We start from the raw sequence: 144,179 nt of genomic DNA on the forward strand, positions 1-144,179 counted from the left end.
ACAAAGTACAAAGTCTTTTGAAAGTATAACTAATGAGGTTGGATACAAGTGAACTTCAACAGTAAATATGAAAATCCCATCTTCCCAAGGGTAAAAATTCACCATCTCATACATCATTTTTATTTTTAATTATTAGAAAGAGCAGGTATAAGTCCTCAACAATTGTTTCTGTGACTTTGAAGAGCTGAGAAAGACTGAATGAATCAGCGAGCACTGCATAGGTTTTCAAATTAAGTGCAAGTACAGAGTATTCAGAGGCTTTTATCTGTAGGATAAAAATCGTGTGAGGAAATTCATAATTATGTCCCTCAATTCAGTAACACAATATAAATTTTGATTTTAAAACATATTTTCTCCACAGACAGAGTTTAAATTTTCACCAAAAATGCATCATTTCACTTGCTGCATGTCAAAGTCCTTCAGACAGGGCCATGTTGAAATAATTTTCTTTCAAATACATATTTACATCGGATATAAAGTACCACATATCTAAGCTGTGATCCTTAATTTTTTTTTGGAAAACAATAAAAATACTAACTCAAAATGATGTCATAAATTCAACAACTTGACAAGGCTCTCATTTAGGTGAATATTAACTTCATATGCAAAAGAAAGAGGGAAAACCAAACAAGGTTTCCTCATTTTGTTTTCAAAGATTGAAGCTGAGAGAAAACCAGTGGGATCATTTTACTGTATTTAATGCTTTTCCACTTGAACAAACACATCTAAATTATAAAAAGGAGGAATGAAACATATTAGCGATACCGAGCTCCCAGCCAGCCTACAGTGTCTAGTGTGCCTATCAGAAGAGGTACATCTGATCTATAGTTAAACCATTTCTGTCTTCAGGATGTTCACCCTGCAATAAGTGCTACAGATTAGCAGTGTAACAGAGGCTTTGATTCAGAAACCTTAAACGTTGCTCTAATAATATCAAATGAAGGCAATTATGAAGTAGGGTGTCTAAGATGGATCATATAAGAACAGAGACTTCCCTCTTCTTTCATTTAGAGTGATGTAGTGAAATTCCAGCTATAATGGCAAAGGTTTGAAGGAAAGAAGTGTCTGTGCTGGCTTCAGGGACTGTCTTTCAGCTCCACTTGTCAGATGTAGGTGCATTTTTGGGCAGAGCTCAGCAGAGTATCTTGACTGCATGCAGCAACATTTTCCCTAACAGCCTGTTTGTTCAGTTAGAGTGGCTCCCAAGACATGCAATGCCATCCATGGTATATTAATTTAGTTTTAAAATGTAACAGAACTTGCAGTAACATTTGCATTAATTTGCATTTCAGTGTTGACATGAAAAATACTGGAACTAATTATAAAATAACAGACATATTTGGCCAGTTGCCATTTTATGACTAAGACCCATGGAGTGACTGCAATGACTGACAGCTTCCAATAAGTGCTTAGAAGTATTAAGGTCCTTGGTTTAGGCCAATTTATGGCCTTCTGCAGGCAACCAAAACTCCTGTGAAATCATCCGGACCACTGAAGAGATTTACTTTGCTCACATTTGCCTCAACACCTGCAACACTCAGTTGTGTGATTGCATTTACCAGACTCTTCTCAGCATGAAGAGCTCCTAGCTTGTCATCATTTCTCTGAGAGGACTGTTAAACGTTGTCATATTTAACAGTAGATGTATCTCTGTCCAGACTGGGACACTACCAGCTGGGTAAGAAACTGGTCCAGTTGTTGAGCCCATGCAGTAGTGGTCAATGCTTTGTGCTCCACCTAAATGCCTGAAGCAGGTGAAGCACCTCAGTACACTGTCCTCTGTATAATATCTTTATTAGCAAAGAGAAGGAGGAGGAGGAGGAGGAGGCAGAATAAACTCTCATGAAGTCTGTGGGCAGTGAGCTGAACCCGAGCCAGCGGTGAGTCCTGGCACCAGCAAAAGCCAAGAGTATCCTGGGCTGTGCTAAGGGGGAAGCAATTGCTCTCCTTCACTCAGCACTTGTTAAACATCTTCTGGTCTGCTCTGTCCAGAAGAGACTCCAGGATAAGCTGGAATGAGTTCATTGAAGGGAGCAAACATGCTTTGGGTGTGGGAGCACTTGCCCTGAGAGAAGAGGCTGAGGGAGATGGGATCGTGCCGCTTGGAGCAGAGATGGCTTTGGGGAAACCTGACAACAGCCTTGCGACACCTGCATGGTAGTTACAGAGAGCATGGGGCCAGACTCTCTGCTGAAGTCCATGGTGAGCAGAAAAACAAGTCGGTATGCAAAACAGGAACAAGTTACCGAGTGAGATTCCATAACCCCATTCCTTGAAGATTTTACTGACCCACCTGGCCAAAGACCTCAGAAACCTAGTCCAACCTTGGTGTAGACTCTGTTTGGAGCAGAAGGTGGAAGTACAGTCAGTGTGAATTCCCTTCCAGCCTGAATGATTTTATGACTTTGTGATACTACAGTGCTGAATAAATTATTACAGTGACAGGTAGGTTTTGCTTTGAAAATTAAACAGAAGTTACATATAGCTTAACATCCCTGACTCAACTTATTTCCAACAATGCTAGCAATTTTTCTTGTGTGAATTGCTTTTCTTTCTTTCCCACTTCATGTGCCTTTCACTTATCTAAAAAAAAATCCACTTCTGCTTTTTATTCCAATATTGAAACAATTTGTGTAATGCAAACTTTTTTTATATCATACTACCCTCTTCTTTCTGCACTCCTCCTTCTTCCCCTCTCTCTTTTTTATCTTTAGTATTTTCAACTGCTGTGACATGATCAAGCTCATTCACAAAAACATCTGGAGTCTAAATCACTATCTCTCATTGGTTAGGGCAGACTTTACATGGCATGTGTCTGAAATCTCTGGAATTAGTTGAAAACCTCCTCATTCCTTCTATTTTTGGTTTATGTCTAAAGCTTTCACAGTTCTCACAGACCCTTTCACAACCACACTCCAAATTACCATCTTTGCTGCTGTCTTAATTATCTGTATTTCCTTCTTCCCTCAGTATTTCTTCTTGATGAAGGAAAAGTTGTCTCTATACCATGGAGAATGGTAGAAAATGATGCTGGTGATTGCTTTTCCTGGCTACTTAAGCAAATATCATGATTTATGAAAATATTTACAAATGTCTTCCATAGAAGCTACCCCCGGATGTTGCCCAAATCAATAGCAATTGCATACAAAAAACTATTAGAAAGGTAATCATACAAAGACATTTCTTACAAGTTACAAAACTTCACACTGCTACTGAAGATCTGCTACCCAGTGAAAACAAGTCACATAACTGAGATAAGCAGTTGTAGTACTAATCTGTAATGCTGTCTGAAAATTTTGGTAGAGCTGGCTGATCACAGATGTATCATCTCTAGAACCCCTCTTTATTCTTGCTCCCCAATACTGTTGCCTGAAACCATGCAGAACAACCACCACTGTAAGAGCTCTGCAATAAGTGGCAAGCACATTTACACAGCTAAATAGAGCACTATACAGGGATTTCCAGGGTATTAGATTAGAAATTCACACAGCATAGTCAGAATCAATATAGACAAATTATTATGGAGCCCCATACATAGCAATTAGTCTGTCAGGAGTCACAAACTAGTGATTTCTCACTCAAGCTGACTTTGGCCAGAAAGTTGGATTCCCAACCCTGGGCCCTAATCCAGTGACATGTGGCTATAATCCAGGCCAGCCTAAATCTGTATGTCTCTGCTGATTAAATATTTGCAGAGAAGGCCAAGGTTGGTTCATGGCAGAAACCTGTTTTATGTGATTCATGGCAATCTAGACTTATTTTCTACCAAGGTAATGCTTTGCAAATATCAATGATAAACTATGATGGATTAATAAACAAGTATTAAAACACCTTTACACTATCAGTGTAAGACTGCCTGTTTGCAGTGCCCATGAGATACAGTGAACTGGAAATTCTGTTACTACTTAAAGTATGTTTAAGAAAACGATGATGGATTAATTATGAAAAGGATTATTAGAATCAACAGGCCAGCATTTATTGCTTATTCAAGAGGACATGTCAGTCTCACTGAGACCAAGAGCAGACTTTCCAGTGGCTGCAAATTTTTTTAAACCTTAAATTTACTGTTTTGCTTATCAATATACCAGGGATATATGCCCTGCAATGTTGATACTGTCAAAGCTAGAAGGGCTGGTGAGGAAGTGGAGACAGGAGGTAGTTGTGAACTTGAGATGGATTTCAGCATCAATACTGTGGGACATTCCTGATTCACATACAAGTGCAGGAGAGAGGGAGGTAGAAAAAATTGTGTGGAACCAACTCAGTCCAGGACAGGAATGCAATGTGGAAGTGATTTCTAACTCTTCCCCTTATTTCTATCTCTAAGAAAACTTCATAGTTCTGGATAGTCTTACTCATGGAAGCTAATTTCCTGCTTCTGGCAGAATTTTATATCCTCTTATCCTAAAGATCTGCAACAGGAAGGTAGAGGAAGTCGGGCCAGAATAAGAAAAATAATAGATTTGCTACATAAAACCAGCAGGAACAACAACAAAACAATTTATTAAGACTGCAAATTCAAGTAGGGATAACATTTTAAAGATTGTCTGTGACTTTCGTCCCTTGTGTTTATGCTTCACTTGCTTAGCTATATGCTTGTATCTTTTTTTCCACACAATCCAGTACAGCTTTGCTTATTGTCTTCAGTGTTATCTTTTCATGCTCAATATGTGGCCCTAGGGGATACTCACTGCACACCTTTTAAATTCAGCTCTAATTCAGAATGATTCATGTGTTTGTGGTTTTCATGATAATATCTTAAGCTTGGAAGTCAGTCTTGGAGCAATCTTGGAGCAAATCACACTGGGTGCTGGAAATGGTGCTCAGAGCCCCGACAATATAGAATTTTTAGTGATATGGATCAAAACCCCACATGGATGACTGTTAGAGAAATATCAATGATAAGTCCTAATGCATTTGCTAGTGCAGGAGCCTGTGTACAAAGTTAAAATGGTTCTTTATACTGACCAGTTTTGTCTGCAGCAGTCTTGAAGCTGCATCTGCTTGTTAGCTTCTTACAGGTTTGACGGTGTTTATCCTGCTACAGATAAAACCACCTGATCTGGTGTCATTCCTAATTTGACATCATCTGCACATTTGCTGAATGTGTAGTTTGTGTGATACATGTTGCTGATAATGAACAATGTCAGCCCTGCTGCTGACTGGTGCCTTCTGGGGTCATGTGAAGTACATGTCAATTTGTCAGTCTTGTGGCAAGCTCGTTAATCTGTAGAAGCCTATGGGTATATCCACAGCATCTTATGCAGCTTTTGGAGGAGAAAACCCCAAAGCTGGCTCCTCAATGACACATCCAGAGGTGTGAGACACTGTCTCTATGTTGTGCTGTGCAGAGCTAACAACACTTTTGGAGTTCAACTGAGTGTTTCTTCATGATTCTACATTTAATCTATAGACCCTATAGAACATGTAATGTGAGTTTTTACTGCAAGAAACAAGAGTTCAAGACCAATTGAGTTTTCTTTTTTTTCAGTATTGTAGCAAGAGTTTAATATTTTTTCTCCCTGTGTAGTGTGGGTGAGTTTTTCATTTCTGAGTGATAAATGGAGCTCATTAGAAGTTCCCTGTTATCTTATAACTCCTTAAAGTAAATCCATTGTACCACAGTACATTGTTGGTATGCCTTACAATGCAGAAACAGGGCACTGTTCAACCATCCCTTTGAAAACGCAGTGTGAATTTGAAGACAGAAAGAAAAGAAGAACTGTGAAGGCACAGTGAAGTTGGAAAAACCTCAGTGTGACTACTTTATACATATTTTCAATATCTATTGGCAGTGAGGCAACTCAAATATTTTGTCAGTCTTTGTGACTAAGTCCTTGCTATACCTCTGGTCTAGGTAACATCAGAGTATGGGGTTCGTTTCCTGATTTATGCATGCTTTCATGTTTGTAACAATTCATAAGCCTTAGGAAAGGTATTTTGCATTTGCTCTGTTTTTGGTTACTTTCTAATTGCTGCATTCAACAAACAAAGCTATAGATGTTTTTTAAATTAATTTACAGATTGTCTGTCTCCTATGGTTATTAAATAAAAAGTCATTTACAATATATTTTTTTTTCTCATGCCTTATTTCAAATGAGTATTTGCTATGAAAAAATACATATTCTACTGGTTCTTGAAAATATTGAGAGAAGCTCAGAAAGGAGAAGTAACAAAAATAGAAAAAGCAAGACTTTCAACACTATCTCTCATGACATCCTCATAGGTAAACTCAGAAAGTGTGAACCAGATAAGTGGACATTGAGGTAAATTGAGAACTGGCTGAACAGCAGATACTGGAGGGTGTAATCAATGGATAAGGGTCTAGTTGGAGGCCTGTTACTAATGGTGTCCCTCAAGGTTCAGTCCTGGACTGAGGCTTTTTTAATTTACCAAAACTTATTTGTCACTCACTCGGATGAAGGTGCAGATGCCTCCTGAGAGGCAAGTTTACTGAGAACACAAATCTGTGAGGAGTGGCTGGTATCCCAGAGGGCTGTGCAGCCCTTCAGAAGGACCTCGATGGGTTGGAGAGATGAGCAGAGAAGAACTGTAAAATTCAACAAAGGCAAGTGCAGAGTCCTTCCCCTGGGGAGGAATAACCCCATGGACCTGTACAGGCTGGGGGCTGATCTCCTGGGAAGCAGCTCCAGGGAGCAGCTCCACGGAAAAGCACCTGGGGCAACATACTTGTTGGTGGCCAACAAGCTGTCCATGAGCCAGCAGTGTGTTCTTGAGGCCAAGAAGACCAAAGGTATCCTGGGGTGCATTGGGAAGAGCTTTGCCAGCAGGTTGCAGGGAGTGATCCTGCCCTTCTACTCAGCCCTGGTGAGGCACATCTGGAGTGGTGTGTCCAGTTCGGGGCTCCTGAGGACAAGAGAGACATGGAGCATCTGGAGCAGGTCTGATGAGGGGGTACAAAGATGATTAAGGGACTGGAACATCTCTTTTAGGAGGAAAGGCTGAGGAATCTGGGCCTTTCAGGCTCCAGAAGAGGTGACTGAGAGGGGATATGATCAATGTCTGTCAGTATCTGAAGCGAGGGTGCCAGGAGGATAGACCAGGCTCTTCTTGCTGGTGCCAAGCAGTAGGACAAGAGGCAACAGGCAGAAACTGATGCACAGGAAATTCCACCTGCACATGAGGAAGAACTTCTTTCCTGTGTGGGTGACTGAGCACTGGAACAGATTTCCCAGAGAGGCTGTGGAGTCTCCCTCACTGGAGATATTCAAGAACCATCTGGACACAATCCTGTGCAGTGTGCTCTGGGATGGCCCTGCTTGAGAGGGGAGGTTGTTACCTGTTGTTACCACTGTGGTCCATTCTAACCTGACCCATTTTGTGATTCTGTGCAAGTTTTATTAGAATGCAATGGGATTGTGTTTAACTCAACCAACAGCAATAAAAATGAGCTTACTTTTCTGAAAACACAGTCAAATTTATAAAAAATGTAAAAAAAATTCACAGACATTTTTGTATGTAGCTGTGCAGATGAGAAAGCTAAAAAGTCACCTTCAAACCTGCATAAAAAGCTGTAATCAAGACGCAGTGTGTTAACCATGAGTCATGTGCAGAGATCATTGAGGATGTAAATACCAGCAAAAAATGACAATGTGATATACTGCCATACATTGGTACAAATGCAATTAATTTAATCTGCATTTCTTAGCATATGAATCTGTATTGCTTATAGGTTTCTAATTTGGTTTTTGGACAAAGATTACCAGACCCCAGAATCTCTAAAGATTCTAAATGGCTAGCATGTAAAAGCGGCAGTGGGGATGAATAGAGAGCAAGGAAGATATATTCCAAGTGAACATGTTAGTGGCTGAGAATAAAGCATTTATGTAAATGAAATTAAAGTGTCTGATTTTGAGACAGTATGTCAGTTTGTGTGGGTGTTTGGTTGGTTGGGTTTTATTTTTATTTTATTTTATTTTTACTAAAGATTAGTCTGGAGCTAGATAACAATAGAGCTATTTATCTTTGTTTACAAAGAAACTAAGAGCACATCTTGGATTTTCCAGTGCAAATACTATACTGCTCTTCATTTACTTCACTGGAAGCACTGGAAGAGCACACATATTAAATTTTAACATACTCTGTCTTATGATATTAATCATGATAAAGGACACTAAAAGTCTAAAATGTTTAAAGTAACCATACTCTGTCTTATGACATTAATCACAATAAAGGACACTAAAAGTCTAAAATGTTTAAAGTAAGAAGAAAGAAACTATGCAAGCTCTTTGTTAGAAGAAGTTCAGAAGTGTCTGGACACTGAATGTTCCCAACTAATGAGTTTTTTTCTGACTTTTTCCGTTGTCTTCTAAGACATTTTAAGGTTTTTAATGGTAGGAAGCTTATGATGGTTCTAAAGACAAGGAAAAGACTACTTAAATTTTGCATCTGAAGCTTTGCCTGAAATCCATGCACATGTAGAAAATGTTTTGCTGATTTGGATCCCAAGTATCTAATTTTAGAGAGCTGAGGCTGATAAATGGCTGCGCTAACAAAATTGTTTTATGACTCACAGCTCAGAAGAGAATTTTCTTACTCTACAGCCTCATCAGAGGCTACAATGGCGAATGCCTGGTGCTAATTTGCTGTGTGCATGCAGTGTGTTCCACAATGCTTTGGATGACATAGCTTCCCTTGTACTGAGAGCCTCCTGTTTGCAGATGTACAGCCTATCTTCCCGCAGCAGTCATGGGGTGCCCATCTCCCTCCCCAGCCATTTGGACAGGATCTCCCAGGGCCTTGAGCCTGGATTTTCCTGTCCCGGATCTATTCTCGTGGCTTTGCACCAAATGAGTTGGTAGTGTGGCTGTGGTGGGTTCTCATAGGAAGCAGATATGTCAGGCAGGGGAAACACTCAATATTGACCTATTTTCACCTCTTTTGGGTCTTTGCGGTACACTGAAGATCGAATAATACACTTTCACTGAGTGTAGCAGTGAGGATGCAGCACCAGCCCCAGTCAGCATGTCAGAGGTAAGCGCATATAGTCAGGAACCATCGACAAGAGTTTGAACATGAAGCTTGTGTCTCAGCTGCAAGAGAGTATTGTGGGGAAACCCTGCTGCAGTCGAGAGGAGCCTTGGGGTGGCTGCTTACCTGGGGACGTCCATCACTTCCCACTGGCCACTGAGAGTTTTCCCTTGCTTTTTCTCTCTGTCTTTTACCTTTTGATTTTATTTTTTCTGAAAAGGAACTTTCACTGTTAGCATCAATATATGCCATGAACTATGAGCTCCACTCACAATTTTTGTGCACCTTGCTCAGCATCCACTGTAACAATAGCTTTTTCTGCAACTTGCACCCACTCACCTTTCCTCACCTTGGGTTTTAAAAAAACATTTTCTACATCCCAAAGTCCATGTTCCTTACGTTATTCAGAGCACAGCTGTCATCTGCCCTTTCATGTGTGTGCTAAAACCCACAATGTCACCAGATGCATCCAATCTCATACAGTTTCACTAGCTCCCTGCTTATTTTAGTACTCAGCTCAGAGAACAGTCTGCAAGCAGTTTTGCACCCCAATTTGCATGCAGTGTTCTGTTGATATCCCTAGTCTCCAAGGCTTATTTGTAATCTTCCTTTCTGTGGTACCTCATGTGGAAGGAAAGAAGAATTCACTTGATGTCAAGTTCCTGGGTGAGATTAAATTTTGTTGTATTAGCATGTGACAGGTTGCCTCTGATAGCAATTCAAATTTTTCACTTATTTTCAAAGGTATATTAAAACCAAAACCCAGTAATTTGCTCATGAATGAATAAATCATTGGTAAAACCATGTAAGAAAGTCCCAGTGCATCTGGAGGACTTTATATAAACACTTCCAAACTTTCAAATGCATCTGTTTTCTACACCCCTATCTAAAATCTACAATCCTTACCCTGGATTTGGAAACTGGGTCATGCTATGTATATATGCCCACACTTCTGTTAAAGTATTGCTGGAATTCAAGTAAATATCTTCCTTATAAGAAAAACTTTGATCAGATGTAGGACTTCAGAAATGTTTTCTATGGTGCTTTGATTTTGGGGACATTAGACCTTACTGGCTGGATCAGCCAATAGAGTGGATTGAGATGTTTTCATCTTCACAGCACTTTTTGAATCTTCTATTTACTAAATAGATTAACTCCATCCATTGAATATGTTCAACAGACCTGATGTGCTAACAGAATATGTCCTGTTTAAAACAAAAGAAGGAAAACTCTGAACTTCTCACACAGCCAATAAAATGAGCAATTCAGCATGAATCAAAACATATCTTCTGGGTCATTTCAAGTAAAGCCTAAAGAAATGATAGAGCAAAATTTGGAAATAAAAGAAATATATTCTTTAAATCAGCTTTCAAACATTAAAAGAAAAAGAAAAAGTTACACAGAGTAACTGGAATACTGTGAAGCTTCTGAGAGCTGAATGTCAGTGCTGGTGGCTGTCTGGATAGTTAAGGTTTCAGCCTTAGCTCTTGAAAAGAGTTTCCGACTCTTTTATATCAGTTAAGTGGGGCAGAGAAGATGCTTTAAAAATACTCTTCTAAAATCCTGCGAATTTCTCTGTTTTTCATCTCCCTCCAACTAATTGACAAGTATTTTGCCAAAGAGCACGTGTACACACAGGCAAACACCCACATGTGCACAGACAAGGAAACAGATCAGTTTTAACCCTTCGCAGTCATTCCTATTTTCAGAGTAATTTATTGTAAAGCAAGCAATAAAACCCCCATAGAAATGGTAAACATTGCTTTACTTATTATGGACATTTAAGATAAGATAAGATTCTTAAATCAAAATGATTCCTCAGTAGCAATTTGGGGAAAGAAAGAAAAACTGAAAAGAAAAAGGCAAGTTTAGAAAGAAAGAAAAACCAAAAAAGAAAAAAAGGTGAGTGTAAATCCTGTTCACATGTGTGCACCCACAGTCATAGAATAATTATTAAGTACAGAAAAGATCTTGGCAGGGGTGTTTCTCTCCATGCTGTGTGAATTTAGGGCAGGGATGCAACACAACATTATCAGAGAATGCAGACAACAAAATGTTAATTCATCATCTATACAATTCTCCTGAAGCAGGTTGGCTATTATACACGGGGACCATAGAAGTGGGTCAAACATGCAAATTACGTCAGTGCAGGTGTTTTTACACAGATCTTTTTCTCTCACCTAATGGAGATGCAATCTGCACTCCATGCAGGGCCACCAAAAGATTTAATTCGATAAAGTGTCACTTATCAGAACTTTTTTTTTTTTGCAAAGGGGGTGTAATGCAACAAAGCCTATCAGGCATAGCAGGCTTATGGGAAAACAATAAAAAGATACTTTTAAATTTTTACATAAGCAATTAATCTCATATATTAATAAAACCAGAAATAAAAACATATACAAAATCAAGACCTCCTTATACTACTAACCCTGGATACCAGTACACCATGGCATAACTCTAACAGCATCAGGCCTGGTCTCCTGACTAGTGCCATCTCCTGGGATGAGTTGCATGTAGCTGTAGAGTCCCTGTGAAATGTTTTCTCCAGACTGTACGCTGTTATGGGATAAGGGTCTATTTGCAAAGGAAAAGGCAGATCCCAGCTATTTGTTCAGGAAAACTCAAGTCAGGGGCAGAATCTAAGGTTTAGATCTTGGGTGCAGAAATGCATTTTCCTTCAGCCAGGAGCTGAGGTTTCAGGATTGTCTAGACTTAGCTGCTTGCTTGCTGTACTTGATCTAGCCCTTAGGCTCCTATGTCTGAAGAAAATAAACCAAGTTTCTCTGTAGAAATGATCAAGAGAAAATGTAGCTTCACTTTTGAATAAGCACAGGAAATTCCAGTACTTTGTGTAAGTTTCTGTCTTGTATGAAAGGTGAATTAGGAGAGCAATTTTTATTAAAAAAAATTAGTTACCTGTAAGTGCCTAGAGATTTGCAATACGTCAGTTTTAAAACAAGGGGTTTTTCTCTGTTGAACTGTACTTGAAGGGATGCAGCAGACAGCATACTCAGGAGAAAGAGGGCAGAGAAGTGAAATAAAGACAATTGATTCAGGACAGGAAAGGAGAAGTAAATCCAGGCTTGTAGTTAGCATTACCTTACTGTCACAGTACTCTTCCTGTTTTTAATAATATTACCAAAGTTTTAGGTGTTATGTAAAAGAATTGAGTTTCTGCAGAAACCGGAAAACTCTTTGAAATATATACAGATATGTCTAATTTTTTTTTGTTCTTTTTCTCACGTATATCAGAATAGCATCATCATGAATAATATGCTAGAATGGGGATGAGTGCAAGAATATAAGAATTTAGTTCAGTCGTGGTGACATGAGGGTAGATCTGATATTGTTGGAGGCAGGAAAGCAGTTTGGGTGTCAAATGCAGCGAAAAGAGTCAGATTTCCCTGTGTTCAATAATCTTACGTACATAGGCAAACTGGAACACCGTGAAAGGATTATATTTCACATATTTAAAAAAAACATCTAGCTTCCTGCACCGGTTTGTACAAATTTGGAGGAAAATATCCTCTGATAGAAGGCAGGTTACAACCATCCCTCCCCACCAGGTTTGGGAAAAAAGAAATTTTCCTTGGAGGAAAGTGAAAGGTAAAAACTGTTTATTTAAAAAACACACAGGAAAAGAATAATAATGCTGAATAATAAAACCTCTTGCTGTGGAGAGAAACCTGGGAAGATTTCAGAGTCCTTTTGTAGGTATGGTCTCTCTCCTCCTCCTTGGAGCTGGGTCGGTGTGGGCCCACCTCCGGGGCCTTAGTGGAAAATTCTCCCAATGTGTTTTGATGTTGAAACAGTCCAGAAGAGAAGAAGGGAAATAAAACCCCGAAGTCCCAGGAAAACAAAGTTCAACTTTCCGTCTCCCTCCAGAGAAAAGGAGCTGAAAGCTGCCTGAAGAGCAAGCAGGGTGCTTCCTCCCCTCTTGCTGCTGCAGAAGCAGAGGAGTACGTGTCTGTGTTCTTGAACAAACTGCTTTGAAAAGTTCACTCAGTTTTTTCCTCTCCCCCCTCTCAGGCTCAGTTTAAAGGCACAGAAAGGCACAAAATTAATTTCTGGGCATAGAGCAGCAAGAGGGGATACAACATCATAAAGTCACCACAAGACACTTCCTCATACATATTCTTACTAAAAACGTAATTATGTCTCAGTAATACTTTTCAAAGTATTAAATTTATTGCTGCTCCTAAATTTCCAGTGTACTGAAAATCTAATTCCTCTTTGCCATTAAAACTGAAGAATTTGTGTTGCTTCCTTTTCTAAAAATAAAAAAACCTCATTCATAGCTTTTCTAGTAAAGAAAGATTGCTGTAATTACTTAGAAATATATTAAGAGTCCTACTCCTAGTTTAGATTGGCCTAGCAGTCTTCAAAGTGTTTCCAGAGCCTGCAGAAGAAATACCTTGTAGACATAAAATTAGGCCTTATTAATTTTGTTAAATAAATTTCAGTCTTGTCTATGAGATTTTTGTAATGACAGGTCAATTAAATAAAGCACTCTCTTAAACAAAAATTTCTACCTATTTAAGATGCATCACAATTTATCATCAGCTGGAAACAGCTTTCACAGGAGGTGTCTCAGTTGTTAAATATCAAGCAGTCTTTATTTTAAGAGGGAGAAACCTCAGACTGAAAAGATAAAGAAGATTGCATAAAGTAAGAAAAACCCCCACATTTTTCCCAGAAAAAAAAAAAAAAAAAAAAAGTAGGGCTATAGCATTTGAATGCATTTTGAAATTGCTTTATCTTGGGATCTGCTTTCAAGCTGAGCCCCCTCCTGCTTGTTCCCTCCTGCTCTCTGCTACAGATGCTGCACAGCAATGCCCATGGCAGACCACGTCCTCTGTTGATGTGAAACATGAACTCCACTTGGAGGCTCATCTCCTGGTTCAGCCTTCTCTATCCCCAATCCCCAGCAAGGTGCCCAATGCCTGGGCTGGGGCTGCCCTGGTGTCCTTGGCTGCCCTGCTCCTGGTCAGGAGGTGGGACATGCCCTGTCTGAGTTCCCCTGCCCTGCCAACCCAGAGAACCTCCAGCATCTCCAGCAGGTTTCTTCCACTGAAGGTATATATATTTATTTGGGTTTATGTTTAGCATGAAGAGAATTGACACCAGAGTTTGCAATAATCCAAGAAAAAGTGTAAAAATACCACAAAACACAAGAAGATCATTCTATAATAAGCTCACGTAAATACTCTCAAGGTACTTAACTAAACAGAGAGGTTCCCTTTATTTTGAAAGTGTAATATACATCAGATAGTAGCCAGATATCACCAGCTCAGAAAGAGGTCAGAGAAAGTGTTAGGTCTTTATTTGGGAACAGCCCAAAGGAAGAATTTCTGTCCCATTGAAGAAAATGGCAGAGTTCTACAGTGTGAGGAATTGTTCCTTGTGAAATAACATCATTCCATGAGTTTATTTGAATAATATGTCAGAGGAATATAATGGGAAAATTAATTCAGAAATAGTCAAAATGAGTCAGTGCTGATTATTGTAGGAACGCAGAGTGCAGAGAATATTTCTCTGCCTGTTTTGAGAGGTTTCACCCTCCTGAACAGCACTGTTTTTGACCTCCACCCTTGGAAAAAATTGCCTACTCTTAGAAAAAAACTAGAAATTACACTAGTGTAAATTACGTCATAGACTATAATGTAAGATTGTCACAGGGTGAAAAATTTAGAGGTTTTGGGTTTGTTAATGTAGTAAATAGATCAAAGCAAAAAACATCAAAATGGAGGATTGTCGTTGTTCGCCAAACCTTCTTCTTCTTCTTCTTCTTCTTCTTCTACTACTCCGTATTCTGCAGTAAAAGTAGTTTGGGATGACTGGGCAAAGAATTCTGCAGTTCCTGGCTGTGTTACTAAATAATCGGTAGAAAAGTAAAAATAATGCACGTTTTTAGTAACCATTGGATGATTTACCTTTAAAAAGGCCGTGTAATCTTGATAATTGGGCTTTCTCCTGCATTCCCTGCTTTGTGCTATGTCTGGATCACACTAGTGACTCTTTTTCTCTGATAAGACTTAATAAACAACTATCAAGAAGCAGCAAAGGCTGAGTCCCTGTTTGTCTCTGGAACTCCTAGCAAGGACTTTAAAAACTCTCTCCCATCAGGAGAGGTTTGATTATGGCACAATCAGTGTCAATTATGAATAGCATAATTCCAAAACAAAACAATAATTTAAATTCCTTCTGGTAAAACCTGTCATTGTCGCATATTCCTTATATTTTAGTTAAAATGAAGAGTCACATTTGACTTTGTAGGCTAGAAGTAAACATCAGCAGTTTTTCAGGGATATAGTCAACATGCTCTTTGTAGCCAGCAACAACCTGACTATCTTGCCGCCAACTCCACCTGCAAAGCTCACAAAGTTTTGGGGTGGTCAACAGTCTACCCACTTGGTATTCAGAGACCATTAGTGGCAGATCAGAGTCCCTAGTACAAGTTTTGACATGGCAGAGTTAAAAAAACTAAGGGTATTGCTCGAGCTGTTCCAGCTGCAGAATGACCTAGAGAAGCTGAGAGCTTTGTATTTTTCCTAGAATTAATAATAGAATAGAGAAAAATCCTGAAAAATTTCTCACAGAATGGAAAATGGTAAAAAAAAAAAAAAGTTACAAATGGTGATGTATTTTTCTTTGTCAAAGAAATCAGTGTTTCTTAAATGCTTTCCAGCTGACATCTTGGTTACTTGCCATCCTAGTGAAAAATGTCAAAAAATCCCTGAAGCACTGTGGAATAAACTTTGATCCATAGTTCTAAGTCTCTTAATTCACACAAAGGATCATGGGATTTTAATGACCCAAATGGATCAGTACCTTTGATTTATAGCTCATCTAGAGGGGCACTAACCTCAGCCTGTGCTTGTTTACTGTTATTTGGCTATACAGAGAGTGGGTACTAACCATTATTCTTTGTTTTAGTAGCTCAAAAAGGAAAGGGAATACAGGACTCTTATTTCAGTCATGTCAAAAATCATCAAAGATGTGAAACTGAGCACTTGTAATGTGTAGTGCTCAGACAAGCTGAATGACAGATTAGTACTGGGAAAAAATAACTGGGAAAACTGCAGTTCATTTTGAGCATTGGCTGAAGTCTCTCTTGGTACCTTCGTGGGACTCATCCAATATTAAAATTTCCTATGTTCCTCAAAAGATAATGCTCATCCTTTCTCTTGTGGTCAAATTTCATTCTGCAATCAAATCAGCAAAATAATAATTAACTACAATTAATATAGAAACCTCAAGAAACCATGAGTGGAAAAAAAGGATAAGCACTCAACATTTTTATGATAAAAAGACAGAGAACATGTAGGTTGTGTATGATAAGCAAGTAGGTGCATGAAACACCCAAAAGGAAAATGGGAAGAGCCTGATAATCCTGATGGAGGGAGGGCTGCCTACCCCTTTCCAAGAGCTGTGAAGGCACGTTGACATCGCTCTACAGTGACACAGAGTCTAAAATCACAGCTCTTAGGCTGCACCATGCAACAGAGAGCAAACACCTACTGGGGGAAATGCTCAGTACACAAACCTTTGCCTTCTCACTGGCTTTTCAGCATGAGTTAAGCCCTGTGGTTTGGATTTAGTTTCTCTTGAAGTGTTTGCCTCTGAGTTAATCCTGGGCTAACAGGGCCTGCCTGGAGGTTGGCTGTCTTTGCTGTATGCCAGGATTGGGGCTCCAGCATGTGGCCCATCACAGCAAATCTATTCTACTGCATCAAGTGCCACAGTATCTTTTGCCTTTTTCACTCTACTGTTCTGTCTTTCTGAGGCAAACATGATGAAGTACAAACTGCCACACAGTCAGAGCAACAAAACTTTCCTGGGGGGATGGGATTTGCCTCTGCAGTGATGGGCATGCCATGCATCTTCAGCTGCCATCTCTAGGCTAGCAAAATTGGTTTTCTGTTTGGGGAGTGGGCAGGTGGCCATCAGCTCAGCAGATGTGTGTGCTTCCAGTGCCATGTAGCACCATCCAAAATAAAAATAACCTTACAGGCTGGGAGGTCTGATTGTCATTTTTTCTTGAAATCCAGTATCCAAAGGGTGTAATCATATGACTGATAGACTTCTGAAGAGAGGTACAGCAACTTCATTTGCAGGCTGTGAGGCAGGATGAAGAATAATAGTAAAATGAGAATGTTAATTCCTTCTTAGTTTTTCACCAGAAGTTGTACAAATTTAAAAATTTATTATGCCAGTAAGTTAGCTTTGTAATTGTGAATGCTTTTAACTAACTATAAATATAAAAAACTTTTCTTATGTATGCTGAAATGCACAAAGTGATTGCCATGAGCACTCACAGAAATCATATTAGAGTTTTAATATTTTTTGTTGAAACAATCTAATTAAAGGAGATATGTCAGAAAAGAATATCATAGCTGCTAAACAATGCTGCTAAAAACCATTTCCTATTCTCTTTTAATTCAATACTTAGTTTTGCTTTTACACATCCCAGTCATTAGTGGAATAAAACTGTGTTTTCAGTTTAGTACATGTTTAATTTGAAGTGCTGAACTCTTTTCTTCAGTCTACTCTCTTTACCTACCCCTGAATATAGATCACTATTTATCTCAGTTTCTCAGTTAAGTCTTTACAATGACATGAATCCATCCACTGGAAAATACAAAATGGAGCATATAAAAAAATCAATTTTTTAAGCACCTGACTAGCACAGAATATAAAGCTCCTTTTGTAATTTTTTCTCAAAATGAGCCATATTTTTCCTATAGTTTTGATAAAAGTCTCAAAAGTCTTGTTTCTTGCCATCTCAAACCATCTGGTTTTCTCAAGCCCGCAGGGTGCAGTGCTGAGAGTACCAATTGACTTTGCAGACTAAAGCACCTGCTGTGATGAGTCACTCCTTCCAGCATTCTGCATTCTGCAGCACAGCAAAGAAAGTTGGTCCAATATTATAATTCCATCAAAGTTTAAGGAAGTGTCATTTTCAGGATTTATGTTGCTTTGACGTGGCAGTAAAAATATGCAAAAAGGTAAGAACATTTATCCAAAGGTTACAATAGACTATGGGGAATCTTTAAAGTAAATTTTTTCATGCAGAGGTAAAATAACTGTGGGTCAACAGTGAAGATATTTAAATTGTGACAATCTTTTTAATGTGGTGAGAGCATGCACAGATGGAAAATAGGGAATTTTATGGGGTTTTGTTGTTTGTTGTTTTTTTGTTTTTGTTTTTCTTTGGGGTTTGTCTGGTTTGTTTTCTTTACTACAAAAAATGTCACAAACTATGGGCCAGAGTGGTAAGGGATGAGCAACCTTTATTTGAGGCAATTCAACAAATTCAATTCCTGAATAAAGTTATCCTATACAAGTTTCCATCTGAGTCAAAGCCCTTATCCAAACTTAGAAAAGAAAGCCTTGAGGCTACTGATGAATTACATCAATAAAAGCAGGATTGAAGGCTACATAGATTTACAGTATTGAATAGTTAGCATTACTAGAACTCTTCAAAATTTTAAAGAGCATTTTAGTTTTGAAGACTGAAATGCTCATAATAATGTGAAGTGCTCTCATAATTTTAAATCACTCTATACTGCAGATTCCCAAATTCTTATTACTGCTCAATTTCAGCTGCTCATCTATTATTATCAATATGTTGGTTTAGAAAAGTGTTGCACTGCCTTTTTTTACAGTCTCAAAACCTCATTCTAACTGTATGATGAAGTTAGCTAGGCCTTATGAATGATGTCCTTAAAAATGCAAAAACAATAGAGCAACAAATGAAGCCACTCAATGACCTTGTTAAAAACTTATTATCTGAAGTAAAAACACAAAAGGCTTGTTTTATGTAAAATTTTCATTTTTTTTTAATTGGAAATTAAACAAACTAGAATACACTTACCTGTAACATTCTCCTTTCCCTTAATACTAAAAATATTTTTGTGAGCAATCCACTATCAAGTATCTAATTGACTCTTTTCTCAATTCAAAAAGTAGGAGAAATGACAGTGAGAGATGTACACTAGTATGTAGGTTTACACACAGTTTACAGAGAAACTATATAAAACACTGCTAAAACCTGTCCCTTTTCTCATTACCTAAACACAGAATCAAAGAGTCATTGAGGTTGGAAGGGACCTTTTGAGGTCACCTAGTCAAATCTCCCTGTTCAAGCAGGATCAGCTTGGGCAGATTGCCCAGGGGCCTGTACAGATGAGATAAATGGGCTGACAGGCACCCCACAGTTCATCAGGGGAAATGCAGACTCCTGCACCTGGGAAGGAAAAATCCCAGGCACCAGTCCACACAAGCGAATGACTTCCTGGAAAGCGGCTTGGCAGAAAAGGACCTGTGGGGCCTGGTGGATACCAGGCTGAACATGAGTCAGCAATGCACTCTTCCTGCAAAGGCAGGTGATGGTGTCCTAGGATTGTCATAGGTTAGCAAGCATAGTCCCGGAAGGGATGTCCTTGCTGAGGGGTGCTTACAGTTTCCTCTGTGACCTAACAGAACCTATCAGCTGGCCAGTTTGAATATGGACAATTCTTTAAGCCACTTAAAGTTGTGACCGCCTCTGTGATCCACATTTAAGAATAGACAAACCCCCTCCAAGCTCTCTCTCGTTTCCGGTGCTGGCACAGGTGGCTGCGGGCCCCGAGTGGGGGCCAGTGGGCCCGGCCAGGCCCTGCTCGGAAGCCATGGACCTGTTCCAGCCGTGGAATCCACCCCACTGCCTTGCCGTGGGCAGCCGGAGCGGCTCGGCTCTCCCCCCTCTCCACTGCGATAAGAAACATTCAACATTCCAGCTGCAAAGCTGCAAGGCCTAGGTGAGATTAACCCTTTTACTGCTGTGAAGAGCTGAAAACCTGAGGGAAGAGAGAGAGGAGATGCTTAAAGCTGAAATTCTGTTGTGAAGCTATGATATATCAGAGTATCCTGTTGTAATTTCATGGAGATATGGGGGGTGGAGTGTTCAACTCGTAAGCAAAAGCACCTGTGCTGAGATAGGCAGATGCTGACGCAGCTGTAATTTCATGAGAAGTTTGGACAGGGAGAGATGAACCAGATGAGGACTTTTGCTCCAAACGGGAAAGGAGAAAACCTCAGTCCCTAGAGATGCTCCCAGAGATAGTCCTAAAGATGAAGATGATGAAGACCCTTTGCTCCCAGGGAAGGAGAAGGGCCTCTGTTTTTGTTTCTGAATGACTCAACCTTAAAATTGTACCCCAAAAAACTTCAAGAGTGGACCCTCGAAAGCAGTTGTGGGAAAAGCTGCAAGTTGGGGGAAGGGACTCACATGCAAGCAGAGAGACTCTTCCTAAATGGACTGAACAAAGTTATTTGGAAGTGGGCGGCTGTCTCGTTGTGATAATGTGTTCATAGCATGGGCAAGAAGAGACTTCTCTTTCTAAATGGACTGAACAAGGTTATTATGGAAGTGGTAAACAGACTGAACATCTTAAGGGTTGTCTTTTTACATTGTCAGTGGGAGAAGGGAGGAAGGTGGGGGAAGGAGGAGAGTTCTGAAGGTGGTAGATTTTTTTTTTCCTCTTTTAGGTCTGTTAATAAACTTCTTTATATTCTTTCAAGATTGGTGCCTGCTTTGCATTTCTCCTAATTCTTATCTCACAGCAGATAAACAGTAATGAGTATTTTGGACCAAACCACTACAAGGATGCATTAAGCAAAGTATTGCCAGTAGGTCAACAGAGGTGATCCTTCCCCTCTTTTCTGGGTGAGGCATCATCTGGAGTTTTGTGGGCCATCTGAGCTCCTTGGTGCAACAGAGATATGGACATAATGGAAAGAGTCCTGAGAAGGGACACAAAGACAATTGGAGTCTAGAGTATCTCTCCTATGAGGAGAGGCAGAGAGCACAGGGGCAGCTTAGCCTTTGAGAAGAGAAGATTCAGAGGGGAGTTTATCAGTTTGTATCAATATCTGAAGGAAAGGTGCTAAGACGATGGAGCTGGGCTCTTTCCTGTGGTACCCAGTGACAGCACAAGAGGCAATGGGCACAAACTGGTATACAATGAGTGTCTTCTGGAAACACTTTATTACTGGGAGGGTAAGTGAGCACTGGTGTTGTTTGCCCAGCGAGGTTGTGGAGCCTACACACTTGGAGATAATTCAAAAGCTGTCTGGACATTGTCCTGAACAACTGGCTTTAGGTGATATGCTTGAACAGAAGAATTGGGCAAGATGAACTCCAGAGTTCCTTCCAACCTCAACCGTTCTGTGATTCCACTTTTAAGCACCAGGTCCCACAGAGCACCTTTCATTGTTGTCTCCTTGATCAACTTTTGTCAGGAAGCTGTCAATGCTCTCCAAAAATCTTCTAGATTGCATGTGCCCTGCTGTATTGTCCTTACAATGTGTAAAGTTCCCCATGAGGGCCAGGGTCTGCGAACAGAAAACATCTTCCCATTGTTTGAAGACCCATCTACTTCTTCCTGATCAGGAAGTCCACAGCACATACCCACTACAACAGCAGCCATGTGCCAGTGCAGTGTCCTCATGTAATCGTTGTTGCACTCAACACCAGTGAATTAACATCTTTAAATTAAACTAAATTAATTTAAATTAAACTAATTTATTTAAATCTTTAAATTTAATTTAAAATTTAAAGCAGGTATTTGTCTCTGGATTTAGAGGAATAAATAAATGTAACCACGTTTGAATGGATAAAAGAATAAACTGTAAATAATAAAGTTAAGAAACACCTAAAAAAAAAGGTGGATTTTTTTCTATTTTCTGATTCAGATGAAAATCTCTGAATGGCTACCACCATAACTTTTTAGTCTAATCCCATAAAAAGTAGGCCCTGAGGATTTGCATTTGCTTTTACTACAGCAAGAGAGAAGTAGGTCCATTCTGGCAACCTCCTGTTGGGGAGGTTTTTCTACTGGTGTACCTGCTGTGTTAGTGCAGTCTCCCACTGTACTTCATTCCTAGGCCTTTGATGAAGTCACAGGGCCTCACTTAAGGTGTCATTTGAGGAATGAGGTCTCACTTGTGGGATATGCTCAATGTGACTTTGAAACAGAGCTGGAAAACTGACTGGATATACCTCATATCATTGAAGATATCTGTTTGTTTGCAATTAGGTATTTTTTTGCTGGGGAATTATCATCTTGTGTTTTCTTAAAGCAATTTATAGTAAGGGACAGTGTAATCCCACATCATAACCAAGGTATTTTCTGAAAAAGGAAACAAGAAATGTGCCATCAGTGAGATTCAGTGTGCTTATGATTGTGTGGCATACAGCACTCTATATGCAAGATCTGAGTGGTTTAAGCATTATGTGCTTCCCTTGAGCACTTAGATTAAGCAAATATCCATTAACTTGAGTTTGAATTGTAGGTTTTCATGGAGCTTTCCCCAAAACAGGTAATGCTCAGCTTCAGTGGGCAACTGCACTCATACTCCCCCTAAAATTCTACCATACAGCTTCCATGCATGCTGAAAAGCTGAAAAAAGCAAGAAAATGCATAATTTCTGCTAGCTCTGAAAGGGTTGTTTGTTTTGGGATGTGTCAGGTGGGACTTAGTTGATATTTAGATGCTGAATTTAGATACTAACTAGGAGAAACGGAGACAGATTTGATTCCCTCTTCATATGCACTGTCAGGAAATACTTAGTGGTTTATATACAAGAGGAATGGAAATGAAAAGCTTATTTCTGTAACAGTATTATTTATTCAACACCTTCATTTACAGAACCTGTCAGTGTCTTTATGCCCACGGTTGTGTAGAGGTTTTTCACATATGTTAACAACTCTTCAATAAAACCCAATTTGATGAACTTTTACAGCATTGTAAAATGGATCAGAGAAAGTTTTAATGGGCAGTATGTTCACAACCATTACCAATACACATTCTTCCATTTTCTGCCATCTTGTAGGGATCAGTGTGGAGGCATTTGTAGCTGCCCTTAGTGTTAATGCATATAGCAGAAGGAGGGCATGGTGGATTAATTTCATTTTCACATTCATCGATGTCTGCAAAATGAATACACACAGATCAGTAATAATTGCAAATTACAAAGGGGCTACTAATTTCTCATAAACATTCTTTTTACAAGTATTCATAAATGAAAGGCATTGTACACTTTCAATGAAACACAGATAATAATAAAAATCTGTGTTGTTACAGTTTAAAGCACAGAGTGCAGGGTTGTTTTGCTTGATTTTTTTGTTTGTTTGTTTTAAAGCTGGAAATGATGAAGAAAAAAATTTGCTTTTGTAATCCATCAAAAGCTACAAATGGCAATTGGCTGGATTTTCAAAAATGCAAACCCTAAACTTGAGAGCTCTTCTTGCACATGTTTATGTCCTAAGACTTTGATTTCCTCTATAAATGTTTTCATCCTGTGCTCTGTTGAGATAGTGAAAATAATAATGCAGATACAGTTCTGTAGACTTCAAAGCATGATTTTGAGGAGCCAGGTTTTCAGATTAGCTTTGGTTACAAAATTTATAACCAGAATTTGTGATATCACTGCAAGGATGGCTGTTTCTAGATGCTATATCAATTCTGTGAAATGACAATATCCTGGCAGAATGTTGAGCAGATGAACAATTATCCATCAGAAAGTGTGCATACACATATTGTTCTTGAGGCCTTTCAAGATCTTTCACTCTCACTTTCTGATTATGTGATGAAATGGGAAACAGCAGTGCAGGAGAGTGTACTCAACAAGGGGGAAAAAGAAGCGGTCTTTTCCTATTTCTGCACCTTTCTTCTTTCTGTGTAATATTTACTTGCATGACTGAAGTCATTTGACTAAGTGTCCAGTGTTATTTTAGTTAATTTCCCATTGGTTCTGTATATCTGACAGCTTGTTTAATGTCTCTGACCAATGCACCTGTGAAGCACGGCAAACCCATATGTGGACCACTAGCCAAGTCTTCAGTGTCTTGGCTTTATCCCTTTCCTTCTCTATCACAATGTTTGATCTGCTACGTCAATATAAGTAGTTATTTTCAATCAGTATTAAAAACTGACCTGTATTTACTGACTTAGTTTAGGATTGTCACTCAAACCACTCAGGGAATTCTATCATTGGAAATAGGACCAAGCCCGATTCTCTAATTTTAGTAGGAAACAGTAGCTGTGCTCAAAGATAGCTATCAACTAAGACAGTGAAAAGACTAACACAGCAAGGAAAAATCTTAAACTTCAGAACCCTTAAGAAAAAATAAGTTTCATAACACTTCTTTGAAGCAGGAAAAGAATCTGTTGTTCAGGATGAAGATTTCTGAGTAAGTATTACTCCCTTCAAAACTACATTTTGAGTTAATGTTCACTGGCTTAATCATTGTCCAGGAAAGAAAACCTGTGCCTTTGCCTGAGCTGTAATTCAAATATGCTGCTTCAGCTTCTGTAGATCCATAGTCATGCTATCTGCTAACTAGCTAACTCTTCTTCATCACTAAATAGTGCATGTCAGAGCTGACCAGCTCTGCTCTGCTACTCAGAGAGCAGTAGTTTACTAAAGCAAAGTAATCAGAGTTATCTATTAGGAGTATGACAGACTTAACATAAAGGAAGATAGCATATTCTAGCACTAAATAACTTCCTGAATCAATAGAAATTATATCAGTCAAAGCGCAAGTTAGCAAGGGGGAATTAACAGCTCTCAGAATCCTATGCTTTTGCCAGCAAGCCACTCTGTCTTTTCCAGAACAGCATATAATTTTGAAACCATCTGCAGAAATGCTAAGCTCTATCCTCCTCATTATATTGCTTGATTTATTCCTAATTTGCTGAACATTTAAAAGAATGGGAACATATTGCACAGACATGCATGGAACAAAGTGCTTTCTACTGTAAAACTCAAGTAGCATCTGCATAAGTGGGCTTTGATGGTTTTCCTTTAATAAAGACATTTCTTATTTAATATATGCAGCAGCTTGTCTTCCTATAGCAAATATACAGTCTTTTGTTTACATTACTGAACATATTAAAAGAAACTAGGACAAGGAATGATTCACTCATTTAACTTACTTATTCCATTCACTGCCAGAACATTAATCTATTGAAAAGGTTTTATTATAATTCTTTTAACAGCTTTATTTCTTTATATGGAATTTATGTGGGGGGAATGCAGTGAATAAATAGGATTTGAATAAAGAAAAGAGCTGCAAATTTCATTTGACTTTTTCCATACCAGGTATACAATTAGAATGAAAAGCTTTCTATTCTGCTATCACAGAAATACCAATAAGCAGACTTTATTGTGGATGAGCTGCAGTACTTGCATTCAAATTCATTTACTGCCACCCATAATTTATTTTGAAATAGGGCCTTTTTGGGTTTAGTTTTCTCTCATGTTCTTATAAAGCAGAGCAGCGTGAATATATATATATACATACATATATATATGAGAGTATATGTGTACACACCCCCATTATAAACACACACATTTGATATGTGAACAGAGAGAATTCATTCTTAACATGAAGAGTGAAAGTCTTGAAATATTTTCCACATTCTCTTTCTAACCTATTCTGTTGAACAGTAAAAGGCAAAAAGGAAACAGAAGATGAAAGAGTGATTAAAATAACAGAAATGGGTTTCTGTGAAAATGTGCATGAAATAAAATATCTTTTTACTGATTTTTCACCTGCTCTACTTTTTTACCTGCAGAAGTAATTAACTTCTGGAAAATCTTGTCACAGCTCTTAGGGAGAAGGAGGTTGGACCTAAAGTGATTATTTATTTCCTTAATTTCACTTATTCACTTCATAGAATCTTTTTTTCACTTTTACTAAATTTATTAGGATGACACATGACCTAGTGGTGCAGAGCTCAATTTTCATCTAGAGCATCCATTGAAACAATGCCAGGAAAATGACAACCGTCTGCGATGCTGTTATGTTGAACGTAGGAGGAAGCAATGTATAATTCTGATTTGCTATCTCTTTTCCTCCTTCCTCCTCCCCCTTTCCCCCCCGTCCCTCCCCTGCCAGCTGTTAATAGACTTGATTTTTGCTTAATTAGGCAATTTTTATTGCCATTTCCCTATCATCAACTTGATTGCTGAATCAGAATGGGTAGAGATTGAGATAGCAATTCTGGAGAAAGGAGAGTTTCACATTATTGTGTTGTTACACCTATATCCCCAGGAGGCTAACTACAAGAGAGCATAAGAGTGAATTCACATCTGATGAGCTATGCTGGACTTCATCTGTAAGAAAATTCAGAAATAATAATAATAATAATAATAATAATAGATACCTATACAAACTGGAGCCTCAAAGTTCCATCCTTTACTTGTGCAGGTTAATTGCTCTTCTCCTTGTAATTGGAATCCATAGTGACATGTATAAGTCACTGTAGATTTTCCAGATTCTGAACAGTATAAAAAATCACCATTTTCCACACTCTTTGGTGTTCCGCATAGTTCATCTACAAATAGAGAGTCTGTATTACAGGCTTTTAAAAAATTACCACCTTACACTTGCAAATGGATGGTATTCTCCATTATTGCCATACATATTAACTTCAGTGAAATTTTTCACATTTTTTAAGGTGATCAAGATTTTAATTGTTAATTTCTGGAAAAGAATTTATATGGAATACCACAGGTTTGACTTATAATCCTCATAAAACTAGCATTACAACATAAGAAGGACATGGACTTGTTGGATCAAGTCCAGAGTAGGATAAAACAGATGATCAGAGCGCTGGAGAACCTTTCCTTTGAAGAGAGAGGCTGAGAGAGTTGGCATTGTTCAGCCTGGAGAAAATGCTCTAGGGAGACCTTATTGCAGCCTGTCAATTCAAACAAGTTTTTTAAGTATGATTTGAGCAAAATTTTTACTAGGCCCTGTTGCAATAGGACAACAGGTAAAGTTTTTAAACTAAAAGGGGGTTGATTTACATTAGATATAAGGAACGAATTTTTTAAAATGACAGCTCTGAAACACTGGCACAAATTGCCCAGAGAGGTGATGGATGTCCCATCCCTGGAAACATTTGCATTCAGGTTGCACAGGACTCTGAGCAATCAGATCTAGTTGAATACGTCCCTGGTCATTGCAGGTGGGTTGGACTAGATGTACTGTAAAGATCCCTTCCAAGCCAAAAGGTTCTATGGTCCTATGATCCCACTTCTACATGACAGAAATACTAAAGGTCTGATTCAGACCCATAATTCAAGATTGCTACAACCAAAGTCAGTATTGCTCCTTACTCTCCCCTTTCCTCAGAAAAGATTAGTAACTACTAGATTACCTTCCTGATAAAATTCTTGCCAAGCTTCTAAATTCATCCCAGGTATATTGTTACAATGCTTAAAATCCTGTGGAAACTTTCCAAGTTGAAAGGCGTCTGCTGGCACTTCAGAAATTCCTGTGTTGTCACAAATCACGCGGGACAATGAATGTTTTTTGAGTTCATGCTTCTGAGCTTCTGTGAAAACATTATCATTTTCCCACCAAAATCTGGAAAGATTGATAGAAACTTGTTTTGAAAAGATCAAATTCAAAGAGCTGTTTATTCTTACTTTCAAAGTACCTCATATAGAAGACCAAAAATAAGAATTACAGCAAAAACAGGTGAATATAACAATAATAAAAGTAAATGCCATGACCATACAGACCCAATCAAAAAAAGGCTAGTGTGAGTCTAATGTACTGATCAACTCAGGTAATGTGTTAAAGCCAGCAGAATTGCTTTTCATTGATTAAACAGGTCCACAAAAAAACTTACAGTCCTGAGAGGAGAACTTGAAACAGATTTGACTGAACTGGATCCTTATGCCTATGCACACTAGTATGTGCTGTTCACTCATAAAATGTTTAAAGCATAAATTACAGAAGAATTAAAGGAGTAGACATAATAGATTTCCCCATACCAAAGCTTTTGAGTTCTGCTTACCCTTACTGAATGGTTGCAAGGAAAACAGGTATTGTTGAATGCTTCTCTGGTTAATAAGGAATACTTAATTTGCTAAGAAACCTGTAGCTGTGCAGATTAATTACAGTAGAAAAACATGAGACAGTAATTATGCTTTTGATCATACAAAAAGTAAGCTAAGGGGACTATCTGGAACAAAAAAGAGCTGCTTATTTTTGTCAGTTCAGGAGTGTGGTGCCAGAGCAGAGGAACCAGTTTGTGCTACAAAGGTGTATCTATCAAATGGTGACATTATATAAAATATATATGTATGCATGCACATATACATATACATTTAAAGGTAAAGGGAAAGAACACACTGGGCAGAAAAAGAAAGAAAAAACATCTTGTATACAAAGACATCATTAATGGCAAAAATACTTCTGGAGAGTTTGATAGAACATTTCTATTACTACACTAAAAGTGATAAGCACTGCTAAACTGCTTAGTTCCCTGTGGTACTCAGGCTCAGGACAGTTAGGATTTTCCCAAATGCTAGGCAGGATTTGTGGTAACATGCTTGAGGACAGTCAGCAGAAGAGCATGGGAGTGATCACACAGTACAGACTGACTTCAGGTTTAACACAGGACTTATGATCCATAATACAGGGGGCACGTGGCTGGGGGTTTCTAGAGAAGTTTGCGAGTTTGTGTTTACATTTGCCTGATAGAAAGGAGCAGCAATATTGACTGTGGAAATCTATGCAAACCTGGCACATGTGCAGCATTTGAAGTTTTTATGAGCTGCCTGTAAAAGTACCATGCAAATGGGAAGTCTGGTAGTTCTGTTTGTGTTCTGGGGATGATGGAGACTGCCAGTGTGCCCTAGCATGGCTTGTCAGGGCAAATTTGACAACAGGAGTATACCTGCTAAATAAGGTAAGTGCATGCAAAATTTTGGAAAACTGGCTTTATTTTTAGGCCAGTAGTTACCTTCAGCAGCCTGATTTGTTAAAAAACCTGTCCCAATTTGCCTATATTGAAGGAGGACGCAATGTACAGAACCAGGGGTGGAGTGAATGTCCCACACCTCAGCAGCACTGTGACAAGAAATGCAGGAGAGATGGAGGAGCTGGAAGGAGAAAAAAAGAAAGGAGCCTTCCTCCTCCACCTCACCTGCACATGGTTCCTAAACTTCTCAGAGCATCCTGAAACCTCCCTGAGCATTCCAGGCCCCTTCCCATAATCAAAGCCATCAAAGACTTTTCTCCACTCAGTTCTCCTACACCTTTCATTTCCCCTTTCACACACATTAAAAGTTATTCTACTTTCATCACAAAATTCAGTTTTATCTACAGGCTTAAATGAAAAATGATTTTTTAATCTATCCAACAGATAAGTGTTTACGCTAACAAACACTTTGGTTTGCTCCATTCAATTTTGTATCAGGTGACCAAATCCCTATGCAAAGAATGAAAATGAAAATAATTTTTTCCCAAATATTTCAAATCCGGACATCACAAAAATATTCAGAGGAAGAAGAGACGGAAGAAGGCTAATGGATCAGAAACAATTTGTTTCAGGTCATGCGGTCAGGGTTAAGACAGTGCCCGAGTTTCGTACACAGGAAGAAGAAAACCTTTACTGTTTTGTCAGATTGTTGACTAAAGATTTTAGGGCTATCAGAAGTAGGAGTTTAGTCAGATGAAAATTCCAGATAGTCCTGATTTTTGAACTTAAAGAATGCATTAGAAGAGTTATTTTTAAATCCCTGCTTACAGACCTGTCAATTAGGGTATCTAGTGCATGTAGGTGTCACTGGTGCAGTTACAGATAACACCCAACACTCCACCTGACCAAACACTGCAATGAGGGTTAGACTTTTCCATTCTTATTTTGTGACAACCATAACATGTTGTTACATACTGCTAACTTCTCTTAGGTGGTTTCTTTGTTATTAATGACAGAACACCATTTCGCTTTTAAGTTAGCTGCCACAAACTTTGTGGCAGAAACCTGGGGAATTCTGTCATTATTAGAACTGTCTTTTTCTCAATTTGGAGATAATGTATTAAATTATGCTTATATTTATTTCATGCTAGTAGTATTATAAGACGCTGAAAATTAAGTAACATTGTAAGGCACTGAATAATAGAAAGGAGGCTGAAAGGACCTCCATAGGTACTCCTTCCCCTGATAGGGACAAGTATGCCTGTACAATTTAGATGACTTTCAACCATGTTTTTAACACAGCTGAATAGAATGTTTGTTCTCTATACAGTTCCTGCAAGTAAGACACCACTGTTATGATTAGCATTGCATTTTCTTGTGAGCTAATTAATTAACATTTTTTAAAGTTCAGATTTAAATTCTTCCTTGGATGATTATTTCCATAATGGTTTCTTTCCATAACAGTGACTTATAAGAGGAGCTTAAAGGTCATTGTAAGGACCAGATGTACTTAAAACACCCCTGCTAGCATGGTCTGAGCAGTTTAAAATTAGTCGTCTCATGAGATCCAAAATTACTGCCACAAGCACATGACAGAAATGAAAAAAGGTTGGTTTTATAATTGCTTCATAGATATAGCAAGATATAGACAGCTTCTTCTACCCCGTTGTGACCTGAAGCTGCATTTCTCCTGCTTTTCTGGTGTGAAGGGTTGTACTGGCACAAGATCCTGGTAGCACCTGTGCAGGGCTGGTTAAAGTGACATACTATGCTGTGTCCAGTGAGTCAACTCTGGGAACACTCTGTGGTTCCAATTCCCATAAGGCCAGGTATGTGGTTTTTATTATCCCCTCTATGAAGCCTGAATCACAGCTTTTTGCCTATCCCTTCTGACTTTGCTGCAGTTACCAAAGAAAAATATTGAGGTTCTTCCAGCTCCTGAGCCCAGTGCAGCACTCAGGGGGAATAAAACCTGCACAGTACTACACCCATCCACCCAGAAGTTACTGGCCCCTGCCAAAATGAACTTCTGGTGGCACCTTGCATTTTCAGCAGGACTGCACAGCTGGACACCTCCATACCACAGAAAAAACCCCCATGTCATCTGGAATTGAGATGATGTACGAACCAAAGAATAATTAAAAGTTCACCCCAAAAAACTGAAGGAGCTAAGACAAAAATGTACAAGGGGTAAAGAATTATCTGTTTGACACATATTTAAGTGGCTGTAAAATCTCCATTGCTACCGGGTTTCTACATGATTTGACTGCAGAATAAACTCACCGGTCACCATCCCTTAGTGCTTTCATTTGCTTTCCAATTATACATGCAAACAGGGGACCAGTTCGAGCACCTGGAAGAAAGTCTTCTACGAGACCGCCAAGCCAAACATCAATATTGTTAGGATTATGGTACAATTCCATGATTTTTTCAGTGACATTGTGATTGGTTATTACTGTATTCAAGTCAGTGTGAGTTTCCAGTTTTGATAAACCACAGAATTCTCTCCATTCATTATAACCTGCAAATATGATTAAAGGAAGATTAGATTTGTCTGTTAGGCATGATATATGAAATTAATAAATTTATAAGCACTGGATTTTGACAACCTCAATCATATTCATAGACAGTTATGTATAAAAAAGTCTACTATTATTGGTTAAATTGATCAGAGAAATTATGGCAGGATCTGAACTAAGCTTCAGGGGTCTTCCTCTAAGCAGGTATATCCATGGCCAGATGGGCTATTGTTCCTTGATTGTTAGTTCAGTCTTACCCTGGGCTGCCTGGAGTAAAAAATGTAGTGCAAAAAACCAGGAACAAACATTTAATATTTCTTAAAATGAGGTAAGTACCTAACTAAGCCATCTACACTGCTCCTGGAGACATCTGTTAACACCATCTGTGGTTGGTGGAGCTGATGAGGCTGTGCCTAAATTGACCCATCCCACAGGCTGGGGACAGCCTGCTGATGGGAAGTAGCTGCTTCAGGCAGAAACCCCCACTCCTCAGAGCTAGTTCCAGCAAGAACAAGCCTCAGGTACCTACACTGAGCACAACCAAATCCACTCACTGGTGCTGTTCTTCTAGATTCTAGATTTACCAGATTATTTTAATCTCAAAAGCTGTAGAATACTTTCTTTCCATCAAAGTTAAAAATATTAACAACTTACATTTTGAAAGAGATTTAAGTTACTTTTCTGATTACCAAAGCTATTATTTAAAGCTTATGATTACATCCCAAATATAAGCAATTATACTTCAGTTACCAGTTGGAAGAAAAAAATCAAGAAAAATCAATAGACCTGGGAGTCCATGGTCACGGCCACGTTGTAAATTCAATGATGATAAATCAAGTGAACCATTATTGGACAACACAAATAGTTTTTCTGTTAACTCCTCATTCAGCAGTTGATCTTGTACCTGCAGTTTTGCTGGATGTGCTAGAAGACCCCTTAGTAAAGGATCCAAGCCTCCTTTAAACATAAAAATAATGGTATTATATCATATATATAAACCATTATAACTTCCGTAACAAATGTGCGTACATATATGTTTCTATGTTTTTAAACATTGTCCACACAGGCTTTTACATTCAAACATCCGTAAAAATTTCCTTTCTTTTAAAGTAGAAGTAATAGTGCTATGAAAAACTCCATCTTCTTCAGGTGTAAAAGAACTTGCAACCTGTTAATAAATTCATCCCCCCCACACAAAAAAAAGAAACATCTTCATCATCACTCATCCTTTTATTGTCAATCTACCAGACTGTTTTAATCTGGAGAGTAACATTTTTCTGATTCAGTCAATTATTTAAGTGAGAATTATCATTTGAGTTCTTTTTAGTACTCTGGAATCCATTCAACAACTTAAATAAATGATTTAATTAGATAAATGTGACAATTCCTAATTCAGGATAAATAACTTTGAAAAAAGTTACAATATTCTGTGGAGAAAAAAACCAAAAATCAACAAAACCAGTTTAAATAAGACCATACCTTCTTTAATGAGCCTCCAAGGACTAAAGAAAACTTCATGCAAATGAAGATTTGGGAGTTCAGGATCATCTAAATACTGAGCATTCAATCGCCTTACTATTGGTTGGATTGTTGCATGACCAAAACGAAAAGCAGCTGTTGAAAATACATTAGAAACCGTAGGATTCATTGTGGGATCATAACCTGTATAAAGGCCAATATACAGATTAAAAGCATCTGGACCAATGATTTTGGGAATGTAATCTCTTAAAGTAATAATCTGAAAGAAAAGAAAAAGAAACATATTTCAGCTTTTCTATAGAAGAATAATAATGAATCCCAGCTGCTAAATGCTTTTTTCTTCACTCATCTATGCCCAAGCATTTGGCATAACTAAGAGCAGTATTACCTGGAAAACAATATTAGTCTTATTTTTGCAGTAAGGGGACAGATGACTGGAGAGAGTCCATGGTACAGCTCAGAACAGAGCAACAGTCAGGCCCTGTTGGGTCTTACCATAGATGCTAGACCAAAGCCTCCTGAGCAGGGATTACCAGTGCTGCTCATTTACAAACCACAGGGGTAATCCAGCTCACAGGAGCTGTGCTGATATTAAAAATGCAAATTATAATGGCCTTAAAATTGGCAATGAAAGCATGAAGCACTATAATGTCTTTCAAGAATGCTTGCTAATGTGAACAGATGCTATTTTCAGACATATATTTGTGACACAAATCCTCTTTTATTATTATTTGAAATGATGAGGCTTTAAAATACCAGTGCCCAAAATCCCCTTGTAGGCATTTTATACTAAACTTAGGCCAATTTATAGACTCCTAAAAAATATACTTCAAAAATTAAAAGACTGATAAACACCTTCTGTCAAATGCTTTTATGATGTAATAGTATTGCAGTGGCATGGAAAAGCATATGACAAAAGGAAAGAGGGGAAAATGTTCTAATGTACCAAATAAAATGAAAATGCATTATAGGTTAAAGATTATGTTGAACTCAATAAAGCAATATGCGATAAATATGAAGCATAATGAACTCAATAAAATACCTTCTAGATTCAATATAATATGCAATAAATATACAGACAAATGTACTTTGAACTTGATATAGTGCATATTGAAAAACTAGCCGGCATAAAATGACCTTATAAAACCTTGTATCTTTATTTTAGGCACAGAGCAGAGACAAGCAAATCTTTCCACAATTCACTCACTTTTCCCAGAAGGTAGAGGTTTAGGCTTTCAGGTTAGGTCATGCAGTGAACAAAATATTTAAAAGACTATATGTTAAAATCCCTTTTACAGCTCCTTTAATGCAGCATATGAAACAAATAAAATTATTGCAAGAAATTAATACTGACACTGTCATTTGAAAAGCTAATCTTTTTCTATATTCACAAAGGTTTTGAAAGATAGGAGTTCTAATTTTAGATGTATAGTTTTTACAGTCAAAGACTTTATTTAGGAGTAGGTTAGTCATGGATACAAAAATCTATGACTAATTCTTTGGCTCTTTTTCATGAAATCCCAAGCTAAGCTGCTCAGGAAGGCCAGACTCCCTGAAGGAAAGGGCAACTCAGATTTTTCATATGCTCCAGGGGAGACATCTTCATTTCTAATTTCCTTGATAGAGAAAGAGGGGTGGCCATTTCAAGACATGAAAATTAAAAGGCTAAGGGTGAAAATTGGTCGTATGCCTGCCTACCCTGCAGTAGGAGAGGCATTTGTTTGATGGAAACTTCCACAGGCTAAATGAGGCTCCATCAAATAGAGGTGAGTTTTAGACAATAGAGGCTAAGTTGTTACTTATACAGCAGAATATGATACTACAACGGGAATCTGCCAAAGAATCACATCAGAAATAGCATCTGGCATTTGTGTAGTCTCTGGATGTGCCCAAGTTTGTCTGTGTGAAGTCAAGAAGAGGCTCACTACAAGTTCTCATAGCTGACACACATATAAGTTTTAAAGAAGACGTTAACAGCTGACAAGCATCAAAATTATTTTTGTTAAAATTCTTTTGCATGCAGTCCCCTCTCTCAGAGAATAATATAAAAGGTTTATTTCCATTCATAAATAAGCACAGTACTTTCTTTCAGTAGTGTTCCTTCAATAAATGAGATTCTCCTGTGGAAAAAAAGGAACATGCTTGTTGCAAAATATGTCAATAAAATCAGACATAAAGTGACTATATGGGAAAGAAATCACAAACTATTATAATGAATTGCTCCATCATTTATGGCTTACTTTGAGTCTATTTGTTAACAATAAGTTAACTTTCAAGTGTTTGCAGTAGCATAAGGAATGTACATGGATATAATGAGTCTGAACCTGCAAGGTACTGGGTGGTCTCAACTCTTTGTGACATTTATGATATTAGTGGTAATCCAAGCTTTTCTTAGGATACATTCATCACCTCATAGCATCAAATCCAGGGTCTACAGAAGCCCCATGAAGAAAACAATTTTAATCAATAATGTCAATATTTCTACTATCTCATGGCAGTCATTGTTCCAACAGCATAATTTAGTGGAAAATTAAATTAGTTTTAAATAGTGGCCCACATGCTCAGTGTTTTTATATGACCTTTTTAATCTATATAACCATATATTAACTGAGAGAATAAGATCATTTAAATGTTATTCATTTAGTCATATCAGACAAAATAAAGCACTAATTTCTTTGCAATTCAGACAATCATTTGGTAAGTATCCAGATAGAAACAGCATCTGAGTGTCAGAAAAGGCTTTGTATAGATTTTCCATCATATCATGAATCCCATGTGCACTGTTTACAGAAAAAGTAACTGAATCCTGACCTGTGAACACTATAATACTGCAAGTCAGGTAGGCTGTTGCTGTTACAGGCAACACTCTTCTCATTCAGAAGGCAGAACTACAGCAGGGGTTCCCAAGCATCCTTATGAACCCACTGAGTATCCTGGCTGCATTTTTCTCCAGGCTGAGCCACCTTCATCAGAAGTCAGCCACACATTAGATGTTTGGAAATAGGTTACATAATTTCACTTTATTTTTGAGAACTTTTTGTTAATGTTAAATGTTATTACCAATTAGATGCAACAGATACAGAAATTCTTATCACTTTTCATAGGGTTCAGGAGACTTGCAAAAACCTCTACACTATATCCCAAAGTCAGTGTGAATAGGGCACAACAGTTGGAAAAGAAAAATAAAAAAAAAAGGCTGGAAGAGAGAGTATAAAATATGTGAACTATCATAAGGATAAGTAAGGCCAAAAGCGCATCTTGTCATTGCCATTGGCCAGCTGTAACTTTGAAGGAATAGTACCTCACTGAGACAGTGAAGTGCCAATTAAATGAAGCTTCTGCACTTGGAAAAGATTGCAGAAATAATAGAGACCTATCAAACATAGCAATGATGTTTAATTCATTGAAGTGCTATGCATGGTTAGTTTGGAGTTCTCACTGTAAATACTAAAGGATTTGCAGATGATGAAGATGACTTTGAAGTCCTGAACTTTTGGGTAAAAGGTGATTGTATGAGAGATCAATTTTTAATAAAAAAAAAAAAATGAACACATTATTATAGTTATGTTAATAGTCTAAACTATACACTTTATAAATATGAGTTCTGAAATTATGCAAGACATATTATTTTATAATATATATTATTTATTTATCCTTTATAATTTCATATTTCTGAGAAGAGCTATCTGATCATCTAATTTTACAAGCAAGTTTCATCCAAGTAGTTAACGTAACTTCAGTTTCAGAAGTCACCCACTTTCAACCCACACCTTGAACCATGCAAGATGCTCAGGGAGCACAAGCAGATGTAGAAGGAAGTGAAATAAACACCTCTATGTACACTGAAAACTAAAGGCAGTTGTCACCTACAGTTGGGATCAAGTGGGAGTAACTGCGTTCATTCAGAGATGGTTCTCTGCTACTGTAATAAATGAAAGAGAATTGGATTCAGGTTGATCTGCAAAACTCCTGCTCCATCTGACTAGTGCCAAATCATCCATCTTTCACAATCCAAATAGCACATCAGGGGAAACTGTCTCCAAAGAACAGCACAGGTGTGTGCAAACTACATATGTATGAAATAGTAATGTTAAGTCTAGCAGTTGAATAATTGGACTTTTTTCCTTCAGGTATTAAATGACAAGGAAAAAATGTCTTTTTGCACAAAACATGAGGTAAATCAGAGTATGTATCTTTACTACTGCATACTGCAGTGTTAATACTTTATAAAGTTAAGCATGTGTTATTCCCATAAAATAGAAAGGAGAGTTACTATTCCTTTTTAGTGAAACTGCACAATGCAGCCAAAAAAAATCTGTTTTGTTCAGGATATCAACAGGCAATTGCTGTGTTTGGTAACCTTGTCAAGTTTCTGTTATCAAATACTTGTCACTAGAGATTTATGGTGCCAAAAAAAATCCAGGAAGAAAAGTACGGTCTAAAGAGAGATTTTTTTTCATCTTCTTTATTCTAGGAAGAAGAAAAGGCTTTTTGTTCAATTCTCTATAATTACACACCTACAGGCAGGAATTATGCTTGAAATCATTCCTTCCAAAGAAAGAGAATTTTGGAAATATCTAGCAACAGAAACAAAACTCGATAGTGGAAATTTCAAGGTAAATTCAACCAGAGCTGTCATTAGTGTGCCAGTTAGCTTTCCATTAATAGAGATACTCCAATTATCTGTCTTGAATGAATGTCTCTAAACCAGCTAGATATAATTCAAACACATTTCTAATGAGCCATAGGAAAATCTCATTAATCTGTGATACCGGCAGAGATAATGAGCAGCGCTGATCCATGCAGTGCATTGCCTTGCACAAAGAGGTTTCTTTCAGGCCATAATGTTTGTGTATGTAAATCAGAAGAGTATGAATGCACAGAGGACTGCTTTTGGACTTGCACTTTTCTTCTAACAGGTATTAACAACTATTCTGACTTGTCAATGCCATTCTTTTAATGCAAATGGCATATTTATGGCAGAGGAGCTGACTTGGTTAAAGTAAACAAAAAGCCAAAAATTTCAAAAGGACTGACTAAATACAATTAAATGAAGTGTGTTACTTCTCTGAAGATATATGGCTTTGAGTGCAAGTAACAATGCATTAGACAATGCAGGTGATTTCTTAAAGGAAACATGCTTTGTATTCCACCGTCTAAAAATTGTGGCAGAAGAAAGGAAAATGTTTTATCAGAAAAGTGAAGTTTTATTGCATCTTTCCCCAATTTATCTTCAAAAAAGGCTCCTTTGGTACTGAAAAAAAAAAAATTTTAAGAGTCAGAAAACATGTCATATAAACATCCTTATGGACTCTTTTCTTCTGTATTTTCCCACACTTATTTCTCCTGCTATTTCCTGTCAATTATTTCCTGTCAACTATTAACAGCCCCTGAAGTTTGTGCATTACTACTTCATTGAGAACCTCACAGGCATTTTTACACAGGGAATTTGTTATTTATATAATACCTGTAAGAAAGTAAACATTTTGAACATTGTATAAATACAGAAACATTACTTTAAAATAATTTCCTTTACCAAAAAAAAAAAAAAAGCATCTGAAAAGGCCTCTTTAACAGACAAAACAGACATTGCAGAAGCCTGCATAAATATGTATCTGAGTAGAAACTGCCATGAAAATCAGAGCACTAAGATACCTAGACAAACTAAGCACCAGGACATTGCATTTAGGAAAGTGGAAAACAAAACAAACTTTGCACATGCCAAATTTGAAGCCCAGACATAGGTGGGAAAAAAAAGGCAACATGATCTCAAAAGCTGCTCACAGAAGCATATTCAAAGCTTTATGAGATATTCAGTGCAATGTGTAGGTAAGCAAACAAGCAGCCAACCTGATGCAGAGCACCAACAATTTTCCGTGTCTCTTGGTAGACGGTCTCGGCGCTCCAGTGGCCATTGATGCGTTTGAGGGCCCGGGCCAGGCGGTTGTGCTCCCTCAGCCACAGTGTGTGCATGGTGGCCAGGGACGTGACCTCGCTGGAGCGGCTGTCCCCAGCCAGAAAGCATTCCACCCTCTCAGCTCCACTTGTGCTTGAGTCTTGTGCACAAGGGGATGGGATCTGGTCTGTAAAAGGCAGGTATTCCCTATGGTTATCATTATACTTTAAGTTTACTCTAAGAAGGCCTTCTTTGCTTGTTAAATTCCTCAGTTTGTTTTCAACAGCAGGAGTACTGCCATAGACTGTAGAAGCATCAAGAAAAGAAGTTAAGCCATTGATCTGTTGTCTTGTATTTAGCACTGATGTATTTCCAAAGAGAATATCATGATCACCAGTGCCACACGCAGGAGATGAGCGGTAGAAGGGTAGGCAATCCATCCCTGAAGATAATGTATCATTGGTGGTCACCTGCATACAAAATAAGGGTATTTTCTGAGGTGAGGAGAACAGCTGTGGATGCTAAATTGAGTCTTGTCTAAATATTTACATTCACTCAGTTTTTCATTGTTCAGACCTCATCTACAGGGGTGACATATTCTAAATCTGTATAGATTGTTTTTCTTTAGGTTTAAGGAAAGAGACTAACCTTTTTTTAAGTAAAGACAAATAAACCCCAAAACTTTTACTCTATCATAAGCTACTGAGGTAATACATCTACATCTAAATCAGTCTGGCTTTACAACCAAAATTCATCATAAAATGTTTTAAAGTGAAGATGTGAACATCTGGTCAAATTCTGTTCTACTGAACAGCAAGTGAAGCAGCAGGTTCACCTGTATGCATAAAAACATAATGAGGAGTTTCAGTGTCTGCAGCAGCATGCTGCAAAAGCTTTGATTCAATATTGAATTCTAATCCAGTTTCCTAACGAAAAAGGACAGATGTAAATATTCATTCTGCTTTCCGCCAGTTTCCCACAAGTCTTCTGCCGCATTATTTTGCAGCAACAGATGTCTTACAAGTACTGAATTCTGACTATCTTTATAAAAAGCAAAGGCTGCACATAGACTTGATTAAATGAAAGACTGCCCATTCCTTTATTGGTTTGATCCCCACACAGTTGAGACACCGAGGTCAAATAATGAGGTTCAAAAATCTGACTAAGAGAAAATAAATATTTTGTACAGACACCTGAGCTAACCCTTATTTGTATTCTATCTGCTTGCTTTTCATTTTTCAAAACTCTTTGGCAGAAGACAGTGAATTCTGCATATGTGATGTAATTTCTTTCATTTTTCTAGTAATACAGAGATCAGTCTGCAAAGATGGAACAGTCTTTAAATTGGGGTTAACAGTATAAAAGATACTTTGGAATAAAATTAATTAACTTTATATAATAACATTGTTACCTCATTTATTACACCAAGTAAAATTTTCTTACTACTGAGAACTCATGTCAGTAGGGATTGATACCAACGAATCATTTACATTAAGAAATAGTTTAATTTGGTTTTCAATTTTGTTTGGTAAAGAAATTCTACCATTATTTCTTCATTGCCTAGGTTTTAGCAAATCAAAGTAGGTTATGTTTGAAGGAAATAAGTCATTTTCTTTCACTGATTTTTGAAATCAATAATTTCTCTGTCTTATGTTTTCTATTTAATATTTGCTATTAAGTCTTTTGCTATTAGTGTGGCTTCTTTTTCCCTTCAGGTGGTAATGTAAGCAGGCAACTCATCTCATACTACAAATATCTGAACTTGACAGCCACAGCCCTGTGTGTGTTTGAGTGCATCCTGCTTCTAGTTATCAGGAGAACCTGGAAGAATTCAGGTATCACTGAGAAAAGAATGTAGGAAGTGCCTTTAAGCTGTTAAACAGCAAGGCTCACAACAAAACATATCAACACTGATATTCATACTGAAGTTCATACTGAATAATCTTTAGTTAACTGCCTCTGCAATTTCAATTCAATCTGTTCTGGTCCCCAGTGGAGAAAAACAGCAGTAATGAACATTAAGGGACTGGCAGAGCTGCATAATGCCGTCCTTTCCCTTTTCACAGGATAAGTAGTTTGCAGCCAGCAGCTGAATGTGTAAATTGGAGGTTCCTTACATTATTATTCAATAGACATTAAAAATAATCTGAGTGAAAAAAAGAGACCCTTTTCTGCTGAAATGGGTACTGAATCACATTTTTTTTTCCAAAACTAATGAACAAAATTTATATGATTCTTTTTTCTTTGTGTCACACAGTTCTAGAGGGGAAAAATTAACAACAAAACCCTGATTGTTGACAACACTTTTCCTGTATAGCTGCCTGTTGATTTAAATTGTTATTATATAAGCATGGTCAAACCTGGTTATGGTGAAATTCTTCTATGTGTAGGAAAATGAAAGGCAATAATTGTTTAAGTCTACCACAATCTCTAAACTGATATTTCAGTTAAAGAAAAATCTTTTTTATTGTGAATTTATTCTGCGGGAAATGACCTTGTAAAGGTTTCTTTACTGTAGATTTAAAAGAACATCTAGCTTATGGTCTGTGAAAGTTTGAAAAAAAGGAAAATATGAACGCTTATTTGTAGACATGCAGCTTGGAGAAGAGTCCATGACCCCATCTGACAGCGAGCTGCTGCTTCTTAAACAAGAGAAAGGCAGGGACTCACTTTGCTGGTTATTGAGTGCACATGACAGATCTATTTGTAGCTGAGACAGTAACCGGTCACGTTACACATTGCCTTTTTCAAATCACCTCACTTTTCTGAGAGTCTGTTTCTTTTCCACCTTTTTGTATCTCAGGTAACTGAAAGCTTTTCTGGATTGCATTATCTTAGGTGTATGAGCTGTGTCTAACTTATTGGCAGCAATGTAATTAATACTGAATAAAGTCAGTAGCTCTCCCATGAAAGTCTTTCTAATGCTTCTTTATGCCTCAACCCTAACCTGAAATAATAATCTGAGGAATGACAAATAATCTCCACAACTCTGTTCTGCATGTCAGGCTGTTATAAAAGAAGTGTAAACTAAAGCTAGTAGGTTTGGTGGGGGTTTTTTCCCATTAGGGGACCCTGTAAAGATACAGAAAAAAAAAAATGTTCAGGCTCTACCAGAAGCTGCAGGCTCTGTGTGAGAATTGCTGAGAGAAATTCTATAGCCTTTAGTATAAAAGTGTCCAGAATAGAAAATCACAATGGTTCGTGGCAACCTATGAATTATTTACCTACACTTGTTATTAATATTAATGCACTACTGCTGCTTACAATCCTTCATTGAATTGCATTGACTCTGAATATTTTCTAGACAGATTCCCTAACCTGTGCAGTCAGGAGCCTCCTCTCCCTGCTGAAACTCCCAGAGAGGATGTTCAGCTGCAGGCACAGTTGTCCTTTTCTGTGGGTGGATTCTCTCTTGGGTGCTGCTTTTGTAGGAACACAGCAAGAGTGCAAACTTCAGCCTCTATGTCTACATTGTTGTATAATATGCTATTGATTCCACTGTCTTTGGAAACCAGCCACAGTTTCTTCATATACAAAATGAATGTATAAAATTAACTGTGGTGGTTTTCCAAATATTTAATATGTGGAGATTAACTTAGTTAATAATTCTGAAAGATTAGTTCTAGAGGGTAATAGCATTTTGTTTTGCTGTTCAAAAATTAGTTCCTCTGACCACACTATTTACTGCAACACTCCTTTCTTTTTAATTCTTTTTTTCTAAATACAGATTCTATTCTGTGTCTTTGATAAAAACAGTCACAAAATGTTGGGATTTGGTTAGAGGATCAGGGACATGGATCATTGATAGAATTATGGGATCAATAAAAGAACTATACAAGCAGTAGGCCTGCAAGCAAAAGGCCTGTGTGTGAGAAAAACTCTGCATGAGAAAAAGCCCTGTGAGAACCAAGCCTGAGAAACAAAGAGGGAGTTTTGAAGATTTACAGCTGTGTAGATAAGACCCAGAGAAGGGGAGGTGAACTCTGAATTCTTTAAATCATAACATAACTGTAGAACCTTGCCAATGTAAGTCCAATTATGTAGAAGCAGAAATATGCTTTGATAAGTTTTAAGCCACTTAAGAGTTAACAAGCTGATATACTATATAAGTGCCTCTGGATTGCTAATAAACGGAGCTTGCTCTTATCAACCACATTGGTTTTGGACTGCAATTTCTCCCCCTGCCGGAGCCACTGGGCCTTTTTTCAATTCCAACAACAAAATACTGAACATATAATAAAAGCAAAAGAACAACCATCTTTCTATCTGTCCATCAAAGCTGTGAATAACAGATTAATAGCAAAATGGAGTTGAAACATTCATGGGACTGTAACCATGTAACAGGTCCACAAGCTGGGAAACTTATCTAATGCTTACAGGGTTGTGACTGAATTTCTTTGTATGTCCCCTGCCATGGCCAGTCATGGCTACATCGAAGGTAGGCTTGACCCATCCACGTGCTGGGCTCCACTGCTGAGCAGGAGCAGCTTCCAGTGCTAGATTTAGCTACACATTAAATACCCAGTGATAGATTAATACATGATCACAAAAATTTCCTTCAAGAGCAGCCTTGAAACATGCTCTCTGAATGACGTCACAGCTCCAAGACAGACATCCAAAATCTGTGCCTTATTTAGAGCACTTGACACTTGCAAGTCTATGCCATGACAATCTGTGCACCTTTTATCCCTCTGCACTGAATGCTTCTACCACACGAATAATATTAGCCTTGGAGGCCTATTCTTAAAGATCCCTTAAGATGTCTCTTTTTTAAGTAGATGGGATTTTGAGGTTTGAATTAGTCAGGGTTCATTGATTAGACCTCTATGGTCCCTGTGATCCACATTTTATTCAAGTTATGGGAAACAGTATGAGTCTCCTCTCAAACTAAATATCCATGTAGTAATAAAAATATATGGGGGTTTTGCACTTCAAAATCAATACTAGTAGTGCTATTTCAAAGAATATATCGTAAACACAAATGACTTTTGAAGACTTGTGCAGTTTTATAGCTACAGCAGACTTTTTAAAAATAGGACTCAATATATTGTGGCATATCTTTCAGATGGATCCGTTTTCCCATCATACAAAGCACTGCTGGTCAGGGACTAGATGTCTGCCCTAGCCTCTCCTGGTAAGACTTTGGTAATGGGAATGTTTCTAAGGCTATTACTTAAAAACATAAACGGAAAAAATAATATCTTGCCCCAGATGGAAATTGGAAACACAGCAAACTAGATATTTTTTTCATAACTATGGCATACTCTTAATAATTAGGACTTTTGTGGCTGATTCAGGTTACTCAGTGCTCTCAGTCACTCAATGTCTGAAAGAATGGTCTTCTTTAAGAAGCCTGTGTTCTTTCTGAATGCTCTCAAGATAAGTTTGCAAGCTCTCAATAGTCCATATCTCCAGGGTGACAGGGACTAGATTTACCTGTCTGTGGTGAAATTGCAGGCTGTTATTAGTTTCATTTAACCTTCCCTGTATTTTAAATTTAAATTCTCTCACCATATGGAAGATGAGCCACCTTTAACACAGCCTGATTTGGTTCTCTTTACAGTTAACCAAACATTTTCCTCTATGTTTAATGAAAGAGGAATGAGGCACTTATGGAGACTGTGGAGTGGTTATCAACTACAGTTTGCTGAGGCAAAAAAGGTTTTCTATTCTGATAGAAGCCCTACATGACAGTACATAGAGAAGCTGGTCAGTAATCAAGCTCCAACACTAAGGAAAGCAATTTAGGTTGCTCTAACTTAAACATCACCAAGGGCTGTGATGGGCATGGGGCTTTCCTGTAGCCTGAGTTGTACAGGCTGTGCTTTGAGAAACAAAAGTATGGTTTTACTTTTCTACTCAATTTTTTGAGTGAAAGCAGGACTATGCTTTTAAATTAAGTGATCAAAAATACAGTATCGTATATTTATACCTATTTATGTTTCTTCTAGCCCTCTAACAAGCTTTGAACACGTCTTCCATCTGCTCAAAGCAAAGATGTGATGTATGTATGTTTCAGCAGCTCCCTGAAGATCATTTTTATGCATACATTGAAAAGACAGCTCTCTTCAAAATTTGCATTAGCTGGAAGAAGTATTTTTGCTTTCAATGAGGAATGTTAAGATCCTTTCACTTTATCTGGCTGAAAATATAAATTTTACTTTGCTATTTTCCCCAATGGAACTCAAAACCTTGAAGCATGAGAGCAATAACATTGGGAGGGACCAGTAAGGTTTCCCAGCAACATAAACAGGTAAAAAATTCATGTATGTATTAAATACATTAACTATGGTTTATTAACTCTACAAAAAAAAAATTAAATGTCTACCTGTTTCATTTAATAGTTGTACTGGTTTCTATTTTTCTATCATTGTCTGCTCCAATGTTTCTTGGCTTTACTCACCTGTTTAGACCCCGGCATTTCTCTCGAAGAATTTAAGTTAGAACCTTACCTTTATTGGAAAACATGGATTTTGTTTTTCACAAGTCATCTGGCACTCCATCCCACTTAGGAAGGTGGTTCTACTTGTGCTCTGGGGTGTGAATGCAATGTCATGGTCTATGTACTGTCCCCATACCATAATGATATCAGAATACAGGTTGTCTTCAGTAACAGCCTCATTAGATGCATGAATAATTTTTCTTGTCACTTCACGAACCTGAGAAGAGAACGAATTTACCTCGAGTGCCAAGCAGTTTTTACTTCTCACAAAATGATAAAACACTAAAAACTATGGGGAACAGTGATAAAAGCTATCTTCCCCCCTCCCCAACTTTATGTTGTATAGTGCTTCTAATGCTTTGCCTAAAACCAAACCAAAACAAAAAATCCAACAACAGTATAAAATCCAACCTCTGTCAGGCTCTTCTTTCTGTTCAGGAGCTGAGACCCAGGTGCCACAAGCATATTCAAAGATGTTTCAGCTGAGTTTTTTATGTTTGCCAGTAAGCAGTGTATCTTTGATCTGGGTTCTTTTTTGAATTTTGAAAACCTCATGTTTCTTTTAGACTGTCTAAAAGTTTTCTTTCTATTTATTATGTTTTTTCCTCCTTATACAAAAAGATTTGCTGGGAAATCTCAAATCACTGTTGATACACAGAGGGTCTGAGCTGCTTCATACATAAATGAAGGAGATTATGCAGCCCAGGACATGAGCTAGGTTGCAAACACATGGTAGCTGAAAGTTCTGCTTCCTTTTCCCAGGCAGGGAAAAGCCAAAATATATTTCTGACATGCTTCTGTGCAAGCTGCATGGAGATACAGATACTCTGAGGATGAGCACGTGGAGACATCGATGCTACATGTCCAGCCTATATTAATAACCAAGCAAAACCATCAGAGCAAAATCAGCACTCAGTTTGTGGAAATGTTAGGGGTATCATTATTCACAGATTCCTCCCTCATGCTGCAAAATATTCCCTGGCATATAACAGCTACCTTGGAAGTCAAGCAACTGAAAGGGCAGCACATAAAATAGATAAAACACTACAGAGCCTGTAATAAATATAAGGGCTATATAATGAATGTATAAGGCAGGTTCCATTAATTGGAATTGGTAAGGGCAACAGGCAACATGGGGCTTGTTAGGAACATCAGGATTTATACTGAAATAGTTGAGAGCAAGCTACATACAGGTCATCAGGAATTCAAGACTTTAGATGAGTATTTTAACAGCTTTGGTGGCCACAAAGCACAAACTTTTTCTTGAAGTTAGTAAAATTGTCTTATCCCTGTTAACTATCACAGTTACACTGTGATCTAGTATTGCTTTATAGCAATCCTCACACTTATCTATCATCTTCACATTATTTTCACGTTACTTTTAAAAGGATATAGTTAGATAGCTAAAGGTACAAAAAAAAGGACAATTATGTAAATGAGAAAAAACTTTATTACATTATTTTTACCCTATCTTACTCTGAAACAAAGCAGAGAACCTTGCTGATGGTCAGATGTTGATAACCAGGTTTGGTATGGTTATATAATCTTTTTTAAGAGTGTTTTACTTTACAAACATGTACCCTAATGAATCTAGAAAAAGGTAGTTTGTACTATGTACTGGAAATTTGCCTGTGTAAATGTCAGGTTTCCATCTCTGAGCGCTAAATTGTGCAGCTTAGAGACAATGTTATTTAATTAATAGCATGAGTTGCAGCTGACATTAACACTAAATTCTCTTGCTTATCCTTATTAAACATACAATGGTTAAAATGAAAAGACTTTGAGTCCATTAAAAGTCAGGTTTCAAAGCAATGATGACAAATCACAAATTATAAATCCAGCCCAAATCATTGCACACTGCACTGGGGAATTTTTCACCCAGCCCTCTGTGCAAATATTCTCTTTTCAAACTTCCCTCTATGGCGGGTCTGCTATTTTTTAAGAATATGAGGTGCTAAAATCCATAAATATTGCAATATTTTCTAAGCTCAGTTAGTTGGACTAGCTAAAAAATGAAGTTATGATTTGACAGCAATACTTGTTCAGTTAAGGCTTGCTACCCTATGAGGAATGGCATACCTGCACGCACCTACACATGTGCTAGCACGTCTATGTGCTTTATATTTATTTAGTTAACATCCAACCTTCTTTTCCCCCTCCTCCTTCCCTGAATAAAGGCACCATTATTAAAGCAAAGAATCATAAAATCACTAGAAAGTCGAGGCTGAAAGGAAATTCTGGAGACCACAATGTGCAACTGTAAATTGAAAGCAGGGGTTAGGTTATTGAGAGCCCCATCAAGACAGATCTTGGGTATTTCCCATTAGGGATAAGCCAGAAGTTCTCTAGGCTGGAATCCATATTCCAACAAAAACCTATTCCACTATTTAATTGTGCTCACAACAAATTAATTTCTTTTTTCAAGACAAAATTTTCTCTGGAGCAACTTGTGACCATTGCAGCATGCATCCTTGTAGACCTCCCTCATCTTTACAATTTCATCATGGGAAGCTCAAAATTGGGTTGACCTTGCACCTTTTCTCTACCTGAGCAATCATCACCCTGTGTCTGCTGGCTGCCTGCTGTCTGGTGCCTTCCAGGCCAGGCATTTGGCCAGCTCCTGCCCCGCCTGCTCTCCCCCACAGCACTTTACCGAGTACTGGGCTGCCCCTCAAGGCAGTCAGTGCCCCCCGGCACTGCTCCGTGGGCTTACCCCAGCCAGGGGCAGGGGAACTCTCACCACGTGGTTGCACTTATGCTTTAGCAAAGCCACTGGCTTCTTAACTAAGCTCCACAGATACATCTGAAGTATTTTACACAAGATACTTCATTCACTGATGCAAATGGAGATCTATGGTAGCAGATATGGTAATAGCCCAGTGAAAGAGTTTCAAGTGATCTTGTGATCTACTTCCTAACCGAGGGCAGATGGAATCCATTGTATTGGATGCTGGGATCCCATCCTCGAGGTTGCCTGAGGCCATCTTCATAGGCTGCTGGAAGCCATCTAGCCAAAGCTGTGTTGGATGCTCCCCATCTAGGATGTTCCCTATGAAAAGAAAAACAAAACAAAAAATCCCCCAAAAGCAACAGCAGCAAAACCAGAAAAAATCCTGAACCTCTGAATATATTCTGAATCTACTATATATATAATATTTATATTTTATTTATATTCTGAATATAAAACCTGAGCATAAAAAATATAATAATAAAATAATATGAAATAATCATCAGCTACAGAGCAATATGCCATTGTAATTAGATGTTCACGTGGCAATCTTTGAGAGGGCATCAAATACTTTTCTTCATGTATGCCAATATTAATTTTACTCAAAAGGAAAATACTGAAAACTTAAACTACTAATGAATTATTACTGTTTTACTCATGTTTATAACCTACGTTGGTTACCTTTTGACATTTTTGAAATACTTGCTGTGAAGGTGACTTCCTGATAGTGTCCTCATTCCCCATAAAGTCAGATGTAGTCCCAAGTGCATTTGCTAACATCTTTAAAAAGATGTTTGTTTAGGGCAACAGCTAGGAAATCAAGACTTAGGAAAATATGAAGAAAACCTGGAGTACAGGTGAATAAAGCTTAAAAGAAAAATGGACACTAGTCATAGAGAAGAAATCATTTAGCAAGACCAAAGAAGCCAGGACTGAGCAGGTGGGAGCAATGGCTGAATGCAGGGGCAAGACTCCCCCTGGTTGAAGCTATACCAATTTCTTGGGTCCATCTTTGGGAGGGCATGTGTACAAGCCCAGGCACTGAACTATCCTGCTAAGTTGCCAGCACTAATTGCACTGTATTTTTTTCTCACAACAACTTGCATTTCTCTGAATGTCGCCTGCCTGGGCACACCTTGGCACCATTACATACCAGTTTGTCATCCCACAGCCAGCCAACTTGGAAGGGAGAAGGGGAGTAAAAAAGTATAGACAAACATGTAAAAGTAAGAGGGTGACAAGAATCAGGTCATACTTAATTTGAGGGTCAGCAAATGATTCTTGCTAATTTCTATTTATTAGTATAGTAAGGATTCTTGGGTTTGACCCAATTAATTTTCTCTCTATCATGAATATTTTAAATGCATTTTTTCTAAGATGAAATTTTAGGGTTTGTTGTTGTTTGGTCATTTTTTAACATGTCCCGTTCAATATATTTCCTAATAAATATATTCATAATAAATATATATCAACATTAAAAAGAAGAAATAATTTTTTGCAATGTACTCAGTTGAGTAAAACTGTAAAGTAAGCCACAAAGAACCAGAAATATTTCTGGAATGTTGATAGAAATACATAGTGTTAAAACATACATTTGTAAGTCTATCAGGATGATAAACAATTACAATGTTAATACTTCATTGATCTCCAGCACACTGAAGAGGCTCAATTTGCCAAGCTATATGGTACAGTAATATACTTAATTATCCACAATAATTCACACTTGAAGGTTGAAGTATGCATTAATAAAGCATTCAAATTAGTTACAGTTGATTTGCCTTTATTAAAATTGCATAAAGTACTGCACATAGTGTAGTGCTATTTCACTCAATTAAAAATAATGAAATGTTAATGTAGCTGCTTAACCAGTGGTTTTTCTCCTGATTGCTTTTGTATTTTAGCAGAATTACTGGAATGCTACTTAAGTAAAACCCTTCCAACATGCCTTTTTATTATTGCATCAAACATGTTAATGTCTTGGAATCTTGCTTGAGTTAAAAAGGCAGCTGAAAGAATGAAATTTTGCTACCATACAGATTTATAGAGTGGTCAAATTTGATTACTATATATTTTGTTTATAGGAAGAGGGAGTTTTAATTTACTTGTGAAATACTGGTATTGTACCATTTGGATTTTGTTTTGGCTGCCTGAGAAGCAACCTGGAGTTGTAAACAGCAGCTCACAATCCAGACTTTCTTATTTTGAATCTTATTTTAATGTACTGCCTAGTTTCAGATACAAGGAATGAATGCCATATGGCAACTTAATAATTGGAGTTTGTGATGTTTGACGTTGTGCTGAGCTACCACGTGTGTAACTTGTGGAAACTTGGGACGCTTCTGGAGAATAAGCCTGCCACTAATTGAACACTTAGCTTTCACTGAGGTGAAGTAGCAATCCTAAAGGAAACATCTCAATTCCTCCTTGTGGAAGTCAGTGGATTGAGTCAGGACTGCTCGTTCTTCCCACTACATCCGGGAGACATACTCTTACTCCTAAGTCTGCTGGTACTGGACCTTCAGACTGAGCATCAGGTCCTTACCTGAGAGAACGGTTAATGACAGGGCAGTGAAATAGAAATGCTGCAGATAAAGTTCCTCCTAGATGCCCCCAACGTTAGGTGTACAAAAAGTAAGCCAGTCATCTAAAAACCTGTCCATCAATCCAGAAAGACAGACCTGAGTGCCATCCTGTCATTCCATTCTATTTCTCACTAGCAGGAACAGACAAAGATGCAGCCTTGCAGTGGACATATAACTACCTCCGAAGGCTAGGATTAGGTGATGCTAATTGCACCGTGAGAGTCCATTTCTTTAGTACCTGTAATTCCTTCACCCTTGAATTTCTCTCATTGTACTAGACATTAAAAAAATACACAGATCAATACTAGCTAGCTGGGATTAAAAAATGGGAAAAAAACAGCTCTTTGGATTTTCCTTCTATTCCTTATTCTTAATTTTAAAATAATATAATTTTATTTTGCTTGTTTAGGCAGAAAGAAAACTAAAATCTGTTAATATCTGTTACTAGTAGAAGTGGATATTAACTCTGCTGGGAATGTTATGTTGCTATTCTCCATAGAAGGTCATGTTTATGCTATTCTGCTACACCTCTGTTCTAGGAAGTGCACACTAAAACAAAACAATCTCAATGCTGTGGAATAAATCCTTTGTAATTGATCAGATTTGTCTCAAACATGCAAACTGATTTAGTAAAACATCTGTAAAGCATTTCCTTGCTCACTTCTAAATAGATTTAAATAGATTTTTCTTGAAGGCCCACAATTAATTCCACTATAAATTTTATTTTTAAATTTCACTTATGAAATGCAGCGTTTACTGATCTACAGGACAGCTACATATTCAAACTGAGTGAGGAAAAGTACAAGTGCAACATAGGTCCCGATATATTTTCTACCTGAAAGTGGAAGCTGTAAAGCAAGGAAAAGCACAGACTGGTACTTCATTTAATGTCTGAAGACTTTAAAGCTGGCTTACATCACAGAATATGTTATTTACATTACTGTATAATGGGATTTTAAGCTGATGTATTTCAGTAGAGCTAGAGGTGTTTCAAGGAGCTCACAAAGTTTTAGAATCAGTTAAGATCTGACTCACTGGTTCAAAAGTCTTTGGTTTTGGAGAGTTTTTTGCTGCCTTGCAACTTTTACAGATATTTAGAGCAAAAAGTCCAAAATACCACCAAATATGAGTGGTGGGTTTAAATTCTGATGTGGTGAAGCATAAAAATATACAAAGTAGAAGAGTGGCTACAAACCAGACTCAATGAATCATATTTACCCTACCCAGCTTTAGACCCCAGACTGAAATGCCTATACACATCCTAGTATTATCAGTCACTGAAGAGAAAGCAGAGTGCTTCTTTCCGTATCTAGGGAGAAAGACTACACAACCATGCCTGTAAATTAAGAGCTTCAGCCATGTGTCTATGTTCAGCTGCATGAATCTTGGACAATGTATTCAAGCCCTGATGGAGTTGTCAGTGCAAATATTGTACTAGCTGCTAGTTCAGATTCCAAGGAACTCTGAACATGCCTGGGGGAAATTATGGATACCCACACAGTTAGATTTATAACACTGATGCATATCAGGTTGTGTCCTTTCAGCAAAGAGTCTATCAGGCACGTTCCTTGCAAATAACTTTGACGTAGCAAAACAAATTCATCTCATAAAACCAGACTTGCTGAATAGTAAAACTGCAGAATTTTACTGCCCTTTATTCACCACATTGCAAAGCACCTTAACCTGTACAATGACAATGGCCTTCCATTTTCATCTCTGTAGCACTTCAACTGTAATCTTACAGTCCACCTTTCAGTTTGTGACCTTAGGTCTATGTATCCAGAGGCTGCTGAGTACAAATATTGTTTACCCTTGTACTTAAAAGGGGCTCTCATTCTCAGTTTTACACTCTCATTGCATTGGAGGATTCTGAAAAGACAGGTACATCTATTATGTTGGGTTTTGCAGGAAGCAATTGTCACATAGATTAGGCAACAAGTAGATGGTAGTAGTAAAAAATAACCACTCAACATATACAACCAGATATCTAAAATTAAATAGAGCACCTAGAATTTTTAGATTCTAGGGAATCTAAGAATGTGGGAAAATACAAAAATAGTTCTCCTTGTGAAGTAATATAGTTTTCCTGCTTTAGATAATTTTATCCAATTCAATCAAAAATAAATGCTGGGTTAGAATTAAGTTTGCTTTTTATATAGAAGAAGGAATCTACTGAATCAGCTCTCCCTAAATGTAAAGTTTCTCACATAATCTTAGAAGCTTTCAGAGGGAAAGCCTGTCTACAAAAATTAGTGTACCAAAGTTTAAATGATGGGCTCTTCCTCTGGGAACTTTCACAGGCACCTCATTTACTGTTGGTTCCAAAGTTAACAGATTAATGTCAGGCCCCCTCCACCAATTTCCTCAGAAAAAGTAAACACAGCTTCTTGAGTTGAAAGAATGAGAAAGAAGGATTTTTCCAGACACAATTCTTATCATACATACCTGTTATTGCAGGCACCAGTGATGAGTCGATATTTATTAGCTAAGCAATTATTTGGACATTTTGGTGGCAACATATAAGGCAGACATCCAGAAATATTAGCAATCATAGTGAGCAGATCAGCTGATAAATGATCTGAAAGGAAGAACCCAGACAAGCAATTTGCTCTATCAGATTCAGCTACTCCAGTAGAAAATGCATTATTGTCAGCTGCATCTACAGCATTCTCCCTCTTCCTAGGAAAGAGCACTTAGTGAGAAGTGCTGCAAGAGGCTGTCTCAGGGACTTAGAGGAAGAGCTGGCTTTATTATCTGATGAATGGAGAATGAAAAGAAAGAGGTCCAGCAATAGCTGAGAACTGGGGCTGACCTGCTCTCTGCTTCCTTCTTTCCGTGCATTGTATTCCTTTGCTTGGCTGGTCCCTGTGCTTACAACAAAGGCATAAAAAATGCCATTCAAGAACAAAAGTATATGCCAAGGAGGAAAAATGTGGGACTGGAAAGATGCAAATTTAAAGACCCTGCAGATGACTATAGAATTCATTGTTCATTGGAAGATGATCAGAATTATTAGCTGGAATTTGGAAGCTAGGTACAATCAAGTCCCTTTCTACCAGTAGAGAGCATGTTATAAATATATTTCTAATACAATCCAAGATGGGGCTCCCAGTGAGCATCTGATGTCAAGGGACAAAGCCATACTATTGTGTAAGGGAGACCTGTTCTCACCTCTGCAGGTATTGAAATATGTATGGCCAGTTGGAGGTGGATGCACGCATGAAAAAGGAGCAACCTGGTCTAAAGGAGGGCGACCCTTCCCATGGCAGGGGGGTTGGAACTACGGGGTCTCTAAGGCTCCTTCCAACCCAAATCATTCTATGATTCCATGAATATCCTTCCTGAACTCAGAGAACCCTTGACATTCAAAGTGACTGCAACCATCACATGATTAAAGATGAGGGTAGAGGTAACATATAACATATATTGCCCTTGTCTCCCCACTGCACATCACATATCTATTTGTTCTGCCCATTCAACTCTGAATTAAACTGCTTTAGTTCATTGTTCAGTCCAAAAAAATAAGCCAGAAAAATGAACAACAAAGATTCAAGAGCCAAATCAGCTCAAAAAATGTTCTGTTGAGCAGTTAGAATCTGTACAAGGTAGTAGCAAGAACAGAGAGAGAATAGGTTGTTAGACTGGCTACATAATCTTGTCATTATATACTAGTTAATCATGCCAAATTTGTGGATAGAGCTTTACTTCTGTGTTAGTTCAGGTGTAAATTATACTCAGAGCCCAGCTCCCCAGTTATCTGGGCTGCCAAGGTAGTAACTCCCATGTTTTCTTTAAAGTCAATTTAGTTCTTTAATTAATGTAAAATTATTTTGTTGTGGCACATAGACTGTAGAGCGTCTATTCATGTTCCATTAATGTTGTTTCATCTCTGAAAATTAACAAGAGCTTTGTGCACTTCTTCTGCAGTTTAGAAATTCAATTTCTTTTGAAATCGCACAGCACAAAAATAATTGTATCTGTGTGTGTATGTGTAGGTACATAAATATATGCACAGAAATACTCATATAGATAGAGATTTTTTTTTAGTTCTACAAACATCCCATTAGTTTAGTAAGCTAGATATTTCTGCAAGGGAATAAAATAGTAGAATAACTGTGGAGCTTTATGTTTGTCTACAGCACTCTAATGTTTCTATATCTTGGAAAAAAATGTTATAATAATAAGACAGAAGACTTCATGGAAGTGACAGAATTAAATTATGGGGGAAAAAAGTCAATGTTTCTGCTATTTTGAACCTTCCAGACACCAGACAGAGAAATTAATCTCTAATTAACAGCAAGTATTTTACTTTACTTAGACAACACTGAACTTTCTGGACTATCCCTCTTTCTTTTCCCATCTAACATAAAAAAACCCCAGTTAAAGTGGAAATAAATGTGTAACAGCACCGCATTATAAAATTAGATTTGAAAATAAGAACATGTTTTTTTAAGAGAAGGATATGCATATGTTGAGAGGAAGTGTGTTTGAAAATGCCAGTGCCATAGTGTGATAAAAGATCAAGCACTAAACCCAAGCTGCTGGGGAAGATAGATATTTCACTGTAAACAAGAAGCTTGCAACACTGAGGATATGCAGGCTGATTTATGGGCAACACACAGTCATGAGTTCACAGGATGCCAACAGTGCAATGTTGCTCTCCTCAACTGCAGGAGCGCCACCCACACTCCAGCAAAGAAAAATGTAAACCTATCCGAGGTGCTTTCAAGAACAAAAGAAAGTGCAAAAGTAAAATAAAAGTGAACTTAACCCAACTTTAATCTAAAAGACGGCATTCAGCAAATCAATAGGGTGGTTTGCCAATGTCAATACACTATATTTACCAGTTAGATGCAATGAGCGCTTGTGCTTCTGGCAAACTTTTTCTCTCAGCACCTGAATTGACATTTCCATTCGTTCAGCTGCTTGGGAAATATCTTGACTGTCCTGTTCAGGAAATTTTGAGAAAGCCAGCAGCAAAGTAGGGGTTGCTATTCCGTTTCCTTTGACCTTTCTATAATTGAGATAAATACAGAAGGTTTTGCAATGTATACATTTTTAGAACTTTTTCATAACAATAAAGCTGTCTGTGCTGGATAAGGTTGAAAGTTTAAGGTATATTTTGATTGAAGAGTACATTGGGAAAGCAAAGATGAGGACTCTTTTGTGACCTTGTTCTGCAAGGAAAATTCTAAAAGAGAAACTCCCCTTCTGTTGGACACACAAAACAAGAGTTCAGTTTGTGGGAAGCCTTTAGGATGAGACAGAAACTGTTGGGGTGAGCAGAGCCTGTGGCACTAAGTGGAAGATCTTGTGCAGGACAGTCGCAAAAGTGAGGTCCCAACTTACTACTGCAAGCAGGCTTTGCTTTCACGTAACATTTAATACCAAAGACCAATAGCATTTCTGAGCACCAATTCTCTTTAAAGTCTATATATCTACATACACAGTATTTCAAAGGAAGCTTAACAGTCTGGTGGTTTGTCCGGGTTGAGTAACTGGTCTGAGATTTATTCCTAATAAAATTTCAATTCCTAATTGAAACAATTATTGTTAAACATTTACCTTTAGCATCTCTTAGCATTTATCATCTTTAAGATATTGACCAAAAAATTGCTACAATATCCTGTGAGACAGATGAACATGAGTATCTCCATCTAGTACATGAGGCAGCTGAGCCACTGAAAGCTTGAGATTTATGCTTCTAAATTTTAAATGCCTTAGGGTTATCACCCAAATACTAACACTATAACCAGAAAGTGACCTCAGTCTCTACGTACAGAGAGGCAACAGTTCTTGACAAGGTCTGTCTATATAAACAGTTAACTCTCACAGAGCTCTGCAAATCATGACTTATTTTCAAATCACAGGGATAAGTCTTTAGGAAAGTCTAAGCAAAAGTGGGGTGATGGTGCCCTGTAAAACTTAGCTGATGTGTTCCAAATTTCGGAGAAATTTAATTTTGTGTAGCACAGAAACCTAGTCAGAAAACGGTTGAAAGAACTCACTCTCATACTAAACCTCAAACACAAAGGAGCTTTCCCTAATTTGTTACCTAACCACAGTCCAAGATAAACGTTTTATTTCCTTTCCCTTATCTTTCTTTTCATCTGTTGTAGACAGAAGAGGAAATATTAAATTCACTTTAACAGTCCACTTTAAGGCAATAGGGTTTGGTTCCTGATGCCATAGGAGCTGTTCCCATCTCACTCTGCACTGGAAAAAACATAATTAACTTTCAAAACTGTGTCCATAAAATTGTAATTTTTGAGCCATATGTTAATGGAATTTTTTGTGCTATTTAGTTCAGAAAAACATTAGTATTTCTTTTTGGGTTTCTTCTTTTGTCTCACATTTTAAGAGAGCAACTTATATGGTGATAATGCACAAGGTCATATTGGATCATATAATCAGTGACATAATCATAGAATGATTTGGGTTGGAAGGAATTTAGAAACCGCCTAGTTCCAACCCCCCTGCCATGGGCAGAGCCACCTTCCTCTAGACCAGATTCCTCAAAGGTAATGGGAGCAGTGAATCTGTGATTATATGGGTTCTCAAGAACAGGAAGACTGACTAACTTTTCTGTTATGAAAGGTTTTTTACTGAATAGATTCTTCTTTTTTTTTTTTTTTACCTTTTAATTTCATAATGTGCAGCATAATCGACCAGACTGGAACCCTTCTGGATAGCCTTAGTAATGCAGTTATCTTCAATTTGTTCTCAACAGGGAAAAAAATAAAAAGAAACAAAGATAAATATGTTAATATAGAATATATTTATTAAAATGTTTACAGTTAGAAAATATATAAATATGTAATATTAAGGTGAAATTTTTTGCCCTTTAAAACCATCTCCATATTTTATTCCTGAAATTAATGTTGTGGCTTCTGACCTCTCTGAAAAGTAAAGTAAGGGCAGTAAATAAATTCTTCCATAATTTATAAGACTTAAAGAGTTAGATTTCCTTGCTGTTTCTTGAAGTATAAATCCAGTTATGGACATGTATAGTACCAAACATAATAGGTCCAGCTGAAACATGTTCTCTGGATGCAACTGTGTTCCTTAGGCTTCATATGTATTTTTCATCAAACTGTCCTTGGATTGACAGGACAAATCTGAGCCTCCCTCACAGGTAATACGAGCTGGTCTGAGCCACATGAAGAATTCAAATCCATATGAAAGAAAGAAGAAAACTAAGACCTGGGATGCGGCCAGTGCATGAAAGCCCTATTCTCATTTCTTCACCTATGTTTGATGGAAGAATATATGTGAACATAATAATACTTCAGCGGTGCTACTTTGTATACTACTATAGTGGTTTAGTTTATTCCTCTTCTGTGTACGTGTTTTCTAATAAAAGAATTTTTAAGGTCCAACTGTTTTATTTCTATCTGAATTTTGTGGGATGGCCCATTTTTTTCTTAGAAAATGAATCGTAACAAATAATAACAGTCATTTATGTACAATCATTTGTCATTTATGCACAGTGTAATTTTAGGGGAGCATATTCTATCTGTAGTCCATACTGTGCTATTTCTATCATCTATTTTTTGAATAGGGCACTCAGCTCAAGGAAGAGAAATGTGTGATGAGGAGTAATCTTTCCTGGGCTAAATTATTCTCTACTAAAGTTTTCAGTATCTAAGTATAGCAGTAGTTATTCCTCGTTTTCACCTGTGCATAATAAAATATTCAGATCATTCATTTGATGTTATCATTCAGATTTCTGGTACTTCTGAAAACCTTTTTGAGTCTATGTTAAAAAACAAGTTGGATTTTCATAGGCCATACAATAAGTATATCTTTTAGAATTTAATATAGCATGTTTTTAAATTACTTTTAAGGGGCTTAGCTCTGAGAAATATAATATGCTTGAAGTATGGCTTGTCATGTAATATTGATTCAGACTCTGATCTTGAAGAGAACATCTACTTGCCATACTTAAATTCCATTGTCTGTCTTCCTTTGCTTCTAAGAAGTATGATTTTTGTACCAATATACTCTCTTCAAAAATGTGGTTCTTGAGTAATAAACATTATCTTGTACTGTCGCATCAGAACAAAGAACACCTACTATAAAAAGAATCATATTTTATCTATTCTATTTATCTATAGTCCATGTATATTTATATATATTGGTGCTTTCCTGTGCCTAGGGGAAGCATATAAAAACAGAAGGAGAGGGACTTCTTATATGGACAGGTATGGGACAGGATGAGAGGCAATGGTTTTAAATGGAGAGAGGGCAGGTTTAGATTAGATATTATGAAGAAATCCTTTACTGTGAAGGTGGTGAGGCACTGCAACAAGGTTGTCCAGAGAAGTTGTGGATGCCTCGTTTCTGGAAGTGTTGAAGGCCAGGTTGGAAGAAGCCCTGAACAACCTGGTCTTGTGAATGGCATCCCTACACATGACAGAGGGTGTGGAACAAGATGATCATTAAGGCCTCTTCCAACCTAAACCATTCTATTATATTTGGATTCATTTTCTATTAACTAACATACAACATAATGTGGTCATTTTAGGCCACATCTTTCCAAACAACTTGTATGGAAGCTCAAAGTAAAGAATTCACTCTGGAAAGAAAACTTGATCTCCTGTTTTGCAGTCATGGTACAAAAAAGATTTCTCGTCAGAAGTAACAGCTTGGGAATTTGTTTTAATTTAATATGTTTGTATATAATTTTATTTTATTTGTGATTCTACAGTAACTTCAGGTGAAAACTTTCCTAGGGAATCATATCATCATGCCTTATGAATGATGTATACAGCTATATAAGAGATTGTAGTTTGAAATCCTGTTTCTTTACTATCTCTGCCCTAATTTCATGTAAAATCAGCTTCTGCAGATTTCTTTTAAAACTCAGTCTAGTATCTGCTACACTTCTAGTTTATTTGATTGAACTGATTTAAATTGAGCAGATGCAAATGATGGTAAAAATTACAAGCTTACATTTTTTGAACATAGGGAATACTGCAATCTGAAATGCTCTAAAATCCACAGAGTACCAGCAGCCAACAGACCCATGGGAGAGAAGCATCCTTGTGAGACAGCAGGAGAGTGCCAGGTGGGACATTCTATGGCAACTGCCTCTAGCCCAGGATGACCAAAGGTAATGATCAGCAGATGGGGAAAGAAACCCAGCAATCGTGCTTGTCAACATGTCATCTGACATGTGAACGTCACTAAGAAAGTAAAACCACTCCTAGTCAAGATACACTAGAGATACACTACACATACAAAGTTTTACTTACTGAGTTTCTGAAACTGCATTTTAAAGGGAAGCATCCATGGAATAATTCTCACAGAAGCCAGAATAGTGTATTTTGCACACAGAAGAGATTGAGCTATACTGATATTGCTATACTGTCTGCAGTGCCAGTGTATTTTCAGCTTAACAGTCAACATAAGAAATTAACATGTATTTTTACTGTTACTTACCAAAGATGGTGTCTTTCCCTATTTCAAGGAAAGAAAAGAAAACAGCTGTGAAGGCTATAGCTGCTGAAAATCCCAAAATAATGAAAATTTTCATCTACAAGTAAGAAGAGATAATTGTTGAAAATATATATATATGCATCTTCTAATTATAAGCCAGACTATAAATAATTTCCCATTAGAGAAAATTTTACTTTAAAATTAGATTTCCAGCCATGTTTGACTACGTTTTTGAAGTTCAAAGTAATTCACATTTTCTTTTTCCCTTCCTTACTCATTACTTTTCTTTTACATTTTGAGAAGCTTCTAGCACAATGAGACACATAACTTTATTTTACAACATAATATGTTCTCATGATACCAGCAGCACTTAGCCTACATATGAGAAATACATCAGTATTTTACCACCATTCATTTTGAACTTCTCTGTGCATTAGACTGATTTGATTGTAAATTAGTGATCACACATAAGATAATGAAATGGCCAAACTAATAACACTAATCAGACCCTAATCTATGCTCCTATCCATAGATTTTTGTGGTATCAAAGCAGCACAGTGAATATGCTCACACAGCTGAGGTGAGCTGCATTCTCCATTTCAGTACTGCTACTCTGGCAGTTCTTACAGCAGTGCAAATATATAAACTCTCCAAGAGGTATCACTTTACACATGCACTATGTTGATTGGAAATTGAAAGATTTGAAATATTTTTAGTTCCATATCCTACCAAAATTAAAAAAAAAAAATTAATCAAGTCTGAAAATTCAGAGAAACTATATTGCCCATAGAAATTCAATGTGCAAACACCCCTTCCTTTTGCATTTCATGAGTTAATATGATGAATTTCTTCTGGAAAATGGCAAGCAAAAGTTTTATTGTCTGACCTTTTGTCTGCTGAGGAGATTATCTTCCACAGTTCTGTACTTTATCGGTGGCAGTAACTGTTCTGAATTATGAAAGCCAAGTACCTTCCAGGGGCCCAGTTTAGGCTATCAGCTTTATGCACTGGTACTCACACAAGCTTTAACAGTGCAAATTATTTCAAAATCTTTTTGGCCACAGTTATGTTCCCACAAAGCAGAAACTGACGTTAATACTTGACTTGTTTATTTTTTCCTGCTAGGAACCAAAAGATAACTGCATAGTCAGTTCTTATATCTGAATTACTTTCCTGAAAATGAGAAGAAAAAGAAAAATTGTCATTATGCAGTAAGATAAACTATTTTTCACTAGTTATTTTTGTTTCTGTATTTGACAAAAAAACCCAACTTTGTGTCCTATTTTATGCATTCTATAATTTGTGCTTTACCAAAATGGCCATTTTGAATTCAGATGATAATCCCCAGGCTGCCCACCAACTTCCAGCACTTTTTACCTATCTTTTTCTCTGAGCCTAGCTATTTTTCTTTAGTTACACCTTTCAGCCCTATTGATTCTTTTAAAGTCAGTAGTTTGACCTAAAGAATCTATTTGGCTGGGGTTTTTTTCCTATTTCCTATAGAGGCAGAGAGATAAAGATCAGATCTGGAATCAGTATTGAAGATTCCCTCATTTAATCTTTGCTGGTCATGACAGGGACATCACAAGGTGGAGCCAAAGATCAGTGTTTTGATCTCTGCCGGATGGGATAAGGGAAGTAGGGGATGGGTAGCAGGAGGCATCCTGGAGTTTGAGGCTGTGGAGTATGGTGGTGAAAGAAAACCTAGGAGCATGTGAACTGACTGGAGGACAAACTCCAGGATGTTATAGAGGTTTGGGAATATCATCCATAACCTGTTCACTGCAAAGATGAGTGGACATGGATGAGAAGCAAGCACAGAGCAAAGGGAAACAAACCTCTGTTGGAAAAGTAGGTTTATGTTCCTTGGCTGGAGGATTTAAGATTGCAGACAAGAAGTCAAATTTGCAAAACCTCTTTAAGCCTGTTCCAAATTGTAAATATTTTAAGATGATGTTTCCTTACATAAGAAAGTATAAAGAAGATTGACTTCTTCTAAGGCACAGCAAAGCATTGAGAAAAGCAGATCCAATCTGAGCACCTAATACAATAAGGAGCTCTCACTATATCCTTTCATATACTTCGCAAGTACTACAGGTTTAATTTCTGAGAGATGAGAGACTTTCCTAAAGTGAAAAACCAGTTTGATTTTCTTTGCAGTTTCACAGTCAAAAATCAAAGCTTCCCCATTTAGTTCAAAAAGACCATACTTACATCAGGGTTTGTTTGAATAAGGATCTCAACCTTTGCTCATTGGTTGCAGTTGAAGTATTTGTCAACAGTGGGCCTTAAGTAGTTACATCCAAAAAACTGGTCTGTGATGAAAACATTAAATGACAACTTTTATTTTGTATTTTTCTGAGCATGAATATTTAACTGCCCACTGAGCCACAAATAACAGTTTTAGTTAAAAAATGTGTGAAGTCTTAATTACACTGGACCCACAAAGACAGGCACAGCTGAATTCCTATTCTTACTGGAGCTCATTCAGAATCCTGTTATTGAAATCTGATGAAAGAGAATTAGGAGGGTAAAAATTAGTTGCTCAAGAACAGCCTTAATTTTTTTAATCCATAATTCACATATTGCCATTTTAAGTGCAGAGAATTTTGATGAATATCCTGCTGAATGTACCCCCTTTGTCCCAGATTTTCTGTTAGCTGTCTGTCTTAAGCCATTCTTCCTGCAGAAAGGATATCAGACCTTCATGCCCAGCACTGAAACTGCACAGTTCAAGGATGGTCTAAACATGGAGAGCAGGACCAGTATAAAACAGTCCTTATGCTAAACAACACTCTTGAGAAAAGAAGCAATGAACCTTAACAGATAACCATATTAACATTATTAAGTTTTAAATTGACTTGTTCAATTTGCTATATTCCCAAGATTTAAATCTGCACATGAAGACCAATGCTCTATGTTCTTAAAAGTTAAATACCTATAAAATAAATATTTGAGTTGATGATAAAAAGATAAATTCTGTTTAAGGAAATATCCCAAAGCAACAGAACTTCAGATTACTACATATATGAATTTCTACAGACCTACTATGGTGTTCAGAAAAAGTTAGACCATACCTAAAATATTATGCAATTCAACTGATGTTTGATACAGGAAATGGACACAATTCTATAACCTCAAAACAATTTACATTTGCACTGTAACAGCCTGCAGCTCTGCCAGGCTCTCTGAGGCAGCATGAGTTCTTACAAGCACTGGATTAGAATGAAAGAACCTCCAACACAAATCGTGCTGCTGCAGGGCTATTTTGATAGCAGATTACACTGTTTTGTAGCATTTAGCGACATCCTGGGGTCTAGCAAAGCGTGAAGGACACTGTTAATATGGATGTCTATAATAGAAAAATTAGTTTCTAATCTCTTCTGGCTTTTAAAGTTCTAAGAACACTTGCAAGAGAAGAGGAAGAAAGTGCATATAACTGCAAAATACTTCAACAGAAGCAATGTTGCTGAAGTTCCAGCTTAACAACATAGAAGCAACAACATTAAGCCTCATTTTAATAAGTTGAGCAAAATGTCACAAGTAAAAAGAGGCAAGAAAAGGGTGAAAGAAAAGTAGCTTAGTGGGAAAGATCAGTTTAGCTGGGTTTCAATGATGCCATTACTTCTAGTTACTTTAAGCACCCAGTTTTATTCTGGAATTAATTTTATTTTATTAGAAAATTTTTTGCTATTACTCTCTTTAGATAGACAAGACCCTGTAGAGGTCTCTGAAGCCAGAAATGGGATGAGGAGGGTTAATATGCAACAATCATTCACTGTCGATTCCAGTAGAGAACTAAAGGTCACAAAGGTTGAAAATAAACAAAAAAGTACTGCTATTTAGAAAACACAAAGTTATACCATGAAACTGCTGGTTTCTGGTAAAAAATTGCATACAAGTTCATATAAATGTTTTCACAATTTTATGAAATAAGAATATATTAAGGCTTATGAGGTAAAAGATTTACAACAGGGACCCCTGAATCACAAATTGACTATGGCTGGAATTTTTCTTATCCTCTTTTTACAGGCTTCTTCCAGCATTAACTACTGTTTGGGGGGGGGGGGTTTGTCAAATAAAAAATACAATGCTAAATGGCTCTTAGGACTGGCTGGATGGCCAGGCCCAGAGAGTGCTGGTGAATGCTGCCACATCCAGTTGGTGGCCAGCTCCCCAGGGTTCAGTATTGGGGCCAGTCCTTTATCAATTATTTGGACAAGGGGATTGAAGACACCCTCAGTCAGTTTGCTGACAAAACCAAGTTGGGTGGGAGTGCTGATCTGCTGGAGAGTAGAAAGGCTCTGCAGAGGGATCTGGACAGGCTGGATCAGAGTTAGATCAATGGGATTTGGTCATTAAATACTAATTTTAGTGTATGATGTCAAAATAATGTTCTCAGATAAATTATTTTTCTCAGAAGCGGACGGAATGTAACATTTCTAGAACACGAGACTGTCTTGTTAAAATGTTGATTTAAACCCAAGTTGAGGTTTTATCTCATGCAAGCAAGCATTTAAGACTCTAGTTACAGGAAGAATCCCTCAGATGTTCAGTTGTTTTGGAGTAACCCAACTTGCAGAACAAAACTATCTAAAGATAAATTTAACTACAGAGAAGAGTCCACTCAATTTCTTGTCTGAATTCATGCTAATCCTGTATATCACGGTTTGAAAACTCTGCCTTAACTAATGAGAAAATTATGATTTATGTGAAAAGTTGTGGAACAGATGAACAATTTTTAAGGTTTATAGAAGGTCTGAAATTCAGTGGCTTGAATCACGAAAACTTTTTCTTTTAAAATGAGACAGAAAATTAATCTTTTATCTTCATAGAGCACTGATTTTTTTATCTTCATAGAGCACTGATTTCAGACCAAAATCAGGCTCTTTCAGACAGATCATTTTAATTGCAAGCTTAATGGTGATCTTTCTTCCCTCTTCCAAAGCATGGCCTTCTTGCAGAGACCACTGCAGTTTCGTATGACCAAGCTTATCTCTTGGATTTATGGTCAGTAGATACACCATATGTCACATAGTCATAAAGCTGATCATATACTAACAGGACATGATCTTTTGTAACTTAGGAGAAAACAGAAATGGATTTAGCAAAATAAAAACAATGACCACATGATAAAATTATGACAGACCAATTTTAGTATTCTGCCTGCTGTGAATGAGGCTCTCAACATGGTTAGTGACAAATCCACAAAAGAATTTAAGATTCCAGAGGGAAAACTGGGAAGTGCAAGAAGTGATAGTGATTCATTGCCATACTGAAAGGATGGCAGATGTTTCTGTCCTGCTTTTGTAGTGAAATATTCTGTGAATATTTCCATGGTAGGAATCATGACACATGGATATCTCACTTTAGGAGCTCTTTTGATAGCACTAGGAACTGGACCAATGTCTTTGACCTCCTGCCTCCCTGGACTGACTTACTGGGAACATCCAGGCAGTGAAGACGTTTGCATTTTGTACCCATCATTTGAAAGGAAAGAAAAAGTTGTGCTCAAGAAAAGGGGGGGGAATTTATAAAGGAAGAAGAGCAGGGAATCATAATGGAGGGAGAACGCGCCCTGCAGATCAGTGTGATGCTATATCATGAAGCACATTTTATGTTAGTTGTGTGTTCTCAGCTGTTCTCATGTGCTACATCCGGTATCTCAGTAGGACAACATTGGTCCGGTCCATTCTGAAGAGCACTGTTCTCTCTCTGCACTGTCCTAAACCAAAAGGTCTGGGGATTTTTAGGCTGTATACCGTCCCCAAAATGAGGCATCACAGATGTCAAGGCTGTGATGTGGAAGCCCCTCCGTAGACACAAATGTTGCAACAACTTGGAAAGCAGTGCTTGAATTCCTCCTCACACTTAAATGTTTTCTGCTGTTCTGCTTTAGTGACCTGCCTGGTAGGTTGCATTTTCCCAGGCGCGGCACTGACTTTCCAAATTTATTATTTAATTTTTAATTATTTGTTTTTATCAATTAAGAGATAAAGGCAGTGGCAGATATTAACACAGTAAGGAATCATTTTGGAGTTATCAGTTTGGAAAAAGAGGTAGTAAAGGGAAACAAACAGCCAGTGATGTTTGATGATCTCAAGATGGTCACCAGCTCATTAAATGGACTGTCCTCTAGACACATCTTACATTATAGACATATTTTGTTAATTGAAAACCACATTTTAAATCTGATGAGTTACTCTTGAACTCTTTCATCCAAGTTCATATTCACTCAGGCAAATGAATATGCTTCCAAATTAATCTCCAAATTTCCATTAGACTGTCACAAATCAGGAAAGTAAATGATCTGGAGAAGGTAAATGAAACATTCTTCATGAGTGGTGATATTAAGAGGTCACAAAGCACTACTCTCTGGAATATTTAGTGTTCAAGTGAGCCTTATGACTGAGTAATAAAAACATCTTGGCTATTTGACGTCATGTCAAGGTTCCAAAAATCTTGAACTGTTGTTTTTAATGCTCTGATGGGTTTGAAGCACTCTGTAGCTAAAGTATGTTTTAGAAAACTCTCAGACTGAACAAACAAGAGATGATACAACTTTCTTATTTCTATGTTGAAACATCCAGATGCAAAACGCACATAAGAATTTAAATAAGCATGCAGTATTAAACAGTAGCTAATAACATGAATGAAACCTATCATATGTAAATGAGCATTAATAAGAATCAATAATTTGTGAAAAATAAGCTGAGGTTACTAAATAAGTGAAGGAACAGGGAAGAAGAGTGTGTGTGTGTATTTGTATGTACATACACATAAAAAAAATATATACGCTCACACACAAACACACACACAGATATATTACATAGGCACAACAAAAGAAGACATTTTTCATTGAAGTCTTCATACCTGAACTGAGGCAAAATTAATAATAGATACATGATAGACTGACAAATCCAACAAAAATATTTTAATACAGCCAAATATAAAGTAGTGTCTTTGGAAATAAATTGTAGAGATAATAAACACATAATAAGAGAATCTGGAGGAGCTGTGACTCAGGAGAAAGAAAAAGATATAAAGGGACCATTTATCACTGATTCTCGACAGACCTTTCAGGTTCATGCTCTGGCAAGAGAAAATAATGTGTGTCCCTGAGATATAAAAAGAGAATTAAAAAAAAGAAAGACCTGGTGTCAATATTTGGAATTGGTAACTCTACTAAAAGTTCATCCCATCCACTTCTGAGATCTGCAGACTGTGAGTAAGCTTTAACAATGTGAGGCTTAAAGGAGTGAAGGTGCTTGGTTTGGTGAGAAAATGCTGAATTTTGGCATTGTAAGTGGTTGAGCATTTACACTTTAAAAAAAAAAAAAACAACAAACCCATAGGGAGCAAATTTTCATTTCTGCAGAAAAACGTATAAGAAGATGAGCTGTACTGGAATTAAACAACCCTGGCATTGAAATAAAACATAGCTTGCAAATAGCAAAAAATACAATTAAAAATTGAAAGGGGTTACAAGGGTGTGCAGTGAAGAAGAAAGAGAAGAAGGAAATCCTTCTCCACAGGGTCCTGACCCCCTGGGCATCCCTTAGTTCAGGGCTTCTGCATGCAATTCCCTTGGGTCACAGTAGCCAGTACTGTCGCACCAGCTCAGTGTGAGGAGCACAAACCCAAGAACTGACAGAAAGAACACCAAATTTGCGCCCCCCTCCCCATCTTCTCATTACTCCTCCTGCAGACTGGTATACAACATTTACCTGCTGCCCTGTCCATGCTCCTGCCCAGCTTCCCAGCCCTGCTCTTCAGCAGGCAGCGATGAGCTCTGCCTGGGCATCCCCCATCGATGACCACCCATCTGGCTGATTTTTTACTCACCAGCTTATTGCACGGTATGTGATGGTATGTAGGCATTTAATTATGGGTAATCTGGGATCAGGTCTTGTCTGGCAGATCAGCTCATTGCTGTAAACCAGCAGGACATTTTTGCAACTGTAGGTACCACAGTTAGAAAATCATCTATGTCATTTTCCCTAGCAATGTACCGCTCATTTCTTCAGGTATGCAGTTGACCCCTGATGCGCAAGGTAGCCCTTTCTTGAATAACAGAAAAACAAAATCTATGCACTATTTAGATCAATAGTATTTGGCAGCAGAATTTTTTGCCTTCTGAGAGGATCACAGTTCCCATGAGAAATAATAAAATTTGTCTCAATGAGGAATAAACACTTGATTGAAATGTGCTTTCATGGGAAGTGGCTTTTGTAGCTGTAGCACCCTGGCAACAGGTGCTCCCAAAAAGAGTTGTAACCTTATTTCACTGCACTTCTGAATGCCCTCAAAACACACATCTATATTACTGTAATATAAGGGCTGTAAGTCCATACCATGATTATACTGTGCAATTCTGCAGGATTTTGATACCCAGCTCTTTTTTCTAGTTATCATCAAAGTCATCACAGATCAAAGAACTTCTTATTCAAAATAAGTGCATGGAAGATATGGTTGCCTTTCTCTGGTATGAGGCACCAATGCCATATGGTGGAGCTTGTATATGAATACCAGGGTCCCTGAAATGGAAAGCTGCTTCTGTAGAGTAAATTAAAGGTGTGTGAAACACTACAAATTTCATCCGTACTAGTGGAGATCTCCAACTCCAGATGAGCTTGTAAAAAACACCATCTGGCCTGTGCTAATTCTTCAGCCATGCCTAGGGGCATTTCAGCGCACTGTTGACTGGCCTGGGGCAAAAACATATCAGAGAAAATTTTCACAAGTTTATTTTACGGGTAACCATAACCCAAATCCCAACCATTTCCTAATATAGTTTAATTTACTAGTATTGGAGCAATAAAAAGGTCTTCACTAGAGAAACAGCTTGGTATATAAAGGGTGGTCTCTAATGAATTTTTCAAGGTGATTGAATGTGGCCACTGCAGAAGACAGAAGTATATCAGACTCTTCACTGTGTGATCGAATAGTCCCAAGGCTCTCCTGATGACCACTCTGAAGGATGAAATGAACTTCCCTGAGCTCTAACAGGGGAACATGATTAATCAATTTGCTGTGGGTATTCATTCATAAATAAGAACACACTGACGACAGGACCAGTAGAAGCTTTGGGATGTTACAAATATAATGCAATACTCTTGAAGGACCATGAATAAGAAATGACTCCTCTCCCTGCAGAAATTATTAAGTAGGGTCTGAAGTTGAGTGTGTAACTCATACAGACTTTTATAATCTTCATATATCATTTAAAACAAAATAACATTATGACACCAGGTAGCTTTTTTTAATATACATAAATCTAAGAATGATGTCCGTATTCCCTTCCCCCTGAGGCACAGAGGGGTTTAGATCCTCACTTTTTTTTTCAGTTGCTGCATGTGATAGCACCCAAGTACCTGAATTTTCATTAATTAAAAGTCATCACATTTGTGTGCCTGTGCAGGATAACTAGCCAGCAGTGCAACACCAACCCAAACATCCTGTGACCTGTGGGAATGAGCATTGCCCCAATGCTCATTCCCACATATTGTTCTGTCTCAAGCCTGTCTGTAACAGATGAACTCAGTGGACTGTCCCCTGTTAGCAACTATTTGGGCAGAGGGGAGAACTATTCTCAGACAGGGAAAAGCAGAGGGGAGGAAAGAAAAGTGCTGATGAGTGCAGATCTGGTATTTCATGGAGATTTGAGTACAAAGGACTGTTGATTGCTCTGAATTAACTGTCACCTCTGAGATCTAATCTGACACAAAGAACAGCTTCATTTGCCCAGGCAGTGAACATATCCGCCTTATTACAAAGATGACTTTAATAAAAGTTGCAGAAAAGTTGCTAAATACATCACTGACATATCAACATTAGCTGAACGTGCACAAAGGTGCTAAATACTCCACTGCTATATCAACACTAGCTTAATATGAACAAAGCTCTTGCCACATAGCAAGTATGTCCTAGGTAATGTTATGTACTTTAACTGTCAGAGAGAGAGAGACTAGCACAGGCTGGGAAAGGCAGATGCAAGCAGGTTAGAACAAGGTACAAGGTGGCAGAAAGAACAGGTGGATCCTTTAAAGGGGGAACACACAAAAATGGCAAGAGCAATGGGCAGAAAAAGACATAACTTTCCTGGAATTCTGCCTGGGCCAGTCGCAGTAATTATATGGCAGAACGAACTTGCCAGCAGCAATGTTTGTTTTCTGTGCAACAGCCAGGCTGTGGTATACATAATTAGCAAGCAGATGGCTAGAGCCCCACAGAGACCATAGTTTGTGACGACTTTTGCACTCCACTGCTTGTGCCATAACATTTTTTTTTAAATAGTACATGTGGCAGGTCTGGGTAATGGTTTAACAGATGCCTCATCTTGGCTGTAGGGCAGCAGATGCAGGAATGTTTCTCTGAGAGACAGGAAGGAGATGCGCATGAAGCTATAGATATTCCAGTATGTACAGCCATGCATAGGTGTACATATGCTCCTTTAGCCCTGAGAATGCCAGGGATATATAGATTCAATGTGGGTACTCAAGAAGGAGAAGTTGTAGAAGACAGAGAACTTATCTGTTCCCATAAGAGCCCAATACTTTGTGGCTAATCCTATACAGTGAATTGACTGGTTTGCTCAGTTTTGGGTACTGAAGACTTTGAATCTGAGATCTGGAGGCCAGATGTTGTTTTACAAAATGCTGGAAGGCTGAAGAGGCACAGGAACAAGGGGCTGTAGTTACATGGGCTCTCTTACAGAAATGTGAAAGGTGCTCAATTAAAAGTTTTATTAGTAACATCCTATGTCTAATATTATTTTTTTATATTTCAGAATATTTTGTATTGATCAAGTACAGTAGTTTTCAAGAACAAAATGCTCAGAGAATTAAACAGGTAAGAATAAACTGGCAAAGAATAGTTTTTCAAGACTCTTTGGATATGCTTAGATACAATACTTTTGCAAAAATAAAGTTGTGGGCTGTCATTTAAACCTGCTTTATGTGTCAGCATTAACCTGACCCATGAGTGTAAGCCAACAGGTTCAGGCAGCTCAGCTGTCTGTGCCCTTAACAGACTGCTCCGACTTTGCTTTTCATCACTAGTTTCTCCTCCTTTCTTTCCAGCTGTATTTTACCTTGATCAAATTTATCTCCTGAAGTTTCACCTTTCTGTGTTCCCCACTTTGGTCAAAGATTTGAGACATAACTGTCTAACCCTTTCGTTAAAGTGAGTACACCTAATGTCTAAGTGAGTTGGATAAGAGCACAAATTACAACAAATAAACTCTGAAAAATTGTAAGATTTAAATAGTGTGAGCAAGACATTAAAATATGAGGCCATAGCCTCTTAAGGTCCTTCCTTCCAGCTTTCATCTTTTTCTATTAATTTTGAGTAATTTTATGCTTGTAACAAACTGTATTAACTTATCTGCATTACCAGGAAATGTTTTACCTGACAAAGCCTTTTGACCGAGCTCTATTCAGAGTTTTTTCCATCCTACTTCCTGCCCCTCACCCCAGTAACATGCCTCCATCAGCTCAGTATCAATGTCTGAGAGCACTCCTCTAATTCTCAACCAAAGGTACAGGCACTGGCCAATTTTCCAGGCAAGGACACCTTTCCTACATCCCTTAGCTCTCCAACCTTTACATCTCTCAATGTTGTCGTGTATGCCCCTCTTTCTGATCCCACATTCTATTTCCAGTTTCCAGCCCTTTCCCATGCCCCATCCTCCATTTGCCTTTCTACGTTCATCTCTCCCTCCCTCCCTCTCCTCCTCCCTCCCTATTTGATTTAATATTCTTTGTCCTTACCTTAGTTCTTCTGTTGTGGGTCTCTTTTAATTGTCACTTAACCATTCTCTTGAATTCCATCACAATTTTGTATAGAATGAGGGATTTATATGCTTTAAAAACCTCTGTGCTGGGCAGGCAGTAAGTATTTCATGCAATGGGAGTTTGACAGATGGTAGAGATGCAGAACAAGTACTCTTAAGCTCTTCTTGCTGTACTTTTGACACCATTAAGTAAAACTCCCCCTTTGGATGCACAAAAGCTGCACCTGAATCATTAAACAGGGCTGCATATGAACAACAAAGTCCAGCTCTCAAAAGAGAGAGAAGGAAAACAACCTCTTCTCTTTGGGTACTTAAAAATGAACCCATTTCTCTGCCAGGTGCAATGCTACTAGCCCCAGTTCATGGGCTGCAATGCAGACTGAGTACAACCTAGTTTAATAAAAATGAACTGTGAAGAACTGTTCCTTTCATTTGCGAAATCACTAAGTTTACAACTAACCCCAACCAGTATTAAAAATCATAAGAAAAGAAGAAATGCTAATACTTTAAAATTTGCCACTAAATATTTTTTCTGCAGTTGAAAACACATCACTTTTTTTTTCCCCATTAACTAGGAATTTTCTTCTCTTCTGTGCTACATACTGCAGAAAGTAATTCAGCTGTGTCATTCCAAGCATGAAGTAGAACAAACCACCTGAAATAGTTAATATAATTTAGTGCAAAGCAATTACATCTATTGCCATGAGAAGCATAATTTACTACCATAGGGAAGTGAAAAAGTCCAATATGTCATAGTAAAATGCACTTTAAGCTGCACATAAATGAGACCTTCCTCACATCTCTGCATATTGCTCTTTGGAACGGGGACCAGAGCTCAGGATTACACCTCCCCAGATGACTGACCTGCCTGCTGGGTTACCAAATCTTGCACCTTCATCAGTGCTTACTTTCCCTCTCCAGCAAATCTGCCTCCTCCCCTCCTTCGTGGCACAACCTCAGCAGGCGGCCAAAAAGTGCTGCCATTCACAGCAGCCTCCTGAGATAATAACGGCAGTTACGGTATTGCACTCAAGGGCTCGGGCACATGCAAAGAGAATTTAATGCTTAAGAATTAACACAGCCCCCCAAATGCCTGTCTGGTCCTTCCTGCCCAGGATCCTGTTGCTCCCCCCAGGATGGACACTGAACTTGACCTCTGCAGGGACTGCTGGACCTAAAATGCCAAACTGCCACCCACAATGCAGCCACACACTGTCCTCTGCTGCCTCTCCTCAGGTGTAGCCCTGAGCAGAGAAGAGGGACAAGCAGGCATCTAAAAATTCTTCTGCTCTAGAAGCTCACTTGCTAAAAAAATATTTTCCCCTTGGGCCCAGTGCTGTAATCAACGGGCAGTTAAGTGATGGTGTGACTCTGCCTTTGCCCACCTATTTTCATAGAAATTGCAGGTGCCATGTCATCTTCTGAGGAGACTAACAGCACTCTAAAAATGCACTGTAGCATCAAGACTTTCTGTGGACCAAGCAGCCTTCTTCCCATCTGACCTCTGCCTACATGGAGTGCACATCAGAATACGTGGGAAATTTGGGGCATTAAGGATGTGCAAAGATTTAGTCACTATGGACAAAGGGCTTTTTCTGTGACTGCTTTTCCATTCTGTGCTTTCACTTTAGTTGTCTAAGTCTCACTTCAGATTCACTTTTGTGATTCTAGGATACCTCTGGATTCAAGGACTAAGAGGAGGGGTGACTGAAATGTGTTAACTACTTATAGATTGTCGTTGATGACACTGCTATTGTCATTATCTAAGATAGCAAGCCCAGCTCCATTACAAGAACACACTGTTTTTCTTTTAGGTTTAAATCCCGGATTTATACTTTTCCTTCAGAACATATATGTTTTCTTCTTACAAGCTAGATTGTGGCGGCCAAGGGGGCTTCTCCCGGGATGCTTGTTCCATTATGTTAATCTGTCCCAGTTTGGATTCCCCGGTTGGCTGTTGGCCTCTACCCCTGGTCACTCTCCCAGAGCTTCCCCATTGGTCCCCGTTCCCTAGTCCCGCCTTTTCCCTGCCCCCGGACAAAACTGTGAGCTTTGCGATCTTGCTTGTATTTGCCTCTGCAACCTTCGGAAGTGTAGAAGCAGTAAATGCTCCTGCCGGAGCGCACGCAAATGCCCTTCTCAACTCTTTGCTACCGACTGTAACACTGAACCCACCTGTGCTTCTGTGGGGCACGCGGGACCCCACGGAGCCAGGCAGGGACAGTATTACTAGATATACTAGAAGACTTTAAAAAAAGAAAAAAAATCTTGTTTATAAAACTTCCCTGAAGTCTCTTTCCCCAAACGTCTGCCTGGTAGAGGTGACTTGGCCCTAATATGCCATATTTATTCTCTGTTAGCAAAGCAAGGAACAAATCTAGAAGAAATCTCAGATTACAAATCTGAATTATGCCCAGCTTTCAAGGCTGCAGACATTTTGCTGTTTAATACTTTTCAGTTCAGGATTTCAGCACTGGTCTCTCACAGAAGCAAATGCATACTGTGGTCATTATGCCTTTCACTAAATATCAACTGGCTGCATTTAAACTATGGAAAATGGAAGTGCTTCCAGGTGCTTGCTATGTGTCCCTCTCTCCATATACCTTGATTTCCATGGCCCAACTGGTATTGATGACTGAAGGAAGATGCTGTGGCAACGTCCTTTTATTGGCTGATCACGGAAAGGACTGTGGGCTGATCATGGATCACACTTTGGCTTCCTCACAGCAACGAAATCAAGCCAACAATGATTTATTGAATGAAAAGGAAAATCTGACTATGTCCTTTACTGTTCTAATTACAAATCTTAATTTTAAAAGTAAGAAACCCACCAAAATCACTGATGAAAAAATATAAAACTCAAATAGCTGCTATCAAATACCTTATATTTATTTCATAAATGACAAAAAGCCCCACTAATGAGCAATAAATTATTTATTCAAAAACATCTATACAAAATAACACTCTTGGAGATACACACTTTTACATTTTTAAAGTGCATCTCTTCATTGCTACAATATTTGATTTACTAATTTACACTGTACATTCATAATTTATAAAAAAAATAATTGGTGAATATTTTTCCAGTTGGATGCTAATAACAGTGACAGGGAGCACATATTCCATTGTAGAAATCACTTTTTAAGTGTGTACATATACAAACTATTCATATCCAGATTTAAAGACAATACTGTGACAATAGCAAGAATATCACTAGAAAGTGGAATTACGGTATACTGTACGATAATAGATTCTTGTTATAAAAGGTTATTTAAAAGTGCAAAATATATACACTCTGCCTTAATATTACTTCCTAGTTTAATTTTTACTACTTATTAAATCCCTTTCTGACTTCCTGAACAGATAAAATTACAGTAATTTTACACTATGCAAATCTATAATCATGCACATGTTGCAAGGCTGCATTTCCAGTAAAAAAAGAACAAAAGCAAAGCTGCACACACAAAAAAATGCTGTGTTTCAGATGTCTTTTTTAATTTGCCAACTGAAATACATAAAATGTGTAGTAAAATATATAATGAATACCATTTAGATGTGAAACAGTATGAGTATGAAAAATTTTTGTTCATTTTATTTTGATTGTTACGGGATTACCTGCAAGTAGTTTCCTATACTAAGATGATAACATGTATGGCCTCATTTTGTTGCATTTTAGCCCTCAGTACAACCTTCCTTCAAAAAGGAAAGAAAACTGCAACATGCAAAACCCCAAAGAACTTCGACAAACATTTAATTACCATGTGGTGAAGATGAACAACATTCAGACAGTCTCTATGTGTCTGTATAGAATTTTGGCACCTCTTTAGGTTTGGCTGTTATGAACTGCTGAACTAATGCATTTTTAGGACAGAGGTAGTGAACTGTCAGGAAACATTTAATAAGGTATAGTTACTGGCTGCAACAGACCATACTAATTCAAATGTTCTTCAAAAAGAATGTCTGAGTCCATGTTGTGTAAAGTTTTAGAACTGAAAATCTTGTGCTAATTACCTGCTGTAGATCACTTTTTTCCCTGTTCCATAGACTGCAATATACTTGATTATTCAAAACTTATGTCAATTACTGAAGAGAAGATGATCTTTCCCTTTGAATAAAGATTTACAGGGTATAAATGAGAACAAATGGCAGAAAGAGGGGAATACCTGAGTATTAATGTCACCAGTGATTATTTAATCTTAGAGCCCTGAGTTCTTAGGGAATTCTGCCAATGCCCACTGACTTTCAAAGGCATGTCTGGAAGTGGTTTGAAACATTTCCAATAGTGTCTACATATCTTTTTCTTCTTTGGGTGAAAAAAACCCCAAAACATTAAAAAGAATTTCTGAAATTTACACCTTTTTTCCCATGGACAACAGTAGGCAGGAGTCAGACTAATGACACATTGAGGGTTACTGATCAGAATATGAACCAGCTTTGGACATCATTCTCAGTGATGCTCATACACTGGAGAAAAGAAAACAGATTTCATTAAAAATCTCCACACTTCTCCTCCATCATATATTCTTGCAAGTTTTCACCAAGAAGTGTCAATTGCCTTTCACTTTGCAAACAAGATTGCATGATGGAGGGGAGGAGAAGCAATGGCTGCATATTTCAAACTGATTATTTTGGGATGGAAATTCCCACAGATGTACTGTGTGGCTCAGCTAGTGATGGTGCTTGCCACCCACACTGGACAAACTGCAGTGTTTAAGACAGTAATTCCTGGAAATATTGATACAAAAGTACATGTGGGAATGCTCTTCATACAAATTTCAAGGACACATAAAAACTAGCTTTCTCAAATAAAAAGTAAAGTAGCTTTCCCTTCTTTTCACTTAGCACTTTCAGAAAGAATAGTCATCTCCATTTTTTACAGCTAAGTATAACCTGAGAACATTCTGAGAACCTTAAATTCCCTATTTTAAATCATAAGTGATATATAGATTGTTAGCTCTATCAACATAAGTCATTGGTCATGTTTCTATCAAAACAGGACTAATACTCAACTAATATACTACAAAATATGCCAAAATACTTAAATTAAAATTAACCCCCTAAATGTTATTGCAAAATGTTTCTCTTTTTTTAAATTTAATTTCCAGTGGACACAAAGATAAATACAGATCTGAGCATCTAACATCATAAATTGCTATTCCCTTTTTAAAACTAATCATGGCTTATATAACAAATATAAAAATTTTTTCATGTAATGGAATAAAGAGAATGCAATAAGCATGGATAATTAATCATTTATGTACCTGATAATGTCATGTCAGTGTAAAAATTTGAAATAACTGACATTTTGCATTGTCAATATAGTAAGCTATCAGAAAATTCCAAACAGGGCTAAACTCCTATCTCCATCTGTCTTTGAGAGATTTAAGAATTCTAAAATATTGGTTGCAAATAAGAAGTTTTGATTAAATTGATTAAGAGAACACAAAATTTGATTTCCAGAGGCACTAGACCAGATATGAAAAAAACCCTACCACTCAAGGATGCTTGGTGAAAAAATACAGTAAATGGCAGAAATATGTCTAGTGAACAGACACCTGCTGTGAGAACAGTGAAGGCAGAGGAATGAGATGAGAACATTTTCAGTGACCAGCAGTGATTTGACCTCTTGGAGAATGGAACTGCATCCTCTGAGAGAATGTTTATAATGTTCTCCAAAATTCATAATTAATATTGTAATCTGATGAACAGGGCAGTGAGTTATACATTCACACTCTTCAAGAAGAGATACATAAAGTACTTGCACTTGCAAAATCACTCACTAGCCCAAAACAAAAGCCAAAAACTGAAGATTTCACTTTCTCTGATAGGACCACTGTTCCATAACAATTGAGCAGTATTTCTGCTCACACTGTGCAAGGAATTGTTGAATAATTCTCTTTTCCTGCTCTCCACGTTTGTAACTGTGTATGCTGCCTACTCTGGTCTGCATAACAGCTTCTCAGGACTCAGCATATTCCCGAGCATCTGGCTCCATGCTGTTCCAGTCGATATCATTAGTTTGCTTTTTTTGTTAGTTTTCTGTTCACATCCCAAGTTTTTCACTTGAGAGAGTGCCTTTACAGTTTAAACATATTTTTCCCCACCACTGAATTAATATTTAAAATTATTTTTAAGTATCAGTGATGTAACTAACTGTTTACAGAGCAGAGCATGTGGTCCTGCTCTTTATTTCAAACACTGCCACAGCTATGGCATAAAGAAAATGATTCAACAGTAGTAAGTTAGCCATGTGTAAAAGGTGGTTAGAAGCACTTATATGTGCTTTTGTAGAGCTTTGTGTTCTACGGACAAGAGCCTTGTAAATGCAGCTATCTCATTTACAAGATGGTTTTTACATGTTTTGCCTTTCTCACTGTAATCACATATTGCATCACAACTACTGTTTTCTCACAAAAAAGTTAAATATATAAATACTAAATGTTTGAAATTAAATGATAAGTCACTCCAGTAGCCTGGTCTCTAATTATATACTCAAAGGTGAACAAGAGACAACTGCACAAATTCTAGGCAGTGAATTAGCCCAGCTCTAAGTCTTCGGCATGAACTGGCACCATTTTCAACAGTGGTGGGTGCTGTGATCATCACAGTAATGAACAAGCTGAGGACGCTCAGCTAAAATCATGGAATCATATGGAACCAAGATGATCAGGAAACACAAATAGAAGAGATTCAGGCACCTCTCATTTTCAGTACTTCCTAACAGTGAATTTGCTTCTGCCCTGTTCTGCAGTATGGGAATTTTTAATGAAAAAAGGGTATTTCTCAGTTTCTGACTGGTCACCCCGAAAGCTCCGCTGTTATATAAAACAGTAAGAACTTGGAAACATCCACATAATCCAGGGCCTGTTTTCTGAAATGAAGTGTGGTGGCAGGAAAACTGACAGGCTGAGAATTCCCCAAGTGCTGGATCCCAAAGCCTCAAGTCTCTGCCGTCTGGACTTGGGCAGATTGCTGGTTGGGAGGTATTGCCAGATGCACAACAGTTGTGCTGGCATGCACGGAAATCTACTTTGTTAATTCATCCCAGTAAGTACTCTTCCAAATTCAGCTTATAATTCATGTTAGGGTATCAGAAAAACTTTTGTTTGTGGAGGCAGAACAATTCAACAAGGGAAAAAAGCCAACAAGTGACGACCCAAAAAAAGTACAAGAAAAAAAATCAAATGAGTATATGTTTCTCTATAAATATTGATCTTCCTTTTCCTCACAACAGTTGAGAATCATACCTTCGTTTCACCCTGTGTGTGTAGAAGATGGGCTGAGGTCATACCTGCTTGCTAGCACCTTTAAACTGCTTGCAATCCCATTTGACTAACTCATGGAGGCTTGGGGGAACATAGAAAATATTTAGGAACACTGTGCTAAATGAAAGGGTTTTTTTCCCTTTAAGATAGCTTTTTGAAGAAACATAGAAACCATTTAGGTTGGAAAAGAATATTTTCCCATTTTTTTTTGTTTCAGTTTTGATTCAAGGACTTCTTCACTCTCAAAAATCTGAGACAAAATGCATATAAGAGATGATGGCTCTTTGCTTTCTGACACAGCAGCATAGGGAATGTGCAGGACGTAGGGCTTGCAGGAGTAAGTGGCAATGGCTCTGGATAAAGACACAAATGAGTCAGGCATGCATTTAAAGAGAGAAACATTAAGCAATGATCCAGCTGAACAGGCAGATGCTTTAAATGACCTCTCACATTTGAAAATGTGACAATACTACAGCTTAAAATATGACTTTCCTACACTGCATAATTATGTTGCCATGAGTACAAAATAAATGGCTCATTTTGATATGATTAGAAATCCTTAGTGTTTAAAAACATAAAGATAGCTTTCAATAGATTTTTCAAGTGCATCAACTATGCTTGTTTTCTTCTACTCTTAATGCAACTACTTGCTTGCTCTAACCACCCTAAGAATATTTTGCAGAAAATTTCCTATATTTTCCATTTAATTTCAAACCAACCACTGAAGCACACTTCTAGTGGGTCTAATCTATTTGACCTGGGAAGTCCTAGGATAGATTCACAGACAAGCAACCATAGGTAATCAAGCTATTACAGCTTAATGATGACTTCCACTCATCGGCTGAGGCACAGCAATCATTTATACGCACACTCCCAGCTGCCTGCAGTTATTAACTGAAATATACTCAGTGGACAACTGTGAAGGTCTAGGAATTAAAAGTGAGTGCCTAGTGTGAGTAGATTGTTGTACACTTAGCAATTTTCATATGGGGTAATCTAAATAATCACACATAATACTAGAACAGCTAGATCTATTTCCCACTGCATGATCTGCTCACCAAGGGGGAAGCAGATTATGAAACCCTGTTTCTTGAGCTGCCTGTGAAGAAACCCCCAAGGACATGTAACAGTTTGAATTCTCACTGTTCTAACTAGAGTTCACAGAGGTACTACAGTTTTATCAACACCTAAGCAAAGTCTTGCTTGACCAACCTGATATCCTCTTATGACAAAGTGACCTGCTTAATTGATGAGGGAAAGGCTGTGAATGTATAGTCTAGTCTATCTAGACTTCGGTGAAGTGTTTGACACCATCTCCCACAGCATCCTCTTAGAAAAACGGGCTGCTGGCAGCTTGGATGGGTAGGCTCTTCAAAGAGTAAAAAGTGGCTGGCTGGCCAGGCCAGAGGGCTGTGGTGAATGAAGCTGAATCCGGTTGGCAGCTGTCCCCAGGGCTCAGCATTGGGGCTGGTCCTGTTTAACATCTTCACTGAAGACCTGGACATGGGGCTTGAGTGCACCCTCAGTAAATTTGCAGATGATGTCAAGTTGGGTGGGAGGGAGCATTGATTTGATTGAGGGCAGGAAGGCTCTACAGAGAGACCTGAACAGACTCCATCAGTGGGCTGAGGACAACTGCAGGAGGTTCAAGAACGTGAAAAGTCCTGCATTGGGGCACAACAACCCCCTGCAGTTGTTGGGGGAGGAGTGGCTTGAGAGCTGTTCAGCAGAAAGGGACTTGGAGGTGCTGGTCAACAACATGAGCCAATGTGTGCCCAGATGGCCAAACGGCCAATGGCATCCTGGCCTGTATCAGCAACAGTGTGGCCAGCAGCATCAGAGCAGCGATTGTCCCTGTGTACTTGGCATTGGTGAGGCCACACCTTGAGTACTGCATTCAGTTTTGGTCCACTCACTTCAAAAAGGATATTGAGGTACTGGAGCATGTCCAGAGAAGGGCAGTAAGGCTCCTGACAGGACTAGAGAACATATCTTGTGAGGAGCAGCTGAGGGAGCTGGGTTTGTTTAGTCTCAAGAAGCAGAGACTCAGGGGGGCCTCGTCGCTCTCTACGACTCCCTGAAAGGAGGTTGTAGTGAGGTGGGGGTCAGTCTCTTCTGCCCTGCCTGCAGTGAGAGGACAAGAGGAAATAACTTTAAGCTGAGATAGGTGAGATTCAGATTAGATATTTTAAAAAAAATTCACTGTTAAGGTCACCAGGTATTGGAATAGGTTGCCCAGGGAGCTGGTGGAGTCACCATCCCTGGAGGTGTTTATAAGAGGAGTCGGGACCTGGTGTTGGGTGATGTGGTTTAGTGGTTACAGTGGTAGTGCTGGGTGGGCGGTTGGACTTGATGATTTTGGAGATCTCTTCCAACCTTGATGACTCTGTGACTCTATGATTTTACCTTACACTGGTTAATAGCCCTGTTATCTTTTTTGTGGGTGTTTAAAATACATAATCTGCTTGTTCTTTGTTAGATGGAAGATCTCTGATGGAAAATGCTACAGTCGTGTAGGATTGCAGATTGCAATTAGCACACAGTGAATGCTGCTGTGTTATAGTGTCAGGTACTAGAGTTCAGCTTTTAAAGTCTGGTATATGATGCTTTAAAATGACAGAGATGAGAGGTCTGTCTACACAAGAAAGTTTGTGAGGAGTTGAATTAGTCTGGGAAATTCCTTCCTATGTTGTTTTTACTGGTGCCTGGCTTTTCCAGGTGATAAAAAGCTTAGCTAGACACAAATTGGTAGTTCTTAGGTCCACATGGTTTGCAAAACATCTTAATATAAAAAACCCCCTACATGCCTGATACCAAAATATTCCCTCTTCCTTATGCTATTGAAATGTTCCTAGTTTTTGCAAAGTTTAATGAAACATCCATTCCCTCAGTTGCAATTTTATTTGCAGTTCAGATAATTAAAGTAGATCTGCACACAGTTCTGGCAATTTCCAAATTCTGGTGTCAAAGAATAGTGTACAGTAACATATCCTATATATGTACTTGTGAGGTTATTTCACACAGTTTGAATTCTTAATTTTTGATTTTGGACTGGACCTTTTCCACAGAGACATAATTCTGGGTGTGTTTTGAATGTCAGAATTAAAAAGGAATGTGGGAAAAAGAAAAATAGCATGGAGCATGCAACTAAAAATTCCAAGTAGCATGGAGCATGCAACTAAAAATTCCAAATGTAACTTCTCATTTTTTTTCAAAAAAAAAAAAAAAAAAAAAAAAAAAAGAAAGAAGAAGAGAAAAAGTAACACCAATGAAGCAAATTGTTGGAGAACTACAGAGATTCTGTATGATGAGAATGTAACTGTAAAAGAACAAAGTTCGATTGATTTTTTTGAAAGAGCTATGACAAATGAAAACAGTGTATAATCTTTCAGAAAAATGACCTTGATAAAATGGTATGATAGATCTAAGGGTAGTGTTATTGCAGATTAAAAACACTACAAAAATGAACCAATTGATTTGCAAACATTAGGCAAAAATGGGACCCACTCTTAGACACAGTCTAACACACAGGCATTTTCAGCCTGTTGGAAAAGTAGTGAAGCTTTGGATGGTAGAGAATATACTGTGCTTATTGAAAATAATTTTGAAAAATAACACCTATACCTTACCTACTTGCCTGTATTGTTACAAAACAAAATATCAGTCACGTCAAACTAAGAGAACATTTTCTTTGAAGGCAGAGGAGCTAAGCAATTCTCAGTGAAAAGAACCACTTGGTGACTGGGCATGCTATTTAAATAAAGAAAAAAAACCCCAGGAAACCTATGTGTCTCTAAGATAGATTAAGTAAAATCACAAGAAAACATGCCATATAAATGGATTTACTACTGATGAAAGGCATATATTGTGGAAGTCTGTATACTAATTAGCATGTCAAAAACCTACTACACTGCTGTGCATACTATGACATACCAGACAAAACTGAAGTATGGTGCAAGTTTTCCCAAGAGGAAAATCAGTAAAAGATCTTCATGATTAAAGCAGAGAAAACTTGTTTACATCCTTTTCATATGAGCATTCAGGAACTGTCTTTTTTAGGATAATTTCCTGATTGCAACTGCAGGTATTTCTCTACAGGTTATAAAACACTGAGTAAAAAATTTATTAAGAAATTAGAAGGAAATTAAAAAATATTGAGGGAATAGAAATAGTTAGTGTAGCAACAAAAGGCATTAGAAACACTTGGCTTTATAGAATTAGGGTGACATATTGTAATGAAACGAAAGAATGTTAAGAGTATTTTGAGATATTAGTATAACTCTAAAGTGCAAAAGAAAACAACAAGCAAATAAACTCAGGGAGATTATTTGCAGGACTGGGAAGAAATTAACTCTGTGTAACTGACCAGGAACCCAGAATCTGATGCTATCAAAAGAGCATTTTTTACCTACTGTATGGAGTAAGTTAACTGAAATTCCTCAGTGCCTTGGTCCAAAGGAAGGTGAAGGGCAAATTAACTATAAGTTTGGTTATGAATCTGATTACTTTTCCTTTCATCCTGCTATGCTTATGTCAGTGATGGGGAGAAATAAATCTATAATAATTCTACAAATGCTGATAAAAACATCATTGACTGGAATGAAGGACTGAAGCCCAGAAACGTCTGTGACATTCAACTCTGCAGTCATTTGGATATCACTGTTTCATATGTCTCTCTGGCTGCACACATTTCCCCTTTTGAGTTTTGTGAAAGCATCAATATATCTCAAGAACCATGATGTGATAGTGCTAGTAAATGCTGGGGCTTTTGTGGAAGCCACTGTGCTTTTAGTTATAGGCAAATGAGGAAAACTCTTGCCTTGACTCTAAAGATTCTTCATTGTATTGAACACAGTTAGAGTACAAGACAGATACAAATCATAGCACTTCTCCAACTCATAGTGTGAAAAATTTAAGAAACAGCTTTTTCCAGTCCTATCCAGCAATAAAACACACTGGTTCAGTAAAGGACTTCTACTTTAAAACACGTAAAGTTTTTTCCCTAAAGCCAATTAAATATTCATATTCACTCAGCCAGGGAATACTTGTCTGTCTTCTGTGCAAAAAGAAAACAGTGAGCTGATTATGTACTCTGCTTATGGATGTTGTAGGGTAGTAATTTAGCTCAGTTCTGAATGTTAATTGAACAAAGTGCTTAAAGACACAGTAGAATGTCTTTAATATTTTTTTTATGAGTAGCTCTGTGTTCCAAGAGTCAGTGCATCCCCTGAGACATAGAACTCACCTATGAATTAATACAATTTCTACTGCCTCATTTTAGAAATTTTTTCTACTAAGCCCCTGGTAGTAACTGCTAGCTGGACAAACAAGCTAAGACTTTTTCTTCACTACCCTCTGTCAGTTAAACGGGATGACAAACTTCTGATTTAAATTTCATTCACTTCAGGATTGTTTTATTTTATTCTCATAATCCTGCAACATTGCTCATGATTGCTATTTTTTATTGCATTGGTATATAAATACGATATTAAACCTATCTATAGAAAACAGAGCTGTCAAAAATCTGTGTGGTAGAATAGCTTGTTGATGGAGAAAGATGCCTTCTCAGAATATGATTTAAGCCACTGGTTTTAGGCATCTATTGCAAGAGGGAATAAAGCACTCCTTGGATTTGCTGGTTTCTATCCACTGGTTATGGGGTTGAGACCAGATGATTAACACAGACCAGACACCTCATTGCTACGTTAATTCATTAATAAGCATCAAGTATGATATTTCCATCATAGATGGGAATTTAGAGACTTGTAAAAACCTGTCAGCTAGTTAGCCTAGAAATATAAAAGAAGTAATGTTTCAAGAATAATTGGTAGTGAGGAAAGAAAAATAAAGTTCTTCTTACATTTAACTTCCTTTACCTGCTTGGTTGTCTTGCAATCCTAGAGATCTATGCAGCTAAGATGCTTCTGCCCCCACAGCTCCTGATGTGTAGACTTGCACAATATATCATGTCTTTGCACTGAAAAAAGTCTGTGATCCATTTAAACTAGAGGTTGGAATACCTGCATAAGTGCAACATTCCAAAAAAAAAGATTACAGCTTTCAGCCCAAATAGTTCTGAGTTTGATTCCCTACTGAAAAGTCAGCAGTTTTTTCAGGGGGAATAAATCCCTTAAGTGACCATGTAGGCAGCTGTGCACCAAGTGAATATTAGAAAAGAAAAGTATTTTTCTTCCTCTGTTTATTAATTAAAATCGTGTATCTTTTTTTCAGACAAAGTCCTGTATAAGTCACTGGGACTTAAAATAGCAGTGGATTTTAGCTCATGTCCATGGAATTTGATAACTTCAAATTTCATGAGAATATTTTACTTAAGAATTTTTTTTGGTTGAACCAGATTAGAATACTTATTTGATTTCATCTTGCATGGTACACAAATCCGTTTTGCACTTAATAAATTTACTACAAGGTCTTTTAGTTCACATAAGAAAATTGCTTCTCTACATGCTTCAACACAAAAGTACCTAACATTTTTGAAGCATAGGTTAAGAAAAAAATACATGATTACTTGATATATTTTACATTTTTTCTTTGCAGTCTTTAACTATTCAGCATCCATAACTCAGTGAATGGCAATTCAAAGTAAGAGAACTACACTGAAAGATGAATTTCCTGATGAAGTTCCAAAAATGAGTCAAATGAGTTCCAAGAGGTATTATTAGTGTGCATACCTAAGTGAAGGAGTTTTTTAAGATTTCAGTGTCTGTCTGTCTGTCCATCCCTCCCCTGCTTCCATTTTTGCAGTGCTTTGTTCCATTCCTCATGCACTGGAAAGAGGGACAGAAATCACCACTTTGCCTCTCATGAGAGCATGGAGAAAAGTGCTTCCTTCCTAACATTCACCCTCTCTGCCCTGAAGAAGCTTACTGGAGGACAGAGGCAAACTATGTTAAAAGAAAATCAACAACAGAAGTAAAAAGCAGAAAAATTGCATTGCCATTATACACACCTCACTTTGAGCACTGTGACAGAGGAGATACTCAGGTGGGGAGGAAAGTGCTATAAAATACTGACAGTGTTTTGATAGAAGCATTTATCAAGATGTACTGAAAAAGAAATTCAGGCAGTTTTAATTTCTGCTTAGGCCACTACAAAGATCAGACTACCCGTTAAAGGTTTTGTGGAAAAGGCATGCCTTGTCTGAAGTTACTTATGAATTAATGTTGTTCAGATAGAATACAGGATTTTAGATGAATGGTTGCAAAATTTGTCAGAGCTTACTCTTCTTCCCCCAGAAAATTACTTTTTAAGCTTCAGACCTACTGGCTCAAGGTTGAGAATCATTTTGAAATACTTTTTCTAAGATCTTAACCTTAGAAGAATTCAGTCAGATTTCCACAACTTGAGCTTTGGATCAGCACAGACTCAATATAATAGTTCTGGGCTTTATGATTACAGGCAAAAATAAAACTAAATATTATAGGTCAGATTAAGTCAGTGAAACGCTCTGGTAACATCTAAATTTATAACTAAAATTGTCAGGGCCTGTTTTTTATCCCTGAGGCCATCTGGTACAGCCTGGCCACATTCCCTCTATTAAATGCTCTGGTGTTTTCAACAGGGTAGCACAACCAAGCTATGCACTGAGAAGAGAGCTGAGCTGACTTTAGCTTGATTGTGAATAGGATTTTTCTGCAGATTTTAATCATGGTAGAGCAGAAATGCCAGAAATTAATCATCAGTATGATTCAAGTCCAGTGCCTAAGTCCAGGCTGTACCACTCCTTAATTTATAAGTCATGATGAGCCTTGTTCTGATTTAAATCAACAGTACTACACATTTGCTCAAAATAACATTTGTAGATGGGATTATTTTTAGTCTTTTAACCAAGTCTTGGGTTTAAATAAAGGCATAAAGATAATTTGGAATTACAGAGACTATCCTGTTTTTACTCATTTCTAATCAGAAGCAGCTATCTTGATTTTGTGATGGTGCCCAATTTTATAACTGTGTTTGTATGCTTCCTTCCCCAGCCTGCTGTTTATGGTGCTGCTGTAGCAAATGGTTCTCTCTTCCTACTACATATTCAATTCTGGTACACCTTTGTCTCCCTAGAAAAAAAATAAAGGAAAACAATACACAAATACATAATGAGGTAGTAAGACTAAAGCTTAATATATCACAAGTATGTAACAAAGAATATTAAAATTTGTTTTACGATCTCTCATTTGACATTCCAGCTGCCTAAAGCAGGTGTCCTTTGCCTCAGCCTGCGATTCCTAAGGGATGACTGTGGAAGGTATCTACCAGCAGATCTATTTGTGAATCCTACTACTTTCCTATTTTGAGATGTTTAGTGAGCTGAAATGTGGTGCAAATACTCAAAACTTTAACAGAGAAAAATATATGCATGATATATGATCCACGTTCTGAAGGCAATGACAAAATAATATGCTGTACTGACGATTAAAAATTTGACAAAGAAACATAAGCAACCGAAAAAAATTGGGATTGCAACATTTTCAAATATGAGGTATATGACTAAGAAATGCAAGGTGCTATGGAAGTCCTACACAGCCTATATAACAGCTGAGTAATTAGCAATCCATTAGCTTTTCCCAGACTCTGGCAACTTCCTCAAAAAACTGGCCTTTATTCCCTGCCTTGAGACTGCTACAGAATGTGAAAGAAAGGAAAAAGCAAGTGAGCTAATAAGGATCTGCAAGTTCCTCATTAAAAATATGTTTGGAGAATTATTTCTAAAATACAATGCTAAATTTCAGAGGATGAAGTTATAAGAATTTTTTCTCTAATATTCCTTGAGATTGATTTGGACATACAGAAGAAAACTACTGTTTTCTTACAACAAACAGTTTTAATAACAAAAACAGTAGCTCATCAGAAGACTAAAAGAGTTCAGAAATTCCATTAAATAAACAACAAAATAACTTAAAATCACTATAAGCAACTTAATTTAAGAGATTTGAAGGTGCTAATGAAAATGTGCACTATCCAGCTGCTTTGGAAAAAAAAAACCAATAATGCTCTTTTTGAATAGCAGATTTTTTTTGGTAGAAATGAAAGATTATTTAATAAACTAGGCTTCATTTATTTTAAGGTTTTATTACAGTATTTGGGGAGATATGTTAGTTTATAATCACATGATTCTTAAAACTTTAAGTCTATATGTCTGACTGTAGTACCAGTTCAGTACTAGCTGGTACAGTTTTCTACTGTAACTACCATGTTAGTATCGAACTTTGTCCACGGAAAAATATTAGAAAAACAAAACTGAATTAGTTCTGCAATTTTTCATCCTGCAGAAACTGTGACATTTCTAATTGTTCATGCTAATAAACTGAATTGAGAACTGATTGTAAGAAAGATATTCTAATGGAATGTTAAAACCTCAGAAAATACCATGAGCTGAAAATAAAAAAGAAAGCTGAGAATTAAAAGAAACATTTTAAATTAATGCATGTTCAAGAAAGAAAAGTTTTGAATTTTTTTAGAAATAAAATAAATATAAAATTGAGATTATGTATGTTAAAAATACTCTATTGGCTATAAAGATTTATTTAAAAATAATAAAAATATTTATCACATTTTCTAAATATTGTTTTACCAGGAGTTAGCACTCCTACTATGCCTCATCGCAAAACACTGGAACCCTAAACAACACTGGAATTACAAGCATAGTCTGCACTGTTCAAATTAATTTCTCTATGGATGACACTTAGAAACGAGTAATCCTCCGGGCAGGACAAATTCAGCTGCATTAGGCACTTTATTTGTGCCTATGCTTTAGATGGACAGATAAGCATCCATTTGAAGTAAGTGCCTATGGCCTCACTGCAGTCTGCCAAGACAGCTTGAGACCTGAAGGAGAGAACTTAGCTGACTAAACTTAAGCACTGAGTTTATGTAAAAACACTCCTTACTTGAGACCTTTCAAAGGCACCAACCTCTTTTCATTAGGATACAGTAACTTTAGGCTTTTACTTTAGCAGGACACTTGACAAGACTCCTAAAATTTAGAGAGGACTTTGATGAATTCACTCCTTATACATGGCATCTACTTAAGATAGTCTACTTGTTTGATTTTGATTGTTTTATTTTCTTGATGCTGCCTCAAAAGTGCAAGTGAGAAAAACTGAGACTTCTATCACAGAAACCTGCAATATTTGGTATGACGTACAGGGAATATGCCCTAAGACTAGAATGTCTTCTTTTTTTTTATCATTTCTTTTCAATAGCAGGAAGAATTATGTGTGCATTTAAGATTATGATTTCAGAAGGAACGTTAGGCATATGTAAAAAGTAAAACTATATTATTTCCTCAGCAAGGACAAAATCCACTTTGCTTGAATATAAGTCAAGGTTAAAGCTACAGGAAAATTAAACGTAGATGTCCCAGAAAAATCTTTATGTTTTGTTATGTTCATCTTATATTGGAAGCGTGTTCCTCCAAACAAAAGCTGTTCCCAAGCATACAGAGCATTACATCAAAGGATAGGTGTCAAGTCAATCTATGAACGAAGAAATGAATGGGTCATGGAAGCTTTATTAAAAGATAAGAAAACCCTATGGCAAGTTTTCTAAAACCAAGTGTCTATAGTCAGGCTTCTTAACAGAGTCTAAAGCTCTTCACAGTTATCTACCATGATACCTAAATGCACACCTGACATCACTTTGTGCATACACTGGGGCAACTTACTCTCAGTATTCTCAGGGCAAGGTGTGTGCTTAACTATGTTCCTGGATCTCAAATAGGGTATTTAGTGTTTTTCCAGAGCTAAACTCTCAGGCCTTGAAAGAACACAACCATGGAACTACAATTTTTCAAATATATAGAAGAAAGATGAAGTTCAATTCCAACAATAGTTGTCTTCAATAATTACTTCTTTTCTATGGTGAAGACTGTAGAAATTGCCTGTGTGCCCAACACTTTTCAAAACAGACTTAGAGGCCAAATTTTGGACATACACTTTTCAAATGTTACTCCACATTACTGTCTAATAAGGGGGAGAATGTATCATCATGAGAGCAGAAATCAAAATGACTCTACAAATATTACTGAATGAATATTCACTTAGAATTTTAGATTAATGCTGAAGATAACAAACTGATTCTGTTTTACTTAGTATTTTTTAACTCATAGATTCAAAATATCAGATTGTGAAAACTCTTAACATTACAGATAACACAACTATAGGCTTCTTATAAAATCACAAGTTGCAATATTGTGAATGAAATAACTACTTTCGTTAAGAAAATAATTTATTTTCCATAGTCACAACATATAATCTAGTATCAGTTACTGTACATATATTTTCTTGCAATACTCTGACTGTCTATGAATACTGGATCCACAGATGCCACTTTTGCTGCTATAAAGGAGTGAATACAGTGTAAAACTGCCGTCAGATCCTGAAATTCAAGTTCCTGAAAGAAGTAAGAGAAAAAAAAAAAGGAAGAGAAAAGGTGAATTCAATTCAGGCTTATAAACATTTTACATGAATACAGAGCAGACTAGTTAGAAAACAATAATGGCCTTAACATGAAAATTGAATCTTTACAGGAAACTGTAAAGTTAAAATTGTTAAGAATAAAAACTGTATATCCATACCTTGTTCACTGGCAGTGCCGCTCTGTCAACTGTCAGAGTTTTCACTCTGTGCTAATTTATTGTTTATACTGTACTCAGTTTGGAAAATAAAATCAGTCAATGTGCAAGAACATTCAAATATTGCAACACAGAATAACTAAGGCTGGAAAAGATCTTGAAGATCACTGAGTCCAACCATTAACCCAGCACTGCCAAGTCTACCACTAAACCATGCTGCTAAGTGCCACATCTACACTTGACAAACCTCCAGGGATGCTGGCTCAACCACTTCCCTGGGCAGCCTGTTCCAATGCTTGGCAACCCTTTTGGTGAAGAAATTTTTCCTAATATCCAATCTAAACCTCCCCTGGCACAAGCTGAGGCCATTTCCTTTCATCCTGTCACTTATTTCAGGCAGTTGTAAAAAGTGGTAAGGCCTTCCCTGGGACTCCTTTTCTCCAGGCTAAAAAACCCCAGCTCCTTCAGCCACTCCTCAAATGACATTCCTGCCTTATATACCACCAGATCTGTTGCCCTTCTTAAAGTGAAGGGCCCAGAACTGGACACAGGACTTGAGGTATGACCTCACCACTGCCTAGTACATGGGGACAATCACTGCCCTGGTCCTTCTGGCCACACTATTGCTTGATACAGGCCAGAATGCCATTGGCCACCTTGGCCACCTGGGCACACTCTGGCTCATGTTCAGCTGCTGTCACCAGCATCCCCAGGGCCTTTCATAGCAGGCAGCTTTCCAGCCACTCTGTCCCCAGCCTGTGGCACTGCCTGGAGTTGTTGTGACCCAAGGGCAGGACTCGGCATTTGGCCTTGTTGAACATTATTAAAGAATTTGACAAGTTAAGGCTGTTTGAGGATGATGTGGTATCAAATTAGTGGAGGGTAGGGTGAGGAGATCACATCTTTTGTCAGCCTCTGAAGGAAAGATGAGAGGCCAGAGGGAGGGTGGAAGATAAGGTGAAGTCACACCATACCCTAATGACAGAAACGAACATGGCTGGGTATGAAATTCCTACACCCTAATTCACAAAAAAAGGCAGAATGATTCTTAAACAGTTCTCAGATTGGCTTGACTTTTTACAACATATTTCATCTCCTGTGCACAAGTTAACTTTCTTTTTCCCCTATGATCCCAGACAGTAATAGTCTGACGCAATGACAACAAACATAATGTAAAAAGCATGTTCAATTTAAGTGATACTACTATGTGTAAAGTCTGCAGCTGGTTAATATATTGTGGGGACACTTGAGACAGTTTTGGTTTGAGGAGAAGACTGTTTTCAAAAATCTATTGGCTAACCAGCTGTTTACTGAGGCACACTCCACATGCTTTTTCTGTAACAGAACTTTATAGTATGTCCTAAACAAAATTGGCCCAAACAGAATATTTGGCATATAGTCACACATATCTAAGGAGAAACTGGGGTAGGCATTTGCTTGCATGTAGATTACAACAGGGAAGGGTGAAAAGTACTGGGGGATAGTTTGAAAGTATGGATTTAGTAAAAGATAGGGATGGCTTTCTGACTTGGGAAAATGTAGATGTTGCATAGTCTGAAGACTGGGACACAATATGTCACTTTGCTATCTTGAATACAGTTTTATAGGTGGAAATTTAGGCTCTTAAGCTTTGGTGTAATATTAATTCTTCCTAGAAAATAACACCAATGACACTTTAAAACATACATTGCTCTGACAGTATTTTTTTTTAAAGTACCATTTCTCTCTGTGCTCAGTCAGGCAGATGAGTAACTGATCATTTTTATTTGCGCTATACCATCTAACAGCACCCTTATGTTTGCTTTCCTTATCTGAGTTTGCTGCTTTTTTGGTTAATTGAGATTGTCAGTTTTTAAGAAGAATCTGTGCATGTCTAATATTTCTATAACCAAAGCTATTTCAGTTTACTGTATGTACTGTAATAAGTAGATTAAGTACAACAAAGGCACTAAGAGGAAGACACTGAGAGAAGAACACAAAAGATTGGATTAAAGCAGTGGGAAGATAAGACTGCAAACCTTCCTGCTGGTACTGAAAATATAAAAAATGAGCACGCTGCACTGACCTTCACTGTATGTGCACAGCCAAGGAAGAAAAAGATATGTTCTTGTTTCATCCACCCACCTAGGAGAGTTGGATTTATTACATATCATAAAGAGCTTGACAGGCCTGTTGCATTATTACTATGAACACAATTTTATTGATAACTTCTGAGAGCTGTTGAATCACTATTTGAACAAGACATGAGCCTGTATCACATAAAAAGCAAATAAAGGAGATGCTGACAGTTCTTATTATTGTGCCCTGTGCATTTCATGACTTCTTTAAGGACACCGGTAAGCCTCAGTGTATATTATTTGGTGGCAAGAGCACAACTATTACCACTGTAATAGTTGTTCAAGATATGTTTTCCAATCAGACTGGCATTTTTTTGGTTGTTGTGGTGGTTTTTGTTTGGTTTTGTTTTGTTTTTTGGGGTGGGGGGGCGTTGGTTTGGTTTGGGGTTTTTTGGGTTTTTTTTCAGGTTAAAAACCTAAATAAAGATGTCCAGGTTTTAGCTCCAGACAACATCAAAGTCAAAATGGAAACTAAAATTCTAAATTTGGTTCGGCAAGTATAACAGGGCTTGGTTGCCATATAATGGATGAGAAGAATATGCAGGGCTCTTAAGTTATCTTCTTGTAACAGCCAAGAACAGCAACATCTAGTTGAAGCTTCAATATGGCTCACAATACTCTATTGACCGCAGTGGTTTCTTATCTTTCTTCAGTAAATATTTGAGACGAAGTAAGATGAAAGGAAAATGGAAATGCTCAATTAAAATATGCTTGGGAAAAAAGTCTGATCTTCCAGATATATACCTACAGTTTAGCTAAGGGAAATAAAGCATCAATACAAACCTAAAAGTATTCATCTTATTTTTTTTCTTTTTTTAGAGCAACCTTGAAAATTTGGGTAAAGAATATCGACTATTATTAAGATTGCTTGTAATTTCTCGATATTAAAGGCAGGGTAAGTTCAGGGAAGTACTGAAGTGGGAAACTATAAGAAGTTGTAGGGAATACAAAGAACCTGAAGGAGAAACAACAGACAGGAATCTTGGCCTTATTATCTCCTTTCAACAGAAAACTTCTTAAATGAGGAATGTATTGTTCACCTAAAACTGAAGTGCACAGGAAGAAGTACTTGACTTAAAATTTAGAAGCCAAAATAGAAGGAGAAGAAACATCACGTCTAGCTAGTAAACAAGACACAAAAGTAGAATTCCCAAATGTGATTATTTTACCCCCAAGAATTCTTAAAATATGAAGTTAGACATAGTCTGGAAAATTCTTTTGCAACCTTAGCTCTCTGTTTTCTGCGAAGAGAACATAAGTCATCTGCATCAAGCTTTCTTTTGTGCATAGTGGCTCATTTACTCAGGAAAAATGAAACTTCTATTATTTGATAACATTTTTGTTTCTCATTATTGGCTGCATTTCACTGTATAGCACCATCTGGCCTCCAAAATCTCTTTCAGTGCAATAAGCAGAAGCAAATACTGGACTGTATTATGGATATTAGTGTTGGGCAGCTTCCAGCCAGCCTGTAACTCTCAAGTCAAAGAAATCATACCATTTAGGTGGTGGCCATACATTTGATTATATATACCAGTTATCTGAAGTGGAGAGGCTGCACAGCTGTGTCCCAGGCCCATTTAATGTGGAATCCTAGTGGGTACATTGCAGAGGCAGTTGTAAAAGGTGTAATCAGTGAAATGCTGATAAATCCTCAGTTACTTAGTATCAGTCTTTTCTCTGACCTTTAATGAGCCTTTTCTAGGATCTTCTAACATTTACAACACATATGTACATTTAGGTACACAGATATTCAGAATTCTGTATGAACCAATCACATATCAGCTACCATCTGATACTTTCAAGGTATTTGATTCACAAACATTCACGTGAATTTTGCCAATTACAAGATGTTTTCATTAGATCTACATAAAAGAATAATTTTTAATGTTTTAACAAATTTGTCTCCTGAACAAAATTTGCTGCAAAATCATCATAAGGACTCATCATAAGGATTATCTAATGATTTAATGCAGCGATACCTCATATAGTTTTTGCATTAGTACAATCTTCCTGTCTAACCCGAAACAAGTTACGTAAGCTCTCTGCAACAGATGATCACATATAAAATGAAGACAGTAGTCCTCTTCTGTCTCCAAGGACTACTGTGAGAAATGAATTTGAAATGGCCTGCTACTAGACAAATTATTATACATTGTACCTTTTGTAACAGATATTATAATATCTTTTACAGTAGAGCCAAGAGGCAGCTCAGGTTAAGCTTGCTGATGAAATCCTGAGTAATTTACTAATACAGATGTAAAAAGATATATTGCATGTGTTATAACTTTATGACAAATAAGGAAGGTTTTGGACTTCCTCCTTACAATTTTTTTGAAACATTAGAAGGATAGGCAAAATATATCTTTTGTGTATGGTAACTATAGAAAAATATCACTTTATAAGTGACTTTAACCTGTACAACTTCACCTAAGAATATTTGAAAACTTTCATAGGTCTTCAGATACCTTTCGGTTGTTTTCACTGTTTGTCCACCAAAACCCATCTGAACACACTCTTATCTTCCTTTTCTATGTCATATCACACCAAAGTTCTCCTCCTTCTTTTTAGAACAACATAACTGAAAAATCATCTATTTATTTTTTAATTCAACAGCAAGCTTGGGATCAAAGGGCAGAATCCGTGCAGATTACGGCATTGCAACCAGACTTCCAGAAGACTACAACCCTGAATGAGAAACTGCTGAAGTTCAGTTTGGAATCTTAAATCTAAGTTGCAAAATTTTATTTGATAAATGCTAGAGAAAAAAGAAAAATGAGACACTACTAATATCTCATCTATAACAGTGACTGGACAGCTCCATATTCCAGATCCTGCAAAGAACCAAGTGCTCTTAGTTCACAGTAGAACCAATAAATTTCAGCAACTGCTTGGCCTTTTGCAAGAATATTCTGTTTTTAAGCTAATAAATGTTACACATTTTTTTAGGGAACTGTAACCATTTATGTGTTTAAAAATTTAAGTCCACTTATATAGCAGCTTAAAAATGTACTTAACATTTATATAGTTTTATTTTTACTTTATTTCTTTAAAATGCAGTTTTTAGACATTATATCTACTACAGGTTGACAGAATAACTTCACAGAAATGATCTTTCTGAAAGAGTAAAATACCATCATAACACAACTTAATAACAGGCTTGTAGAAATAGTGTAATAAATCTATGGGTATTACATTACTTCTGTTTATTGTGAAGTTTCTGAAGAACGGGCAAAAAAGGATAAACTGTGATGTGCTAACCATATGTATGCCTAGTAGAAAATGGGATTTCCAATGCCTTGACGGTAATTTTATTTCATGTTTAACTAAATTGAAGAAGAAGATGTTGCTTACCTTTGTCTCAATTTGTTTGGTGTCTAGATTTTGAAAAAGCAGCTTTACTCTTGTTTTCCCATCATCTGATGAGCCTTTGAGCTGAGAGAATTTAAATCTCCACAGAACATTCTAAAGAAAAAGAAATTTGATTAAGGACTCTGTTACATGTTTTTACCTAGAACTATAGAATGACAATCAATGTTTGTCTAAAATAAAGCACTAGGGCAGTAATGCAGTGCATGATAACAGGCTCTTTGCAGAGCAATTAAAATTAACATTTTTGTACCCTTTGTGAAAGCAAAAGAGGCAATATTAATATTCACTAATTAAACTATTTAGAAATTCTCTAAAATATAAATGTTTCATTTGCCTACATAACATAAAGATGGCATAAAGCTTAATTCCATAAAGACCCATGAGGATATTTGTATCAGTTTCAGTATGAACACAATTCCATGCCATATCTTGATATTTTATATTTCAGCTGGCTCATTTGCATAATGTAGATAATTGTGACTTACACAGATATTGCAAAGCTGAACTTACTGATGCGTGAAATGTGGTTTGAAATTCTCAAATGAGGTATAGAAATGCAAAAATACTATTATTGAATGTAGTCTCAGAAACCACAAAATGTGTTTTTGTACATGAATTGCATGGCCTGGTTTTTGGTAGCAGGGGGCTGCAGAGGTGGCTCCTGTTAGAAGCTCGTGGAAGCTTCCACCATGTCCAGCAGAGCCAATCCCTGATGACTCTGAAGATGGACATGCTGCTAGCCAAAACTGGGCCAATGAGAGAGGCTGGTAATGCCTCTGGGATGACATATTTATGAAGAAAATTAAAACAAAATTAAAACAAAGTCACACAGTTTTTGTTCTAGTCAGAGAAGAGGAGGTGAGAACATGTGAGGGAAACAACATGGAGACACCAAGGTCAGTGGAGAAGGAGAGGCAGGAGGTGCTCCAGGTGCTGGAGCCGAGGTTCCTCTGCAGGTGTGGTGCAGACCATGGTGAAGCAACTGTCCCCCTGCAGCCCATGGGTCCATGGGGGATGCAGAGATCCACCCACAGCTCGTGGGGGAGGTGCCCGTGTTGGAGCCGGTGGATTCCCAGAGGAGGCTGTGATCCAGTGGAAGAGCCAGTGGAGAGAGAGGGGCCCTTGCTTCCAGGCGGGAGCAGCCTGTCCTTGGAGGACTGCACCCTCTGGAAAGAGAGAGCCACGGCGCAGCAGTTTTGAGAGGACTGTTTGCCCGTGGGAGGGACTCACGTTTCGGCAGGTGTGGTGGGGCTGCTGCTCGTGAGAGTGGACCCATACCGGGGAAGTTCAGGAAAACTGTCTCCCATGGGAGGGACCCCATGGCCTCACAGGGAAAGACTCCTCTCCCGGAGCAGTGGAAGAGAATCTCGGTGATGGACTGACCAAACCCCCATGCCCTGTCTCCCTGCGCTGTCGGTGGGAAGGAGGGAGGGGCTAGGGGGAAAATGTGTTTTAAGGGCTTATTTTAAAGGGTTATTCTCAATATCCTCCTCTGATTCTGTTAGGAATCAATTCACTTTGTAACTTTAAGTTAAGCCTGTTTTGTCCTTGAAGTGTTTCTCCCAGTCCTTATCTCAGCTCATGAAGCCTTCCTCAATTTCCATTTTTTTCTTTCTCTCCTCTGCCCAGCTGTGGCACAGGAGGGTGACCAAGTGACTCTCGTGGGTGCCTGGTGTTGGGCCTGTGTCAAACCACGACAGTTCTACATTACATAATGGTTTGTAAACTATATAAGGATTTTAAGCTTCCTGGTCTCCCACAGGTTTATGCATGGCATCTTACTAGCATTGGCAGATTCTAGATTGACAGATATGCTTTAATATTTATGTAGATACTTTGTAAAAACAAAAATTGGGCAATTATTTTTGAAATCAAGATAATTTTCTGTATTTATCTGAATATTTTCTATTGATCACCTGAAAATGTGTAATTAAAAAAAACCCACAAGGTAACAACTTGCACCTAGACTTCCTGCTGATGTTTCCTTTAATGCCTATAATCTTAATGAAAATTCTCTGCACATGTTGAAATGTGGTTCAGTCCCCAGACACTGCTGAGGAAACACAATTTAAATATTTGGAAGGTTATTTCAAAAGCACACATGGAAAAAAGTTTGCTGTGTTCCATTTTCCAACATGCCTCTCCTCAAAATATTTTTTTTAAGTAGACCTGCACTACCAGTGGTATTCGGAACCCTACTCATAGTTTAATGTCCTATAAATAAAAAATATCTCCTGGTTCCCTGCAGACATAAATGTCACCAACTTCTTAGAGAGACATAACAGATGAAGAAAAACTGAACTATGCTACAGCACTGTGATGGTGCTTAAACTTTACATTCACAAACAGATTTTAACTGGCTCCAGAGGGCCTAATTAGACCACCTGAAAAGTGTTAAAAGCTTAAACGAGTTTGGCTCTAAACAGGATAGAGGAATGTTTGCTATGTAATATAACTCCTAAGGCGGAGATGAATCAAGAACTTAGGAACAATTTAGTAATAATAAACACTGCCGGAGTCATCATCTCTCTCAACAGTTGACACCGAGTGGGAAAGATGAGAAGTAGATAGCACTGGAAGGTGGAAGAAAATGCACTTTGGGATCCCTTTATATTGGAGGAGCGGCTGGAGGCACAGGATGGGGAAGATGAACCAACCAATCCGACAAGATAAAAAAGAATCTCTACAATGAGATATAAAGTAGATGCAGGCCACAGAAGTATCTCAGTGATGGGCCCAAAAAGATTGAATGAGTTAAGCCCATCAAGAGCCTGGAATAGAACATGCAGGAAAAGAAACTGTTCTAGAAAAGTTCTTTAAAAGACATCTTTCTTGTGCTGGAGAGACAAGTCAGAATATGGGAGAGAAACAACCCTGCAGAAACCATGGTCAGTGAAGAATGGGGAGGAGGTGCTGTTCCTGAAGGACTGCACCTGGCGGGAAGGACCCTGGCTGGAGCAGTTCATGAAGAGCTGCAGCCCATGGGAAGGATTCATTGGATTCTGGAGGGCTGTGTCCTGTGGGAGGGACTCCACACTGGAACAGAAGAGTGTGAGTTCTCCTGAGGAGGAAGGAGTGGCGGAGACAATGTGTGGTGAACTGACCACAGCCCCCATTCCCAATGTGCCTGTGCTGCTGGAGAGGAGCAGGTAGAGAAAATTGGGAAGCAGAGACGGGTGGGGGGGAAGGTGTTTTAAGATCTGGTTTTTATTTCTCATTAGCATACTCTCATTTGATTGGATTGGCAATAAATTAAACTAATTTGCCCAAGTGGAGTCTGTTTTGCCCATGATGGTCACTGCTGAGTGATGTCCTCCTGCCTTTATCTTGACCTGCGAGCCTTTTGTTGTATTTCCTCTCATTTGCCCAGCTCAGGAGGAAGCCAGGTCAACCCCCCACACTCCAAAGCAAAAGTTCTTGTGCTTTTTATTTCAGAATTTGTAATAAGAAGGCCCTTTAAAAACTGTTTTTCAAGTGTAAAAAAGAATGTTTTTCAATGAGTACATGAGCTGGTTGCCCAAAATTTGAGACTGAGATTTTGAGTCATAGAGCAGATGGGAGACTGGCCTTTATTTTAATAATCCTCTTTGAATACCTGCTGGGGTGCAAGAGCATTCTTTGCATCAACAGAAGACCTTAATTTTTTCATTAAGTCCAAGAAAAAATAGATTTTTCAGTAAAATTGCTATGTCCCTAATGAACTGTTAATTGCTTGACCACTTAAAGAATCTTTTTTGCATTGGTAGAAAATATTCTGAAATAGCTATGCATAGGGGAAAACACAGTGAACTCCAGGTGACAATTATGGGAAGGAAGATGAACTGCAGAAGTCACCCATTATTGCCTCACTCTGGCTTGAGGATGCAGAGAACATCTCCATCTCTCACATAGATGAAGAATTAATGTACGTGAGCTCTCCAGAATTTTTACCGTTTAGCAATGGAATAAGTCTATCTGCTGGTAGTCTGTGTTTCTCCTCAGGTAAGCAACAAAGATTCATCTAAATCCTCCTCGTCATCAATTCTGAATGTAGGCACTGTGACACAAAGTCCTATTAATAGAGTAAGTTTATAATTTTAAAGGTAGGAGTACATGCAGTCTTCACACTTAAAAGAAACCCTTTCTATAGGCTAGAGAGATTACTTCCTACAGTTAATTTGTGGTTACATGCAAATTATGCAAGAAGCAGGATTCCAGAATGTAGTATCACCTCAGTCAGAGAAGGGTATACAAAAGTATTTCCTGAAATTTTATATTGCTTTGTGGGATAGCACAATTTAATTTAATTAGTCTAAATTTTCATGCAATCTTGGTCATTATTTCTCTGCACAAAAATTTCAATAGATTTGAAATTTTGGGGCATTTTGGCCCCAAACCCACAAAATGCCAACATGCAAAAGCTAGATCCTGCATCAGTATTTCCAAATGCAGTGTGTTTCCTCTTCACTTAGAATGACTGACTGAATTTTTAAAATATATTTGAGAAGACAGACCTTCTACTGCACAGTCCTATTAATGCAGGAACATTTTTTGTATATATGTTTGCTTCTACTGTCAAAAAAATATTAAAATTCACTTAGAATAATATGCATTAAAGAACCACTAAATTATATAGAAAATAATAGCATTATAGACAGGGCTTGGAAGTTGGCATGTATCATTAACCATTCCCTGTAGGCACTTTCTATATAGCCACTGTTTTGCAAGATATGTCTATGTAATCTTATAGATTCTGACTTTGAAAAACATTTGCCCTTATTCTGTTTATTTCAGACATGACCTAAATTTCTTATGATGGAAGAATAATTAATCCTATTTTATATCTGTAGCTTCAAAACAAATAGAATCAGGTGACATTTCATTTTTTTTCATGACTTGTAATCTTTTACAAATCTTGAAGTTTTTTCATTATAACAAACCAAGTTCTCTGCTAAATATAACTTTCCTTTGCTTTTATTAGTTGAAAAGGAAGTTACTTTTTTTGTATCTTTCTCCAAAATGTATCTTTACATGCTATACAACTGTAATTGCCCCTTTCAAGTCCCAAATTGACTACATTTCAGTAGGGCTAAATAAATAAATATTACAGTACATTGGAAGAATAAACACTGGGCATAAACATGAAAAAAATGCAATAAATGATAACTTCAATAACTGTAAAACAATACAGAGTTATGTTTTCCTCTTCTTTTACTCTTACCTTTGTTTTACTGTCAAAACAGGTAAATCCTAGAGCAAAGTCGACTGTGAAACACAGGGTATCCCCTTGCCAACTGCACATATATGTTTTAGACTGAAAAAAAAAGGTATGATTTTTGAGAGGACAACCATCACTGTAAATAATCTTATTAAAATAATATTTTATGCAGGTGGTTTTGGGTGGGAAGTCACTCAACTGACAGCACTGGTACTGCTTTATATTACTATGTTTGAAAATGATCAAAAACTTCTGACTGTAAATCCTTATCACATCTGTCAACTAGACATTAACTGGAGCTCTTTTATATTTCAAGTCACTCTTCTACAAAATAAATATATTCATGAAAACCAACCCTTGCAAAATGCAACCCAGAACAAACAAAACCAAACCTGACTACTCTATACTTTTTAAGCCTGCTTAGACCTGAGCTATAAATGACTTCTGATATCACTTCCAGCAAATGTGCAGCCAACAGTGCCTAAATGTTCAGTCATTGCAATCTAATTATGAAAAAGCATTCTGTCTGCTTGACCTCTCCATCTGATTTAAACTTTGTAGAGAATCCTTCTGTTTTACAACATTTTTTAATTTGGGTCTGGTGACATGCCAGCACAGCACTATGTTAATGTTAGTTAATGTAATTTAATAGTAAGATCTAATAGCTATCATGTCTTAGTTAGCACTGATACTTGCTAGACACTGCAATCTATATACCAACTCCATGATAACCTTTCATATTAGAAAGGAAAAACGTCTGTTTTATTAACAAAATGCAGCAGTTCTGTTTAAACTTCTGAATAAGATTTACAGTAAAAAGTCAATTAACTCTTTCCAGGCATTTTTAAGACTCACTAACTCAGGTATATGACAGGTTCTGAAAAGACATGAACAAGATTTGCTGTAATATGAAACAGCCCCATGGCATTCACCATGGATAAACAGTTAATAGCAAAAAGCCCATTGCCTTCAGCATGAGTAGAGATCAGATCCTGTTTCCAGGCTTTCCTTGCCACACCTTACCAGCCATTTATAAGATTATACCTTTGTGCCTTAAGAAATTTTGATTTTTTTTTTGTTTTTTCCAAGGAACCATTGCTTCACTCTCATTGATACATCATAAACCTCAATGTTGCCTCATGCTTAGACATTTGTCTACACAAAAGGTTTATATCTGGATAGTTTCCTTTAATTAAAAATACAACTTTTAAACACAAGAATGCTATAGAGGAGAGACTGAAAGCATTAATAAACTTGCTTAAGATTAAAACTGCTATTTTAATTGTTTTTTAAAGATTTTTTGTATAATCTAAAACTTCAGCATGATTGTAAAGGTTTCCTTACTCCAGTATTAATAAAAATAGTTAGTTATACTAAAACAAGCATTTCTGAGTTACAGTTACGACATTTTAAAAGGATTTTGAAAGGGCTAGGAGTGATATCAATTCATAAGTGCAAATTAGTATTATAATCTTCTCCACAATAATGGAGATGTATAATATTTCTGAATAAATTAATTTGCTCATTGGTGTTCAAAGATCATATTATTTGTCATTTAAAAAGATTGCAGTGATTGATTTTCAGTTAGAATGACATTTAGATATCCTTATATTTCATTCAGTAATTAAAAGGTGGCATTAAGCCCCAGTCATAACTTATTCTCCATTATTTTCCAATTAAAAAGGTTATACTAGTTGAGCTCTGACTCAGCAAAGCAATTTTTAAAATTGATAAAAATTAGATTCCCCTAATGGGTAAGCATATAATTGCTCAGCCACAAATGGTGAATACTAAAATGAACTATTCACAAATAATTAGCTTGGAGTACTTTACAAATATTCAATATTAGGAAATAATGGAACCAGTTTGGAAATTATTCATAAATACTAGAGACAAACATAATATGCTTCATTTTCAGTTACTTCAAATAGATACGTGGTTTGTACTTACAAAACACGCTCACAGAGTTTTCTTTACAACAGAATTAGTTTGTATTTTTTGTATAAATTTAAAAGCCTGCTCATGGCATCTCCTCAGTTACTTTGAACAGGTTCTCAGAAAGCTCTGTGGTAAAGGACCCCCATCTCTACTCATTAACACTAGGACAGGGCATTATTCCTTTCCATTTTTGCCTTTGGAATAAACTTCCCATACACTTGCAGTTGCGATCACCCTTGGCAATCTACAATAATTGTTTACATGGAAACTTAACGTCAGAGGTCTAGGTTCAGCTGTCTTTAAGTGTATTTTGGAAAAAAAAAAAAGCCAAAAACCCCCAAAAAACGAAAAAAACCCACTCCATATTAGCCAGCTTGCTAAGTCACAGTTTAAACAACAGAGAGAAGAATAGGCCTCACACTGCAGTAACTAAGAAAATTGTAGTATATGACCTAGATCAATCATCTAATGTTTTCTGAGCAATGTAATGATCCATAGAATCTTATATTTGTAATAAAAGACAATTACAGAACTTCTACCTGTGGAATTGTTCAGGTATCAGTATCTCAAAGCATATACTTTTAACTCATGAAAAGATCATTACGTTGATAATATCTCTGTTCAAATAGCAAAAGAACAGTATTTCTGACTCCTTTATGACAGAATACCTCAGACAGTCCTCCTGACACTGGTCAGAAGCATTACACTTGTCTGTCTCTGGCACTGACATCTGTCCTCCAAGACCCTGAGAGGGCTTAATAGTTACAATGACTACACATACACTCTCACTCTCTTTCCCATAGACAGAGATTTCCCAGAAGTAATTCAGCTTTGAACTGTATTTGGTGGTCAAGAAACAACTGGGCATAGCACTTAGTGCCATGGTCTAGTTAACAGGGTGCTGATCAGTCTGGTTGGACTCGATGATCTCACAGGACTTTTTCATCAGTTTTACAAAAGGGCAAGGACAAGGGGCAGTTTGCTTCAGTACTCTAAAACAAAGATTAATGTAGGATTCTCTCTAACAAATATGATCAATGAGAGGCCAATTAATTCCAAACCCAACTTTTATGATTATGAGTTACCATGACTCTTTCTCTCAGGGGAGGGAATGTGTTTGTAAACAGCTCAGCTAAGACAACCAGAAGGCCTTTGAACTTGGTTAATAGGTGTTAGGTATCCAAGACAAGAGGTGAGTAAATGCTAAAACTGGAAAATGAATGCATAGGAAAAGACAACAACTGGGACTTACTTATTTCCACTCAGAGAGGAGAGCACAAATATACCTCAGATATCTGTAAGAGACAAAGCCTGAGGGACAAACAGAAAGAGGGACCACTTCATGTGTAGTCACTGGCCTGTGATGAGGCTGAAGCACAAAGACTGGGTGAGTAGCAAGCACCACCGCAGCCCAGACATAGATGTCTGGGGAAGGAAAGGCAAGGATAAGGATGAACCCTCCTCTCCTTCAGGTTCCTTCTCTGTGTAGGGGTCCTTGTCCACATTAAGCTATAGTACAATGGCAGAAGGAAGCACGCAGACCCTCCAGATCAGAGGGAGACCTTCTGATTTCTCCACACATGTGCGTCTCCCATGTAGGCTAAAGCTACAATTGGTTTCTACAACTGGTAAGTACAATTGGCTTCTTCTGGGACTGGGCAGTCCAAATGCTTCTAAATAAATCATGATAAGCACTGGACTTTTTGCAACAGACTTTTGTTGTTACTGGAATATGAGTTTATTGCAATGCTTTAGCTGGAAGGCTTAAATTTGCCCAAGTTCTGCCACAGGCATCCAATGTAGTACCTCTGGATTCTTTTTTGAAGACATAGAGTCCTTAATGTTACTCTGATGTGGGATTGTATTCTGTCCAAGAAATAGGGGTCCAATTTGCTTTTGTTTTGCAGTAAAATTCTTTAAAATCAAGATTAATAACAATAACTGTCAGTTGAAATAGCACATTCTGAGATCATCAACAAAGATTCTTAGTAAAGTACCATTTAACATATTTCTTTAAGAATCAGGGCACCAACCTTTTCAGTCAGTACTCCTTTTCCTAAGTTTTCATGGCAAATAAGTTTTCTAAGGACCAAGTGAGACTCACTGATGTTGCTCATCTAAGTGCAACACAGAAAAATGACATTGTGTACATTCATTTTAAATGATATTACTTTTACAACTCTCATGCTGTTGCTCCTAATGTCTCATAAGATTTACAGTTTCAAAAATTCAGCTGATGATTGACTACTTTGCAGTTAATTATTGTCTTGCATGAAGGAAACTCCTCATCTTGCTTTAACTACAGCACCAATATGCAATATATTCATTACTTTTGGACTCAGATATGTTCTACTGAGCAGGAATTGTAGTGTTTTAAATCAGCCAAAATACAGAAATAATACCTATTTTCTAGTCTAAGTGAATACAAATTGGGCATGCACATGATTTTGCTTGTTTATTTTCCAAGAAGCAATTGGGAAGTTGGTAATACATTTACGCTTTCCTGCTTGAACTACATATTCTCCCTGCTATGCTGTTAACTACTTTATAGATGTAGATATACATTTACTCTAAGATGGGCTGTAAAGCTTTATTACATATAAATGGGAACACAGACATTATGTCTCACTATACTCATGATATAGAATTTAACACACACTTTCTAAAGATAAATTATAACCAGACATCACAGCATTTAGGAAATAGCCATATCCGTACAGTACACATATTGCATATTGTATTCACTTACTCCCTTTAAGCTAAAGTATGTGCTATGCCTCTGTCTGGAAATAATATGCCATCAATGTAAAAAATGCTAAAATATTTTCAAAAATTTGCCTTTTCTTAGAAAAAGTATTTACATTAACATCAAATTATGCTATGAATCCAAAGAATGTATTTTTGGAGTAGAAAACTCTAGCATTGCCAATTTGAACTGATAAAATTTTAGCATCCTCCAAATATTGCTTCTACTTGTTTCTTTTTATTTCTGAGACCAAATCCCTCTCCATGTTACATTTAATTTTTTTTTTGTTTTGTTTTTCTGTCAGTGTCAGCAAAAACTGGGAGAAATTTTATAGTATTTGTCAGAGGAACTTAAATGCCTGAAAGAGAGAAGGACCTAAATGATGTGTTATTTTATTCTGCATTAGAAATAAAATAATGCACACCAGCATTCAAGATACAGTGACGGGGAGGGATAAAATCATACCAACAGCAGATGGTTTGGAACACAAATTCTTGCATTAAGACTTTATACAGCAGCTTTTTACAAGCTTCTGACAGGAGTAAGGTATCTTAATGCATCCAATGTATTTACAAAAATATGGAGTTTGGTAAAAGCCTTAATATGGGACCAGATCTGTCAAAAAAAAAGTCTTTATGAAAAGTCCACTTTTAGCATTAAAAAAATGCAAGCAGGATGTGAAAATGAAGAGTAACCAGAGTTATTACAGTTGTATTGAGAAATAGATATCAGCCCACATATAGAGAGAGTACTAGGAGGCAAAATTAAACCCCTTAGTTCTGAACACAGCAAAACTTCCAAGAGTATTTTTGCACAGAATTACTTGTGCTAAACAGAAATGCTTTTTAAACTCTTTGAAACTGCAAAATCATTGAATTAAAAATGCAGATGCTTTGGCTTTCTCATATTTAAAAAACACTGTTATTTTACAGTAAAATATTTTATATATAATCTTTTTTTAAAAGCAAAACTTTCAGAACATGTTTATAAAGTAAACCGAAAGCATTGTCACTCTGAATCCAGATTATATATGAGAAAATGAAACAACAATAAAACCCATCATTCATCTAAAGCATTAAGAGTTTTCAGAAATTTCATCTAGAACAGACTCCCAAAGCTCAGGTGTACTCCTCTTCCAGACATCAATAAAAAAGGATCAGTGAAATAATTTCAGTGAGAGTGATCAAATGAATACCATCTTCACTTAAACAACTGTGGCAGATCCACTCATTTTCCCATACCTTTAAGGATTTCGTCATGTCACAATTAAAAGGTTACAGAACTTTGATAATTATGGATAGATACAAATAAAACTACTTCATTGAAAAAAACAGATCTGTTTAAAAATGTTGTATATTCCTTCAAAGTCTGCTGTTGCTGCAGCCAAAGGAATTACATCTTAATATCCTAAAATGACTCTTTTTTCACATGCTTTGCTGGCATTAGTATAAAAGTGCATTCTCATATAAAAGATGGTACTGTAATCTGGTGATTTCAAGAAGACATCATAGTTGGTTTTTTTAAACATTTGTGCACATTTGTGGTTCAGTATATCTGTATGCAAGAGACACTCTGGCACTAAAGTAAGATTTTTCAAAGGACTCAAATGATGGCTCATTATATTTTCACTGAATTTCAAAAAAAGCTTCTATTTATTTCAGTAGAAGTGGGACTAGCTCGGGGCTTTACAAAATAATTCCTAAGTTTAATACATCCATGTTTTAAAAGCTGGTCTTCTCAGGATACTGCTAGACTTGAAACTTTTGCCTTTAGGTCATCTACTGAAATAACTATCTGATCTATTAATAATTGTTAATTTGTAATGCTCATGACATTATAACAGCTAACTGCACAAATGCTTTGCTTAGTAGAGCTCTCATTGGACAGACTGTCTTTTCAGAAACTTTCAGCATCACTGATATTAGGCATTAAACCAACATGCAGATATTAGGGTTACATGTACATATGGGATCAAGTGAATTTTACTCTACAGCGAGTTGTGTTCCTATAGGAAGATGGAGGTGAACTTGTAGGTTCAGCTATTCCTTGGCAAAACAGATAGTGCAGAGCTGGATGCCTACTTTTGGCCATGGCATTCTCTCTGTAATATGAACCTATAGCTAAAGCAAATCTGACAGAAGAGAAGACTTGCTACCCCCTCTGCTGAACAGGCAGACAATGGCTTAAATCGTTTGTAGGAAAAGGCAGTGAGAAAAATGGACGCAGTAGGACAAAATCTAAGGGCAGCAGCTTAGAAATTATTATCTTCTAGCAGGGAAAATTCAAATCGTGTTCTATAGGCTTGGCTTATGTCAGGAAGAGATTGTGCTTCCTCATCTCTGTGTCTGAGCAATGGCTACATCATTTTGCAGCAACTAATTTTTCCATAAAGAAAAGCAAGAATCAACAGTGACTTAAATGTTAAGAGTTTCCTACATGTAGATTGTCCCAAGCATATTTTCACATAACTGAGACAGATTCCCAGTGGCAATCACAGTAATCAAGCTGTTTACTAAAACCGCTTGTTTTAGTAGAACCAGTAGAACTCTACTGTCTTACTTCAGCAAAGACAACAACTTAATTTTGATACAGTTTATTATTACATAATAATAAATATTTTTCATCTCTGGTGATCTATAAATTCTGGAATGTCACAGTTGAAAAGGGAATTTAATCAGAAATATCAAGAGACATTCCTGAGTACAAAATTAAGTTCTGAATAAATGATGCTTTGACTGGGACTTAGTTTCTCTGCCTGATTCTTATAAATCGTGGGTGGGGAATAATAAGGAACACCAAAATTAAAAACAAAATCCAGCATCAAATTTCTAAGGTAATATTACTGTATAAATTTGAAATTCCATGACAGTAAATTATTGACAGTAAATTCTTGACAGATTTAAAAGAATCACTGAATGGTTTGGGTTGAAAGGGTTCCAGAGTGGGCCTATTGCAGGGACACCTTCCACTAGACCGGGGTGCTCAGAGCCCCGTCCAACCTGGTCTTGAACTCCTTCAGGGATGAGGCATCCACAGCTTCTCTGGGCAACCTGTTCAGTGCCTCAACACCTTCCATGTATAGAATTTATTCCTAACATGTAATCTAAACCCACACTCTTTCAATTTAAAGCCATTCCCACTTGTTCTATCACTATGTGCTCTTGAAAAAGTCCCTCACCAGCTCTCTTGTGGTTTCTTCCTTATTCAAGTCTATAAGACCCTCTGGAAAATAGTAACAAAACTAGATTCCCGTGACATAATTTTTATCTAGATATTTGGATTTAAAAATAAATATATGTAATATATATAATATATTTAGATGTACTCTTTCAATATAAATAAATGCAATTTTAAGAATATCTTCTATTTTTAGAAATAATGGTCAGCATTTTATATTAATCAGGTTTAAAATAAAGGATACAGAAACAAGTTGGAGTTCAATAGCCTTGTAAATTGGTACATTCTCTCACTGTTTTAAAAATTCTAATAAATGCATCACTTGATTTTCATCTTTTATGTGAATTGTTGAATTATTATTAATTATTAAAAATGTATTTACTATTAATTTGTATGGTTCTCAGAACCTTTCTTTGTGTTAGAGAATGGTGGGTTTTTTGCATCAGTGTGAAAATGAATTAGAATCTAACACCATTTCTAAAGGTGACCAGTTAAATTAGAATTGTAATAAGCTTTCTGTGCATAATGAAAACAATCTAAAACTTAATTGTGTAATTAAACTGAATGTTTCTTGTAACAAACTGGTGAGTATCTTTTTAATGATGCTATAAATCTAACCTAATCTAAATGCTATTTAATATCTCACCTGAATGTAAGGAGAATATTTCCTTTGCTTAAATGTTTGTCTCAGAAATTAGTTCTGAAATTAGCATATGGTGGCATTTCCACTCTTAAAAGGACTCCTACACATAACTCTGTTTCATATATGCTTTGCAATCATCACAGAATTAAAAAAAGAGATAGCACTGCTAACTCTATTTAATATTTTTGCAATTTCAATATATTATTTGCAGCTCACAAGGCTTACACTGTGATCAACCAATCACGTTTTACTCAATCTCTCAGTTCACCATGAAGAATTAATAGAATCATAAACCAGAAATGACAATTACTTCCTATTCTGATTGCCTAATTTCTGCTAGGTTTTATTTAAGAGGACTTCTTTTGGCTCAGTCTCCAAGGGTGATTCAGACTACTATTTCTACACCACCATTTAATTCCCAAAGATGGGAATTAAACACTGTGTTTGTTTTGATGGCAGACTTACTGAGACAGCCAAAGTTCTGAGCATCTCGGGAATCAGGTAGTTGAAAGAGTTAGGTAAGCTGTGATAGATGAGTGGAAAGATAATTAATCTCTGACCAAGTTCCAGTGGGGGCACAGTCTCTAAGATCCATTCTGATTCTATCTCGCTTGAGTTGTAGTAAGATCAATTAAAAATGCCACTAAAGAATGACTAGAAAACACGTTTTGTGTAATGTTGCAGGAAGAAGACACAGGAAATGAACTTCTTGTAGGCTGTCCAGATATGAGTATCACAAACCCTTCAGTCTTCTCTAAAACCAAAATCTTCAACTGAACTTGTACCTTTCACGCTAAAAAATAGTTTGAGATGGGGCTAATTCTACACTTCCATGCAGGTTGGCCCCCAAGGAAATGAAAGGAATACATATCCCTGACCTGAACGCATCCCTTTACATTCTTAGTGGCTTGTTGAGCGCTCAACTTTAAGCAAATATAAAGGCATGTTGCTAAAATATGCATTGAAGTTCAGTTTTTAAAAATAATATATTTAGAAGTCATTTGAACTTTTATGTAAGGGATTTTCTTTGTCTGGCTTGTAATTTTGAAATCATGAGGAATTTATAGTTATCTCTGGTGGACAAAGAATAAATGCCCAAGCACATAAATTAATTTTGGCTCTTTCTGGAGGTGCTCAAGATACGGGAGCTATTTATTCATTTAATTTGGTGAAAACATGAAGTCTTAAAATGCCAGTGCAATTTTGTGTAGCTTTTTCTTTTTGATCTTTCATCATTATGTGATTTTACACACCAAAGCAGCAAGTAGGTGATTTAATAATAAACATTGCTTCTCATGTTATAAACCACTTATTGCTTGTGACTGGTTAATAAGTAGCACATATGCATACAGTCACTATTACACTGATATTTTATACAATAAAGTCAACTGAATACTTTTAAAAGGAAATTATGAGAAAAAATACTGGTTTCCTTGAAAGGTTATTGAGGTAAGTTAGAAAGAACTTATTCACTTCTGTATGTGTCAAATTAGTTGTAGTGAACCCTTTTGGAAGATTTTTAATAGAGGTGTGCATCTAAAATTAAGTAACAGTCCAGAAAAAACAGCAAGCAGTTGTAATGAGGAGGTTGCATAGATTATTTCCTGAGCTGTGAAAGAAGATGAGAGGGAAAGCATTACATGGACAAGTTTTATAAAGAAAACTTTAAAGCCATAAATCTTTACTAGAAAAACAAGTGGTGAAAATCAAAACCTGCCAACAGTATTCTGAAAGGATTTGTACAATAAACAATATATGTTTCATGGAAAGCAACTTTCTCCTTCTCAGATGAAAATTTTATTAATAGGCTAGAAATTAATTCAAACTGATGAACGAGCAAAATCTATGACAAGATATTACAAGGAAATTAAAAAGAGGGATAGAAGATAGCAAAAAGTAGCCAGGACCAGACACTTAATGAAAAATAGTCCAACAAGCAAAAAGGGAAAGACATGTAAAGCTGAGGAAAGGTTATTGAGTTAACCACTTCTTCAAAACAGTTATGTGATTTTTTTGGTTGGTTGGTTAGTTTTAATCATCAATAACACGATTGCAGATTCCTTATGCATTTCATACAGATCAGCCTGAAGAACACACAGTGTATAGGGGGGAAATGTTAAAGTGGAACAGGAAGATGATGAACTAAGCATCATGTAAGGTGTGTCACTCTCATGTCTGTCATCTTTTTTAAGCATGGAAGACTCAAGTTCACAGATGAAAACAGCGACTGCCTGGAGTAACTAATATGTAAAAGCAAATAGTTGTTGCTTATAAAACAAAACAAAATTATTAATTGCACTTATCTATTACTTAAATTTTTAGGAATTTTAATCACGGTGTTTTAGCAGCACAATATTTGCAGAAAGAAAATTAAAAGTTTAATGTGGGAATCCTATAGAAATGAAGCTCCAGGTCTGCATGCACAATTACTCTCAATAATTATTTTTGCTTTATCCACGAACAGACATAAGCTGTCTGAGAGCAATTCTGAGTCACAATGATTCTGAGTCACATATTCAGCATCAAAAATCTTACTATAGAATGATTTGGTGTTAAGTTCTAGGAAAATAAAGACATGTTAAAAATGCATACAAAAATATAAAGCATCCACAGAATATGGAATTTATGTTAACTGATTTAAGAAGAGGGAAAACACAGGATAATTGCATCATACATTTATGTTCATTATAAAATGGTTTTGGATTTCCAATAGTGTTAAGTGAAATAATTTGCAACATTCATAAATCTTAATTTGTTTACTTTGGTTTTTTGCTTTGTTTACTTTTATTTGTAGTGTATATTTGTCACATGAGGACCCTGTATCATTCCAGGAACATGAATTGTACTGCTAACATTTCTCTATACATTCATATCCCTGACTTGAACAAATATATATAATAATTTTATTTCAAGGGTTTATTTCTCTGTTGATGTCAGTCACTGAATCACAGAAAAAAATGGAAAAAAGTTAACTAGAAGTACTTACCTTTAAGCATGGAAAATAACAAGGCAGCAAAACTTCTTGATTATTCTGTTATAACTGAATGGAATCCAGCCTATTTTAATTCTTGGAGTAACTCATATTAAACAAATTTTTTGTCCAAGCAATGCAAATGGTTTCAATTGAGTAGGTTATTCAGCTGTATGAGGATTGGAAAGAACTTGCAGCATCTTCATCACAGCTGGAAGTACGAAAGGAAAACTTTCTTTTGTGTTAGAATTGCTAGTGAGGAGAGTATGTAACCATGTCTTATCACTATATACTAACTGCAGGTACTTTAGAGACACTGGTAGATGACTTTCCCACTGCATGGTTTTTTTCAGTTTTCTGAGAATTCTTTCATTTGTAAAGCAGACTCCTCTTTTCTGTCCTTTTCCAGCCATGGAACAAAGCTTACATGTACAAGGTTTCAAGATGACAAAACTGTTGGTCCAATTTTTCTACAGGTGACAGTGAAATGTATTACTGTCACCCTTTCCTCTGTCCACTACCACATACTGTTCCAATATTCTCCTCCATCCTCCTGTTGAACAGAACTGATCCAAATCATCCCTTTGAGATGTTTCTGCATTAATTTAATAATCATATCCAGGACTCAGATAAGTCAGTATAATTTCCTTTGGAAAAAATAGTCTGAGGCAAGGGAACAATACTGATTAAGAAATTAAAAAAAGACAACATTGAAAAAATGTGAAATAAAATCCTGTAGTACTGACAAGACCAACCTGAAGGGTCAAAGAATTAGTAAGAGCTCTGGAAAATGTGCTAGCATCTTATTTTTGAAGATTTCTACACTATAAATATCTTGGAAAAAAAACAAAACCAGAAGACAAATTATCTAATCAGAGCATCATTTATTCATCTTGCACTATTTAGGATGTTTCAGGTGAGACAAACATTCTTGCTGGGATTTGTGGGAGATGATTTAACTTCAATATATAATTGAGAAGTTTTCATTGCCTATCTTCCACCATTGCAATGCTGACTTTTATTACCAGACTCACGGAAACACTTTTTAACAGCATTTCTCTCTTTCAGTTGCCTTTCTGCTTTACTTCCATTGCACTTTTATTGCCCCCATCTAGCCAAGTTATGCCATCAGCAACTACAATAGTTCTTCTAGGAAAAAAATCCCATATATTTCTAGCACATGGATCCAATATCTGTTTGCTTGTTATCATTGTCTGTAAATAGATTCATTTCACCAGGAACACTGAATTTCAGAGTTTCTCAGTAAACTTCTTTTTGTAAACAATTGCAGCTTGAAATAGGGCTCTAAGATAGCTGGAAGGGGAACAATATTGTGAGGGGTGTTTCTTCCTGCTTTATTGCATCCTTTCTGTCATCTACTGCTGCTACCATTTTCAGAAGAAATGTAAAAAAAAAAAAAAAAAATCACACAACACGGGTAGATAAAATTCAAATGGCCACTGCAACTTAACATTTCTTTTTGTAAACTGCATAAGGACAGAATCTTCTCAGAAATACAGCTCTAGTTGCAGAAACACCAAATACAAAGGGTATGTACAGGATAAGGTTAACAAAAACTTATAGGCAAGCTCCTAACTACACTCAACAGTAAACAGGACAGAGCCCCTTTTAAATAAGAATGGCTGAAATGGCACAATGCAATCCAACACCTGCCATGAATTTTGCCCAATCATTTATGAATAAAAAATAATTTCCTAAATTCTCCAAAAGAATAACTTTTACAGACTGGCATACCAGTGACAACCTTGAATTTTCTGGATACTGAAACACCAGTTCTTTTTCTATTTTATGTAATATTAAATTGCAGCTGATTCATGCTGCTCTTGACATTATTCTGAAAAGAAAGGCACTCGCAACAGCATTTATGTTTTGAAGGAAGAAATACAATAGTGCAGTCAAAAGACTTTTCACTGCTGGAGAATGACCACAGCACTCTGAACTCCACTGACACAGTGGTTTACAGTAAATTTGGATGTATCCAACCGTGTGAGAGAAAATTAAGATATAGGAAAACACATACGGAGACTTGAACACTGTAATCAGGATTTTATTCGAAAGACTCTCCTGGAGGTTTCACATAGGTTATACCACAGCTGCAGGAAATTTAATGTCTTTTTTTGTGAAATGAGTCTAGATGACTGTTTGATTCAAATGACAAAAGATCATTCCACAAGCAAAGAATCATTCCTTAATTTTAAGATCATAAGGATATAAAAGAAAAACAAGTTTTGAGATTTAACAATAAATATTCAGAAATCCAATCAGATAAAGAGCCAGCTAATCTCCACCCTTGTTATACTTAATTTTAATTATGTTATCTGCTTTCTATATGGATAATAAATATGAGGATTGAATGGTTGGTCAAACAGTTGTATCATAATTTCTTGGAGGGTTCATGTGAGAAAATACTTTATGCATGCTCAATATGCATTATTAATCCCTCCCTGATGCACAAAATTTTTCAGGAAGAATCAATTTTTTCCTAAAGAGCTGCATTTCTTCTCAGAAGTGCAGGACTAGGAACATTACTGTTAGAAAATCTTTTTTTATTCCTTCATCAGTCTGAAGAGACAAATGGAGGGTTTTAAGCAAGCACCTTGTTAGAACCCAGAAACCTGGTTAGAATCCCAGAGATTTGTAAATTTAGACAAGCTGATTCAACACCTGTGATAGGACTCCTGCTCCTTGCAAGTCATGTTAATACAATGCTGTGATCCAGTGTTCTCACTATTTCAAATGCCTTTCGGAGGTTCAGAGGGCACAGTAAACCTGAGCATACCAAATCAAATTTGCATTTGTGCTAAACTGTGTAAATACATTTTTATTTGTGCTAAACTGTGTAAATACATCTTTAATTGAAGAAGGCCTATAGTCTCAATCCATACACTCCCATACCACTCGTCCTGTTCACTTGAGAGTATGGGTCTAGATTTACTAGCCAGCAGAAAGTGATAATCTGCCATTTCATTCTGGGAATTCAAGACTATTACAAACTTCTTTTCACTTTTATGCTGTCTTCAATCTCCTCCAATGTTAACAAGGACAATCTCAATTCACCAGTAATATAAGAGCAAAATATTTCTTCTTTGAAAACAGAACCATGATGTAAAACATAACCTATTTACTTTATGTGAGAGGAAAATTAGCTTTCTGGAAGAAAATGTTCAAGTTGGACTAAATAAACTCCTGTGAATTTTCCAGTGGTAAAATGTAATAATTTCCTGTTTTTCATAATCAAGGTGAACTTACAAATTACTACTTTAAATTATCAATCTGTCATAACATGCTCATTGACTGTTATTATACAGTCATTGACAGAAAAATATTGATGTGATGATGAACCTTTCAGAAGTCTTCTGTGTATTAAATGTACTCAGATCCTTAGTCATGGAGGACATCGATCTAATGCAATTATTAAGCATACAAACAATCTAAACTCGTTATACTTATTTTACAGATGAAATGATTTAAATTATTCACTACTTACCCCTGTTCGTTGAACTTCCAAGAAAATCGCTCTCTGAAATGATTTCTCCCACACTGCCAATTCACTGCCAAGCTCTACATTGAAATAATGACTCTTGCCATGTCCAACCATAACACTGAAACAATACGGCCTCTGGTCTTCAAGATCGAAGTCCTGGTGAATACCTAAATACAAGTTTGCTTGTAGCCAGCAATCATCAACAAGCCAGAGCTGAAAGACATGTTTCAGTATGTGATTCTTCATCTGGCAAAACCACAGTTGAAGCAACACTGTCTTCTGTAAGTGATGGGTACTTGGATATACTATGGCATTATGTCAACAATTAACTTGAAGAAATGTTCTAGGAGTTAAACAATTTTATCAAAGACAGATTCTCTCTTTGCTTTTTATTTGCTTTACCCCCTATCATGCAATCCAAGCTACTACTGCAGTTCCAAAATACTGGCAAAATCACCTAAGCAATACATATAAAATCTAAAATGAGTTTGTACCAATATATTGTTTACAGTGAAAAAGAAGGAAATCCCTGAATGTTTCAATACATTGCAGGAGGTGTGTACCAGCTCTACAGGAGACAATAATTACTCAATTCTACTTGGGTTCCAGTATTCGAAACCCCAAGGAATGCAGCAATTTATCAAGCACCCCAGGGCTAATTCTGGAAATAACAACATGAGCATGTCCTCTGACAGTTGTCAATGCTATTCTGTAACTACAAGGACATGGAAGCAAGATCCTGCCATCACTTTCAAGATAAAGAAGAGAAACTTCACATTAAACTTTCGTTATAAAAAATATCCCTGTAATAGAATGTAATTGTAAACAAATTAATACAAGAAACTTCCCTAATGTTTCAAGACTTCATTGATTAACATAAATATAGAGGAAAAGAAAAGGAAATAAAAAAGCTAATACTTACACATTAAGTACTTGCACAGCCTTAATTTCCAAATGACACATATTTTTATATTTCTATTTATCAGAGAGAACCTTTCCCTATCCCCCTTTCTTTATGATATCATGAGGCAGAAAAGACTGAAAGCCCAAAATAATTAGCAGTGATTCATGGGGCATCTTGGGAGCAGCACATATTGCCACCAGGGTTCACAGTACTGTGTTGTCAAAATTAGCCCTGCAGGTACTTGAGGAGAGAACCAACTTGATGAAGCTCAAAGTTATTTTACAACACTCCTTTGCACTGTTGAAAAGGACATTGAACAAAATTTCTGCATATATTCAGGTGTTCAGCAGCTATGGAGGGACAGGTATTACATCTGCTTCAAGACTCACTGCTGCATATCCTGGCTTGTAGACTACTATATTAGTATTTTTTAATTTGTATGTGAAAATACTAGGCAATAAAAGAAAATAAAATGTTTTTAAGACACATGTACAGGATTACAGTAAGAGTTTGAATTATGAGACAAGCTATAGGAATAAACACACATGATAAAAGACATTGCATTTCAAATCATCTGTTTGTTACCTCCAAATGACCACAAATATGCAAGTGCATGTTATATATATGAATTTTAAATCACATATTTGTGTATTCACATGTATGTATACATACACCCAAATCTAAAATACATCAAACATTTTGTTTTAAAATTTAAGTTCTATATTGGATTCTCATTTTCCATGTTTAACTCTTGTGTCATCATAAACATAGATGAGAAACTTACAATTAGGTATGTAACAAGAGCACCTCTTAAGAAGAGCACCTCTCCTTATAATTCATCTTTCATGAGAAGGTACAATACCATACTCTACCACAGTTTTGCACTAGTTCTAACCAGCTTCTGAAAATCCTTAAGAACACCCTCCCCAAACAGCAGCTTTTACAACACAACTCGATTATATGTAGTGCAGAAACGTTAATCTCTTACAATTTTTTCCTATCTCTTTTTGACTTGTTCAGTTTGCTTCATTGTCATTTATACAAAAGAATTGACAGAGAAGAGGTTAAAGAGTTCAATTTGGGCTTTTGCACTTTTGCTAACATATTCATGAAGACTAGCAATTAAGCATTCATTTATTAAAATGTCAAGAACATTAAAGAGTTGAATCTTGGGTAGTTTATTTCCCCACTTCTTTTTCTTAATGAAAAAGTCCAGCAGAAGTTGCTTTAAGGACAGAATATCCTTGAAATTATCATAATATTGAAGGAAGAACTGAGTTTCAGCAGTAATATTTAAAGGAAAAAAAACCAGAAACAAAACCCAAGCCGCAGTAAAATCTTCTCAAAAGGCTTAATGTGTATATATTTCATTGGTGCCTGACTTATTTATAAGTAAAATTATAAAAAATATTAAGGAGACCAAATAAATGATCTGTCTGCTTTTTGGTGGTGTCTCAGTGATGGGCAGGACCTGAATTTGCCCATATGTTCCCAGCTGGAGACATGGTCACACCAAAATAATGCCATGCCAACAAGAATATGGCTCTGCTCCTGTGCCTTGCATTCTGGAGCTGAGCTCTGGTCCTGAACTCCTGTTTTCCTTGCATGGCAGTGCCAAAACGTTTCCTTCCCATGTCCTAAATAACTGTTCAATCGGAAAAAACCCCAACAAATAAAAACCTCAACAAAAACCCCTACACACTGAAAACCAAACCAAACCAAAAAAACCCCCAACCAATGCCAAAAAAAAAGCCTTAAGCAGTTCTGCTTCAGTGCAGGATCTGTTACAGGTAACCTGCCTTTTCCACAACATCATTGCATGGTTAAAGGAGAAACAACAGAGGACAGGACAGCAGCTGGTGAGAACTAAAGATGACTTTTCATTTTTCACTGAAACAGTATTTTATCTGAAAAGATGGATTTTTTTTTCTGAAAATGTTAATTTTTACTCTCCTAGACAAACAGGCTCTCATCTAGTAGCCTTATCTCACCTGAAAAGTTGTTGGGTTTTTTTTGTTGTTGTAGAACAAAATTAATCTGATGCAATTTATTAGAAAATATATTCTTTAAGTCAATTATTTACACAAAGTGCTAAGATTTTTCCCCAAATCTTTGATTGGGCCAAGCTAGACAGAAAACATGACTGTGTCTAGTTGGGGGAAGAAAATGAATTCTGCGGGACACAAACCCAACATGTTGCCCTTTGTAAATAAAAACTCACTATAGTACTTGATAGAATAATCAATACATAAGATACAAAAAGGACAAAATTTTTTTCTTTTTAATTACTAAAATTAAATACAAGTATCTTTGTATGAATCAAGAACTACAGCAAGAGCATTATTCTTCATGTTGGCTCAAAAATCTGACCCACTAAGAAAAAAGCCAGTATCATTATGCTCAGCAGTGTGTCTCACTGACACTTCACACACCCAGCTCTAATACTGAAACCTTCCTTCAATATGAAAGCATTTTAGTAACTTGCTCACTTGGCGCTTAGCCAGTTTTCTATATTCTCTTACACTTGCACAGCTAATGGACTAGTGATTGCAAATAGTTTTTTAACAACAGATGAAATATTTGAATGCTAGCTATTCCTAGTTAAGATTAACTTGAGTTTATCATGAACTGGAAAAGGTAAACATTCTTTACTAAATAATATCATTGGAACTGCTGGGAAACCTACCTTGTGAATTTTAAATAGAACCTCACAGAGGTTATAGATTTTTTCAGCTCGTACCCAGTCTAGTGTGCTTACCTATAATATAAAAAAATAAATATTATAAACACATTCTTTATTCAAAAATCATGTTCAGATGAAAAAAACTGAAAAGGCTTCACCCATCATTATTCTGCTGGATGCTTTAAATACAGGCACAACACTTCATTTAATACCCAGCATTTAGAAAAGACTGTCAAATAGCATTAAATTTTTACAGGAAACAGGAATTAAAAAGGTGTTAAATAATTTCACTGGGGTTTTTTTTCCCAGTATGATGGAAACCTCTTTGTAATCTCTGTGGTTAGTTACACAAGCATATTTATTTCTCAAGATGCTAACACAGAGAACACAGTCTCAAACACAGAGCCATTCAGCTTCATGTCTCAATCTTAAAAAAATCTTACAATCAACATATCAAGATGTATTCCTAAATTCAGTTTTGAGTTTACATGCACTAGGGTGTGAATAATTCAATATTTATTCCAAAAACTGTAAAGGACTATGTGACTGAAATATTTGAAATTAAGAATAATATCATCTGTAGTCTTAATAATATGAAAATACCTATTTTTTGTTTCCCTTTGATTTCATTACTTAATCCTGTTGACATGACAGGCTGTTAAAATTTGACAGCAAGAATGATGTTCCAAGTTTTTACCAAATTCTACTTCATGGTATAATGTGATAATCTGTTTACTTTTAAAAACAATACCTAGCCTATGTAGTTCAAGAAAGAATAAAACAACTTATACACAAGAAAAATTCAAAGGGAATACATATTATATTTGCTTATATATTTTAGAGCAAAATCCTAGCACTTGGGGAATGCACAGGAATGGCTGCATAGATACATGAAGGATTTGACTAAATTGTAAATCTGAGGCTTTTGGCATATGGAAACAAGTGTTTAGGTAACTCTAATAGTGACTTGGCTAATTTAAAATTCTAGGGCTGATTCAGCTTTGTCCTATTCCCAACCCCTGCCCAAAAGGAAAAAAGCAGAAAAAAAAATTAAAACTATGTAAGTAAAGAAAAATTTGCTTGTCAAAAATCTGGTTTATGTGGATGAAACTTAACTAGAAAAAATGATGAAATTCAATAATTGTGTTCACAGTAGCACAAAAAGTATTTCTCCTGATGGTTTGCAAGGAGATATCAACATGTTTTGGTTGTTTTTAAATTTATCTTAAAGTTTAATTTTTAAGTCTCTTTAAATTCTAAGCTGTTAAACAGAATTGTAACAACAGGAGGAGAATCCAAACCACTACAACACCTACAGGCCTCTGATGCATCTTCTATTGGTTATTAAATGTTGCTTCAGAGTCCTTTGGAGGAGTAATGTGAACTTGGTGTTAGTTTCTTCCTAATCTTAAGAATCCGAATTAATTCTTAACAATCTAGCCTTCTCTCAGTTTCTCTTAGGTTAGATTAGGTTTTTGAGATGATTAAATTTAGATATTATGAATCACCTACTGAAACAGGACTGAAGAACTCTAGAAGAGGAAGTTCTAGCACCACATTTTTTCAGGATATAGAGGGACTCATGTTCTAAGATTCTTCATTTCACAGTTTTTATATCTTACCAATCAAATGGCAAACATCACTTTAATACAATACATCAACTAGAATGTGTAAAAACATGTTACAAACTTCGTTTTATTACAAGCAATGTCTCACAAATTAAAGCTCAAAACATTACATACTGATAATTTTAAAATTACATTATAGAAGTATATAGTACTACTTAAACCTTTTCATATTGAAATCCAATGTTAGCTGGTTTAGAAAAGAAATTTAAAGAAATTTTAGGTTTTAACTTGTCCTCCCATCACTTCATAAAAGGTAGCAATTTTTAAAGATATATATTTCTATTTTTTAGGTTTCCATTTCTACTTTTCTTCTTGTAAGGTCCATTCAATATTTTATTTGAGTTTTGCATTTTAATTATTGTACAAATAAGAAATAATGTAAGTTTTGAAACAACTGAAACAGAGGACTTATAAAACTAATTCATAAAGAAATATATCTTTAAACATGCTTACATAGAGTAAGTACTGCAGGTCTTGGCTTAATCTTATTTCCAGGGAAATATTTTGTACTTCGGTGGCTCTTTTGAAAATAAAGTAATTAAATAATACATGTTTTGCCCCATTACTGTTGATCCTCCAAAGGTATATTCATGCTTTTTGCAAAATAAGGTATAGAGTAGAATGGGGGCTAGTTCATTATTTGGTCTTGAATATCTCAAAGGGAAAGGATCTTTTCCATCTAAGTTAACAGCAGGACAATCCTTTATTGCTCTAAGTGGCTAGACATAGAAGCATAAGCACTGATTCATCTGCTGTTTATGAAACTGACTTTAGTGACATGGGCTATGACTTGAAAGCTGTTGAGATATGAAAGGACTTTCATTTGCTCATATCATTTGTTTTGATTCCTGAAGATTAATTTTAACTGTTGGAGTTCTTTGCACTGTTAGTGATGGACAGTGGTGACACTGCTGTGCCATTAAATTCACTCTGAATACTTCAGACTTCTTCCCATTATCCCATGCATCTCTTTCATCCTTTGATGCTGTGTAACCTCATAGGACTTTTTCAGCAGAGACAGGTAGTGATGGTGACAACTGCTGGCACATATATAAGCCAAGGCTTTATTTTATTGTGTATATCAGAGAAAGGCTACCATACTTACAGAGTGAAACAGTGTGAATACCACTGTGTGCAAGGTGCTCAGAACACAAATGACATGTTGAGAGGAATTTTAAGGAGGCAAAAGAAACATATTACAAAGGAATACTAGAATCTAAATAGACAGCTGACATTAATTATAGTTTTAATCAGAACTACCATAGTATGTCTAAGCTTAAAATGTTATTGTTATAGATTGCTTTACTTTAAAAAAAACCTGCAAATAATCATATACTCCTAGTCAAGGAGAAAAGCTGTAAATCAGAAAAGTTCACAAAAATTGCAATATCCTTCATTCGATTTAAAGAATGTTCCAGTTGATTGCAGGTTATCCATCAGCACACATTTAATAACTGGGTAATAACTAACTAAGATAAATGAGATACTCAAGTATATTTCTTAGGAAATAAAATAGTTTTTCTCATTATTTCCCCTTGGAATTGTTCCTGCAGGTATTCTATACATTGCAATTTCTTGGGACTATTTTAGCATGACAGTATTATTATTTTTTAGGAAGCATTTGACAAAATGTTTCAAACAGATATATTTAGAATAGATGACTTAACGAGGCATACTTGCATTCATTGAATTTAGTTCTGACAGTGTCAGAAATAGTGGCAAAATACATGAGAGTTTAATTAGCATTCAGTAAGCTCCTACTTACAAATTATCATGTTTGTCTAGTATATGAATTTATGACCAACAGAAGCTGAATGTTACTTTTATCATTGGCAGACCAACTCCTTAGCTAACCCAATGCATTATGTATGGCATACTTGGTTCTGTAGACATTTAGCTATATTAATCCTTTAAGAAACATTGTAAAAATAAGACATTCATAAACTCACAGATAACACTGAGCTGATCAAAAGATATTAAAGCCAAACAGAGTTACAAAAAATAGGAACCTGCAATTACAGTTTTAAGTCTCTAATGAGAGACTGAAATAGGTATGTAGAGTTGCAAAAGTCCCTACTGTTGAAGAAGTACTTTTTACTTTAGCATGAGTTTCTGCAATTTCCTCATGGTTTAAAAACAGGCATTGCAGTGGAATTCTGAAAATAAACAAACTAGTAAAATTTAGCTTTACACAGACCGGGTGATCTCAGCATAAGTTCAAACTCATATTCCAACTATACTTACCTTTAAATGTGTGTTTTAATCATTGGCTTTTCTTTAGAAAGTTAAGATTTAAAATACAGAGAAAATAATGAACTCATCCTGACACATACAATGCAGTGAACAATTGACTCAGAAAGTTACTCCCTAGAAGAGAATTCTGCAAGTATAAAATAGGCGTAAAAGACTTTCATGCCTGCTCTGAGATCACCACTAAAGAAAAAAATATGGGGTGCATGTAAAAGAGAATCATACTTCAAAACTCACTTAAATCAAATTAACATAACATAGTCTTTGACTTTCTCTGAACACAGAATCTGATTCTAGAAGTCTCCAGAGCCCCCCAAAATATTAAAAACATTTGAATAAGTAATGGAAGAAAATCCAAGCGTCTATAATATTTATTACTGGAATACAGCAAATGCTGCATTATCTGAGAATTAAACAGAAGCATCCAATCTGCCTAGAAGTGCTAAAAAAGTCTAAGGAGAAGATGAAATACTTCTAGGTAAAGCATAATTAATTTCACTGGTCTCTTCATTCTTCAATGGAAAAAACCCCAAGAATAATTTAAAAAATTATTGTAAGATATTAAAAAGGAAAACAAGAATCAAGACCTGTTCCTGAGGTAACTATGATATGGCATTATAAGAAGCCTAAAGATGCCCCAAACAACTCAAACTGGATGGTACAAAACACACACTAAAACACAGATCCTAGCAAATCCTATAGCAACATAAATACAGACTTGTGTGTAGAATTAGAAAGTTTACCAAAAATGATCAGGGTTAAGTCTGTGCCCTCCAACTTATTGCCACCTCTCTCCTAATATGTTACATTGACATCCTGTGTAATGTAAATTACCAATAGATGTATTTAGAACTTACATGGCAGCATTAAAAACACTGCATGTCTTAATTACATTGCACAAGCTTCTCTATACTGTCTGTCAAAGGTGGAACTATTTATGTTACTTTCACAATATTCTTGTATTCATTCTTTTCTTAAAATTATAAACAGCACATGCAGTGATTGTCTAGCTGCCTTCATGTTAAATCACTTCAGTGCTATTTATTTAATCACAAGGAAAAAGATAGTTTTGCAATTAAGGGTTACACAGCAGATCTAAGGATATGGCTATGTGAAGACTTTAATGTAAAAACTGTAATGAACCCTAAGGAAAACATAAAAAAATTAAACAGTACAGATGTCCCCTACATCTAGCCCATATTCCATTAAAAAAACCCCATTAAATTATTTCCTGGAAATTTTCAAAGACATAAAAAATAGTTCAATTTTGAATGACAATTTAGAATAATTTTTCCTCAATTTCCTCTAGGATATGAATTTAGAACTTTTCCAATATCTGAAAATTGACAGGAATTCTATAGATGCTTTTAGAATGTAATAAAGTACTGCTTGTATATTAAAATTGACACAAGATTAATTTCTATTGGTTCAATGGTGTTTTTCAGATATGCAGTTTTCAGAAATGGGTCACGCTTCCAATACAGCAGTCTGTAAATGAAATCTGTAAATTTCTTAAATACAATTAAATAAGCCACTTCAGGGATGCAGAAAAACCATTCTCTGTTAATCACACCATTCTTGCTATCTACTTCTATGGTGAAACTTCTACATTTCTGGAATCACCATTCTGGAATCATCTGAGATATTGCACAAATAGTATATAAATAGAATATTACTTGTCATAGTGATTTCTTTCATAGTATAATTGCCACATTTTTCCACAATTTTCTTTATTTTTGCTCATAGATAACTATGTTTTCCATTCTTAGGAAAGTTACCAGCTGTATTTACATTCATGTCATCTTTTACACACAATGAAATAGAAAAGGAGTGGAAATTGTACCAGATCCTTTTACAAGCAGTTGTAAAGTTATGGCTGAAGGTAAGTGTAGAACTTATAGGTCATCTGCTTTGTGCACACTATATTGATATACTGATATGCTGTGTTGATTCAGAATACAAATAGCAATAGCAACATCTTTTAAATAAAACATGTTAAACTTGTCTCTTGTAAAGATCATGCAAGTTGAAACATCTATATTTTTGTGATTGAACAGTCCATTTTTTTTTTCTCCCACTTAAGACAGTAAAAAAACCAAACCTCGGAGCAACGGTAAGAGCAGTACCATCAAGTATCTCTAAAAGGAGTGAAGGAGCTCTATGCCCAGTTTCGTGTGGGGACCTGTGTTTCCAGCTACAGAGCTGGGACACGTGACACAGAACCAGTGTCGTGGGAGCTCTCCAGGGTTTGGCAGGGCAGTGTCCTAACTCATGGCCCTGCAGTGGGCTGACCCTGTCACACAGCCAAACACCCACACAGCCCCTCACCACCTCCCCATGCCCCTGCCATGGGATAAGAGAGACAATAGGAAGAGAAAAATTAAGAAAATGCATGGGGCAAGAAGAAGACAATTTAGTAGATGATGGAAAGGGAAAGAAATCAATTAATGCAAAGGTGATTTCATGCTGCTCACCCCAAGCAGGCCAATGCCCAGCCAGTCTCCAAGCAATGGCTACTTTTGAGGACCAAATCCCCATTTTTTATTGCTGAGCGTGATGTTTCATGGTACGTGAAATCCCTTTTGGTCCATCTAAATCAACTGTTCTGGCTGTGTCCCCCGTAGCCTGCCCCAGCCCCAGGATGTTTGCAGGGTGAGCAGTGAGCAGAAAGGCTGCACCAGCCCTGCTCAGCATCAGCCCAAACACAGCTGTGTTAGCACTGCTTTAGCCCCAAGTAAGAAACCACTGCCACTGATCTGCTATGAAGTAGTGACCTCCACTGCAGCCAGGCCCAGTACATGCCCCACCCAGCAGCAGGGCAGCCGTGAGACTGGGGAAGCCTCAGCTCCAGGCACCAGGCATGTCCCTGAGAGCAGGGACAGGCTGAGGCTGGGCCAGGACATGGGCCCCAGGGTGGCCCTGGCTCACTGGAGCCATGGCTGGGCAGGGCAGGGCTGTGGAGCTGGAGACTGGCCCCGCTGCACTGCAGAGCAGCAATGGGACCGGGGAGCGAGCCCCAGGGAAGGGGGTCAACAACAGCCAGGCCTAGAGGTGCCCTCAGGAGACTGATAATCAGCTTCAAAGTGTGGCTTTAGATCCAGGTTTGAAGTCTCCAGATGGGTGGTTGCTGGAAACTGCTAGTTTGGTGTTTAGTTTTTGGGGTTTTTTCCCCTATTGAAAGATGTCTGTGGAATGATTAAAGAGCAAGAAAACTGGTCAACAGGTTTTATGATTTATAGACTCTGTCACATTTACTGGTGCATCATATTATTGAGATGACACAACACACTGACCAAACGGATCCCCTTTGTTCATTTTTTTGAAAGCCAAGGTTCCTACAAAAAAATTTGTAGGAGCATAATAGATTCTGTCAAGTAACTTATACTACCAGTCATCCCCACTTGTCTGCTCTTAGTAGAGTGCTGAACATGGTAAATAAAGTAGTTTATCCCAAATTAGTATCATATGAATGTATCATTTTAATAATATCAAAAATGTGTCTTAGAAACAGGTCTGAAAACAATAATTAAACTTTGATGAAAATAATTCATGTGGTGTGTTATTTATTTGTTTAATATTTCTGCCTAGTTTTTACATTTTAATTGGATTGTAGTAATTTAATAAAATTTAAATCCTAGCCTTAACATATTAAACCCCCAATTTTTAGAGGGGGGAAACCTCTGCTTTTCCCAGATGTGTTGTCTCATTTTAAAAAGAATACTATTGGCCGTTTTAGAATGTTTGAAGTTAATTGGAATCATTGGATTAATAATTTCAATCAAGAGAGGCAGAAATTTTACTTATTGCACTTCATTGAGGTTCACAAATAACTTTTTAAAAGTATGTACTTCCCAAAGGTACTGCAGAGTACACATATAAAGAATCAGATTTTCTTTGGATCAGCAGACAAAATTAGGAGACTGAGCATCTTCTGAGCAAAACTGCAAGCAAATTGTATAATTGAAATTGCATTCTAAGTCCACATTTTAATCTTAATGATTTGTTTAAGGCAAAGGTTCTCTGGAGAAAAAAAAGAAAGGATTAAATATTACCATGTGGTAAGTATGGGTCATTTTTTAAAACAGTTTAGAATTCTACAGCTCATTTCCATTTAATCCTTTAAAATCAATTTTTAGAAAAATATTAGATAAGTCACCTGTTGCGAAACAGAATTCTTGTTATGAGGTATATAGATTATCAAAGCAAGATTTGTTCGAACTGTACACTTAGCACTGGATTCTCTGTAACACCTCGATCCCTCGCTTGCGTGAAAAATCCACAGGTATCATCCAATAGTATGGATGGTTTATTTCATGATGCATCTTGTCTTTCAGAAAGCAGAGTAACTACTAACTCATTACATCTACAAAAGACCTTAGAATAAATAAGGCAAGAAATATTAGGCCTAACAAACCAAAATAAAACCTGACCTTGACAACTTCAAAAAACAAAACACATCCCATAAAGAATTCTTTATACTATCCAGATACAGCAAGCTTTTCAGAGGACCTTGAAAGAGGATAAATATCTACAGTTTATTGAAATTCAGTGGCGTCTGTGGCTTTAACTTATGTTGAAATCTCAGCTGACCACTTCACTTGATAAAGGAAAAGAAACCCGGACATAACAAACAGGTTTTCATTTACAATGAAACTGCCACAAAAATATTAGTTTTTTTACCGGTGGAGTGCTGAAAATGTAGAAGGATGAACCCTTCAGGGCCAGAAACTTGAATTTGTAGAGCTGAGATGAATCAGCTCCTTCAAGTCTCTCATTTACCCATCCCATATGTATGACCTGTAAAAGAAAATAGTTGAAAATTAAAGGCCTATTTTTCAGTGGATCATAAGAGTGGTTTTAGTAGAATAGGATGCATCATCTACTTCACATTTGCCTTTGGACCATTTCCATATTCTGGAAGTGTACAGTATCATGCCTGTGTGTCAGAAGTCCTTGAAGGGCTTCTTGTAGGGCAGGTAGTCTGAATATCTGAAATTCTTGTAGGGCAGGTAGTCTGAATATCTGAAATAATCCCTGTTTTAAAAGCCACCTATGCAGGTCAAAGCAGACTCTCACTTGAGCCAGCAGAAAACCTACATGTACCAAAGTAGTTCAGCCGTTTATAAAACCTGTAATACATTATCTATAGCAGTGTCAAAACCTGGACATACTGACACTTCTATTACAGGTACCTCTAAGGAAGTACCTCTAAACAAATCACTAGATTTATCTGAAATCAGACAGCTTTCTCCAGGCTCATGCTTGCAACTGTTAACAAAGTCTTTGTCACAATTGTTGTGTTTCAGAGTTTATACATATACATTTTTTTCATATACACTTTATCTCATTTATGTTTTCAAATAATTAGATATCAAATTCAGTGATTACACAACTTTAGCAGTGTTACAATGCATGCCTTTATTTTTCAGATAAATTATTGCTAAGAAAAAATGAAATGAAGAAGTAAAACTGCATGCTTCATTTTTGAGGTAAATGCAAACTTATAAAGGAATGCCATAAATAATAATGCCATAATGTGGTAGCAGAATATCATGAATGTAGTTACTGAAAAATAACAAAGCAAAAAACATTCCAGGCTCCATTTTGCATACATTAAGAGGAATTGATTGCTCTTGAAACAGGTACTTAAATCTAGTGAGTCACCAATCTGAACATACTGAGCATCGCTGAGGTGCTTGCTCCTTTTGAACTATGGCTACGCTTACAGACAGTAATGAGTTACACGGGGCAGAAATGCTAAAGCACTAGCAAATAGTAAAATATTATTTTAGGGTTTTTTACTTTCTTTCTACATATCTTTCTTACTGACTGGTTTATTTAATGTTCATTTAGACCTCAGAAATGGAGAAAGAATAATTATTCAGTTCAAGAAAAGTCTGTACGGAACAAAAGCAAACAAGTGTTGGTACTCAGTAACAAGCTGTCTGTGGTTTACTGGGTTACTGAGATTTTAACTGGATCTCTGTACAGGGGTGGGAATGTTAGTCATGTGATAAAAACTATTCTATTTTTTTGACTGAAACCTGCCATTTGAAGTTTCCAGGAGTGCTCACAAGGTGTAATACTACAAACTGTCCCTTCTCAGCAATGCTTTTCCTACTGTTTGAAAATTACCCATACAACATTGATATATTATTAAGTTTCTAACATGCTCTAATACACTCTCCAAAAGCTCCTGTAAGAAGAAAATGAGCAATGGCACTCATTACAATGAGATAAAACAAGTCACTAACAAAATGTAATCCAATCATAGCAGATAAATGAAAGTTTTTATTTGGACTTATTGTTTTCCTACAGCAATAAAGTATCCAGATACTGCAACGACTGGAAATATAACATGTTAAATTTAATAAAACAGTCAGTACCTTTTGTATATAGTACTTTCAGTTAAATACTTATGAAAAGTAAATGATGCAAAACACTCAGGGGGGAACTGAAGAAAGAAAATCAAGTAGATCTCTATGTATGACACATCAGAACAGACAGATACACTTATGTAATTAAAGTGGGATAAGAATCTACAAGAGACACCAGCTTGACCTGCGAGAACCAGTGTCATACTATGAGGCACAATGGAGCTATAACAAATCAGGAATGCGAAGAGAAGTATATCTTGAGGTACCTTAAGTCATTTTTTTGGGTCTTTTCCAAAACAAGTGGTAGATGGCCTATTTTGAAGAGTAGGGCAATTGGGGCAGGAGTGTGAGGGGGGGCAAGCAGTCCCCACACATACATAAAGTTTAACTAAAAATAAAAAAAAATTGGAATGCTGTCAGTTTTGATACATTACATTAATGGTTTCCACTGTATATCAGTTACATTCAGTTATGCCTAAATGGCTACTAGAGAGCAAACAATATGAGAACTTAGAAATTATGACACTCAAGTGTTCTATGTGCTTTAGTTCAAGAATGAAATTTATAACTCCAAGCTGGGCACAGTTTGAACACCAAAAATAGCAACGTATCCACATTATGCTGAAGGGAACTATGAAGATAGGTATGTATCTGAATTAATACGTCTTCCCAGGCATTGTCTGCCTGGGCAAAATATAGGTTACAAGTCCTTTTGGGTAGCGATAATAGTTTTTACTCTTTGTTTGCTTGTTTTAACAAGGAGGCTGGTAAGTTGGACCTGATGTCTCTCACCTTTACTCATTATAGCCTTCTTGTTCAAACTGAGATCCAAAGCACAAAACCCTCTCATGAAGACAGCTACCACCAGTAAGTTGCCTTACTGGTTATGCATTCTTATAGTATAGTAGATCACTAGCACTACTTGTGCAGCAGGAACTAACCAATCTAGATAAAAATGGAAAACTCACATCCTTCACAACTCTCTTTTTTTTGTCTTATATGTCTGCTTTGTGTTTTAGCAATATTACAACAATAATAACGAGCAGAAAATAAAGAAGAAACCACTTCAAACTATAGCTATTTAGCTCACAGAGCATATTTACCTCACAGCATATTAGCTGACTAGAGGTTAAAAAAGTTTAAGTGTTTTTAAGTGGTACTTCTTCTATTAGAGTAAGTTTTTTCAATTGAGGATCTGAGGTCCCAGAAGAAGTCTCTGAAGCAAATCAAGACAATTTTGTTAGGAATTGAAAAACTGTCCTCCCATATAAACAAAGTTTAAAAAATTACCAAGGAAGATCTCAATTCCATCTCTATGTGGCCTCTTTATGCTTAAAGGAATTTAGTCCTGCTCCCTTTCTACAGGTGTAAGTTGTAGAATTATAGTCTTCAATAATCTAACTTTTTCAGACTAACCATTAGGATAAAGTAATTTTATTGCTATGTTATATTTTAAAAAACTTTTTTCTCTATTTTGAGAAAAGAAAAAAGAAGATAAACTGATCTTTCAAGAGTAGGTGCAGGGTTTCTTTTAGGCTGCAGGATGAAGCCAGGCAAATATGTTCATGGTGTGCTTTCAGCAGCCATTCTGCTATGAGGAACAATGAGAAAACCCTCAATATTTGAAAAGATTTTTATTTAGAATTACGTTCCTATAATTATCAAACACAGAGTAGAAAAGAGGCTTCTGATAAACTTAGTACTCTACCTTCTCCATGATACCTATTTTGTTTCTAAAAAATGCATCCTTAATGTTTGCAACACCTCTTCTAATGGAGGCTTCCTATTTTCTCTCAATAAGCTATTCTAGCACTTTGTTTCTCATGTCAAACGTGAATCACTCTTGCTGTAATCACAATTAAAGACTTTATTTTGCCCTATCCACTAAAGACTCAAGTGATTTTGACCTTACACTGGAAGAGTTAAAAAAACATAGTTCACAAATGGAGCAAAAAACCACAAACAAGGATATGTAGCTTGTGTGGCATCATTCTTTGCTGCTTTTTTTTTTTTTTTGTGTGTTATTCTCTGAGCACAAAGTTATCTTTACTGAACATTTCTTTCATACCTCTGCCTCTGTATTTTCTTCAACCTGTCCACAAAGGTCACAGAAAACCTCTGGTCAATACCTTTTTGGAAACATAGTGCACAAAATCAGAGGTAGTATTGCTGCCAAGGCCTTACAGCAACAGGAACGCTTTGCATGTCTTGCAGTAGCTGACTTAGGTACAGCCCACAGTACCTGCCTTGCTCAAAAGCCACTGAACAGACATGGTTGTTCTGGCATGCAGGTAAGCAGCCAGCCTGGCCTGATGTTAAACTGACAAGGTAACTGTGAGATACTGCTGGACATTGCTCACGATGTGAAAGGAGGAGTTGGCTGGTAGCTGAAGCCAGCAAGGGGGTAAACAGCAAAAAGGGGGTAAACCAGAAGGAGAAGTATGCTAAAAGAAAGTAAATAATGGATGAAGAATGTCAAAAGATAATGAAAAAGGGGACTGACTTACAGACAGTTGTGCTGGTATCACAGGCTGAAATAACCAAATAAGGATGTAAAATTTGGAAAAAATAAAGGTCAATGGAGACGCAGTAAAGTGTGGGTGAATTCCTTATTTGTGAGGGGGAAAAGGTGGAAAAGAGGAATATAAGGTAAACCAAAAGAATGCAAGTTTTTGGGGTCTCTGTTGGTCAACCCTGTATCTGATTACAACAGGCTAATGTAATCATAAACTGTAATAATAAACCATAGTAATAATTCATAAAAACAAACCTGTTGTTTTTCATATTATCTCTATCTGACTGGCTTCTGAATTAGGGACATCTCTGAGTTCTAGTAAGACAGTGGTGGATGAATTAAACCTTCCTAGAAGAATTTACACCCCCAGATAACCATCAAGCATTTTCCAGTAACAACCTCTTCAGTTTTTCCCAGTCTTTTACATATACTTAATTATTCTTGCATATACACCATGTCCTAATCGGCTTCAACCCTGTTTTTCAGACTCATACTTCAATGTGACAAGATCATCCTATGTCTAACATGGTATTTTAAAGCTTAATGTCTGCAAAATCAGTAGGCTTACTTTCACTAATGCACCATAAAGGCAGAATTCAAGGGAACTGGATCCAGATCAGACCTCATCAGTGCTTCTAGTCAATATATCAGTTTTCAAAGTGAACCATCCATACCTGATATTGGATTATCCAACAAAATCTGTACAACCAAATCTGTGTAATACTTGTTTAAAATATTTTAATGTCGAAAGTTGTCAAAAGCCTTGCTGGAATCAAGCTATGTTGTGGCAACCTCCTGTCACACATCCATACAATATATTGCATGATCACAAGAGAAAATTAGATTGGTTGTCACTATTTATTATTGACAAATTATTCAGGGAAGTCATTTGTCATCTTTCTGCTCCACACAGGTATTTTGTTTATTTCTTTCAAATTTGTTTATGGAGATTGAAGTCAAATTGACTAGTCTCTAATTGTCCAACTTCTCCTTCTTTACTCAATAAGCAATCATAATGTTTGCCCTTTTCAAATATTTAGATATAAAAAATAAATATCAATCCAACAGTATGTATTTTTGGAAAATTGAATCCCAAATCTAGCAAAGAATCTAGTACTTTCAATTCTCTAGAGTATTATAATAAACTATATCAAGCAAAATCAAAAGTTATGATGCATAGATGCTGTGTGTTTCATCATTGACACAGGTTACATAGACACTTGGAACCCAAGCTTCAGCAGTGCTACTTATTTAATCCTTTCAAATTCATATAACCCTGAATATTTCTTAAAATCTTGTAGTCCTTGACTTGGAGCTGTCGTGACATGTCCTGGTATAACTAGAACTTGCCAAACAATTTCCACAGTCTGGGATTTTAGCTTTGGTGGGCAAAAGGAAGTTAACAGTGTGGAAGTAGCCAGACCATACCAATTAAATTCATGAACCGGTACTGTTTATTTTAACAGTATAAACATACCAATAATAATTACAACTTCTACTACCTTGCCTAATACCTCTAACTTTGGACCACAGATGCAGGGCAAAGTCACAGAATCAGAGAATCATAGACTATTCTGAGTTGGAAGGGATCCCCAAGAATCATCAAAGTCCAAATTACAGCCCTGCACAGGCCAAGAATCACACCATGTTTGTTTGCCATCTTTTGGCAAAGAGACCCATAAATACAGCTGGTTTAGACCCAAAAACCAATATCTTACTTCTTTGCCGTATTCTTTATTTAAATACATACAGAATTCATCACGTCTGCAGATTCCGTTTGCAGTGAAACCAGTCAGAAGCAATATGAATAACAAAAAAAAAAGCCAGGTTTACGAAGTAATTTTTTGTGTTCTTGATGACCCTGAATCCTAGTTTGTTAATGGCCTGTGATAAACAGAATCTGAATGAAACCTATTCACATCCAACCTTCTCCCTTTATAAAGTTGTACTCTAAAAGCAATGAAGAAAACTCACAGCAGGTAATACAGTAATGAAGCTCTAAGGACCTGTTTAATTCTTCAGGAATGTCCATGCTCAAAAGGAAAGATAAATTTGCAGCTATCATCAATTTTACTTCAAGGCAGTCCTTCAAGTGACCTTCAATCTCTTAAGGTTATCCTTTCTCTAAATTTTAAATCAATTGCATTAATAAGAGCTATTCAGGTCTGTACAAACATTATGTAACTGACACTAATAGGCTCCATTAATCTAGGACAGAACAAGTCCTCTTCTGCTTTCAGTTATCATTGCCAAGTTTTATATGATGCCTTTGTGATATATTTATCTGAGAAATTCCCGTTTTGATTGTTTTTAAAGCCAATTTTCACAGGACATATAAAGTCTGAGTTGTTCACATTTGTTCCTTTAATATTTTTATGTTCTCTAATTTTGTTTACTTGAACTGCCCAAATTCATTATACTTTTTTTTCTCCCTCATTTTTTGGCAGAGAACAACAACAAATTTGTTGCTGTCAGTTCTACCTTAAACTTTCAGCTTCTGAAATTAAGGTCCTAAATGTATTGTCTCTTCTTTTCATACCTGGAATAGAAAAAGTGGGATAGATTTGCACTGTCTTACTTTAGGCACCTACTTTAGATGGTAGGCTAAGAGACAAGTCAAGACAGCAAAAGTGGCTCCTATAAAGGATAGTTAAAACACTGATACCCGAGTTTCACATTTGAACAGCTCTCTGGAACAGAGTAAGTTTCTGCACTGATTATTTAGGCAGTTTATGGAGACTAGCCTGTTTATTTAGGAAATCAAATTGTGTATCTAATGATATATATCTAGTTGTATGACTCTCCCCAAAATTTTTTAAGAATTGAGGAAGAGTATGTTGTCCTTTTTTCAACTGAACTCATTATGTGTGCCCAAACTGATAAGAAAAAATCTTTGAGTAGTTACTAAAGTACTTGCGGTAGACAGTTACTAAAGTACTTGCAGACATCCAACAAAAGATATCCAAATCAAACACCTTTTCCCTTGACATTCATAATCACCTATTTTTCATATTGGTTTAATTAATAATTAAAAGACATGGCAAAGAGAGTAATTAAATCACAGAATTACAGAACACTCTGGGTTGGAAGGGAGCTTTAAATGCCTTGGAGGTCAACCCCACTGCAAAAACAGGCACATCTTCAACTAGATTGGATTGCTCAGAGCTCCACTATGTTTGTGGAGCTTGAATGTTTCCAGGGATGTGGCATCCACCACCCCTCTGGGCAACCTTTGTCAGTGCTTTAACACCCTTAATGTAAAAAAACCCAACTTCTTCTTTATGGCTAATCTAAATCAGTACTCTTTCAGGTTAAAATTATTACCCGTTGTCCTATCACAATAGATCCTGCTAAAAGGTTTGTCCCAATCATTTTTATAGTCCCCCTTTAAGTACTGAAAGGCTGCAAAAAGGTCACCCTGGAGCATTCCCTTTTCCAGGCTGAACAGCCAAAGCTTCCTCAGTCTCTTCTCATAGCAGAGATGTTCCATCCCTCTGATCCTCTTTGTGGCCTTCCTCTGGACCTGTTAGAGCTGGTCTACATCCTTCTTAATTTGGGAGCTCCAGGGCTAGATGCAGAGCTGGAGGGGTCTCACAAGAGCAGAGCAGAGGGGCAGAATCACCTGCCCTGACCTCCTGGCCTCTATACTTTTGATGCAGCACAGGACATAGCTGGCTTTCTGTTCCCTAAGTCCTCTCTGCCCTTCAAGTGCCTTATCACAGCTTCTAGGAGGATCTGTTCCATGATCTTCCCAGGAACAGAGATGAGGCTGACAGGTCAGTAGTTCCTGGGGTCCTCTTTTCTATCTGTTTTAAAAATGAGTGCAATATTTCTCTTCTACCACTCACCAGGGGCTTCACCTGAATTCTATGACTTTCCAAATACCATGGAGAGTGGCCTGGCAACTGCATCAGCCAATTCTCTCAGGACTCTGTGATGCATTTAATCAGGTCCCATAGACTTATGTATGTTCAGGTTCCGGAAGTGCTCACAAATCTGATCTTTACTTACAGTGAGAGGGACTTTACTCTCCCATCACCCATCTCGCAGTCCATCCACTAGCAAGGTGTTGGAAGACACTTCCAGTGAACACTAAATACTCACTTCCTTTATGGAATAGGCATTCATTTTAGTTTTAGGGGTAATTTGATTATGTTCTACACACAGAATTAAAGTCTGTGGTGGGTTTTGAGGTATATTTTTTAAAAGGATTAACGCAAATATAAGAAAACAGTTTCCTGTTTTAAGAAACTGTTAATGCTTGAATACTTTCAGTAACTTCTAGAAAAGTCTATACATGTCCATGTACATTTTACAAATAAGATGACAAACTAGTGATGTGTGAAAGAGTATATAATATGTCAAGCTAATAAATATTTATTTGATCCTGATATGAAGAAATTTTTGACTCGATCTTTGACTTCTGTAAAAAATTTTAATTTCTGCGGCAAAACACTATAAGACATCTATTTTTCACCTTTACAATCTACAAGCCTAGAATTTTTGAAAAGAGGTGGGACTGGAGTCTCTGTTCTTCAGTAATGATTCAATTCCAGCCTGATGCAATGAAAACAGATGTAAGTGAAACCCATTAGTTTTGTAATACAAACTTCAAAGTACTTTCCAGAATTAACAAATTAGTCTGGAAAATGCTATTATATTTTACAAAGTAAACAAAAAAGCCCTCTTTGCAATGCTGCAAGAAGTAAGAATACTTCCCAGTCCAGTAAATTCATCTGGGTCTTCAGGACATTGGTCTAATTGGAGTAGAAGAAATGTATCATCAGGGTCCTGAGCTCCAAAAGTCACAGAAAAACACACATGGCAAATGCATTCTGCATAGCATGGTACATGCAAAACAGACTGCATCTGGAATACACCCCTTGGCTATGTGTGCACCATATGTGATGTAAACTGGGAGTTAACAGACTCACTGCTGCAGTGTTACATGCAAACGTAGACTGTGCTTTCCAAGACCTGGTTGGGAGTTCCATTGTTCCCCTCCCATGTATTTCATGGCTCCATCTAATCCACTTTTTAGGTTTACAGTGGATGATTCTACTTATTACTGTGTATTATTATGCATATTAAGAATCTCCTGTATTGAGTAGGTAATTTCAGAATTTCAAACCATAGAAAACTTTAGAATTTTAAAACTGACTAGATGAGTATATGCAACCTCTACAAATTTTCCAACAATGTAATCACAAGAATTAAAAGAAATGTATAATATAATGGAAATCTTACCTGGTCAGAGGGAGAACAGCATTTATTTGCCATTTTCATCTATAAAAGAGAGATGGAAGAACACACAGAGTTATTAATATGCTGAAGAGTTTCTGTGGTGCAATTAGCATTGATTGATTTAGTTATTGAATACTATATTAATACTTCCAAATTATATTTTTAAGAAATGATACCATTCAGTGCTTAAATATTAGATTTTTACTATTACAGTGAATTAAAAAAAACAAGTATTTGAAAGACAAAAGCCTTTTATCATATTTTTCCTTAAATACCTCATAAAGATTTGCATTTATGAATTTAACTTTGCCAGTCTGAGTGAAAATATTATACTACACTGTAGACATCTCACTGAGGTCCCAGTTAAAAAACTGCTTAAGCAGATTCTTAAATGAGTTCTGCAATTAAGTCCTTGTGTAATGATAACAATAGACTATAAGATGCATTTAAAGATGAAAGGAGAATTGCATCGGCTTTCCTTTTAGTTTACCCTCCAAGACAAAGTTTTTCCTCTTTGTTTAGATAATGAAGAGTTTTGTTCATTTTGACTTTTTTCTGGCAGTCATAGTTTGCATAGATGAGTGGGGGACAACACTGACATATATTCTCTTCTTTAAAGTGTAACATTTCTTTAAAGTGCAATATTGTTAAGTGCAGATAAGAATCTAGAAACAAATAGATTAGAGTGGAAAACCAGACTTCCCTATATGCTAGGTGTAAGCTGAAAACTGTCCTAGAGTACTTCCAAAGGACCTTGTTGTCAAAAAAAGCCTGTTTTATTAGAAATGAAAGGTTTGTGATGGAAGACCAAAACTCTACACCTAGGCACAGGGAAATCTACAACCGCCATAGGAAATGAGCAGAAGAAATCCAGGGCTATTTCTTGTATCCTGGGCATACCCGATTTTTAAGATGGAATCTGTGGATGTAACTCAGTAAAAATGGTGGTGCCATTGATTGTTGTGGGTTGACTCTGGCCAGTAGCTGAGCACCCACATAGCTCCTCACTCCCTTCCCTCAACAAGCAGGAAGGGTGAGAGAATAGGAAAAGCAAAAGCAAGAAAAATTCTGAGTCAAAATAAAGAGAGCTTAAGTGAAAGAAACAAGGAAAAAACAAATGACATAAATGCAATCACTCTCTGCCTCCCACAAGCAGGCTCCAAGCAACAGCCATCTTGGAAGACAAACCCACACCTCCTTTGTCCACTATGTCACTTCTATTGCTGAGCACAGTGGTATGGAATATCTTTTTGCCCACTTTCAGTCAGCTGTCCCAACCATGTCCCTTCCTAATTCTTTGGTCATCCTTTGCTGAGGTGGGTGAGGGGTGTCAGAGTGAGAAAAAGTCAAAGCCTTCATCCTGTGCAAGCACTGTTCAGCACCAACCAATACACTGGTGTGTTATTAATGCTGTTCTAGCCACAGATACAAAACACAGCACCTGCTGCTATGAAGAAAGCTACCGCCATCCCAGCCAGACCCAGTACACCTGTATGGCTTTGTGTTAGGATTTATATACACACACACACTTGCACCTAACAGATAACAATAACAAGTCATTGTCCTGCCCAACGTGAAGTATCTATGATCATAAACAAAATGGCCCTAAGACAAAAAGCAGTGTGGAGGGGTAGGATAACAACAGGAGTCTAGACTGTAGGGACGGAGGGTGAAAGCAATGCTCAGGGCTGTAGGAGCTCTTGTCAGGCCTAACCTATCATGGGCGATCAGGGCTCTTCTACCTCACACAATTACTTTTGCAACCTTTTGGAACTGAATTGTGCAGTCAAACAGTGCAGGTGTGCTGGTGGGTCAGACAGCTGGGAGTGACTGAAGGTCTGAGGTTGAGGTGGCCAAGCTGCTGGGAGCCTGGGGCATCTGCCAGGCCTGGCTGTCACCTTGGACAGTGTGTTGAGAGATCCTGCTAGGCTCTTGGAGTGGCCCTACCAGCTCCCTGCCACCCTAGAGGAGGAGCAGGGTCTACCACAACAGAGGTGGGTCACAGCCTGCAGGTGCTGGCACCTGCAGCTTAGCACAGGCATGGAGCAAAGACGGGGATGGAACTGAAATTCAGCTGCTGAGTGGAGACCGGGGCCCCAGCAAGGCTCCTCACAGGTCATGCACACAGGTGTGCCTTCCTCAGCCCGGCCCCTGACTGCAGGGCTGCACTGTGCCGGAGCTGGCCTGAAGGACAGCTGGGAGAAGAGATGGCTGAGATTCTTGGTGCCCTCGGGGCCCCAGCAGTAACAAATCAGCCAGAACTCAAGAACCTCCCTCTGTAACTTGGTTAAAACAAATTGATGACATGCTCAGCATTGCAGAAGGAAGCAGACCTCATCAGTCTGATTTGGGGGTGGGCTTAATCCTGCTGGAGCAGTTGTGCAGGTCTTAATGAAAAGACACCTGGAATACTTCAATGTCAGTAAAAATGCTGATACACCCTGCCCATATGCAGGTCCAACCTTTCTCCTGTGCTTCAGACACAAAAACATACACAAAGTAACTATATAAAAGCAATGTTACACACAGAGAAAACATAATTTCTTTTCAAGAGTCCAAAACCATGCTCAATAACAAGATTACTATAGCACAAGCCAGTGCAAGTAAATGGGTTCAGATGTGCCTGGAAAAATGTGTGTCAGACTGGCCATGCAGGTTTACTGCACCATGATGGTATTCCGACGAGCATCCTCATAACCAGCTCAGCTTCCCATTGGTAAGGACGATAGGGAAGAACGCTTTGGACTCTGCAGCTGTTCGCTGCACAGACAGCAATTCCCTATTCAAAGCAGGATGGCTGCAGCCCCGATGTATCTGTGGGGAGAGGAAAGATCTGCTTCTATATCATATTACATCCCAATGTCATGGGGCTGAGGAGAGAGAAGTACAAACTCCTCACTTCACCCGGCACCATGTGTGCCCTTCACATGCCTCCACAGCTGGTGCAGACAGACAGGAATACAAATGGCATACATTTACCTTGCTGGCAGCGCATGAGCTCTCAGCACTGCAGCATAGAAATGGGAGCTGGAGACAGCAGGGGAACTAAAACAAAAACCTGGGTCTGCAAAGACTGCAGGCAACTTGGGAAAGGAACCATTAAGCAGATTGTAATTCCTATACTCCGTTCTAAATGGATACATACGGAGCAGGAACAGAAATGATTCCAAACCATTTACCTAAATCTAAATACCACCCAGGCTGGGATTTATCTCACATATGATATACCTATATTCTCTTTCCAGAAAACAGTGAGAGTGAAGGATCTTGACAGGCACCTATTTTTTTCCTAGCTGTATAGGTATCCTATGTGACTGCTTATTGCTTGGCTAAGCTTAGGGGATGTGGTTCCTATCCTTACTGACTTCCCTTTACAACCTCTACAGTTTGAACTGTGATACTTTGAACTGGAAATTTTTGCACTTAAAAGAACAAAAAGCAGCAGTGAAGAAATATTATGCATTCTCACCCTGGGAATAGAACTGTTTGTACAATCATTGAGGCAGTCAAATTTGTATACTGCTTCCTACATACAAGGATTTTGTTTCCATCTACATGTACCCCACATTCTGCGGTGTAAAGAAAGCAAGACCTTCTCAATCTTCTTTCGTTTCTTTTTTTTATGTATGTTCAAAGCTCATATTTCAAAAATCTCTATTACAACAGAAATTTCACACGACTGCAATGTTTACCTGAAGAAATAAAAGAGAAGGTTTACAGACTATGACATTTGCAATTAAGAAAGCTGTCATGGGCATAAATGTCATCTGTACTAATAATTTATTTTACTTTAATATAAAATTTTAGGTTTCTACCATGAACTGGATGAATGAACAATGAAACTGCTGGAATGATTTATAAAAATCATAAATAATGTTTAAAGTGGAACAAGTGCATCATAACTTGTTCTCTTACCTGCTTATGACCTACTCATTTATTTATGAATATTTTTTTTTAAAGTAACATCTTTAGAGTACACTAGGAAAAAACACAAAATCTTGAGAAAGTTATAAATATAAGAAACAAATCTCTATAATGTAAATGAACTGACAGAATTACCTTTAGGTGCTTCTACTGATTATGACTGAATTTATGTTCAATGCTATATTTCAAAGAAAATAATTAAGATCCATGAGAAAAGCCACACATATCTAATAGTTGTCAATCTGAATGGTGAAAAATGGGGAGAGAAATATAAATTATCCCAAAGACCTTTCTCCTAAAAAATTATCACCATCATGGCATTGTCACTTCAGACTGCAAAGAACCCTTCATCTGAAGAAATTAAGAACAGCAGCAGTAAGAAGCACATGTAGATTAACTTGTTTCCTGTGCTTCTTATTTCATCATGGAAAATTCACTGCCGGTTTCTGTTATCCCTCTTCCCTCAGTTTTTTCAACTGCACCTCCATCTGTGAGAAAAGAGGTGTATGAAGAAATAAATGCGAGGTGCTCATTCACCTCTATTTATTTCTGCCAAAGGTAAATGTAAAGAGCTTTGAGAACATTTAAAATGGGGATTAAATCACAAAGGAAGATGATAGGGTAGTTCCATGCAGGTAGAAAAGTATGTGAAAAAAACAGAAAACCAGAATATGAACAGAGAGAGGAATAATCTGGGGCAAGGGTCCTCAGAAATAAAAGTAAATGCATGTTGCTTGTGAAGCTGACTGTTACTAGGAGATTTTCTGAGCTCAGCACACAAAGCATGTATCAGCAATGAGGGCTGAAAAGACACCCTTACATTTTTCTCCATATTGCAGCATTCCCTGGCCTCCTCTGCCATTTAAGAACTAACTCCAGGCTGGTACCAGAACCATTATTTCTCATCTACCAAGTAGCACTCTGTAAATATGCTATCATACAGGGGTAGCATTCCTATGCAGTGACAACTTCTCACATCTTCACTGTTGAAAGATGACTCCTCCTATACACTTGATCTCCAGAGAGCTTGCCTTTGTATAGAAGTTAGATGTTTCAGTACTTCAAAAGAGTAGTCTGACATTAGCAGAAGTGTCACATTATGGCAGAGCTATTTTTGCACTACCTACATTAGGACTGTCTCCTAGCATCAGCAGGAGATCTGACAAAGAGCTGCTGAACATGACTGTACTAGGGTAAAATAAAAAAAATGAAGTATATCTGGGTAAAGTGATACAGGAAAGATTGCGTGCACTGTACAAAAAATATCCCTATTAGGAGCTCTTTAAGAACTAAAATTCTAAAATAAATTATTCAAAATATTATGCAAAAATGTAGGACAAGAATGTATATAAGAGTAGCACAAATAGGCACAGTTTAAGTAAGAATGACTAAAGTGCAAGAAAAGTTGCTAAAGTCATGAAACAAGTACCAGCAAAAGAAAATGTAAAAACATGTGAAAGTAAAACATGAATAATGCTAAGTATTGCTTAAAAACCTAGTAATAGCTCAGGTAAGGATGCTGACATTATGCCAAAAGTTATTAGCAAGAAAATCCATTGTGACCATGTATCTAGTAAGAAATTTCCATACAGACATGATGGCACAGGACAGAATAAGAAATCAATAGTTTAAATATTTGGAGAAGCAACTGAACTTAGAGTCAGCAAGTACTCATGAAAATAACCCATAACCAGATAAGGAATTCTCTGAAACAATTTTTGAATCAGTAGTGATTATCTTCACTCCTGGAGAATGGGGAGACACTCCACAGAAGAGGAGAAGTGCAGAAACAGAAAGAAGCTCTGAAGGAATTACAGATCCATTCCCTAATGTCAGTGTCAGAGATATGATAAGAAAAGAATAATTTTTTTCAAATGATAGGACTAAGGTAATAAAAAGCATTCCAAATGGACTTTCAAGAAGCCTAATTCAAAGTCCCTGCCCTAAGCACTGTGGACAGTGGTTTGTTTTCTGGCTGCCCAGAGGCAGTGAGCTCTCCAGCCTTCTGCTGTACTCCAGCCTCACAATCCTTGTTTTAAAACCAGTTTGCAACAAAAGAGATTCTCACTGATTACTGCATCTCCCCTTCTGATGATCAATAATTACAAAAATTCTCTGGACACACCTTTCCAGTTGTTCCACAGGCTGCACACCTGACAAAAACTGTAAAGCTACTGTCCAAGCAAAGAAGTTTACATGCTTCTCATATGAGCTGCATAGAGTTTACTTTGTAACTCACTACGGACATGAAACATGGATATTCATCACGACTGTTGTTTCTCAGACCCCTCCTGGGAGCAGCCAATTATATGAACACCAGATGGACTACTTTGTTGGCAGAATTCACTGTTAATAGAGAGTGGAGAAGACTAATGAAAGCACTTAGTTTGTAATGAAATATTGCTGCTGACAGGTCGCAGCACAGTGAAGAGACTATGTCAGGACACATAGTTACTGCACACAGTCCTTCGGAAAAAAACAGACTAGCACCATATGAC

The 144,179-nt window shown here is 37.1% G+C and overlaps 2 protein-coding genes across 2 annotated transcripts in view; both read right to left on the bottom strand.

Moving 5' to 3' along the window:
* Window positions 1–22,656: 22,656 nt before the first annotated feature.
* On the bottom strand, window positions 22,657–59,944 carry TPO (thyroid peroxidase). Its single transcript, XM_042032747.1, has 13 exons — window positions 59,851–59,944; window positions 57,044–57,128; window positions 55,251–55,420; window positions 52,852–52,984; window positions 48,016–48,145; window positions 45,107–45,313; window positions 38,609–39,124; window positions 32,759–33,017; window positions 32,066–32,236; window positions 31,044–31,281; window positions 27,207–27,415; window positions 26,208–26,378; window positions 22,657–22,966 (listed from the first exon to the last, which is right to left on the bottom strand). The coding sequence occupies exons 1-13, from the start codon at window positions 59,942–59,944 to the stop codon at window positions 22,806–22,808; spliced, it is 2,544 nt and encodes an 847-aa protein (XP_041888681.1). The 3' UTR covers window positions 22,657–22,805.
* Window positions 59,945–90,131: 30,187 nt separating this feature from the next.
* The window catches only part of SNTG2 (syntrophin gamma 2), a 193,383-nt gene continuing 139,335 nt past the window's right edge, over window positions 90,132–144,179 (bottom strand). Inside the window, exons 13-19 of the mRNA XM_042032748.1 lie at window positions 137,761–137,799; window positions 128,302–128,418; window positions 119,747–119,818; window positions 116,160–116,369; window positions 101,180–101,272; window positions 95,962–96,072; window positions 90,132–90,309 (exon numbers count right to left, since the gene is read on the bottom strand). Coding sequence (XP_041888682.1) covers window positions 90,178–90,309; window positions 95,962–96,072; window positions 101,180–101,272; window positions 116,160–116,369; window positions 119,747–119,818; window positions 128,302–128,418; window positions 137,761–137,799 — 774 coding nt within the window. The 3' untranslated portion in view covers window positions 90,132–90,177. The remainder of the gene's footprint in view (window positions 90,310–95,961; window positions 96,073–101,179; window positions 101,273–116,159; window positions 116,370–119,746; window positions 119,819–128,301; window positions 128,419–137,760; window positions 137,800–144,179) is intronic.

Source organism: Corvus kubaryi, unplaced genomic scaffold, assembly GCF_017639235.1.
Source record: "Corvus kubaryi isolate FWS band 111438036 unplaced genomic scaffold, C.kubaryi_AGA036_p1.0 37354, whole genome shotgun sequence".
NCBI lineage: Eukaryota > Metazoa > Chordata > Aves > Passeriformes > Corvidae > Corvus > Corvus kubaryi.

What these genes read in the sequence shown, in the direction of transcription:
- TPO (XM_042032747.1), bottom strand. Translation starts at nt 59,944, where the DNA reads ATGAAAATTTTCATTATTTTGGGATTTTCAGCAGCTATAGCCTTCACA. An exon ending in ATCCATGTTTTCCAATAAAG is followed by an intron (nt 39,125 to 45,106) that starts GTAAGGTTCTAA and finishes TTTTGTATGCAG; the next exon opens with GTGACCACCAATGATACATT. An exon ending in GCAAGAATTTTATCAGGAAG is followed by an intron (nt 26,379 to 27,206) that starts GTAATCTAGTAG and finishes CTCTATTTGTAG; the next exon opens with ATGAACTATGCGGAACACCA.